This window comes from Symphodus melops (genome assembly GCF_947650265.1).
Source record: "Symphodus melops genome assembly, chromosome: 10".
Lineage (NCBI taxonomy): Eukaryota > Metazoa > Chordata > Actinopteri > Labriformes > Labridae > Symphodus > Symphodus melops.
In genome coordinates this window covers 11,666,133-11,794,864 of record NC_136700.1, presented here as the reverse complement: position 1 = coordinate 11,794,864, position 128,732 = coordinate 11,666,133, and the positions used below count along the sequence as shown (strand labels likewise).

The 128,732-nt window shown below is 39.2% G+C and overlaps 2 protein-coding genes across 3 annotated transcripts; both read right to left on the bottom strand.

Annotated features, from left to right (window-relative positions):
* Positions 1 to 25,834: 25,834 nt before the first annotated feature.
* On the bottom strand, positions 25,835 to 65,364 carry limk1a (LIM domain kinase 1a). Of its 2 annotated transcripts, XM_079354643.1 has the most exons (16): positions 65,038 to 65,364; positions 62,461 to 62,560; positions 47,404 to 47,542; positions 34,964 to 35,073; positions 33,721 to 33,936; positions 33,300 to 33,405; positions 32,932 to 33,137; positions 32,060 to 32,246; positions 31,752 to 31,838; positions 29,819 to 29,950; positions 29,650 to 29,709; positions 29,150 to 29,215; positions 28,525 to 28,693; positions 28,245 to 28,300; positions 27,345 to 27,502; positions 25,835 to 27,054 (listed from the first exon to the last, which is right to left on the bottom strand). In XM_079354643.1, exons 1-16 carry the CDS (start codon positions 65,093 to 65,095, stop codon positions 26,922 to 26,924), a joined length of 1,983 nt encoding a protein of 660 aa, XP_079210769.1. In that variant the 5' UTR covers positions 65,096 to 65,364; the 3' UTR covers positions 25,835 to 26,921. The 2 variants fall into 2 exon arrangements, with proteins under 2 accessions (XP_079210769.1, XP_079210770.1); XM_079354644.1 differs by lacking the exons at positions 47,404 to 47,542; positions 62,461 to 62,560; positions 65,038 to 65,364 and adding an exon at positions 40,423 to 40,720.
* A 191-nt stretch (positions 65,365 to 65,555) lies between these two features.
* elna (elastin a) lies at positions 65,556 to 106,153 on the bottom strand. Its single transcript, XM_079353215.1, has 50 exons — positions 105,836 to 106,153; positions 98,030 to 98,089; positions 97,449 to 97,496; positions 96,296 to 96,385; positions 96,034 to 96,057; positions 85,956 to 86,171; positions 85,662 to 85,739; positions 83,727 to 83,801; positions 83,522 to 83,596; positions 82,782 to 82,829; positions 82,628 to 82,690; positions 82,016 to 82,048; positions 81,859 to 81,933; positions 80,668 to 80,709; positions 80,490 to 80,576; positions 80,354 to 80,404; positions 80,206 to 80,271; positions 79,804 to 79,878; positions 79,343 to 79,639; positions 79,028 to 79,195; positions 78,468 to 78,635; positions 77,942 to 78,097; positions 77,771 to 77,845; positions 77,637 to 77,669; positions 77,480 to 77,554; positions 77,297 to 77,335; positions 77,037 to 77,138; positions 76,791 to 76,919; positions 75,914 to 76,051; positions 75,638 to 75,700; positions 74,768 to 74,848; positions 74,649 to 74,684; positions 74,143 to 74,267; positions 73,397 to 73,502; positions 73,285 to 73,311; positions 73,180 to 73,194; positions 73,028 to 73,054; positions 72,844 to 72,870; positions 72,548 to 72,574; positions 72,358 to 72,405; positions 71,399 to 71,458; positions 70,912 to 70,998; positions 70,742 to 70,798; positions 70,488 to 70,523; positions 70,085 to 70,153; positions 69,529 to 69,567; positions 68,946 to 69,002; positions 68,090 to 68,125; positions 67,099 to 67,197; positions 65,556 to 67,014 (listed from the first exon to the last, which is right to left on the bottom strand). The coding sequence occupies exons 1-50, from the start codon at positions 105,909 to 105,911 to the stop codon at positions 66,968 to 66,970; spliced, it is 3,831 nt and encodes a 1,276-aa protein (XP_079209341.1). The 5' UTR covers positions 105,912 to 106,153; the 3' UTR covers positions 65,556 to 66,967.
* Between the last annotated feature and the right edge of the window lie 22,579 nt (positions 106,154 to 128,732).

The following is a 128,732-nucleotide window of genomic DNA, read 5'->3' as shown; positions in this document are numbered from 1 at the left end:
TCCCTTTAGAACCAGAAGTATTCCTTTTTGTTTAAGGGACAGAGACAAGAGAGAAACCAGTAAAAGGCCTTGAAAAGGTGCCTCAGAAAGTATCACTTGATTAGCTTCAGGGCACACCACATTATATTTCCCTGTCTCACCAATCAGACTTTAGATTCTTTATTAAAACAGGTACATCTTCGCTCTCTTCCACTCTGCATCTGGAACGTTTCAGAAGCTCCGCCCTGATCTTGTTTGGCCAATGTGAAGCTGATACAGATGAGGGAGCAGCTCAAGTGTCTGCAGAGGGGTGCTGGCCGTAGAATAAGAAGTGATGCAGGCAGTGTGTGCGGAGCTCGGTGACGTGTGTCCTATTCACTGCTCACTGCCAGGTGCCCTGTCATCTTTTTTACAAACCTTTGTTCCCCTATTCTTAAAGCACACGGGACATCCCAACAGCCTCATGATCAAACACATAAAATAAATAAATAAATAAATAAAAAACCTAAGTTTGAAGAAATGAAACACTTACATGTATCTTGAATTATTTGCAAGTTTAATATAAATGAAATACTAAAGGTAGACAAAACTACCAAAAAAATCAAGACATAAACTCATTGCATCAGAGAAGGACAACAGCGGCATGCAAATAACTTCTTACAAAGGCCGTCACATCCTACCCAGACCTCCCAGCTGGTGGTACCAGGGCCAGAGCTGCACAAGAGGACTGTGTGTGTGTGTGTGTGTGTGTGTGTGTGTGTGTGTGTGTGTATAGAGGTGCTTTGTGGCCTACATGCTACAAATAATCTTTTTATCTAACACACACTTTCCCTGCCCCACATACACACAAACACACTTAAGTGGGCCACAGCACAAAGCTTTTCTTTTAATCTTGCTCGATCTCTGTGCCTTAGAAGTCTTATAATACTCACTCATTCTTAAAGGAATCAGGACTTTGGGATTACTGTTTTGCTTCGAACAGAAGTGAATGGGCTCAATGAGTGTAAGCTATATCTACTGACTTTTTAGATCGTTACAGTCACAGTGAATTACGATTTGAAACTGTCCAAACCACAGAGACGTCTGGTTTGAGAAGCTCAGCTCGTGTCTGGGCTGAGATCTTTTCTCCAGTGTTTCAGTTTAACAAGAGAAATATGCAGAGAGGAAAAACAGCGGCGGAATTCAGCAGGGAATTCATTTTCTGCCTATGGGTGGAAGAACTTAACGTAACATGATCCCAATCTTAATAGCTCTCACTGCCATGTGTGCCAACTTATACAACAGTAATAACTACCATAAGCAGGAGAGCAACACAAATGGTATCACAGCAACAGACATGGCAGTCTAACAAACCACACAGTAGGCAAATCGCACTAAATCCCCTCTAAATGTGACGCATGCAGAAATGGTGTTGATGAGACGAGAGGGTGCAGAATGCAATGCGGGCTATCAGACAGGAGACGTTACTTCCTGTAGGGAAGTATGGTGTCTGGGTGGATGACTTCAGGTCTGCTTTAATCCTCTGTGGCCAGCCATCATCATGAGGGTGATTATCATGGACCATCTGAAGGGGCTGACAGTGCCTGAGGGACGGGAGGCTTTAGATATACAATGCCAGGCTGCATACACATGCAATAACACACACACACACACACCCACACACACACACACACACACACACACACACACACACACACACACACACACACACACACACACACACACACACACACACACACACACACACACACACACACACACACACACACACACACACACACACACACACACACACACACACACACACAGCAGTTCCTGCATTGACTTATATGTTGGCCTCTGCACACACAAGGACCAGGCACATCAGTCATGACAGAAAAGTGCTGTGAGGCTCACGTTGCCACTCGTAATTAAAACGTCTTTCTCTCCCTGTTTACACTGTGAGGTCGTCTGGCGTTGGGCCAGCAGGGTGGCGATGAACTTCAGCACACAGCAGCACCAGGAGCCCAAACAATACTGGTATTAAGAAATGTCCGACATATCAGAGAGGAGGCTGAAAGATGAACTGAATCTGCACCGATAAGGATTTTTGCTCTACTGTGTGTGAAAGCTTATCACAATGTAATTAAACTTAATGCAGAGGACACAGCATTTGAACTGTGCCCCACGGGAGAAGAAGGCCGAGGAGGGCAGTGCCATCTGCTGCTCATGACTGGACACAGCTTGTTTTTTTGTGTGGAATCACTTTTTATCAGCAGGAAAGCAGAGAGCCTCAACTTACTTTTTCTTTGAATGTCTTTATTCAGCGCAGTGTTCTGTGCAAACCTGCACAAACAGTCATGTGACTTTATCCACAGCAGGGTCTTTTGGGCACGTTGAAAACTCGGAAAATCCGGCTTAGGATGTGACCCTGTGTGTTTAGGACCATACAGGAAATATGCAGAAAATAGGATAAATGAACATAGGAATACATTTTCTCCCCAGCTGTCTGAGAAACTGGATGAAACATCTGAACTTCATAGAATAACATGCAGAGGACTCTGACGCCCTGTTAAGCAGATCTCCACCACCTCTGCAGGAACATAAATATTGTTCCACAATAGCGAGAACTGAGGAGCGGATGAATCTGCTGAACTTACACTTCCTGTGCTTCCTCCCCCATTCAATTAAGGCTCTTTATCTGACACAGAGAAATTCCTGTTGGAAAGCAGCTAAAGCATTTACTCAAATTGTTTTTTCCTCTTTTAAAGGTAGCATGGTCCAACAAAGACTCATGTGGTTTATGCGAGCTATGGGGTTTTTCCGCTGGACAACTTGAAGAAAGCAAGAGGCTTTTACAGATTAAAATCAAAAGGAATTCCTTTGTTCATTTTAATCATACTTAATATTACAATCCACAGGCATCTAAGGCATTTAGTGGGACACAACAGGTCTTTACAGTATGGACCTGGGATGATAAATATAGTATGTGTTTTGTATGGTCAGTCACCTGTGGCTTGTCCAGTTTGTAGGTCCAATGACCAGCATGGAGAGTGTGACCTCCAGCTGGCCCAAAATCTGTTTCTAGATCATCTAAAAAGTTGTTTATCGTTTGTTTTTTACCCATTCCTCAATAAAGACCTCTCTCACCTGTGCGCCGACGCGAGTGTAGCTTCGTCCCTGTCATACTCGTTTTCTTGAATTTCCCTCGGGATCAATAAAGTATCTATCTATCTATCTATCTATCTATCTATCTATCTATCTATCTATCTATCTATCTATCTATCTATCTATCTATCTATCTATCTATCTATCTATCTATCTATCTATCTATCTATCTATCTATCTACCAATGCAGAAAGAATCAGAGCGGAAACAGCAGAAAATAAGTCAAAATAAGGTAATAATTTTTCTAAAAGTTTTAAAGGCAGAACTGCTTCATTAGCACAGCATTGATGGTGTAATGCGACGTGACTAAGATTCGGGAAACATGTTTAAGAGCTTATCAAAATCGCACACGTGCACTTAGAAAATGCTGCTTCAGAAACAGCAAAAAAGGATTTGGTTTCTTCTGAACTCAGCATTTCTTCACCTTTGGCAGATCCGGACATTTCAATGAGATGTACTGCTTGTCAGCCACTATTGATCAAGAATGTTGGTGACTTGGTTAAAGTCTGGAAAGGAACTACTGTATTCATATTTATTAAAGTTGGTGTGTTTCACCCAAGCAAACCTGTGAGCCAAAGAGGGACAGCAGACAAAACAAGGTAGCTGAGTCAACATCTCTTGATGGTGACCTCTACTTACCCTGCGAAACGGAAGCCAATGGGCTGGTGTGTGGCCTTGCTTCCTCTACACTGAATTCCAGCCCATCTAAGTCCCACATTACACAAACACAAAACTACCTTGTGTGATTTTTGGCTCCTGTTGGGGCTTATCACAGTGCTACTCAAGAGGGTAATGTCTAGCCTGAGCCACATATCGACTGAAACAAGGTTAGCATTGTGTCTGATTAAGACTCAATTAGAGAAATTACATCAGTGTCTGGACTGAGTTTCCTGTGTTTCAAAAGGTACCAATTAACTGGAAAACAAATAAACCAGCTAAACTATTCTCAGATTCATTACTTTTGCAGCAGTTGTTGAACCAGAGCCTCGAGTCCCCAGGGCAGGGGATGTTGGAGGGTGACTGTTCATTGCATCATGTGTAATATGCATAAAAAGGTTTGCATCACAGGCGAAACACGTCCCCCAATGATAATTTGTTAATTTGAACAACTTGCAGTTGCAGCCTTGCTACAATATTATCATTAATCTTATCAGCCTAATTCTGACTGGAGCTTCATTTCACATAAGTTCGGTGGACTCAACAGTGTTGTTTTTTTGGATCGGTTTGCTTTCAGACTACAATCTGTCAAGCACACCAAAGTCTGTCAAATGTTGTGTGACAGTGACGTTATAAATCGTCTTCGTAGCATCCACACTGTTAGTTGTTGTTGTTGTTGTTTTTGTAAGAACATCCAGACTTTTCAAACTTAAAAAAAAAAACCGTGATCACGCTGAAGTCGGATGAACGACGTCCCAACTCGGAAACTGTGCCCAATAAAGGAGCACCTGAATGCAGCATGTAGTTCCAGTCAGTAGCTGCTGCCATCCAGCCTAATGCTGCACTACGACCCGAAAGTAGACAACAAGACAGTGGAATAAAGAATCCCATTGCTTGGCACATTTTAGTAGTATTTTCATCTATAAAATGGAATTAAAGCTCTTTGTAAACGGCATATCGACCGGAGCGATGTGCAACAACACTTAAACACAGGCATAAGCATGTTAACCTGTTAGGAGGACTGACGAATGAAGGCTAATATTTTGGATGATGAAAGAGATAAATGTACAAAAAGTTCATGTGTCTTTCCAAAATCAACAAGATCATGATGTGTCATGTCCAGAAACAATATTTGTGCTATACTTTAAAGCTTTGTTGGATTTCATGCACTTCCTTGGCCTTCTGGGGTCACCCTTCTTGTCATTGATTTATCCCGTCAGTATCATTAATTGACAAGCAGCAATCCCTTGAGCTGACAAGAGCTGTGATTGACATTCCAGGCACCATGTAGGGAATCTCTGTGTGTTCAGGATTAAGAAGGGTTAGACGGTTAAAAAACTGCACGCTGAGGCTAAGAGGTTTCCAGGTTCTTTGGAAACAAAGTCAGTCAGAAGAACACGGCTCTTAAAGCCTTATCTGTGAATCAGCTAACGAACTAACTTTTTAGCTAACTAACTTTAGGAACATGCAGTGAGTAAGTTTCCCTTATCAGTCTCTCTGATTAAAGAGTATCATTTACATGCCAAAACCAAAACAATAGTTTAAAAAAAATCTTCTTTTTCTTATCAGGGATTTAGACTGATTCTCTGATCAGTGACTTGTACTCTCAACAGATGGCTTCTGGGGCGGCGCCTGAACGGTTGGGGCTCCATAATTGTCCCTTTTCCTTCTTTTCTTTCCATCTGTTCTCCTCCTGCCGGATGTAATCTGCTTCTTTAATCTTGATGCCCAAATACACTAGGAGCCTACAAAAAAAAAAAAAAAACCTCACATGCATAAAAAGCTTGGAAACCTCAACATGAGTACCCACACACACACACGGGACACCGCGCCAACTGACTCATCTGTGATACAAGTGACTTTACTACATTCAGGCTAAACATACCTTGTGCTATCTCATGTGTAATCAGCATGCAACCTAAACACTCTTGTGTGGTAAACTCAAGCAGGAATAAAACTACAGGAACATCTGCCTGCCAGAAGCAGTCTCATACAGATGTAAAAGCACTAATCTGCATTGACCTTAGCAAGACTGTCACCTAAAAAACATCAGTCATAAGCATGTGTGTAGTAGACAGTGTGAGTCTAGACAGTCATCAGTACAATAAAAGCACAGCTTCCCAATTAGAGACTAGCCAGGGGATAAAGAAGAAAGTAAATTGCTGGTCAGAACATGAGATGGTTTATATAATCATCAAAAACAAAAGGCTGTCTGATAAAAACATAACCAGTGAGTTTTCCTCTTGAAATTACAAACAAGGAAAGGTTGTCTGTCACAGAAGGCTTGTAGCCGAGCGTATCTCACTTCAGATCACAAGTCAGGAGACACACTTACCATTCTGCAGATGGCCAACAACACACATACACGACCCAGTAGAGGATAGCGAACAACCGTGAACAGCTTCAGGTCTTTGTGGGACAAACCTTATGCGCCTCAAGCTCCTGCAAAGCTACACAGTCTTACAGGCAGACATTAATAACGTAATGCTGCACAGACACACTGCATCACGAGGAATGACTGGCTGTTACTGCTGCAGAAAGAGCAGCGATGGTGGAAAAGGAGGAAAGGGAATGAAAAGGCAAAGATGGAAAAAAAAGTGAGGGTCAGATAGAAGGAAGGAAAAGCTTAATTTCTCTGAAAGGTAACAACCTTAAAACAGTAATAAAGCAGGATGCATGGAGATGATGACCTTGATATTAAATGACTTTTCCTAATTTTCTGAATATATTAGAAATCTATTTTCAGCTGGTGAAAATAAAAGTACAATTTAAAATGCTCTATATGGGACAGTCACTGGGAGAGTTACTTCCTGTTACTTTCTATCTTTTAAAGCACAGGACACATTTTAATGAATTTCTTTATAGGATACATTTCAAATTGCACAAAAAGTTCCACCTAACAACTCCAGTTTACAAGCTTCAGACAGGGCTGTCATCTCGGGTTTGTTTTGGGTACCTCATGCACTGATTAGAGTGTGTTTGGGTACATTCAAGGGGAAGGGTCATATTTATTTAGGCTGAACGGAGCCTGCTCTCTCACTTACACGGAAAGGGTGAGTTTAATAGTTTTAATGTTAGTGACAAAATTAGCACTTGATATTGACTTTTGGGTAAAAAAAAAGTGTTAAGTAGAAAAATTAAGTGTTGAGGAGCTTCTTGTTTTGATGATTACTTTTTATATCTGAGTTGTGCTTAAAACATTCACTGTCACACTTAGAGGAAGCACTGTACAATATCAAATATAGGAGAAATATGACTGTAGATATAAGGAAAAAGATTCTTGAATCCAAATCCAAGAGCATAAAATTACACACAGCACATGGTGTGTCAGCAGCACTCCAAGTGAAAGAGGTGTCAATAGAGCGTCAAAAGGACATGGCACAGGCTCAGGGAGACACCTGGCATCCAGCAGGGTCTCAAACAGGCTGAAGATTTACTCAGAAGAACCCTTCGTAAACCCTAAGTAAAAAAGAATTACAAGTCGTGCTGCACATTGTCTTTTTATGATGGCGTGAAGACTGTTTGAGTTTTAATGAGCTAGCACAATCTGCAAACACATCATTGTGCAAAGTCTATGTTACAGTTTACATGTAACGAGGCTGCCTCATAAGAGCTGCCTGCCTGCCTGCCAATGGCAGAATTTCTGTATTTCTGGAAAAAATGAAAATAAAAGAGCAATATTTAACTTTGAAAACTATGTAAATTGTTAATGCAGTCCAAATTCAAAACATTACAGAGCACTGTTTCCCCCCAGCTCCCTCAGGATACAATATGTTTGTATATTACTGTATACAGTAATACAGTACTATGCACACAGTAAGATGCCACATTCCTGTTCGAGAGCTTAGAAAAAATGCAGAGGCTTTTAAGGTCAGGTAGAATCAATTACCTCTAATTCAGTTTGTCTGCCCTCCTCCATCGCTACGACACCTGATGATTTACTGGCGTGCCTTAAATCCACCTACTGCTCAAAACAAGTACAAACCATTTCGGACCAGAATTGAAACTTTGAAGGAGGACACACTGGCAGCTGTATGTTTGAATGAGTAGCCAGTTCTTCAACATATCATGCGTCTTTATGATGATATAGTAAGGCTATGTTTATAATACAACTTGAAGATGCAATGTTTTTACCTGGCTGACAAGTAAGAACTGGCATAGAGAGTAAAACCGAAAGATCTTCTACAGTAGGCAAACATTTCCAACTCATCTGGGACTATAAGAATCTTGTTCTTGGGAGCCACAGTCAGAGACACTGAAGCTGAGTGGAGGGATGAACTCCACTGTGAGCCTTTGGGGTCCTCATGGCTACTAGGGACAGTTGGGACCGAGCCACCACTGCACAACATGACAGTAATGAGGAGAGAAGCATGTGGGTGAAGGGCATGTTCAGAGGAATTAACAACAGAGAAAAGGAGATAGCAAGAAGGAGACAAAGGCTTCGAGCAATGCAGGGATTAATGCACAGTGATCAAATGACATCGCATGACTCTCCATGAGAGATAATATTTCTCGGCTTGCTTTTGATTTTCCGTCATAAAGTTCACATTGCTGAATTTCATTAAACTCTGCTCCATAATAAAAAGCTCAAAGTTGCAAAAATGACTGTAAAAATGTTAACTTTACACGGCAAAAGGTCGCTGGCACTTTGGAGAGTCGTCTGTTGATCCATCTGTGGCAGAAGCACTCACTCAAAAAGTCATTCCACCAGATGTTCAGAGTATAATCTCAATAAAATAGCAGATTTATGTCACACAAGGGCACCAAAACACACGCTCAATAATGACCAGCATAGTGTAGTCATAGAGCCTCACAATGAACTAAGAGATGACACAGAAAATCTTAAAAGGTAAACGACTGTCGAACTGACACTCGTGCACTTTTTAACCCTTGAGCTATTTAGATTGTGAGTGGATTGTAATCTGTCATTATGTTCAGACTGCTGGGCAGTCTGTGACATTAATCTGGTGGGGGCTTGACTGGGTGCAGACCATCTGTGACAGAGGAATAAGAGGCCATGTGTTATTTGTTTAAATTAGTGAGTGATAGTTGTGCCTGTGTGGCTCTGAGTTAAGCTGTAAAGTCCAGATGTGTGTGTGTGTAAGTGTGACTGTGTTTATATTCTCTGACCCTCATGTGTCTATTTATCTGTGTGTGTTAGTTGACAGATTGCTGATTGCTACCAGCCAGCAGCTGTGCTGTGCTAATAACAATAATCCAGTTGGCCACATCTGCAGCATAGAGAAAACCACAGCTATTTACAGAAGAAATAAATGAAATTCTTTCCAACCATTAAAGTGACAAATGAACAGTGGGCCTACAAGGGTGTGATATTGTTCATCAATGTAAATGTAAAGAGCCACAGATATTTGTTATGACCAATATCATTGCTGATATCATTACCAATGTAAGAAGGGAGAGTTCATAGATGACCAATTGGATATTGTGAAATTTCAAGCAGGAGTAAAAGTAGACCTCTTTAATGCCCCGAATTGTGCAACAATTTTGCACCAATACAAGTGGGCAAAAGTATTCAGAGGAATTTATCAAACAGTTTCTACTATTATATTACAACGTTACTATTATATTCCAGTTTCCAGTTCCAGTGAGCTAATTAGGGTAGCAGGATGTAGCAGTGTGCACTTCCGGGAGTGGGTACCCCTCCCTCATCGCACAAACCAATGAGTGTAACTTGACATACATAAAGAGGAATGTCAAAAAATCTTAATTTCTAGGGGGTGGGTCCTTCTTGTTCTCTTCCACTCGTAGGGAGCAAAAGTCTTATTACTGACCTTAGTCTGAATTCTCAGGCCAGCTCTATTAATAGCCCAGACACCAGCGAGTGCAAGACTCCTAAGTCAGCAACCACAGCTTGATGGCCGGGCCTCCCTGTAGTCTGGTTCTTGATAAAACAAGCTGTTGATTAGAAAGAAAAGCAGTGGTCCCGGATAGCCTTCAAAACTCGTTCAAAATTGTCATTCTTTTGTGTTTCGACAAAAACTACAACACCGCTAAAAATATTGGTCAAGACCTGTCAAGTCAATCAAGCTGCTCAATATGTGCAACTTCATGTCTCTCTCTAAAAAGAATGGGTGTTCAAGCCTCCAATATTTCCCTGTGACTCTAATACCACAGAGAGGGGGCACCCCTTTTGGCACCACTCCCAGGGAAACTGGGCAGCTATGCGAGAGAGACACTGTTCAGGCATTTAGAGTGGGAAAACTTTAGTCTCCATAGAAAGATATTTAGAGATTATTGGTGTTCTGCAGCTCCAACACTAACAGCAGCTAGTTATAAATCAATCCAAAACTTTCCCTCATCCAGCTCGAGATGAACAGATTCTGACAGATGCTTCTAGACATGCCAAACTTACGTCATGGTTTTAACGTTGTCTGCATGTTTTATGGTGGCTGAAATTTTCGGTTGAAGAGTCTTCTTGTCACACAGAAAATGATACTTTTATGTGGGGTTAGCTTTTAAAGCCCCGAGGGATTGGTGCACATTGTCTTGGGATGTTATGCAATGCAAAGATATCTTTTTCCTGGCCTACTGGTGCTGTACTTTCCCCGTCCCCAGTGAAAGATAACCAAAGTGGCTGAGTAGAAAAGACCATGCACGTTCTAAGAGCTGTATCCATCTGTAGCTCCATCAAGTTTTTCTCTGTAGTCCAATTAAAAAGTAACATTTTTAACCATCTCCATTGCTTCTTGCATTCAAAAATGACCAATGGGAATTTGCACTCACTAATCACAAAGTAACATTCTCCAAACATGTGTTCATGTGCACATTTGTGTTTTTTTTCCTTCAAGTTAAACACACTGGTGCCTCCTACAATGTGTGACATTGCTTACAAGGGTGGCTAGCAGTCATCTGTGGCTTCAGCTAACAGGTGGGGTAGAAGGGCAAAGACACTAAGGGTGTTTATTTACTCTCTAGGGGTCTGCTCTGTGCAGGGAAACTCTAGTGGTCTTTAAATTGTAGCACTCAACTGTTTAAAAAAAGCCTGTTGGTATAAATAAAGAATAATCATTTTCTCGACGGACTCTCGTCACTGCAACTCTTGGAGGGACCTCAAATAGCAAGATGTAAGATATTTACTGGATTAAATCATAAAATGACCTTACAATATCATTAGATATTAAGGAAATATGTTATGTTAAAGTGCTGGCTTCTCTCACAACAATGCAGCAGCCATGTTCTCATTCTAAGTTTGTAAGAGGCTGTATTTGTTTTGACCAGAGAAGGCGATTTTAAGGCAACTCCCCACAGCCGTTTTGGACGTCTCTCAGTGCAAACCAACAGATGTTGCAGGGATGGAAGAGAAAAGTGCGATACAAGCGCAAGTTCATTTACAATTTATCAAATGTGATAAAACTAGGATAGATTTTGGATTTGCTGGAAATACTAGGATCACTCTGAGAAACAAAGATCTCTGGCCCCCTGTGTCTCCTGTTCTTTTTTCTGGGATTTTATAAAAGACAGACGTATGGGTTAGTGTGACGTTAATATCACCTCTCATAGAGTGTTATGGGAGCTGGATTCATACTCATAAAAAAGGACTTGTTTCCTGTGTCTACGTCTGAAACTTTTGATGATAAAAACACAATGAAAAGAAATACTGGATGGTATTTAGAGAAAACTCTAGCAGTGAGTGTCAGCCAATAAAAAGTCCCCCATGGCAACCTTATAATCTGCTCCAACTACCGGATGTTTTTCTTCTTCCCTTTCAACGAAAAGGAGTCTAAAGAGGCAGACAGGGAGAGATTTTCTGACTGTAAAAAATAGGAAGTCATTAGCTGTTTGTGGTGCCTAAATACTAAGACTTGATCCATAAAGCAGTAAGTAATGGGCATCCATGCTGCGTGTCCTCTTAACCTTTGAAGGTCATTTCATTTCAGACACACAAACACATCAAAAACACACAAAATAACATAGACACCTAAAATTAAACCCACCTCACACAGTGCAGCAGTAAATGAGTGTGTGGTTTCCTGTCAGTCAGACATTTCACATTTTATTTTTAGCAATGGTTGAAACTTCAGGAATATAATTGTGACTATATTGGGGTAGCCTTAAATTACTAAATATTAAAAGAAGAACAGGTCTAAAGGGTGTAAGAATATTGTTTTTAGTAGTTTATTATTAGGATTAAACTGGAAACCGTTGATCTCTTGATTAATCTTTGTAGGCAGCTTCAAGTGGATTTAAGTATGTTCAACACACTTTTAATAAGAGGACATTTCCTGTACACTTGCCTCTAATTAACAGTCATTTAGAATGTTTATAGATCTCTGATTAAAGGGTCTGTACAACAAAATATTCAAAACAGCAGTGATCAGGAGCACCTTTCTGACATAAGAAAAACAAACTACAAGAAGAGATCGACAGCTGCCTGTTTCCCAGGAGATAAACTTACACTTTCTTCTTACTATTTGTTTTCCTGAGAGACGCGCTCCTTTACAGTAAGGATGGAGACACGTGGAGAGTCACAGATGCTGGTGTGGTCTGAGCTCCTGGATAATAGTGAGGTCGACATGCCACAGGTATGCGAGTATGTTTATGAGGAGGTCCAAGAGAGAAAGCCTGAAAACCAGAAGGAGTGAATCCTGAGATGGACTATTTTCAACAGACTGGAGCTCCTTCGTACACCAGAAGACAAAGGGGGGGGGGTTAAAAAGAGTTTTGAAAGAAGGGAGCACATGAAAGGGGAGAGAGGTGACTGAGGGGGAGCAGGCTCTACGGGGATCGAGGGCGGCAGGAGCCACATGTCTACTCTTTGATCCCTCAATGAGATACACATGTTGTGGCGTTTACTTAGACTGTATGATCCCAATTCTAACAGAGAGAGATGCACTTCAGATGCGTCTGTCCCAAATCCACACACTTGCAATACTAGTGTTATTAATCAATGGTTCGTCACATACATGTTATTATAAATCAGATACCAGTCTATAGAGGACTGAAAGATAATATCAAGATCACAGCTGCACTGAGGATAGCGTTACCAATCAAAACACAGACTGGGACCCAAACATGTCAGGAGATCATCCACTATACGACACTGCAGTTGTAGTTTTAGCAGTGTATTCTCTTCTACACCAGACGTCCCAAGAGAGAAGTATAGACTAGTCCAATCTTAAATCAAACTTTGTAGAGCTTTTCAAAAGAAAACAGTCCAACACGGAAAGAAAGATGAAAGGGATTATTGCACGTGTAGTAAAACTGGTATGCGAATGGATCAGATAAGATAAGATGATTTTGAGTATCACTGGGATATGATCTTTTTCTTGGATGAACTCAAAGCTGCTGAATCCAAATGCATTAAACGTGGTTTTAGATCAGATACCGAAAAACATGGGCAGATGAATTTGACCTATTTGAACTATTTGCATGAAAACTTCAGAGTAATAAATGTTTACTGCATGGTGGCATGCCAGTGCTGGGGTTATTTCAGTGTCTGGTTTCAAAGAGGCCAGCTGCAGGCTGATGTGGATATGGTTAAGCACCAAACACACACAGACGCACACACACAAACAGAGTCAAATGTGATACGATGAGGAAGAAAAGTCACACAGTGCTGATGGTCAATAAAAGTGCACCTGGTCTTTGCCTGCTGCCTCAACATTTTTGACACTGTGTACTTACACTGTGTGAGGAGCTACTCTGAATGTGTTTGTTTGTGAAGTGCATATCTGTCTGCTGCCGTTTGGTCTCCTGATCAAGAGGTGTATAATCTACCATGTTAAGGGAACAGCAGATTGAAAAGGCCATTTCAATCCAAAATAACTGATTTATTCACTCTCTCTCCCTCTCTCTCTCTCTCTCGCTCTCTCTCTCTCTCTCGGTCAGATCCGAGAGACGAGACATACCAGGCTGAATCCAGATAGAGATTGTATGTCCTCAGGGATGTTACCATCATTTACTACATCCCCTGTCCTCAAGAAGATCTCCTCCATCTCTCTAGCTCTTCCTTTAGGCTTGTCTGGCATTTCCTCTCGCTTTCCTGCAGGAGGATGGGAGCATCTGGAATCGTTTTCTCTTTGGGGTACTACAGCTGAGGACCATGCTGAGTTTGGACACGCAAGAACTGTCATCTCTTTGAATGAACACATACATAGCCCAATGCATGTGCATCTTCACACACACAAACACACACAGCTCAGCACGCATTGGCCAACATCAAAGATGTCTAACTCAAGCAATACTTAAATGTTAAGTAACACAAAAAACTTAAAAGCTGAGGGCAATGTCAGACATCTTTCCCTACTGATGGGGTAACACGTGTTGGACATGATCCTGAGTAACTACACTGGTTGCAGTTTGAAAAACATTCAATGAAAGTCCTGGGGTCTTAAAAAAAAAGTATATACTTTTGTCATATTTTAGACATGTCAGTTACTTTGCAATGAGACCACATGTATGTAATGGTCACAGAAACATTATAATGTCCCGTTTGTTTTCTGTCTGTGTCTTCATGCTGCATGCAAACTCTGACTTTGTTAGAGGCATTGTGGCTCTTGGCCCAGGCTGTCAATTCTGCAAACATCAGTCCTACATAAGTAAAACATCATCAAGTTGCATGGATGGATTAGATGCTCCACAAGTTCTTAACAAGGTAAAGGACAAAATGAACATCCGAGATTAGAAGATTCCTAAAATGTGTTTTAACTGGACTTACAGACCATGTATATGAATATCAACGTCATGGGAATGTGAGCGTTTAAGCAAGCGTGTGTTTAAACTGAAATATTGTAAGTAGAGTGAGTTTTTCCTCTGTGGTTTTCCTTGTAGTCACCTAACCCTGATGTACACGACTGACACACATACTGAGCTAAGCACCTCCCTGCATAATAATTTAATAGGCTGATGTCAGAGGGGTGTGACATGACTGCACTCTAAGCCACAGAGTGAAAACCCTAAACCTGAAGGAATTTGAGAGTCGTCCCACAGGATTGGAGTTTAGGAATAGATACTGCAAATACTATAATTGTGCAATGAGGGCATGGAATCTGACATGCCAAAAAAAAAAACACAAAAAAACCCACTCACACCAGTAATGTTGATGCCCAACTTAACTCAATTTATGCATTTTTTACATCACATATTTATAGGTCAGTGTATATAAACTATACATATACTCAAATCTTGCTTTAAAAAAAAAAGACTTACTTTGAGATTCAACTTTTCAAATTCAGGCTGTTGCTAAATCTGAATGATGACATACTGTGGCTGCAAGCCTAGTTATCATGCACCATTGTACATTTTGTGTTTTTTATTATTTTTTACATTTGACATTTTTTAAATTCTATTTCATATATTGATAATTGCTTCTTATATTCTATTTTATTTTATCTAAGTACTTGCTATTTAGCCTCATTTCCCATGTTTTGGACCAATACACCAGGACAAAGTCCATGTATATGTAAATGTACTTTGTAATATAGAAACGATTCTGAAACTCCAGATGTACTGTAACTTTGCATGTACTACTTCACAAATGATAATGCATCTAGTTACTATCCACAACCCCACTGTCACTTCATCTGGACCATTAGGCATAGAGCTGTTTAAAACAATATCTGAGCTGGGACTGAAAGTGTAAATAAAAGTCATTCTGTCAGCTACACATCTATCCATATCAAAGACTTTGAGCCAAGACAATGAAGGTTTATTCTAGTCTTAAAAAAAAAGTCCAGAACAATCCTTAACTCCATTCAAATTTGGAGCTGAAACAGCTTTGATAAACTCAACACCTTCTACGTTATTGTCCAGAAAGCTAATCTGGAAGAGAGTAGTACTCTCCCTACTCATCTATGCTAGCTCAGCGCTGGGACCACAGTGGGGGCCATGGGAACTGGCCTGAGATTATTTATAGCGGGTAAGGGGGCTTGGCAGGGGCCACTTCTATGAGGCTTTAGAGGAATGTCTAAGGTCGCCCTCTGACCAAATCTTGTGCAGAGTTCTGAAGCTGGATAATGGGAGGCTAGCTCAGGCTGACGTGGGACATCTGCAGAGATGAAGACACGAGCCGATTAGTTTGAGGATCTGGTGACCAGGCCCAGCAGGGACAGGAAGAAAGTGGTGAGCTTAGGATGTAAGAATGTCAGACGAGGACCAAATAGGGCAATTCAGCCAAGAATGTCAACGGTTTTTTTTTCTCCTTGAAAATATGGCAGTCAACAGCAGTATTCCAGAAGAGTTTGTTTAATCTGTTTTTAACTACATTCGTTTAACTGTTATGTAACCAAGCCATAACTCCATGATCAGATTCTAAGGCTTATTTGGTATAGGGTGGTTTCCGCAGCATCTACAGAAAAAATACTCTGAAACTAATAAAAAGTCACATGATTAAGAACTTTATTCTTCCCCACTTATCACACATCTTCAGTTGTGGTTTTATTATACTGTTTATGACGTGCATTGTCTCTGATGATTTAACAAAAAGGTCAACACAATGTCATAAGGTTGACTGCAATGCAGCTTCTCTTCCTGTGGAAAAAGTGACCCTTATTGGAGAACACTGAAAGCACGACAGCACCTTATTTTCAATACAATCCTCCCTTGAAGAGCTCATCTTTCAGCATCTCTTTATTGTTGTCATTAAGCAGCCTCCTACTCAGTGTAGTGTTGCGTGCCTGCTCCCTAGTGCGATTGTTTGCCCTCACATCAAACTGTAAAAGCCCAGAGGGCCGCCTGTCAAAGCTTAACCCACTGGCCAAAAACCTCAATGATGCTCAGCCTCAGTGCCCGCATCACCACTGTGCAATCATTTAACAGGGAAATTTCACTACATGCAAATAAACACACTTTAGCCAGCGGAAAGTCATACATAATGGTTGGTCTGGTTTCACTGATGAGTGACGCACCGCGCTATCTCACTGAAGAGCTCAAAGAGCAGAGGAGCACTACTGTTGTTGGCGTGGTTTTTGTGGAATAATCTGATTGATGATACGTTTACTAAACAGCCAGTATGAGTGTAATGTCAACGTTTGTTGCTGTATGTTCTTTAAACCCCATAAAATAACAGCTAAAACGATCTCACGAAGGGATTAATAGAACCTATTATCAAGCACCAAAAGAGTGCGCCACGCCTTCCTCTGACATTCCCCTTAATTACGTGCAATGTTTTGTTGATGAAAATATGTACTGTATGTGTTTCTTAAACAATGAACTGTCAAGCACTGGATGTACGGGTGTGGTGCTGCATATCTCCTGGTTCTGCCAATCCAGTTTGCAGATGAATGCAATGAGTGTGCAAACGCTGGCACAGACAGCAAACGAGAAAAACAGCCACAACTACAGGGCACACAGAGAAGAGAGGGAAACTGGCAAATCCGACAGCAGCTAGCGAGCTAATGGGCTAATAAAGTCCAAGTATAGACTGCCTGCTCTTTGGCTGCAGTGGCAAGCAGCATTTGAAGGCACATGAAGCTAATGGCTAGTTGTGTAAAAGCCACAGAAGAATGCACCACGGGGAAGGTATATATGTGTGTGTGTGTGTGCGTGTGTGTGTGTGTGTGTATGTGTGTACACATAAGCTTATAGACAAGACATCCCCTCGTGTTCTTCTCTGTTGACAACTGGCACAGACTATGACCAGTGATGTCTCTGCGGATGTGTGTGTGCGTGTGTTAGAGAGGGAAAAAAAAGCTATGTGGCATTTCTGGGCTAACAAAAGAGACCATAGCAAACCTCTTCCTTCGTCACACCCCAAAAGTCCTGCATGGTTTAGAAGTCACTTCAGATATTTAGCCTGTGTTGAATGATGGCTTTCAGAGGAGAGATACATTGTGCAAGTCACATAATGGGCATGGTTTAAAGGAAGGAAATAAATGTATGCAGACTTGGACATCTGCTTATTTAATCACATACCCAGCAGTAAGAGAAGTAACGAAGGAATAACATAGGTGGGCAAAGAGTCTACATCTGCAGTAGGAGCCTCTGGGCCACAGACAGATGTCTACACCTCACAAGGTGTTGCCTCAGTCAGCACACACTGCAGGTTTGTCACATAGGCTTGGAATGCTGCTGAGGAAGGAACCAGGTTTTGTCACACCCATACGGATCCACTCCTCTCCACTCGTCTGCCAACTGTTCGGACTTTGAAACAAACGCGCGCCTCCCTCCTCTTTCATCCCCAACTCAGCTCCGCCAAACACAGCTGCGAGCTCGGGAGTGAAGACAGTATGAGGAAGAGGAGTGAAAAACAGAAGAAGGAGGGGGTTCGTTTTGACACAGAGGTGGCAGGTTGCTGGCTTCTGGAAAGGCCAGAACAGATGGGCTCCATCAGTCTGGAGCTGCATTACACCTCAGGCGAGCTGCTGACTCTGCTGAATGATCTTCAACTTTAATCCACTAAAGAGTGAAACTCAGAAACAAAACCAGCAGGTACAGAAATAGAGCCAACACACAAAAGATTCTCAGTTGTCACTTTGTGGCGAGACAAGAAACAAGAAAATCTGGGCTTTGAGAACACGCCTATTCTCATTCAACGATTCTTCATTGGCGTCATGTCAAAACCCTAAAGCACACAGAAGTCACAGAAGCACATATAGACACTGCAAATATGACACGCTTGCTTTGAATGTCGTGAACACAGATTCATCACATTTGTAATCATAAAACATTGACATAACAGCTGAACAGTAGGAATGACACTTCAGCTCAGTTTGAGACACCAACATTTCAAAATGTGATTACTTCTCTTCTTTCTCCAAACAATGTATCAGCTCCTTTCAAAATGAACACAACCTGCGTTCAACACCTCACAGGATTAGCAGAAGCTATGAGAGGTCAGATAGAGAAAACATAATGTCCTCCTTCATTAAGATAACTGAGGCCAGATCTCCCCTTAACCAATGACCTAGTTAGTGTTCACAGCAGGACGGAGGACAATATTCTGGTTTCTTACCTCATCATCTAATCAGAGGGCGAGGATTGATCAGCAGCAGGAATCATTTCAGCATCCATATCCCATAGAGGTCAGAGACACATAGGAGAGGAACACAAACACAGAACTGTCAACATCAGGTACATTAATCAGCTAAAAACAAGAGAGTGTAGTAGAGCCATTATGTGAATGAAATGCTGACAAACAGTCGATTGCTGTACAGTACATTTCTGCTCTGATCTTTCTGCAGTAAAAACACATTGTTTAAATAGATCATATTTTCCAGAGACAGAGACCCTACTGCTTGTGTAGACATGTTCAAAAACAGGTTCTGTATCATGCACCAGTTACTTATACTCCACCTTGGGCTTCATTGGTTACTTACACATATTTTTAGACTAGTTAGATATTTTTAAATGTTTTAACTCAAGATGAAGCAGAAAGGTGTCCATTTAAAGTTTAACACCAATTTTCCTCATTTATAATGTTACATCACTGATGTCATTTTTATTTTAGCTGCCGAAACCAAAAAGTTGAAGTTTGTCATTTAAAGACATACGTACATGATTAGTCACACTTCTAACAACACATTATAATCAGCTTCGTTTTGAGCCGAGACTTCAATAAATTTGAGCAACAACAGCCATCGTGTTCAAACAAGTCAAAATTAAACTTTTTTTCCCCTTCTTGATAGATTACACATTTGGTCGACTAATATTTCCATGCAGAAAAAAAACAAACACCCTGCTGTCCTCTCAAGTAATAGGCCAAGAGTCAATGGTGGTCCAAACTATTACTACTATGATCTTTGCCGTTTACTTTTAATCTTTAACAGTCTAAATATCTGACTTTACTTCAAGTTGCCTTTTTTAAAGTTGACTTTAAAGTCAGGACCATCGCTTGCAGTCATCGCCAACACACAGGTCAGAGGACTGAAGTGTCACTACAGCCCCTGCCATCACTGACATGATCCACTTCAGGAAGAACAGAAATGTAACAGCTGGCAGGCAGTGCTTCAGTACTCCCTGCATACACACAATATATCCATAATGTATAAGCTGCATATCGCTGCAGCTCTTTAAAACATCACTGTGCATAACTCCAGTCGCACTTTGAAACTACCGAGGTAGGATTAGAAGCAGATATGACTCCTGTGCGCCGTTTACAAAACAAACAAATGAACAGATAAATGAAACACTCTTGACCACAGCGCTCCAAAAATGTCTGCTAATGTAGGTGTGATGAAAACGTCTCACCGCTGTACTATAACAGTCACTCGCTTGACTGGTTCATTTTTCTTGTGGTTCATCTTTTGACCTACATGCTGTGGTCATGCACCAGTGACGCTGTCAGCACAGCCACAGACAGCAAGGATGTGAGCATCTCTCCACAAGGCTTTCCCCGAGGAATGTTAGCAACTGCTGACTGTGCCACCCATCCACACACCCAACCACACTGGCTTTCCTACTGGAAGTCGTCTGCTCTTTGTTTGGCCGACTTGACGTTGGTAACATCCAATAACACATATGTTCTATTGATTAGTTAAATGTGTTATGGTTATTGGCTTTTAAGAATGAGGATCTAGAGTCAAGATCCACCTACAACTTAAAGGTCATTTTGGCTTAAAGCGGAGTTTAATAAAAAAACACGTCTTACATTTAACGATCATATTACCAATCCCAGACAAACACGAGTCAACTCTGCGGAATAACTCAAAGGAGGATTTGGCAGAGATGTTACGTGTGAATGCAAGGCCTTACAATTTCACATACAGGTTAAGAAAGCATGAAATTGCAGCCCAAACAGGAAAATAAATGCTAAATCATTCAACAGAGCTTTGAACAGTTTGGTTTCTTATTTTCTACTAAAGGGCACTTTTATGGTTTCTGGTTAAACCAATGCAGCAATATAAAGTTTTATTCTGATCTTTGTTTGTAATTTAGTCATATATCTACAAATAGCTTTAAGGAGAGACAACACGAAGCAACTGAAGCTTCTACTAGAAATGAATTGACATGAAAGTGCCTGTTAGTTTTGGTTTGAAATAAAATGTAATCAAAACATCTGCGTTGAAGCATCACACGTTATCATTATATGCAACGGAAAACCACATAGAGATTGAGCACTATCTCTGTCCACTCTCTCCATGAGGGCTCTTTTCAACTCCTACTTTCTCCTCTCCATCTCGCTGTATAACACGCCCACCACCACATATACAACACTGGGCAAGAGTTTCAACGTGCCAAATGTTTCAGCCTCCAGTGCTCCATATCACGAGACCACTGTGACTGAAAATAAACATTTATTTTCTTCTTTTCGGGAGCTCCGATGGGAACAGGCTGAGAGCTATAACACAGTTTTCAGACATGATAAGAAACAGGTGATCTGTTTGATACGGTCTGAAACATGACACGACATCTCTGTGGTGCCACCAGACAGGCACTCTGGGTGTGGGAGAAATATAGAGCAGAGCTGATAGGATGTTATTGGACATAATATCAGCTCCATTCACCAAGTGTAAGTACAAGAGATGTGGATCCAGTCGGATGTTTGCTCCATGTACACAGCACAATAAACAGTAGGATTGAAAAAAAAAAACAAATAAATATTCCATTAAGAAAAATCATTGTCATCTATGTTTGTATATGGTGAAGAAATACATTTTGACAGAGATCAAGTTTTAATTTGAGTGAATAAATCTAGACCTGCACACTATCATTTATCAAGAATATGTAGGCTAAACTGTTATTTATCGGTTTTCGGTGACGATCACTCATGTTTATAAATAAAAGCAGCACCTTCACACAACAAACTGAGCCAGAGCAGCTGGTTTTAGAGAAAATATCCAAACAGCGTGAGGGGGATCCGGCTCAGCTCCCGAGTCCATCAGTAAAACACAACTCAGTCTTCTTTTCGTGGTAGCTACAGAAATAGTTGAGTGTGGTGAGTCTTGGTACCACTCTTGCATAACTGCAGAATTACAGTGTGCTGCCTGCCGCCGTGTCCCGTGTGGAGAAGATCAGGCTGCAGGATTTTTTCGGGATTTTCGTTGAGCAGAGTGTACCCTCTGTCCAATGAAAGGGAAATGTTTCTGCATCCATAGAGGAAAACACATAGTCTTATCATCGAATCCAATTTGGGCAAACACTAACCGGTACCAGCAGATTGATGTCTGTGCCATGGTTTCGTGCGATGAATAAAAACACGATTTAGGGCAAACGTAAAGGTTTTTGTGTCTGCATGTACTTTAGGACAAATGTCAGCATCCCTCAGGAATACAACACATTCAGGGTCAGGTATTAGCCTACTCACCGTGGTTGAACATTACGGACCGAAACCGGTTGTTGCTGGACGAATTTTCCATCTTTCAAAGTTTCTGTGAGCGAGCACCAGCGGCTGCGACCTTTTTTTCTACTAAAGGACCTTTTTCTCCTTCTTCTCTTTCTTTCTCTCCTTCTCCTTCTTCCTCGGTATTTCCTTAATTTCCTCTCTCAATCTCAACACAGCTGCAGTGAAATGACAGTCTGTGTTGCGTTCAACCGGACAAACCCGTCCCTCCTCCTGCGAATGGATGAGTGTGTGTGTGTGACTGTGACACACACACACACACACACACACACACACACACACACACACACACACACACACACACACACACACACACACACACACACACACACACACACACACACACACACTCACGCGCACATCGCAGCCGTTCAGAACTGACGAGTACGGCAATAGTGCAGTGACGTCATGAGACGCTGTTGCAGCAGCAGCGGCGGAATGAAAACAATCGCACGTGGATGTGATGGGAGATGGGTCACGTGCTGCACCTGAAACAAAAACAAGGCATTATTGCTTTGTGTTTGCGTAAAGTAACAAAGTACATAATACAAAAGAATGTTGAATGTTTAATTAAACATCGGCAAATCTTAACACTTTAAGTACTATAGGTTACATATTAACGTGTAAATAGAGCTTCAACAATTAAAAAACCCGTCAGCATCATGTGGGACTATACATTCAAATCCGTATATTTGTTATTTACACGAGCAAGGGTTTAAACTATCAGAGTAAAGTCGTTCCTTTGATGAAATGATGAAGCTCTAACAACAGTAGTCAGTTAAACTAAACTTTTGATCTGCATTACAATAAACCTTTTGGTGCTACGTTGACATGGCTTTAGAAATTGACTTAATTTATTTAAAATTTTAGATTTTGCATATTTTAATGATGCATTTGCAAGAAATCTGTAACTAAATAATACATTGTTAACACTAATTTGTCTGCATTAGTAATCAATACCATAGTATTTGTTTTGACATTTTCATGATGATTACTTTTATTAAATACTTTTAATGGAATGTTTTTGGTGAAATACTGCTGCGGGGTATTTCTCCAGTGTTGTAGAATGACGTTTAATGAAGTGACTGGTCTGGATTATTTTGCTACTGGTATTATACCTTGTTCAGCTTTTTACTTAATTATAATTTCGGATTCTAACCTTATTTGTCTCACCCCGAAGAGCAAATAGTGACATCTTGTGGTCAATTTGTTAAGAAATTCACACTTCTCTCTCTAAACAAAGTAATACATTTGGCACTTGAATACAGCCCACTCATCTTCTCTGATTATAGTACTATGCATTGGAAGTGTGAACTAATGCATATTTTGCAGATTGGAGCTGTCACACACGTGTGATTCAATAGAAAGAAAAAGGATTACTGAATGTGTTGTGGGCAGAACAAACTGCTGTTTTCCACGTAGATGCAAGTACATTGAAAAATAGACATGGTGAATAATAAGTTAACTCGTCAGTGTGTTTAGGAAGCAACAGTTTTATTTTTAGCTGTGACAAAAGAAAAAAAACAGTCGCCTCCTCAAAGTCTACATGTTCACGATCAGGATTAAAGTGCAGAATTGTTTTCACAGCTTGAGTAAAAAATTAAATAAGACAAAAAAGAATAGTAAAATATCAAAAATGACAATGGAGATAAGAAAAATATAAATATGGTACAGAACAAGACGAAATCTCATACAACACAGTATCAGCAATGATATTCAATCCACTTGAATCAGGCTTGCACTAATGGTACGTTAAAAAAAGGAACTCAGTTCATGTTTTTCGAGTCGTTGGCAAGGCTAGCTTACAACAAAGGCACAGCATTGTTCAGAGGTAAAGATCCTTTGCAAAGTAGTGCTGCGGCGACATTCTCAGTGATCATCAGTGCTTCCTCACAGACACACCGAACATGCTCAACATAGTTCAGACAGGAATTGAGACTAAAACATGGCAAAGCCACTAGTGAGTGTGCAGTGCATGCCCATGGACAGACATATCAACCAGAGTGGAGGTGCTTGTTTTACAGAAGCGCATTTTGTGTTATCAGCCTAAACATTGACAGGTTACATGCTTGGAATCTCACTGTTACTGTTAAAAGCTGCTCTCCTATAAAGCTGCTGAAATAACTGAATCATGTGGCGTTAGCTCCAGAAAAGTGCGGCCCTGAGCCAAAAGAGTTGGGATGAGTTGTTAGAGGTGAAACAGGCCAGTTTAAGAGCTCCATTATAAGAAAGACCTGCAATGATTGCAGCCTCTTTGAGCATCACATACAAAACCAAGCAGTCAGAAACAACACATCATTTACAAAGTACCAGTCTGTAGGCAGCGGGCAGAGCAGGGATGAAACATCCTCTTGGTAGTAAAGACCATTGATCTTTCAAGGTACTCATGTTGGTATGTTACTTTTGTTGAAGTAGAACATAGTAAGTATTTCCATTGATATGACTTTCCTGACAAAAAGAGTTTGGACAGGTGGCTGCCAAAACTGTATTTAAACTGTTGAAGTGTGCACAAAAATGCACCTTGATAATCAGAACTGTTGCTATCAAGAGGATGAATTTCCCAGATCCCATTTATACAGTCGAAAGGCTCTATCAGTGTCTTGCATTCATATAACAACCTGAACTGACATGTTATTTCCTTACAAGATAGCCCAAGAGAGGAAATTAACAAATGTGGCTTCATCAGCCATTTAGTTAAATAGTGCAAATTAAAGTACTCAAATCTATACAAAAAGATTTCAGTGGATATACATATGAATGAGTATGTCTGTGTGTAAAAACATTTTTTTTTCTTATTGACTTCTTAGTCTGGCTTTCTTTGACTTTTTCTTTTTCATTGACATAATTCGAAGGCAAAAATTGCTCATGTGAAAAGCTGTGCAGACTTAATACATCATGCAGCTTGTGAAAACAACGGCAGGAAATTAAGAACAATCAGAGTTTAAGTCTAGGGACAGAAAAAGTTTGTAAGATGGTGCAAGAGAGAAAGTGAGTGGAGAATATTCTTGAGGAGTGAGCATATCTATGCACACAGACAGGAGTTAAGACAGACACCTACAGTACATATAGTGGAATATACAGCTCAGATTTACATGTAAACAAACAGCGGTTCGCCCACTGGAGGAGAGACAAATACCTGGACATATAGCCGACATGATGAGGCAGTACCTGATGATATAATAACCCCACACCTGAACTAGTGTACAGTATATTTGACACAAGTGAAAAAGTACTGTTACTTTTCACCGGCACTAAACCAAAAATCCAGCCATGATTCAAATTTAAAAATAAAACAAAAAAACTGGGTCTCAGGAGAGATTGGGTTTTATATGTATATTATCATTATTATTGTGTATTTTAATGAGGAAATGTTTACATTCTTTTTTATCAATTTCATTTCAGTTTGCTTCCTGTCAGAATTGGCCTTGCCAGTTTAAAACCTGATTTTTGACAGTAAATGGCATTTTTAACTGTTTTCAACCTACAACATGGCAATTATTTTTCCTTTTAAACACGTGAACACCAGCATTGTTGTGTTTTATGCCAGCAAACTTTTTTCATTAGTTAACAGCTCGAAAACATGAAGTGTTTGGTATCTTTATAAAAAAATAAAAAATAAAAAATCCCGAAATTCACAAATTACGTATCATCAGAGTTGATCAAAATGGTCAGATTTTGTGAGATCAAATATTCCAAATTGACAAATACATTTAATCTCGCATTCCTCAATGGACAGATGAAAACTCTGAACTCTTTTTGTAGGTGGAGTAAAATGACGTAAAAGTAAACATTTACTGGGTTTGAACTAAAAAAAATAAATAATGGCCCTAACAATTGCAGTCAAACTTCAACTTTCCATAATTTTAACTTTACTGCCAATAAAAATATGGAAATGTAGCATACGTATATAAAATATGTCTTTACATTTACAATATTTAAAACATTTACAATGTTGCCAGCTATTTACAGTGGTATATGTTTGAATGTGTAATATGCCAGGTCAATATGAAGGAGAATAGAGCTCTTGAAATTGTGAGACAACGCACCAAATGTTTGGAAGGATGTGTACCTCATTGTTAAGTTAGTGCTACACAGTAAATGAGAGAGAGAGGGGCAGTGCCACAGACACGTGTGGGTGTAGTGGTTTGTGACCAAACGAGGTCAAAGCGACACGATGAACCAGGATTTGACCTGACAGCATTATTTACAGTCATGCACACTTCAGTGAGCTATGTTTAAAGCTTGAAAGGTTTGTTTGACTTGTACAAGTGGACAGCAAGTGGACCTGAAACAAACAGGCCCCTCTGCTTTGTATTTTTCACAAGTTCAGTTTTGAAATCCTAACCAAAATGCAAAACCAAACTCACACAAAAATACCTGCAAACGCATACAGCACTCTGTACTCAGTAGAGGCCTAACATGAGGAGAGTGAATGGTTTGCTAAAAGCCTTGTTTTCTGCTTAATCCACATGAATATACACACTACAGTTAATATAGTAAGTATCCATGAATGAAATAACCTCTAAGGTTAAATTCTAGACGAGTCATGATTTGAAAGTTAGGGTTCGATTGCATATGACATGTTCCACTTGAGCACTGGGTGCAGCAGAATCAAGCTACTGTATTGAATCACTCTTGGATTGACTTTGAATAAGCGCGTGCATCTCGCACAAATGGCTCTTCAGACCCACACCCACACTTTCCCCCTGAGTCTACTCGTTGCCTTTGAACCAGCCGACATCTGCAGCCACTGCTTCAAACATGGAGGAGTGTTTACACTGCTCCTCCAGCCACTGTGACAGGAGATCACTGCCCTTTGTGTGGTTAACTCTCATTTTCCCCACTCCTCCAGTTTCATTCGCCCCTACTCTGGCTGTTCGGGATGGATGTAAAGGCTTTTTTAGGGACGTGTGATGCTGTGGTTCTCCCAGAAGCTTTTGTGTAGCTGGTCCAGATCAGACATCAGGGGTAAACCAATGTCCAAGTGCATCTTTAGATTCTCAAGCCACTCTTCCAGTTTGGAGAAAGCCGGCCTGAAGATTGAGAGAGAAGACATTGATCTGAGTTTACATTGTACTTTTACGATTTCATATTAAATATAAAACAAAATTCAGTCCTCATAAACAGGGTTTTCATACATATAGCTGTATGATCAAGAGAAGTTTAAAGTTAGTGGTTGTAGTTCACCCATAACAAAAAAGCACAGCTACTGAATTTGCTATATTAGCCCACTACACCCCAAGTTAGGGGGCAGAAATGGTTATGTTGCATCAACTGCCCCTTACGTTAACTATTCAGTGTGCATTTATTGTAGATGTCTGACCGTTTGTCTGCATCAAGGTCGCAGCACACAGCGGCCATTGGGAAGAAGGCGGGGGGACAGTTTTGTGGACAGAAGTGCTCCAGGAAGCCAGACACATTAAGTCCAAAGTCCATCGCCCTTGGGAGGTAGTCTGGGTCTGCATTCACTCTGCCAATGATCTGGAAAGAAAACAAAGGATGAAGAAGAGTAAGAGGAGTTACAGATACAGCTGTCAGATTGAGGAAAAAAAAAAAAGAAAGGAGCAAAATCATGCACCGATCTGCTGGAAACCAGTAAACCCTCCGAACTGAAGCAGGTCCTTCTCAAAAGACCACAACTACCGTTTGTGTGCCTGTTAGAAGCCACATGAAGACAACACTGCTTCTCTGCTCTCTAATCCCTTCTCTGTTCTCTGGCTAATGGTGTCCATCTGTGGAAGTCATACGCCGAGTGTCTGAACTAAACTGTTGAGCCTTTTGTGGGTGGTGTGTGTGCCAGGCCCAAAGCTCACCACATTATACTGCTGGAGTTTCATATGGGGGGGGGGGGGGGGGGGGGGTTAAAAAGCCCTCCCAGAAATACACTGGAGAAGCAAAAATTTTCCCTCATAAAATGAACAAGATGTTTCTGCAAATATTAGAACGAGAAAACACCTCTTTTTATTAAAACGTTCAGTATTGAGCAGAAAACCTTTGAAATGCAAGGTAGACTACAATAATGAAGACCAATGTTTAAAATGAAAATCATAATGTAGTTAAACTTTTGGGATTTTCTAAATATGACAACTGCTGACTCAACTAAGATTCAAGAAGATGTGAAAGAGTTCAATAGGTTTAGTATTAAAGCAACAAGTAAAACAACGTTTAAAGCTAAAGTGTTAGCATGAGTTTGGGTTTAGAGTTTAGAAAGGAAGTCGCTCACCTCACAGAGCATGATCCCAAAGGAGAAGATGTCTACTCTCTCATCATAGCTCTTCCCTGTAAGATAGAAAATAACAGAAAGTTGCTTATTTTCTCATGTTAATGTCCCTTTTCAGCAAATTAATATAAAATAAATTCAAGAGGAATGCAACATATACTGGTAAGAAAAATGCAGTTGCACTGGAGTAACTTTACTTTTGTGTGTAAATGTCTTAATAATCAATAAATCTTCTCAATTTTGTTGAAAAGAAGCAAAGACAAGTGTACCCCACAGAACATACCGTGTATCATCTCAGGAGCCATCCAGTAAGGGTTTCCAACCACGGTGTACCTCTTTCTGCGGTCAGGCTTCTTCAGCCCCGGCAGTTTACTCTGCAACAACTTCTCTTCATGCTTGTCGTCCACCATGAGCCGTGAGAGCCCAAAGTCTGCCACCACCACAGTGTTGTCCTTTAGAAAAAATGAAAAGTGTACTTTGATTTGCCCTGCTGCAATGTTGTATGTTGCTCAAAAAAAAAAAAAAAAAAAACTGACAGAGAAAGTGGCCAAGAGACACAAGTTTTACATTTAAGAAAGCTGTAGGTGTATTTGTATTGATGTTGTCATACATTATTCTTTAGTACAAAACTTTTGTTTTTAATATGACACCTGTACTGTGCAATGCTGTTTCTGTTTGACTTGTGTAAGCCAAAGGTTTTCCGCAGCAAGCAACTGAAGTAGAGTGTGTTTTAAGACAGCATGTGGTAAAGCTACTAACAAAGCCTTCGTTTGTTTTTGCGCTCTGAGCGCTGTAGCAAGTGACAGGCGTACTGTCTCAAATCCTCAAAGAAAACATACACTTTATGCTTTGGTATGTGCACACACACACACACACTCACAAGTGTACAGGAATACATAAGCTCTTACCTCTCTGACTAGGCAGTTGTGTGAGTTGAGGTCCCGGTGGATTATGTTCATGGAATGCAGATATGTCTGAAGGACAGATAGGAGAGCAAAGGAAGGACAGACAAAAAATAAACAAAAAACAGAAGCTTTTAGTATTGATCTTTAAACACGTGGAAGAAGAACAGTGTTGCCTTGTTTCCAAGCACATGGCTGGTTGTGTAAAGACAATAACCCATTCATTCAGGACAGTCATCATTGTACTCATACCATGGGAAACATGGGGAAGCAATGGTCTAATCCTGCAGGAATTCATTATGTCATTTTGACAGAAGGGGATGGAAGTGATTGTTGACATTCTAACACAATGGCTGTAGCTCATGAACATGACCCCTAGAGGGAGACAGCAGTAAAGAAAACTGCTACACTAATCAAGGAATTTCACGAAATAAATTAGATTGAGGAGAAAGTTTTAGATAATATAATCTAAACATCCACTTGTTTGTTTCAGTCATTGAACTCACCATGCCAGCAGCTATGTCCTTTGCAAAACTGACTCTCTGGTTCCAGGGATAGTTGCTGTCCTGTGGGTAATTACAAATCAAAAAAACAAATATTAAGCAAATCCCATTTCCTGCATTATCAACAAGTCTTATAAATAATCAGAAGTGCAGACGTGAACTTCACTCTCACCATCTTCTTGATGATTTCTCTCAGGGTGCCTCCCTTGATGTACTCTGCGATGAAGTTGAGTCTCTTGTCCTTGTAGAGGACTCCGATGAACTTGAGCACGTTGGGGTGATCCAGACAACGCATGACCTTAACCTGACAAAACAAAACAAAAAATCAACAGATGTTTCAACTCACTTATTAAAGCTGCTCTCAATAGCCTTTGCTGCTTTTCATGCTTTTTAGAAGTACACTTTTCTCAGAGAGGTAAATGTTAATGTTCCTCTTACTGTTGGCCAAGTCCTGTAATAGAATCCTGAAATAATTAGAAAAAGTTACATGTGGGCTTATGCTCTTTACAGTAAAGAAGGATACTACACTAATAAAGCACTAATCTCCTGTGCTATGCCTAAAGAAAATAGAAATGATGGTATGGTGTGCTATTTTACTATGCATCTGGGTTTTTTTTTAAATGTATTTATTTAAAATATATAAAGTAGAGGGTAGTTCATTTTTCTTTATGTGTAAAGGCTATTCATGTGTTCGTTTACTTAGCCAGGCAAATGTACCTGCCGATCCTGAAGGTGGCAGCAGAGAGCTATTTCTTAAATGAAATTATTACTGCAAATACAAATACATATTTAAAACAGAGTTTCAAAAGGCATATTTGTTCTTTCTTTTTTTGGTAGTACTGTATATAGACATTGATGTGACAGAGTTACAAAATAACTTTAGAATCAAGTTTTGTTTACTAAAAGTTTTCATGGTTTAAAGTTTATGTGACGATTCTTAAACGCATCCCTATTCACTCCCTGTTAAAGACAACTGTTTGATTATTTCTCAAACCAGCGTGTCAATCTTTTCATCTCAAACAAGCAAAAAATATGAATTTTCACAAATGCCAACTTTTAACTTACTGTTTAATAAATACTAAGTAGAGTATAAAATGTACCAATATTAAAACACACTGCCAGTTTAAGTGTGACACTTTTTGTTCCTCAAGGGTTTGGCCAAAGGTTTCCAGAAAGTGGGCAGTTCTGCTACTTTATGATGCCTCATAAAAAAACGTCTCTCTCTGAAGGCTGTATGGCTTCAAAGGAGGACAATGCCGGTCAGTAGTACGCACAAATTCATCTGATTTATTAACGTTAAAATGAATATTCTTGAAATATTTGGTTTTATTTTCTAAGCGTCAGTATGGAGGATATGGAGAATTAAAAAAGACCAGAGGATCCTGTGGGTAACCATCAGGCTTCATTGTGGTTTGTTTTACAGCTGCTCTTCCTACCGGGCAAAGAATTAGTTAACCTCATAATAAATCTAATACTCATACATTCCTTCAAATGGGAACAGTTTTTTCAGGACTTCAAACAACCCAATTACGAAGGATGATTTAGGCTACGATATAAAATATCAAACAGGAGCATCAGAGGTTCAGGACATTTTGAGGCGTACAGAAGTATAAACTTTGGCGTGTGAGTCATTCTTTGTTATCTTCCCAACTTTAAGGGAGGAAAGGAGATAAAGCTTTGAGTAAGAGTCTCTTTGTAGGAGAGAACATTTCAAACACTCCCATTCGTCCTATTTTGAGGCTAATTGTACATGTTTCAGTTTTGTTTATTCAGGTGAGAAAATTCCCTGTTTTTATTCAGTCATCCTGCCCTACATTCACACAGAGGAGCCGTTGATTAAATCCATAATGTTCAAAGTCTAGATCGGAAGAGGAGGAAAAAAAAGTCCTCTCCTTTCTTGGTATAAATATTTTTTGAGCAGGTTTAGGGTGATTTCTACTCTAGTTTTCACACATTGACGAGCAACTAACCTTCACTTATATCTGACAAGAAAATGTTTATGAAATAAATCAAATTATTTATGAAATATGACTTTATGACTCGAGGTCATCGCTGAAAATGTTCGACTCCTAAACAACCTAACGTGTGGGAATGTCAATACTCACCTCTTTCAGGAATGTTCTCTGAGTCTCATCATCAAAACGAATCAACTCTTTCATCACCATCACCTCCCCTGTCTCCTTGTGAGTCACCTGAAACAACACACAGAAGTGTGAGAGGCTTTCATCTCCCCTTCTGGATGTCAGTATGGGAGCAGATTTGTCTTATATATAACAAAATGAGCTACAGAAAAAAACCTCCAGTCTCTCTACTCTTTCATTTTTCTTAATACTGCCATCATCTGGACGTAAATGCATGCTGCACATTCACCTAATAAACATGCTGCTATGAACCTAAGCTAACAGTGTCTGACCTTGATGGCCTGACCAAAGCAGCCCTTCCCAAGCACTTCTCCATGGATGAGGTCAGAAGGGCGGAAGATGCGGTGCGTCCGATTTGAAACGACTCTGAGTGACTCTGATCGATTGATGTCCTTCCTCTGGGAGATGGGGGACGCCGCATTGCTGGAGCCTGGTGACTTATCAATGCTGTAGCTTCGCCTGGAGGAGTGGAGGAAGAGAAGAGAGAGGGAAAGGTTCAACAAAAAGGTGAGTTTTTAATTAATGGTTAATGACTGAAAAAAATCCTCCAAATTCATCTTTCTATAGGACCAATACAACAGGTGCTTAATAGACAAAAGGACCTCATAAATGCACAAAACTGCTCTATTATGTTACTCATCTGATTAACAACTGAAACTAAAGGACTGCAATGAATGTTTTGCAAAGTAATACTTAGTTTTTATCAAAGTGAATATGCTAGAAAAAGCTTCTTTTTGGAGTTTGTACTTAAGTTCCTAGGTGAATGCACCAACACAGTGGAGAGAAAGAAGCTAAAATGACTTTCTCTTTTGTTTAAATAACAATTCTTGAAGTTATGACTATACATTTTAAAAAGTTCAGTCAAACAAATAAAAAGTGCACTTTTTCTTTCTTTTTTTTTGCCGTGCAGGTTTAGAAAAAGAACTTGTTGAACCTTGGGCACATATATATATATATAATAGTGGTGGAAATATCCATAAAAAAAAGATCAATAAAAAAAAAATAAAAAAAATCCATAAAAAACTGCAATCAATCAAATCAGAAACTGCTGCTGCTAGAACAACCAGTAAAGTTAAAAAAAAACCAACAACCTCTCCCTCAACCCTGAACAGACTTTGTCGCCAGCCCTGTGTAAATGTCTTACGTGATGATGCGAGATTTCAGGTTACTGAGGTTGGGGGGCTGGGTGATGGGCAGGATGGGGCTGGGGCCCTCAGAGACAGGAGTGGACAGAGGGCCGTCCACTTGCTCCTCCGCTGATGAGGAGCCCCCCTCCTGCCCCTGACTGTGAGGGTCATGTTCGATGGTGAGCTGCAGCAGCCGGCTCGTCTCCTGGATCAGCAGGTCGATCTAAAAGATTGAAAAAAGAAGTTTATACATACTTGGTTGATACTGTCCCTCTAAGATACATTTCTTCCCTTCTGATTGTGATGTATAGAAAATTATGTTTGCATTATAACAGTAAAGTCAGCTATTTCAGTAACAATACGTGAAGGGGTGTTCAGTGATTACCTCATCCAGAGGGACATTGTGAATGGGTGTCCCGTTGATCTCAAGGATCCTGTCTCCAACATGAATGGAGTTTTTCACATCTGGACTGATGCAGTCTGCGTCCACTCTGAATAAAACAGAACAATAAAGAGAAAAAAAATTGTAAAGAAAACCAATCTGAATATTTTTTTTTTCTCTTTTGGACACAGAGCTCAGATCTGATAAATTCTCAGCTCATTTAAATAACAGTGACTCAGATTTCCTCATTTCCTTCACCTTCCGCTCTATTATACAAGTTTTAATGAATCTCATCCATCACCATTTGTTCCATTTTTAATCCAACCTTCTCCGTCTTTTATCCTACACTACGCACACCTCTTCTCAACTCAGTGTCATAGCTTGCCTTCACACAATGAACTAACACACGGACACAAGGACTCACTGGGAGACTCTGACTGTGGGTCCGTGGTCAGGACTGTAGCCGTTGGTCGGGCTGAGTGGCTGGTCGATGGCCACAGAGAAACCTCGCCCTCTGCGTCCGTTGTTGCTTTCTGCCGTGGCCGGGATGGACACGAGTGTGACAGTGTGAGGGATCCGTGAGCATGGCGAGTCTGGGAGAGACACCGGGGTGACGATAGTCTGGTAATAACACTGACCACTGCAGATGGGGAGGAAGAGGAGGAGGGAAGTTGTTATTATCAAGACTTGAGGCCTTTGATGGCTCAATTTGGTTTAATAAGTTAGTTTTACTCGTTGTTGTTTTCATTTTATGAATGTGAGGGACATACATAAAAGAACTAAATATTCAAACTACTGTCACACACCAGAGCTTTGAAATGAACAGTAACCTTATTCATTTCTAAATTGCACATTTTCCTCATCTTACTTGAGCCCACTGAATCAGATTTAATGTCTTTATGCAATAAATAAACCAAGACGTTCTCGTTGTCATCATCCACTCAGCGACAAAGGCGGCTCTGTGTCTCTGCAGTTTGTTTCACATTGAAACCTCTGTTTTTGGAGCCTGAGGCTTGTGACAGTCACACCAACACAACCCTGGAGCTTCACAAGTCAAGAACAACCTGAACCTGACACAAACTCAAAATCGACATGTTTTTTTTCCCCCCCTCAAGTTTTAATTGTGCCAACAACACTTTTTGAGCATTTGCTATAAATAATTTGTCACAGTCTTACAACAACTGCATACATTTACATAATGTGTTTGTCTTCTCGGACTATTCACTGCAAATTCAGCAAAACATGCTCCTAAGTTTTAAATACTAAGCTCCGGTATACGTGATAAAACGGTTTTTGCTGTGGATGTGTGACAGGTGAGTCCCAGTTTTTTTTTTCAATGTCAACAAATCGTGCTTTGAAGTACAAGCGCACAAATGTAAGATTTTGCCAATAACTGAAGCTTCAGTCTCTGGTTCATTTTTAGAGGTTTTGGTTGCACTTCAAAGGGATTTCAGCCGGATTAGCTCTCTGCAGAAGAGGGGATTAGGAAAACTAACCAAAGATAGAAAACTTTGGTTAATTTAGTGGGCAGCAGCACGACACAAACGGCGAAGCTTTGATTTCACAGTGTTAAAACATGCTGCCATTATAAATCAAAGGCTGTCTTGCTTTCGACTGTGTAAAACATTTTGGTTAGGATTTTCTTTTACATTATTCTTGATGCTCACCAGTAGAGTTTTGATCTCTCCACCAGAGCGTATGTGTCTCCGTCACCGATGAATGCCCTGCAGTTAAGACAGGTGAAGCATTCTGGGTGATATTTCTGCTCTCCTGCAACCTGTCGGAGAGAAAACAAAAGACAGTTAAGAGAATGGTGACCTCTGTGTTTTGTGAAAGAAAAAAAAATCCTTGTACAAGGGTGTTGGGGGGAGGGGGGGGGGGGGGGTCAATGGTGACTTCTGATTGAAATTCACAGCAGTGGAGCAACACACACCGTGAGGCTGTGAGGAGTGGTGTAAGGACTTGGGCGAGGTCTGGTCACTGAGGGTAATAATGAAACTGCGAGATTGAATTTGCTGCTGCCAGATCACCCTGCTTAGGCTCAGGGTGGTTTTCAAACGAGAGGAAATTGGGTTACGGAAAAACAAAGAGAGCCGGCAATTGGCAGATTAATCACAGTGGCAGATCTGAAGATGATGCTGCAGGTGGAGGTTTCCAGTTCAAAACAAACAATGTTAAAGTGATCAAATAAATCACTTTTACTGCTGCTCATTAAACATATTTGTCCTTGCTTGTTGTGACGTTGATCGACTGACAAATCAATAAAACAGCCCACACTTTCACATATCAGTACTGACCCCTTTTAACTCCTTCAGGTAAATGTGCGCCCATCGATGTAAATGACCCACCCACACCTATAACTAATGACTTGTATGATTAAACATGAGCTTCCAAGTGAAGCACTAAAGGTCGAGTCCACCAGAGTATTTTGTTGGTCTTTTCTTTTTGTGATATGAGTGGCAGAAAAAAATGTGAGTTAATGGGCCCCCAAGCGGCCCCTCTCAACTGCAGTGATCTGCAATGCTAATGAAGTATAACAGGAGTTAGGAGGGGCATCGCATGGACCAAACCTGAACAAAGAGTAATCAATCACATGCAAATAAAAAAAAAAACTGAAATTGAGAAATGTGGGCATAAAAGATTCAGAAAACATTTCTGTATCATGAAAGACTCATTTGTTTTCATTTTTAAAAACAGACGTTTGTATTTCAAATCACCCGTGAGCAAAATAAGAGCTCCTGAGTGCAGCCTAAAAAATAAAAGAGGCATTAAAGCAGATCTTTAAATCGCCCAAAGGCAGCATTACTCTCCCTTAATGGTGCATATAACTGAAACAAAACACCGAAATCTGACGCTAAAAGGAAGCGCATGTGAAGATCAAAGAATCAATAAAATCTTTATAAACCACCATATGTCTGCAGCCCCACCCTTCTGGGAGAGCAGTGGAAACCGCAAGCACACACAAACAGATAAACACAGGCTGTGGACCCTGAGGCCTCAGTACAAGCAGATTAATTAACTGATTTTTAAGTTATTAATCTAAGCGGATCCTTCCAGCTTAAAGGGAAAACATGCCACCACTTGACATGGATACAAGGAGTACAATTAAGTCAAGACATTACTGTATTGTCTGGTTTCTGGATTTTTGAGCCAAAACGTTTGAGACTGACCCTGCAACACACGTTGTTAAATGGCTGTGCAAACAACAACCTCATGAGAGAGAGAGAGAGAGAGAGAGAGAGAGAGAGAGAGAGAGAGAGAGAGAGAGAGAGAGAGAGAGAGAGAGAGAGAGAGAGAGAGAGAGAGAGAGAGAGAGAGAGAGAGAGAGAGAGAGAGAGAGACACATTATGGGTCTGATAATGGTGCTTCTTGACCAACTTAATGTCTTTATTTCTCTCAGACTAAAAGGAATAAACAATTGTCTGACATTATCAGTTAGAGTAAAAACAAAACATCCGTAAAGCAAGTACTATAAAGAAGAGTAAAGCAGAAAACATGGATGTCATATACAGCTAATTTATCATTATTTTTAGAAACCACAGTTTTAGGTAGCTGTGAGTTTTCTCTCTTTATATTTTGTGTTGATGTGTCACCTAGCTGCAGCCCTACAGATGGTAAAGTCAGGATGAGAGGACAGCTGGATGCAGACAAAAAGGGTGTGTGGCTCTGACACTTTGGCTGCCATTTGCTTGCCATGCCACACACACTCCTAATCACATTTGGCAGACACCAGCTGCTGTCCTCACATTAAGTGCATACTTCCCCTTCCAAAGTATCTGTATCAACTCCGATCCAGAGAAATATAAAAATAAAGTGCCTATGTAATGTCAAACCATGTGACTGTATGAACAACTTTGTTCAAAAAGAAAACATCACATGAATCGACACACCACCAGTTCTGCTTTGTTTCCTCACTAAACACAGATCTGAGTGTCTTAAGACTCAGAGGAGGGATGTTCCTTTTTTTTATGAATTAGCTCACGAGTGTGCGTCTAAGTTGTAGCTGCTCACACAGCCTCGCAGGGTCTTCTAAAAACTTCAAACCAAACCCTGTGAGTGCGTGTCTTCCTGTTGGAAGGTTGATGGGGACATGACCAAGAAACAATGTGATGTAACACCCCTTTAAGTGATAACCTAAAGAAATGAAACACAGGTAACAAAGAGGCATTATGTTTTGATTGCAGACCTGGTTAATTTTTGGGGGTATTTTAAGTCAACAAAAAGTGGCATAATTGATATCACAAATATATTTGATCTACTTGATAACTTCAGCATCTTTTGCACTGAACTTTTATCTTATTTAGTCTTGTACATATTCGTCTTTGTTTATCTTTTGTTTATTGTTGATATTCAATATTTAAATTCATTCTGTGTTTAAGCATACCTGGCCAATAAAGCTTATTCTTGCAAGGCCTGTAATGGGCTGCAGCAACAATAAAAATCAATTTCCAAGTTTAAGTGTCATAAAATCATCTGCTGAAGTGTGTTCATTCATTAAACCTTCATACCTTAGCTAGCATAGACTGAAGTCATGTTCAAATCAACTAAGTTTATAGAGTCATTGTAGCGTCACAACATTTTACCATAACCTCCAAAACCCCCAGTTTTAATGGTGACAGTTTTAAACTTTTGTAAGACAAAAGTGACTTGATGACAGAAAAGTAATGTGCCGAGTAAAATGTTAAATAATACATACCCTACACTTGCTTCATCATTGTTTCTCCAAAGCCTTATAACCTAACTTCTGTGTTTCACCATAAAGGTACCAAGCTGACAATCTCCTGTGACTGATGCACTTGCTATTGACAAGTACCTCATACAACTGCAGTTGTATCCCGTAAAGAGCAAGTTGAACTAGAGAAGGAGGTTGTGCTTATTTAAACTACAAAAAAAGCCTAAAAAAAAACTGCCAAATAAAAAATTACTTTGTATTCCTGTTGTTCCTTACTCCATGCATCTTTTTGTAATCTGCAGTGAAGCTGAAGAGGACTGGCTCAAGCGTTTGTTGAAGGAAAGAGAAAACCAAAAGGCAGTGTTCATCTAAACACTCAGTTCACTTGGAGAGTCTGGGCCCTGAGGCGTTACTTGTTTTTACTGATTTATGTGTCACCTTAGGTTGGCTTTGGAATGTGAAAGGAGCCTTTTGGGCCATTTGGAGGAATTTTAACTCTCTTTTGCCATTATCAACACGAAACACCTGAGGAACATGTTCATAGTATTTCACAGAGGCTTGACGACTCTGTCAGGCTGTCACTGACACTCGTTGACACTTTCCGAGTTTAAGTTTGGGCAAACACTATTCAGAACATCATAATTACAGGTACTATGCACCTCATGTTTAATGTAAAGGTGAGGCTGACGATGACGATGGAGAAGCTATGAGATGACTACAGGTGAAATCTGCTGACAAAAATAATATTGAAACAGTGCTTTTAAAAAACATATCATTTCTTCTTTTCAGTTTCCCTTTTTCAGTTTCAAACTGAGTCATTGATTTCTCTTTTTTCCCCCTCATAATATTAAACACTATCAATTATCAGATTTCCCTCACAGAACTTTCCAAGCTTCTGACATCATTTCACATTCTCCCAGTCATTTGTATTTTGTAACTAAGTGGTTATGTGTGTAACTTACCGTAAATAGGACTTACAGATCAGAGTGATCTTTTGGTAAACCTTGTCATTTAGAGGCTGAAAGCTTCGCTGAGATTGAAGTAGATGAGTATTAGTGTTCACTGTAAGACTACAGCACACAGTCACTTCAACCCCTATATATAGTTTTGTTTATATGTCATAACATTCAGTTGTACATTGAACTCATCACATAGCTTGTTTCTGGGCTTCAACGTCATGGATGGGTGCCATATTGCATTACAATATTTAAAATGTTCATGAAAGTTGCCCATATTGTGCAGGCCTAGTTCTTATCCGTTTATACTCAGCAGGATCTAATCAGGAACATTTGCCTGGCATCATTACTGTATATTTACAAGCACCAAATAAACTCCATTTGGACCTGCTGACTTCGGTTCACCAAAGCGGTATGTGGAATAGTGACCTCATCACAACACAGCTGATGGTGCTCCTCAATTGCCTCACTAAATAATGAGAGATCTGGCTCTGCTTAGCCTCACTTCTGAGGTAATGAACTTCACTCCAAAAGCCTCCCCCATTTCAACACAAAAACAAAGTCCATAGCGACCGAGCAGAGTGTTTGACTATTACCTCGTGCCAATGATTGGAAGAAAAAGGAAACACTGCCCGTGCAGTCAGAACCTAACATTCCCCGCAGAGAGATTTAAAATGGGTCAAATCACAAAAAGTGAATTCTTTAAGAGCAAGTAAATAAAATCACAATACAATCATGATGTTTCACACTGCTGTTATTAAGGCTGTTGGAGTAGGGAAAAAAATGAAAGGGAGACATGATACTGATTCCCTTTAAGGGTTTCTACTGTGGACATCATTTAGGCAAACACAATTAGACTAAAAGCTTGAGAGAAAAACAGTGAGCCACATTGTTGCAGTCTGAATGGAAACCCCCTCCAGCTACAAACACTACAGTACCACAGTATATACACTGTCCTCTGCTTCAGAAATGCTGTAAATGCAATGAGCTTCTTGCTTCCTCTCTTTGGCTTTGTGCTTTACACTTCAGCTTGCATGTAGGTGGTAAATAAAAATAACAGCCACGCTGACACAGTTTTGAGACTTGTAAACTCTCCACCTCGGAATCTGCACAATCACACACACTTTGAAACTCTTCTTTTATCCAGGAAAAGAGTGGTCTCTAAAAATAGGACACGTGCCATGGCTCATCAGTTTTTCATGACATGAAAAAAAAGAAAAAAAAAACTAGAGCGCCATGTGGAGAAAGAGGAACAGATTTACCCGGCGACGCACTGACCCACTTTAAAATGACACAAAACATAGCAGCTTTCTAAATAATGCTCGAGCTTCAGCTTTGCATATTGAGAGAGAGAGATATGGAAAGAGTTTCAACAGAAGCAACCACAAACCATCTCCCCATGACACTGTCTGCCTCCAGGCCGGCTCTCAGTCTACTGTACATCATCCATCAGACCCCCACTAATCCCATCAGCAGCAGCAGCAGCGACCAGCCTCACCTTTTTCTCCTTCTTCCACAGTCTGAGACAGCAGAAGCTCCAGAAAAACAGGTCTCCCACCATGTCAGCGAGAGCTGGCGTGTCTGTCTTCCTCATCTATTTCATTCTACTGAAGCAAGCGATTCTCCCTCTGTCACAACAAAACACTGGCAGTGGCCAAGCCGGCCGGAAAGTCGGAGGGAGGAGAGAGAGAGAGAGCAGCACACAGCTCTGCAGCTGAGCTCATCTCTGAATCAGTGTCACTCCTCCAGGCTCTACCCCCTCCCATCCCGCCTCCCTCCTTCTCTCTCACTTTTGCTATGACCTCATCGTTTCCTGTTTGGCCCTGCCCACTCTTGCACACGTGCCACCCGGCAGCTTCAACGACACACACCTCCCCCACCCCCATCCCTGTGTCTTTAGTACATTCCTCTCTCCTCCTCCTCCTCCTCTCCCATGATGCCTCTATTCCTGCAATCACATTTCAAAACCTGAGAGTGACTTACGGGACATTATGTTGCTTAGCAATGTTCTTAAGCTAAATTGTTTATATGTTGAGTTTAATTTACGTTTGTATTTTCAAGTGAAATAAAGACACACTATTATTGTTTAAAGCTTAATCACATTTGTCCACGCCATTAACTTTTTCTGATGAGAGCTGCTTAATTATTTCCTTTAGTCTTCATCTTTTTTTAAAGTGAATAATTCGTCATGTAGTAGAATTAGAAATTGTTGAAAAGAAATGTCTGAAAAAAGTAAAAATTATTTGAGAGTAAAAATGTAAACTAATATCAAACCAGAAAAAGCAGCAAACTTTTATTACATACATGACCATACATGATCTTTCTCACTGTCATTTCTTCTTGAACCATGAAATTGAAACCAAAAAAAATCCCAAATTTAAACAGAGATCTGTAAGTCACAAGTGTGTAATGTTGGGCATTGTATGATTATTGTGTGCTCTTCCATCATAAAGGGGACTTTTTTTTTTTTTTTTTACCTTTCCTCCTTCCTCCTGCCTCATACAATCTCTCTCCCCAGGTTTATCTTTGCTCCTGCGTCAGTCTTTCGCCTGCCTTGCTTGCTTGAGCACAGACTGTGTCATGCCCCTGTTATCTCACTTTGCCTCTAAAATATGTTTAGCATGCCAAGTGTGGACCAGTTGCCTCACTACAGGCCAGTGCTAAAGGGCTGTCTGAGTGGACAGATATTAATAGAAAGCTAGACGGAGTTTGAGGGAGTGAAGCTGCAACAGAGAAAACCTCACTGCCAGTAACATCCAGTGCAAAGGTTAACAACGAAGTTATACAACATTTACTATTGTATAGTACAATAATGTATTGTATTGCAATTAAAGTTATCATTTAATAACTCGATTGTGTTTCAGACTTTAACTCTAACATTAGATATGTTTTTCACCTTTGTCGAATATTGGCAGGCAGGCAACTCTCTTTAGTGCACCATATCTTTGTGCAATACTTCAACCATTTGCATTAAGCTTTGTGTCATTACAGACCTGGTAGTATTATTGAATACTCATTAAATGCTGTATACTCGCCCTCATTTTTCCCCCTGAGACGGGAAAGCTCCGTATTTCTTTCTGAAAAAGGAGCCTCAGATGACGCAAAAATCGTCACTTTGAGTCATCGGAGGTTGTTTTGGTTAGTAAGGGTGAAACTACATCACTAGTTCCTCATATTTTCAACCACTGAAGCTACAGACCTCTTACAGATCAGTGGGTGTGACCTTACAGCCAGAATTGAAATTTAACGTCCGCCATCTTGCTTGGAAGCTATGCTAACTGGGGCTATCACTGTTTGCATAGAGTCTTTCTGCCAAGAATTTCCAAGATGCCAATTCCTTTTGTATGTATGTTAACACAATATGTAAACAAAGTCAACTTCAACAGGTGTTTCATGTGCCTTTTACAACTCGGAAACTAGTTTTTCCGATGTGTATGACACCATAAAATCCTCTATTTCAGTGAGAGTGTTTTGCGGTACTGTGCATTCTGGGAGTTGTTGTCTTTAATCCACATTAGCCAAAAAGACACTTTCTGCTTTTTCTCAGTCAAGAAGACACCATCTTCAAAAATAACTTCACATTTCTAAAACATACTTCAACGGGTGAAGTATCTCTTTCAATTAAATTGTATTTATATGACACAAGTGATTTGATTATTTTATCTGAGTGAGGACAACAATACATTTACCATTATCCAGTGATTGTCACTTGTGTGCAAAGAGACCCCTGACACCAACAGTAACATAGACTCACTTTAAGTTTCAAACGTTGAACGGCTACAGTGTGGTTAAGTTTAATCCCACCTGCTGGCATACGCTCAAAAGTGAAACCCAGCAACCCACAGTTGTGTCACTGGGGGGATTTCAGCCCACAGAGGCGGCTCCTCTCGTCACTGTTTCCATTAACAAAAGAAGAGCTGCTAAACAACACTCGTTAAGTTAAACTCACAGGTAAGGTTATGATACTCGGAATCTTAGTGATGTCATTGACTGTAATGTAGTAGACAACATCAAAGAAAGGCACCATTTAGATTTAGCAAGACAGCAGCTGTTTGAGGTTTGTATGAGTCTAATATGCGAGCTCTCAGACTTTAAGAGAACTCCCATTTATCCTTAATATTATGCAAAACAAATGTTTTGTTCTACATCCGCGGTGAGATCATCAGCAGCTAATCCACTTGCTGAAAACAAGAACACAACTCTAACCGACAAATAAAAGTACAAAGTTTCCAACATCTATTAAACCCATCTGTCTTCACTTAAAAGAAAAACAATCATCAGGCGTTTACAGAAAACTGAGGATTCACACTCAACCACAGAGGTAGCGCTGGGAGTTGATAAAGTTCATGGGACTTTCCAAAGAAAATGTCACCATTTCTCAATATGAACCACAAAGGAAGGTCTAAAAAAAAGCCAAGGCAATGACGACTAATCAGCCATGTGCACCTCGGAGTGACTGACAATGAAAAGTTTGTACAGATGGTGTGAGGAGGGCGGTAAGGCCCATGACATACACGTGTGATCCAAATTTCACAAGGTAATGAGTGACGGCAACCCAAAACAAGACCTTGTGAAATTTGGAAAACTTCCTTAAATGTCACCTATAAATGTCATTTCAAGCAAACAATGAAAGAGAAAGAGGAAACAAAAACACTCCCAAAGTCTCTGTAACACAACAAAAATCCACAAAACAGCACATTCAAGATTGGTCAGGCAAGTTAAATAATTTCAAAACAATAACTGGACCTGATGGACTAAGAGTAGTGTGGCGCTATAAATGTCTCAGATTGGGATATCTTTGATATATCGTAGCTATAATTTCTGACAAAAGTTCTTAAACTAGAGTTCTATCTTAACTTCATTTCTTAAAGCTAACGATTCACAACCAAATAAAATCACTTTTATGCGCAGTAACATCTGTCCAGGGCCCATTTTGTTACTTAAATACAGTACTGTCAATGCCCCCGTTTCTACAACTGTCTGGTACTGGTGCAAATGACATCATGATAAGATCTGATAGAAACACATTCAAACACACACTTGTGTAAGTAGGTAAGATTGTGAGGCTTCTTTTTAAGATCCCCTTCTGCTTCTTTAACCAACACTATTATTTTTCTGGTTTTCTATCAAATTTGCTTCACAGCAAACGTGAACAAACTTTGCAGAAGAATTAGAAAATATTTAAAAAAACAAGTCAATATAAAATGACGAAGTACAGTGTGTTCACACACACACATTAATGCAGACAGACATGCAAACAGATGCACGCATACACACAGAAACTTGACAAATAAAGGCTTCCATTAATCACAAAGTCGGATATAAAACAGCTGCAGTTGAAGGCAGAGTAACTAAAGGCATTTCATAAGCATTCAAGAGATCCTGCTGCCCCAAAATACAACAGGAGTTAATCCAGAGTCTTTTTGTTGCTATGCAGTAGGCCCGGTATCCAAAATGTTTTCCATTTGCACTTTGCGATTTGGGATGAAAGCTCCTAATCAAAGGATCAGAAGGCTCTGTATTCAGTATAGATAGTCGCACAGCAATGAGAGGCTTTATACAAAATTTGAGGAATTTTGTATGGAATTTCATATATTTTTGGGAGGCTGATGCAGGGATGCTATTTGGTGTGTGATACGTTTCGTTTATTGCATTTTGATAGCAGTCTCATATCTTTCTCTAAGACAACACAATGATGAGGGTGAGAAATCGTCAAATCAGAAAGTTCTACCAAACTCTGCACATTTAAAAGATCTATGTCTGGCCACGCTCCCATCAGCTGGCTCTCAGCCCGGAGCTGTGAAATTCAATTGCATCAGTTAACTCTGGATCCAGCACGTAAATAAGCCTGAGTAAGGTGGTAAATAACTGAGTGACAGCTTCTAGCTGAATTATTACCCGCAACGTCAAGGCTTTGGGTCCTGACAGGAGCAGTAGCTGTAGACGTTTGAACTAGGACCCTGAACTTTATGGGATAATCATTATTGATTAAACGGTTGAGCTCTTTTTTTTTTTTTTTTACCTAAACATACACAACAAAGAGCATGCGCTTATGGTAAAATATCATAATATATGCAAAGAGATAATATTCATTAACAGCAATGCCCACTTCCACAGGACACCTGTATAACAACAATGTACTACAAGGGCATTTGCACAATTTCAACATTTTCATTTTTTTGTTCACTGACAAGAAAAACAAATCGTAGACACTTTTATTTAACTAGAATATACACATTAGTGAGGGACAGCTAACTCTCCCAGGCTTCTGGTGCAGCTGTTTTAGAGTTAAAAGACATCCAGCCAAGACTTCTTTTTCTGTCCTTCGCCTTTGTTTACAGTCGGACGAAGAAACACCCTCAAAGAGTGGACTGTTAGACACACAAGCATGCAAATATCTTTTCAAGGACATTTATGAAACTAAAATTGTTGATAGATCAAAGCTGATGGGGTTACTTAAGATTTATGTTAGGGCTTTAATGTTAGAAACTGAGGAGAGAGAGATGACATGAGGGAAAGGAGCCACAGATCTGACTGGAACACGGGCCATCCACTTGGAGGACGATAGCCTCCATACATGGGGGGGCAACCTAACCGCTGACCCATTTGCCCCCCTGTAAAAGTTGTTTTTAAAACTATTAACTGTCAAACAAAAAGACAAACAACAGTATCAAAACAATTACCTCCTTGGAGAAGGTATTCAAAGCTTCTACCAAAGTGTAGAAATCACTTGAGAACCAACAACACAGTTGTTTGGGTCTGGCTGACCACTAGCAGACTCTGACTCGTAACTTCATCACAGGGCTCGAGGTGTTTCCAGTGACTGTGAGAGGAGCTTTTCAGGTGCAGTGTCATAACTTATTTCCAAGAAGAGGACTGTGATTTGCTGCTAAATGGCCACAGAGTGACCTTGCAAAAGAGTCATAGTCATAGAGTCAAGAGTAGACTTCTCCTTCCTTCTTAGTGTGGCACAGGCAGTGGGAGCTGACCTTGGTCTACACATTAGTACAATACTCAAACACTCAAATTTGCTTAAGTGTACCTGCAGAAGCAGTCAATCAGAGTGTTTGCACTGAAGGGGCAATAAACCAGAGAAGGAGAAGGAAGAGGAGAGGTCGGGCTGTCTTCCCTCTATTTAATTCTGTTTAGAGTCTCCTCCATGTTTCATTACTGAGATTGCACTGCAAAAGGGCAAGCTGTCTGGAGGCTGTGTAAATGATGAAATACAAACTCACGCACACGCACGTGACCATGACACATGATCCGCCGGAGGCTGCAGGCTGCAGGGTCTGTCCAGGAGGCAAATGTGTCAGAGAAGATTCTTTATGTGCAGCGAATAAACTCAGTTTTTTATTTCAACCCGCTTTTCCTGTCCAAGACCCACAAACAGCCTGTGAATTATTGATTCAGTCTGGAGGCAGGGTTTCAAATGGTTCTAGATTCAGTTTGTACTCCAACTCGTCACTTGACATACAAAACTGACATATTGTCACTAATAGAATAAAACTATTACTTATTATTTAGTCCAACTTAAACCTTAATATAGAAGCTGAGTGCTTACGTTTCTGTCTAACACAAGCTATGATATGTCATGTAAAATCCCAGGCTCTGGAACATTTTCCTGTCACCTTTAACTGATATGCAAAAAAAATAGTTAGTGTGGCATGTGGGTAGTCTTTGAGCTTCATGCAAAGCAGACAGGCAGTCGTGTGAGCGTCACACATTTCCTGTCACGGCGGACGTAGCTTTCATTTTGTCTGCTGCCATTGCCGATAATTTTACCTCAGTGGAAAGCTTGAAAAAAAATAATCAAGGATTACAAAAATCAACCCTGTTGAGTTTAACTCTGATGAATGAACAGGGAGAAATAAGTACTTCATAAATCCCTCTGTGTTTCTCAAGCTTTCTACAGCCTGCGTCAGTCCTCCTGCTCTTTCACTTGAAAAAAAACAACAAAAAACAGGCAGACCTAATGATCAACGTTCAAAATTCTTGTTTTGATTTCATTGAGTTACATGTGTGTCCTTGGACATATAAAGACAACACATTTCATGTATTGATGTTTCCTCAAGCTTTGAATTTGTATGATTTCATTTACAAACAGGAACATAACGCCCAATGGATGCCGGTTTCGTGTCCCTTCTATAATGCAGCAGCATTAGAACAGGTTCAGTCTATTGTTTATCTGCTTTCCATTGTAGTGACCACATGAACCTCTCTGCTCTCCTGTGTCACAACAACAGCTCCAGCTTTCATTGCTGGTGTGTAAAACAATCTGACAAAGCAGCTGTAGTCACAAGGGTCAGTTACAGGTCTGGCACAAATCCTACCTTCATTGTGCATGTTGACACACACCCGACTGTGAGGCTGCAGATGTACGTGCAGGTTTGTGTCATACTGGAGCTGCAACTGGAGCTTTAACAACAAACAAAGACGGAGGGAGGTGATACAAGATTTTAATCAGCGGATGGAGACTAACCATGATGAGGCCCGTGGTGATCGGGTCGTTGCAGCCATGGCACAGCTCCCCAAATTTGGCCCAGTAGTCCTTCTTACAGAAGAGCCGTCCCTCTTTCTCATAATACCAGTGAGACAAGGAGGCGCTGCACTCGCAACACCTGACGGAAAAAGACACAGGAAGAGATCCATCAACAGCTGAGTGATGAAATAGTATTTTCTCAATGTTTCAACCTTTACTGATGCCAATCAACAATAAACATGAGCGGCACAAATAAACGCACATATGCCTGTAAAAACATGAATGTCTGCAATAATGACAAAAAAAAAAAGCAAGATTACATGAACTATATGTTTATCCTAATATTGTAACTTAATTAGCGGAGTAGTTTGTTGGTACCAGTTTTGAAAATGAAACATTTATAGTTTTCATCTAAAAGTAACAACTTCAGAGACCAAGTAGTCATACAACTATGTAATTTACACTAACACAATTACATATGTATACATGTGTAAGGCTAGAATCAGAGGGTATTTTGCATTTTGTCAAACCATAAATTCATGATGGAAAGTCTTTAATATGCTCAGTATGTCACCGAGTTTAAACACAGCCAGTACCTTTAAAAAGCACACCTCAATTACAGGTGTTAATGTGTTGACAGAACATCATGTGATCTTACGATGTGCCACACTCTGTAGACTGTACGTAAGACAGCTAATGACAGCCTGCATGACCTATAATGATAGGGTTCATGATAATAATACATCCTTTAATAGAGCTAACTCTCTCCACCCCAAATGAGGGGCGACAGAGAGAAGATGATATCACACCAAAACACACAACTATGACTTAGTCTTAAAAAACAAAGTGAGGGGAAAACAAATAAATCACAACATAGTGGTGCAATACAATTTCAACACTACACCCATTTTCTAATACAGAGGAACAATGTTATTCAGTCACATGTAAGAACAGAAGTACTATCATTAAAGTTTGCCGTCACACCAAGTGTACGCTTATTTTTTATTCATCAATTCTGCCCCCTTTTACCCAAGTGTTTCCTTTTATGTACACTAAAATATGTCTGATGGTGCTCAGAAGCTATCAGTCTGTGGACATCTGTGTGGTACGTCCATCTGTCACCAGAGTTCAAAGTCAAAGCTGCATCAGCCTGAGAGGAAATCAGATCCTGACAGAGTTAAAGAGGGAAAACACAGTTGCAGTTGGATGGAGGGAAAAAGATTGTATTGATGAGCTTGTGATGTTATGAACACACTTTTAGTCAACTCGCAATTTAAAGAAATGAACACAAACTGCGGCAAATGCAGTTTTCAATTTTCTGGTACATGAGTAAACATACGGTACTTTAGAAGAGGATGTTAATAACCTCAAGTGGCTCAGGCCAAACAATCACAGGTATACAATCACACCGAATATTCAGCATGTACATGAGCATGTTTGCACGCCATGGCTAAGTAGGCCTATTCACTCAGCATGAAGCCATAAATCAAATATGTGCTAATCCCCTTGCTTATGTTAAAAAGCACTTCTGTGTCTGTGAGTGCACTTGTATCTGTGTACTTGTTTTTGTTTCTAATCTGTATAAATCTCTGAGTCGGACATGTTGAGGTGAGTGTCTATACTCTGCCCCTCTGAGGCTTCTCTCCCGTCAGCCGTCAGGCCTTTTCCCTGATAAGGGCAGCTTAATAATAATAGGGAACAATAATTAATATAGTGATTTAGCTTATGATTACCATTACTATTATATTTCCTGATATTAGGGGAAATGCCTGGTTCTTAGACTTGTGAGACAATTATTGGTTCACTATTTGTTGAAACTGACAAATTAGTATTTTTCCTGATCAATTATAAACAGCTGTTTAATTTTCAAGCAAAAGTTTAACTTTCTTAAGCTCCTGATTGTTAGGATTATGTTTTTCTTTCTTTTTCTCATTTAATAGTTCAGTGCGGTATATTTGACTAGTGGAAATATCAAGGATATTTGTTTAGGTGTTTTTTTTATTAACCATCATTTTTTAGACCCCAAAAAATATAAGTCAAGAAAATCAAAAATATCTCTCTTTTATTTTAGGGCTTAAATCTGACCTAAATCTGTGCAGTTACAGTTCCCAGGCCTTAAGTCTTTGTAAAGGACTCTACTCTTCATCCCCTAAAGACAAGATACACTTTTCATGTTGAGTGTTTGAAGCTGGTATCTAAAGTAAAAGTAGTGAAGGGCACATTCATTTATGCAGCAGCAGCAGCTATCTGTGAATTTGCCCAGGGGCTTGTACCTGCACATGCACACACACACACACACACACACACACATAACCTTGCAGCATGCACACGTACAATTTATTTATTTGACAGACACACACCCTTTTCCCGACATCTGCATGCAGAGCTTTGGTGCAGCTCAGCAGATTGTGGCTGCGCTGCTTCAGTATGCAGCACATTTGAGTGAGACGGGGGGGGGGGGGGGGGGGGGGGGGGGGGGAGGAGGAGGGGACTTGGAAATGGGTCAAGGCTTTCAGTAGACGTCCAAAACGTCGAGCCAGAAGCTACTCAGCTGTCTTGGCTCACTGCTGCTCAATATTAGCCTTTCTTCGTACATGCATCCTGCAAACCCCTGCTGGGGCAAAGTCATACCGAGGAAGGACACACAGGTGCAATCATTCGTGCGCACACAGGGAGCAAAGGGGAGATCATAATGGTGTAAGGTTCAGTTTCTGCAAAGTAAAACCTCTCAGAGCAGAGCTGGGAGTGGCAGCAGAGAATTAAAGATATGAGTGAATACATTAGTGACTCCATGATGGGAAACACAACATTTCTGCCTTCAGGATATACATTTATCTCAGCGATGGACAAGAAGCAGCACTCAGCTATAGCTGAAGACATCCATGAATTTAAGAAAAATAAAACATCAGTACATAATAATAAAAATAGGTTTTTGTCCACCCGGGTGTGTTAATGTTAATGTGTGCGTCTGTGCTCACATTTGGGAATCTTTTGTGTCCCTGTATTTGTGTGTACATCTGCACGGGCTTGTAAAGAGGATTATCGGTGTGAAAGACTGAGAGTCTAAGCTTAGCCGCCTTCCTCACCTCACTGTGATGAGAACAGGGAAGAATACAGGCAAACTATTTTTCATATTCTCTAAAAAGGGATCAATCAATAATAATGTTCAAGGTCACCTCAAAGAATTGAGAAAATGTGCGAGGTTTCCTCGTTGAGCCTAATATCAGAAAAAAAGACAAAGATTAAATAAACAGGATTATCAGATATAAATGGCTGCCGTGCACGAGAGAGAGGGGGAAAGGCAGATTTGAGGCACCATGAAACTCAGCTGGATACCCCGCGGGTCAGGAAACATCCAATGACAGAGAAGATGAGATTGTGGGGTAGAGTGGGGTAAGTAAATCTGCCCACTCTGTCCCCCCCATCCTGCTCAAATCCCCCACGGAAAGCCCTAAAAGTGTCTGGGAGAGCAATAAATTCCTTTCCAGGTCAAAAAGAGGTTGCTTTTTCCCTTGCCTCTCACCTTCCCCTGTCTGACTTTTCTAACGTTTGACTCCAGCAGACAGCTGTCATAATTATTTACTCCATGTCTGCAGAGGCTACTTTTCAGACTCAAAGAGAAAATGTTGTGTCGTTCGGGTCAGTGGTTCAATTCGTAGGCCCCTTAAAGGGTCACATGACACTGTAAGTGTGAACAGTTTTATGGCTAACAGCATGGTAAAGTTATCTAATGAGTGTTTCATGTTATAGCAATAATTAGCAATTAGTTAATATGAACCAACAAAAGTATAGTCAAATTAAAATTCAGACTCAACGATAACATAAAAAATAACAGAATAACGACCCATCCATCCAGCGATAAGTCTTTCAGAGGTTGTTGTTCTTTTGGCAACAATTTCTCTGTTGCCCTTGACCAAAGTGTTGGACCAACAGTCAATGGAGTCATGGCAAGGTTTTTTAATTTTTTACCATTTCTGTACAATGTTTTTTTTGTTATTGTTAAACTTCAAACTATCCAAAAGAAAACATTTGATGAAGAAAAAGTTATTCTCACAAGGTATGTGACAAGGCACTAAAGACAAACGTGTTTTTTTCTTAATCAAAAGATCTTCCAAATATCTAAAATAAATTTGAAAAAGAATTCAGATTACTTTTTATTATTTTCACAACAAATGTATTTACAAGTGTGTATTAACATATGCTTTATAAGCAGTGTCTACCAGGGTAAATTACTACTGAAATACTCTCATTAGACAGTTTAATGATGTAATATGTTTTACAATGACTGTGCCTCCTATTTGTCTCTCTGGCAGGCTGACCCGGGTCAATACCTCACATGATTAATCTGTCCCCTGTTGATAAGAACGAGCTGCAGCTGAATGAGAAAAACATCAGGTCTGAATGAATAGAATCAGATTCCTCATGGGACTGAACTGTGAAGAGAATGGAAATATAAATATATCGAACTAGACATAGTGAGTCACAGTAGGCCAACGGACAAAAAAAAGAAAGACTGTACCTAAACCATTTATAATGTAGTAACACACTATACAGTTTGAACTTTATTTGTGTATTTGGATTAACAGTTTTAGAATTCAGGGAATTAAATGAGAACTCTTTTGTGACTTTTTTGGGATGGAGAGTCACTTTTGTCAAAGCCTAATTCAAGAAAAAAGTTAAATAAATGCAATAGGATAAGGAACTTTGTTTCTCTAATACACTAAAAAAGATGATTCAATATTTTTGGGTTTAGGACTGTTTGTAAGACAAAAACATCTAAAAAAGCTGCTGCCTGTTAAAATATTTTCTTCTTGTTTATGTATTGAACAATTTAAAGGTAATAAAAAAATAAAAAAATACATGTTTCCAGCCTAAAACAGTTTACTTCCTATAAAAATTAATAACGCTGAGGCCCTGCTGAAACAGGGAAATGGCAGCATTGTGGATAGAAAATCAAATATTAATGTGGGCTAAATGTGCTCATTTATTCAGATGCTGAACTGACACTGAACTATCACAAGTCAACTGGCTCTCAAATATGAATCTTCCACACCTATGAATCTGCTCAGCTGAAATGGAAGAGTATGTCATTATTATCTGCTACTCTACAGTGTAAAACATGTATGAATTAACTAAAATATTATGTCAATGTTATATAAAACATGCTATGCATGAGGACAAGAGAAGTTAAAGGAAGAAGAAGAAGAAGAAGACAGCAGGATAAAATCAGAAAGCGAGGAAAAGACGGTCAAGATGACAGGAGGTGAAACTGACACCAAATGATTATTTGACTGCCCTTCAAAAATGATCATAGAATCGCTGTATCATGATATTATTATTGTGGGCCTGGTATAATGTATCGTACCATACCATGAGTTACCCTGTAATTCACAGCCTTACCTAGGAGTAAGTGATGCAAACAATCATCTCTTTTCTCTGACTGCATCTTGTTGTAAGATGAAACATTGGCTTTAACACACCATAATAAAATATAAACAACTCGGAATTTAATCTCACTCCGACTCCCACTACAACCCTGCTGACCACCCAGCTCTGTTTAGCATTTTATGCTGTGTGGGTGTGTGTAGGTGTGTGTGTTTGCACATGTCGCCACAGGTCATTAAATGACGTGCAGACTGACACTGCTACAGGAAGCAGGAGGAGGCAAAAAGGAAGGAGCGTGTGTGTTCTGGTGGAGGTGCAGGCAGGTTCATGACCAACTGACAGAGGGGGCGCTGCAAGGTTTACGAGGAGGCACGCCTCTGAAACAGACACCCACACCCACACAAGGATGTTTCTCCTTATTAATTATTCAATCTGCCATCAACTGTGTCAGGCTCAGACAGACATCCATCTCCTTTCTATCTGCACAGACAGCAGAAAACGCGTATGACTACTTCTGATCAATAAGCCAATATGGCGCTCTGCCAGGCCTTCAAGTAAGAATTGAGGGGGGGAAAAGAGACAATAAACGTCAGGAGTATTGAGCCAGAAACAAATGTGTCTACTGCAGGAATAAAAGTGCTCTGCTGTTTTAAATGTTCATGCTGGCGAAGCTGAAATCCTTGAAGACAAAGAGGAAATACAACCTATGGGAAGGAGAGCAGGGGGTTGTGGGTATAAAGGAAGTACACTCGCACACAAACACACAGGGGTGAAAGTCAAGCTACGGAGATGGCAGACATGTCTGGGTGAGACCCCTCTTTTTCCACCCTCGGAAGAGACAAACATATACAGAGTATCCTGGTTTTGAGCCAGGGTTCAACCTCTACAGGAAATTAAAAGGATTTCCCCACACAGAGTAACTAAAAAACAAACCCTTTATTAGACTACACTGACTTAACGTGTTGGTTTGAGCCATTCAAAGCTCACATTCACACACACACACACACATTCAAGGACACATTCGTCCCCTTCCCACGAGCCCCTTTTTTGTTCCCCCTATTTTACCATCCATCCCTCCTCCTTCACCATGGCAACACAAAATGCCATAGGGATGATGTCACCCCTCACATAAAAAACAGGGGCATTACCTCATCACCTCTTGCTATCCCCCTCTGATTTCTGTTTCCATTGGCTGTTCTTTTTAACACAAGCTCAGCAACATTAACCCTTTGAATAGATGTTTTCTGATACATTTTAAAAAACAGCAGAGAGGAAAAGAGGATGTGCGTGTTAAACCGCGGCTGGAGTAGCGCCCTCTGGCTGCTGAACAAACATGTCAGACTGTGGGAGTCCCTCTCTTCATCTGTTGTCTGGGGATCTATTCAGCTGGTGACCAGGGGCCCTGCTGGACTGTGAGTAAATGATGTGCTCAGCAGCAGTTTCCTTTGTGACTGTTAAGCTGCCTTGAATGACGGACTGTCAGCACGGTCAGTCTGGGACCTTCTCACTTGTTCCACTGCTGAGTATTGATGAAAAGGTTTCAGTAAGCTCTGGGAAGCATGATGACTGTTGTTCAGCAGGATTAAAAGGGTGATCGTAAAACCCCTGTTCATTATGAGCTTTATAAATCCACTTTCTATGACCAGGACATTTTAACAAAATAGTCTGTCAAATGGTTGGTCTGTTTCAGCAGCTTACACATAAATGGATAACTTTCCAAACACTAATACAAACTGTTACAGGAATTGCTAACTGGTGGGTGGATTGAAAACTAGCCAATGAGTTAGGTCAGGTAGCTTTACCTCTGTCTAAAGTAAGAATAAAATAAGTAGTAAATACATCATTTATAAAACCCAGAAGCAAAGTTTGGAGGACTCGTAACCATTCAGTCTAATTTGCTATTCAGTCTTTCAAATGTGATCTGTACACAAGATCATGAGCTTGGATGTTTGTTGAAACGAGAGGACACATCAGTATATTTTGACAAGCAGTATGGAGTTACTCTTAAAACAACTCAACACAGGGGGTAGCAAAGTGAGCGTCATGAATACAGACCAGAAATGAAACACGAAAAAAATATATATATATGAAGAGGAACAACAATTTGATGCCAAGTGTCATCAGTAATGGGTTACATGGTTAAACGGTTTGAAGTGCTCACGAGCAGGATTGCACGACTGAAAGCGACAGTCGCGAGTTAAACACAAACCTTCATCTGTTTCTGACACATTAGTCTGAGGTGAATTTAAGTTTGATATTACATTTACAAGTCTTGAATGTGTTAGGTATTCTCAACATTAGTTACTAAATAATTCAATAAAATATAGTTTTTGTATGACTCAGTATTATAAAGTGGCTAAAAGCTGACAGAGTGCGTACTGATAAAGGTTTAATATTAAAGTGACAGGCCTCATGAAATGAGGGTGTTAATCCTCTTTTTAATCACATGCAGGGTTTAAGTCTGAAGTCTATCAGCTCCTAACGGCAAAAAAAAAAAATTTGAATTTTCAAAGTATGATTAAAGTGTTGCGAGGAGAGCCAAAGGTTCGAGCCAGGGAACAGGTGATTAATCAAAAGACACATGGCAGGCAGAAAGTTTCCTTTCTCCTCTCTGCAAATGTTATCGGCAGGGTTGAACCCTGAGACGTGACGGTGGGGAGGAAGAAGAGTTTCTGGAAGAGACGAGGATCAAAGTGTCACATTTAAATGACGAGCGTTGATCAGAAATCTGACAGCAGCTTAAAAAAGAGAACTAATGTGCTACAATAACAAAGGAAGGAAAAAAAATACTTAGAAACTTTATGAGAATAGTTTTGCTTGTGCTACACACGTCGCCAATAGTTTAAAGGTTATATTAACATGTATCTCGTCTTGTTGGAGGTTGAATCACGGATTATTAAAAATGTCATCACCATCTTATCTAACATACAAATACATCATGCATTAACATGTACGGTGTGAATTCATTATTATTTACATGAAGAGATTATTTGCAATCTTGTCTTTGAGGACGCACACACACGAGCACAATAAAGAGTTATCCCTCTGGTAACATGTTTGGTTAAACCTGATGACGTAGGATTAAAAATGCCAATGCATCAGGATTTAAATATTAAACCGTAACAGTGATATGCAGACAACAGCGTTAGAGTCAGTCATTGTTTATATTTGAAAAAGAAATAAAAGTGGGAAGTCTCTGACAATCATGACATTTTGGATCAGAATAACAGAAGCGTGACTGTCACAGGAGTGGTGTGAACACACACACACACACACACACACACACACACACACACACACACACACACACACACACACACACACACACACACACACACACACACACACACACACACACACACACACACACACACACACACACACACACACACACACACACACACACACACACACACACACACACACACACACACACACACACACACACAGTCATGTGCATCATCGTAAACTGAGTCATCTTGAGATTTGGACTGCTGCTTTGTTTGATAACATCTTCTCAAACCCTAAGATGTGAAGTGAATCTTTTATAGTATGTTTAAAGATATGTACATGTAGATCATGAAATAAATCAAAAAATGAGCACGGCTCAAATAAACAGACTGCACATTCAACATAACGCCGCGACAGACAAGGTAAACTCCATACACTGAGGTTTTAAAGTTCATACCATTGTTTTATTAACATCAATCTAAACTTCACTTTCCAGCCCTGGTTTCACATCTCCACTTACTTTCTGCGCGCGTTCCTGCAACGTCGGCCCTTTGCTGACATGTTTCTCTCGGGAGCTTCGGCCTTGTTTTGACAGTCAGAAGACAAACTCATGGTAGCAGCTCTGATGTTTGACTCTCACAGCTCCGGCAGCCTCGCTGTCACAGCCATCAATGACTATCTGTCTCCCTCTCTCAGAGAGGTCACGCTTCCCCATCAACCATTTCCTGTTGTTGGCCCCGCCTCCTTTCAAGGCTGGTAAATTCTTCTTTGTAACATCATGTGGACACTGCTTGGAGCCACTATAGCATATCGTACCGACCACTTGCTGCGCCATTCGATACATTTAAAGATTCTTGTAAAGAAAATCTAATTACCCTCTTATCCATCATGTATTAAAGCTCTTCACCTCCTCTTAGCTCATCTGATTAACCTCCTCCTCAGAGGAGCCCAGGGGTGAATTGTTTTCTGACGATGAGGATGAAGAATCATGTGGGTAAACTCCCACACTATACAAAACCTTATACAATATAATTAGCTCGTGTCAGTATACATACTGTATTATATTTTTGTATGTGTGTTTACTATACACCTCAGTAAACTACAGCTCCAGTTACATGAACAATGGGATTGTTAGGGATTGCTTAGAAAACAGTCACCATCACATCATGTAAAGACATTCCACTGTACAATGTCTTTTCAGATCTGCATGTATGAACATGAAGGCCGAGTCACAAACTAAAAAAAAGCGTTAAAGCTTTCTTGTGATTATAGTGGGAAATATTAGTGCTGATTAACTTTAATAGTAATTTTACTCATTTCATCAGTGTTTCTGAACCACTAACACTGTGAGAGTTTAGTTCTGCTTGAAGGTTGTTGGAGGTTGTGTTTGTGAATACGCTCAGCAAGCTCTGAATTGTCTGTCATATCCTGCTGCTTCTGTCACCAGGCAGAGTTCATCAGTAGGCAGAAACAGCTGAGTCACTGCAGCCCCGCATCCTCATGTCTGTTTCACTGCATCATAGAAAAAGAAAGACTGGCAGATATGTAATGTATAACTTCCAACTAACATGCATACATTGTTTGCTTTTAACTCCTCAGACAAAGTGCTCCCCACTCAAACATATTCTCAGACACAGTTCCTTTTATAAAGTAGCTGTAGTGTTGTTCCTGCAGATGTGAGTCAGGGTGGGTCAGCTCGTCCTTGAGAATCTGAACAGTTTTTACTTGTGCACGACTATTTGACAACAAATTACATAATTCATACTGCTTCATGCTACAAAGACTCACACTTAGAATCACTAAGCACATTTTCTGCACATCATCAGTAGATGAACACTGGAGGTTAAAAAAAAACCCATTTGGTACAAAGTGTTAACGAAGCAGAAACATATTTTCATCTTTTGGGACGACTGTTTGGGCAGCGAGAGAGAAGCAGAAACGTGTTTTTTGGAGCAGGACTTTGCTGCACTGTGCTGCAGAGAGACTGCAGCATGGCTTGGGTAAAAAATGAACACACTTTAAACAGAAAATTTGAATGTATACTTCTGAAGCCGTCTTATTGTTAAGAGAGCCATTTAATTTCATGACTTAGACTTTATTATTTAAATAATGACTTAACATAACAGAACAGGCAAAACATGTTAATTGTATACAATACTCATTAACATAATAACAGTAAGCGTATATTCTCTAGAAATCCTGTCATTAAGAGGTTGGAACTGACTCCTGAGTCCCCTTACAATTATGCGACAGACCTTTTTACTATATCTGCAGCCTCTTCTCTCAAATGTCAAGAGCTGCTTTAACTTAATCCCTCAAATCCACAGAGGAGGAAATAAGACCCACCCCAGGAGCTCCTTTTCCAGAGGAGCATGTAGAAAGGTTTCACACTAAGACCTTACATGCTTTAAAGAAACAGTGAATTCATAATTATTCAAAATAAAGAAAAAAAAGAAAAGTCTTATATGTGTGACAGTTCTGCATCGTGATTTGTTACAGCAGAGAGTTTGACAAATAACTTCTGATTATTTTTGTTGTATATTTTTGTGTGTGTTTCAGTCATACCTGCCTGATTGACTGCTCAACTTTAAGGTTTTAGTATATACATTGAAGAGTACAGCGCCTTTTTCAAACAATATACTTTGTCAAACAATATTGTTTCCCCCTGAGAAAAACCTAGCGCCCCCATCAAAGAAGAATTTTACTGACATTTCTTCCTCCAGGGGAACATGATGTTGGAACCTCCTAGCGGGCTAATTTTGCCCCTTCGCCCACTTCTTCATACTGTGTGTCATTGGAAAGCCCTGTTTATAAAGGGATCACATCGCAAAAGACTACTCATAAATTATTGTAACTCAGAAGACAAAACTTGGACTTTACAAATGATATTGTTGCACTTCACGTTGGTGTTTTGCATTGTGCACAGTTGGGCTTTTGAAAAACAAATGTCAGAAAATAATATGTAAACAAGCAGTGAAATCCTGGCTACATTTTCCCATGAAGGCCACAGTTTGGAGCTGTATTTTCTTACCACCCGAGGGACTCAGTTCAGTCTTCAAATAACACACACTGGGCACTTTAAAGTTAGATTCCCTTCCTCCCCCTTATCATCTGCACTTCCTCTTTGCTGCTGTAAAGCTCCATCACGGCACAGAGAGCAGCAGCTGGGCATATTTTTTGTTTGGATTACAAGCTCCAGTCCCAATAGTCAAATTTTCCACAAAGGTCTAGTCTTAAATCCTCCTATTCTGTGACAATCCTGGTCTCCCTCAGGATGTGGATCATGGACAGAAAAAGATTCCCTCTCATATCTTGACACGGTCAAGCTCTGAGGGAAACATCAGGGGGATTTATTTGACGCAACACTTTTTAAGACGCAAAGACAGCTTTGATCACTCGCACAGCTTCATTTGTATTAGCTCAATAGTTGTGCTGCGAGTTGTATTACTATATGGTGGAAAGAAAGGCTTAAATATGCAGGCGGATAGCAAAAAATGCAGGCGGATAGCAAAAATATCACACCTAATGATGGTGCTATACTAAGAAAATGCAAAGCAGTGTTTTTACTTTAAGTCTAAGTAATATGCAAACAAGCAAAGTGTCTGAAATGAGTTCACAGACACAAACACCCCCCACTGAGACAATCCTTCATCCAGGTAAAGAGACACTCGAAAGAAACTTCCTTATATCTGCACTGTGTCATCATACACACATACACATACACACACACACACACACACACACACACCACACAAACCATTGTAGACTCTGCCTTGTGCCCAGATACCCTCCTCAGATTTCCACATTCAGACATCCGGCCTGGGGAAGTCATTAATGACACTCACTGCTCAGTGAATGTTTGTTTTTTTTCCACACAGCAACAGCCAATATAGACCAGCTCAGGTGAACAAAGTGAAAGTTGAGGATGAGTGATGCAACAAGTTATTTATCACTTTAAAGATGCTAGTCAAGTGGCGCAGGATAGCATAGAGGTTATGTTGCGCTCCCCAGAGTCCTCATCACAGCCACCGCTAGTTTGAATCATGCACTCCCACTATCTTTCCTCCAGTCCTGAGATATTATTTCTCTCGTTAACTGTCTTATCTTATAATAAGTATAACTTTTGGCTAATGAACCTATTGTGGCTAACAGTAGCCACATGGTGTCACCTCAGTCAGCCTAGGAAATGTTTAAATGCTGGAGCTTTTTTTTTTTAAAAAGCTGTAGGGGCATTAGTAAGACATACGTTTGTTTACAAGAACTCTTTAGCTTAATTCTCTCTCGAAATAGTTGAGGCTACATTAATTGCTAGCAAAAGAAAACCTGAATCAATGGCAGAACAGTTGGCAGTCATGTTGAATTATGGTCAATCCAAACAAAAGGTTTTGGCTAGAAAATATGTGGAATACAAATACGGATATCTTTTAGTAATTAATAATGTATATATAATAATGTATTACAGTTCATAATGCACAAAGAATAAAATTACCACTTTGACCATTAAATTACAGCCTCTTTGTTCAGGGGGTACAGTTAAAGTGAAATGCTGGCTGGTATGTAAAACATTTGAGCAGCAATAAATTTAAATAGCGACAGACTAAATATTTCAGTAAAGAGTCCTTGACAAGCAGCTGTTTGATTTCCTGCCAGTCAGAAACAAGGTGAGCTCGCAAAATATGTGAGAAACTAAGGAGAGCAGGAGGAGATATTACATAAGATGAGCAGAAACAAAAGCTGCAGCAACAACAACAGCAACAGTATAATTAGCCTTGTAAAATCTGCCCGACTTCCAAAGTCAATAACTCCTCCGGGCTCATCTTAATTAGACTTTAAGCACTTTGTTTATGTTTCAGATGCAGTGCCATAGATATGGGGTACCCCGCTGATCATCCATATATACATGTATAGAATAATGAATTTATGAATGCAAATTCAATCATACAAATGTTTGGATGCTTCCAAATACTTTAGTGAATAGTCCAATATAATTTTTTAAAAAAAGAAGAAAGAAACAATGGCGCTCGACAGAAGTGTTAACGGAAGTATCAGATTGCAGATTGTTGCTCAAAGAATCCATAGCCATTAGTGTTTGGTCTCAACCATCTGTGAGTGTCTGTTATGTTCTCAGATGACTTGTGTTTAATGACCAGAGGTGACTGGACTAATCCTAAGTTTAAATGAAGGGAAAATTTCCCTCTATCCCTATTTCAACAATACAATCCTTTTTAGTGGAAATGGATAGGGGAGTGTTTTTATAGTTACTTAGAGTATAGTTAGCTAAACATTGTGTGGAGAAATAAATTAAATGCAGTGCAGGGAAGTGCTTGTATAATGAAGGATGTACACAATTGAATTTACAAAACCAAAGTCATTTTAAATAATTGCTTTCCAGGCCTTTTATCCATTTCTTCGTCAACCTTCACACTGAGGTACACACCGAGTTTCACTGCCCACAAACACAATGAGCAGCAGCACCACAATCTGACAGAGAGGAACCCCTCGGCATTTTATACACTGTCTCCACATTCACACAGTAAGACTGATCTAATACTTTGATTTATCTCCAGTCGAATGTTCACATGTGAACTTCTGATTGAAGCAGCACAGAGAGAAATGTGACTGAAACACAAACAAGCTGCAACAACGAGTGTAGGTTTCAGACTGTTCAGCTCAGAGACACACTCGTCAAGATGGTTTATCAGCTTCTGTTGCGGATGTAAAGATCACCACCGAAAACAACAACCATGCAACCAATTGCATAGTGGTTAAGTTGCGGCCAATATGCAGGGGCCATCGTCCTCCAAGTGGGTGGTCCAGGTTCAAAAGCAACTTGTAGCTCCTTTTCCACATTTCACCACTCGCTCCCTGGTTTTCTACTCTATCCACTGTCTTATCAAATAAAGGTAACACAGTGAAAGATATATATCTTAAAAAAAAAAAAAAAAAAAAAAAAAACTTAAAGGGGTTCATGGTATTAAAATGTGAACAAATCTGTTTCAATTCAATGCAACAATAACTGTTTAACTCTTTGGTGAGTCACCCTCAAATACAGTGACCACAAAATAAAAGAGTTGGGGGAAAAATGTGGTTAAGATGACAAAAAAAATGAAAAAGATGACAGAGCATCTACTCATGTTAGCGACACCTTCAAAGACAAATTAATTGAGAGTTAAATAAAGGAGAAAGGTTGGGAAATGCAAACACTGGTAATTGGGCATGACAGAGCAGTAGCCTATTAATGAAACATCATTATTTCCTTTTTTGATTCATCAGCAGATTACTTACTCAATTAACTGGCTGATCTGCTGAACATACAGAGTTTCACAGAGACAATCTTTGATAGTTCTGCATAGATAAATGACTGGAAAGGAGACGGCCCATGGCTGCTCTTTAAAGACATGCTGCGTTTGGTTTCCATTGTAAGCAGTGAGTTTGTGTTACCTAAAGCAGACAGTGTGCCAGTCCGTGTTGAGGGCCTGCAGGTACTGCTCATCATAGATCCTCTGTTTGCATCCCGCACAGACGGGCAAACTTCCTCCAGCTGAAACAACGAAACACAACAAAGTTATTTAGAAGGCTTTTTTGTTTCAGTAAAATAATTCACTACATTAGCCACTGTTTTGACAAGCTGTGATCCTTTTATTGCACACTTTAAATATCTATATAAATTTTTATGAACACACATTTGTTAAACAAGTCGTTTAAAGTGGAAGAATCTTGTGTATGGCTTTAGGATGAATCTTACACACGGTGAACTTTATCTAAACTTTAATTAAATTAAAATTTGGCCCAAAACCAGCAGCAGAACAAATATTAATGGGACTACATTAAACACCTGCTTCCTGCTTCTCGAGGAAAACTCTCCTCTTCAAAAGGCTCTGACTTGAGGTGTGTGATAAGAGACTGAGTCCTCGATATGATCCTCCTCTTCTCTAATGAGGACATTCTTCAAAGAGTAATTTGGAAGACTTTCTACATGACAATCCTAAGATGAACCAAAGCCTGGGTAACACTTTCCGTGAGTGTGTTTCTGTGTGTTTGTTGCTGATGTTAAACAGTTCTTTGGCAAGGATGAGGTGGCAGCAGCAGTAAGCAGACTTCAGGCTACATGCAATACATTTTATGGTCACAGCAGCTCATTTGCCTAAAAACAAAACATACCAGCCTTTACACCCTGAGGAGGAGATAATAAAGCATAAATACACTGAGAAGCAAAGCAACAATCAATAAAAAAAAACATGACTAAAAGGTAAACAGGGTGATACTGTTTGCAAATGTGTCTGTGTTAGCAGGACTTTATCTGCAAGATGACTTTAGTGCTCCTACATTATTCCTCATTAGCTTCACTGTTGAGCTATGTACTTTCAATTTTGAACTCGTAGGTCACCCATTGGCTGACATGCTGAGCTTTTAACACCAGAATGATTCTTCAAACACCGCTTTCACAAATAAGAGTGTGCAGTAAGCTCAACATGGCAGCCGTGGGTATTTTAGATCTTTTGGTTTTAGAATCATACAGTATGTGATGTAGACAAAAAATAGTCCACAAAAACAATGCGATAAGTATTCTTGACTATCATCATCATGTTTTATACATCTGAAGAGTAAAATATACATCTTATCAACTATCTAACTTCACTGACAACTCACACTGTGTATGTCAACACCATCACCGCGAAAAACGAGACAGAGTTCAGAGACGTCTCTGATTCTTGCTACTCTCCTAAAGCAGTGCTGTATCATAAGAGCTGTGATGGCAGAGGTTCTGTGTGGTAGGCTCATTACAGTAATGCCCCACCAGATGATAGTTTAATTGATTCTACTCGCTCGTTGGCTGGCCTGGGTTGTGCTTGTATGCCATTTGACTCCTCTCCTATCACCCCACTCTTTTATTAGGTAGTTTTCAATCACCTCTCATTCTGTGTCCTCTGTAGTGTCCTTCTGTCTCTAAATAACTAAAAGGACACATATTCATAAAAGTACAAAACAACACTGTGTAACCTGGGCAGGTATTTAGGTCATGAAGCCCCAACCAAACACATTTCTCACAAAACACTTGCAACATTTCCTCCTGCTCTTTGATGTAAAGTTAGTCAGCATATAGAGGACTATTATATGAAGTTTACTTCATCTGAATGACAGATATAATGTGCTCCATCACTGATCAGCCGCAGGGTTTTCACACACAGAACATGGTGCATTTAACACAGTGATATATACTGTAGTGCATTACAAGAAAGATGGTTTTAGAGCATTTTCTCATATTTCCCCCATATTTTAAAGCCCAAAATACTTTATTCTTTATGTAAATTAGGCCTATTACTTCTATATTTGAACGTTTTGCACTTTTGTTGATACTCTAAAATCTATCATGACATGCAACGTAGACGTCACAGGATAGTTCTTATACTCTACATGTTACATGTTATTTCCAACATACAAGAAGCAACAAATACATATCATCCACGGATTTGGCTATAAATTAGCAATATTCGAATTTTTAATTATGCATCTTACCAAACAGCCGACATGTTTATTCAAGAAGGTATACAACTTTGTGACCCTTTAGGCCAAGCACTGAAACTCATTTTGTATAAATTATCCTTTAGACTTTTCACGTCGTGTTATGCATGTGACGATTTGTTTATGGGAAACATTTGGCTATCTTCGATTCCTTGCAAAGGAAACCTGTGCATGGTCTGAGGATGCTTACTGCATTCAAACGTGAAGGGTGTATCTATTTCGAGAGGAAACATGGCTTCACTTGGAGCACAATATGTAGGCTGCATGCAGCCTGACGCCCCCTGCATGAACACATTGATGCAACACAAATGCATGTCAATGGCAACAAAACGACGCCGAGAAAAAGAAACAAATCTGTTCAAAGCAAAGTGCTTGCATCTTGTTCTTCCTCTGCGTTCTGAGCAGCACGAAGACGCGTTACTGTTCCCTATCTGCATCTCCCTCCCCTCGCCCGCATACAGCCCGTGGCTCTGTCCCCTCTAAGCAGACCCTTACCTTCCTCCTCTCCCATGCGTTCGTCCTTCCAGGTGCAGCACAGCAGCATCAACCTCATTAACTCTCCCTCACCGAGCTCCGGGAAAGAGCCAGCCGCCTCTGCTCGACAGATTACCGGCGTGCGACCACCAGCGCAGCCCGCCCGGCGGTCGTTTATATGTGCTTCAGTCGCTCCCTGCGGCGGCAAACAGAACTTCCTCTTCCTCCTTCTCCTGACTGCGGTCAAGCCAGCCTCCACTTTAGAAACGATAGTCAAGCCTGCGCCTCACGCTGTTTTAAGGTGCGCGTCTAGTGGGAGCTTTACGGGAAGAGCGCCTTACAAGAAAAGTTTCAATGTAAAATCCTCCCACTGGCTTGTCTATCGTTTTAGAAGTGGACGCTTGCTTAAAAAAAGCTACGTCGGCCGAATACCCTGCAGGTGGTGAAGATCAACTCACAGAACGACTTTCATGTTTGTAGTAAACTAATGCAAAAGACAAAAAAGACAAAGACAAAAAAAAACAGAGAGGAAAGCATACTACCTTTAAACACATTTTATTTTGTAATTTAAAGAAGCAAATAAAATGTAAGGATATTCAGGATTAAGTCACGTGTGTCGTGGACATATTAAAAAGTGCAAAACCACACTGTTCCTCCTTCTAAAAACAGTTTTTAAATAAAGATGAAGAGTATCCCACGGCACATACGACGAGCAAGGCTCAAAGACAGTTCAAACAGCACCAAGTGAAGGAACTGAGGCCAGCTAACATCACAATTAGTACAAAATACAGTACACAATTACAGAAAAAGTTTGCAACGGTGCTCATGAACCTTTGGTCAGTAAGCCTTTTCAAAAAGTAGCTCAAGTAAATGAACTGTGGGAGCTTCTGTCTCACATAAAGACCCCCATTACACAAAATGTTGTTCTTTATCACAAATTTAAACAATCAATAAATGCAGGAGCAAAGGATTGCTTTTTAATGGCCTAACATTCCTGATAACAATGAATCTATGAGTCAAAGCTGCAGTTGTAAGATGTTACAGAAGTTATGTACATGTAAATAATGCTGCAAAAAGACTAAACAATACAAGCAGACTAAAGACCTTGATACTGGGCATTTGGACAATCACAAAACTAAACATTGATACAAACGCAATATGTTGTATCTAAATTAATTTCCAATGTATGTGAAATAAAATGGCAAAACTGCTTTCCCCTTGGTTTTGAAACAGCCTGAAATGAATGAAACCCTTTTCGATTGTCTTCAGCTCAGAGCACTTCATACATCACAAGTTTTTCATCACAAAAAACGCTGAGAAAAACCAAACTATAGCAATGAGAATCAGCAACGTTTCTGAGAGCAGATGGGTTGGCCTGAGCCCGATTCCTGCTGCTTCATTCCCAGCATGTCTAAAAATAGCAGCGGAGAAGACAGGGAGCCAGAAACGATGCTGGGAGTCGCCATATATCAAATTATCAATCAGCCTCGCCCAACCCTACCCCTCTGACACAGCGAGGTGAGACAGCGTGGGCTGTGACACTGACGACAGGTCACAGTGCTTTAGGATTAAAAACAGCAGGGGGATCATTCATAGGTCACACTTACAGCCAATGGTTTTGACAGTTGAAAGCACAACAGTACTATTAAAGACACTTACATGTGAATGCACAAAAAACAAAGTGACACAAACACACTCTTTGTATTGTAACTAGGCTGGTGCACATAAAGCTTAATGTTTTAAGACATTACAAATAACATACGTCACATCAGAACAAGTAGGAAATTCTGGGTCGGTGGGTTTTGTATAAAAAACAGACTTTAAAGTCAAGTTTAAAAAAGACACATCTTTACATAATTTCTAATGGGGTTTGTTTGAATATAAAATGTACATTCTTGATCATGCAGTAGCACCATGGTTTCTTGAGGTTCACTGGATCTCAAGAGTTCCTCTACTTCCTCCTCCCACAGTATTTGCCCTGGCATCCTGCAACTCCACCTGCAGCAAAGACCAACAGGGTTTTTACATTGCAGAGAAGTTTAGAATCTGTTTAAAGCTGTCAAAGGTTTGTGAAGTGTGTACCTCTGTAGTCTCCTCCTCCTCCTCCTCCTCCTGCTGCTCCCCCTCCTCCTCTTGCACCACCAAGGAAGCCCTGCAGGGGACCATACTTAGCCGCTTTGGCTGCAAGGCAACACAAATAAAATGAAATGAGCAATTTTGTTGCCGACAAATTGCTGACAAGCAGAATCATCTCATGAACAAAATTTCACTTCAAAAAGTATTGTTGACGAGAAGCTGTATGGTTTCATCAGCCTCCATTAGAAGCTGTTAAACAGAGACCTTAAATGATCACTCACAGGTAAAAACCGGTGCTGTAAATGAAATGGTTGTTCAATACTATTACGATGAGTAGTAATACTAATAGTAGGGTCAGTTTTGTTTACAATAGGTATATTAACTGATACACCAAATAAGAAATCATATCAGGCTTGTTATTATTATTTTATTCAACAACTAATGTTTTGATGCTCATGTGATGTGAAGTCATAAAAAGTGAAATTAAACTGTCACAACAAGCGTCAATATTCACCAAAATGAAAAAAAAAGATGTTAGAGGAGCAACAGAACATTTCATCCCTGTGACATTTAAATTGACATGGATTAGTCTCATAAACACTGACTGAACTGTTCATGCTCAAAACAAAATCTGACTGTACATGAATTCATACAATAGTATTTGTCTCAGAACCCGGTGATAGTTTAAACCTGTCAAATATAGCTCTCCAATAAACCACACACGCTTTCCTTGAAATAATCCAACCAGTAATAATCTCCAATATTCAGGAAAAATGCTGATCATTGTTCATACTAGTTGCACCCTGCCATCTGCAGCACACACAGTATCAAACCACAACAGTGAAACATTTTGTGTGAAAAATATTAATTATACTTTGCCAACAAGCATTGACACATAAAAATAGGTTTTGTTGCAGATTACAATCTGGAAGACAAACAACACACCAAAGTAGTTTTTGGGTTTATGGAGAGGTGGGAGGAGTTGGGTGTTCTGTACCTTGTTGAGGAGTCAGTGGGGCTGGCACATATCCGCCTACACAGCATTGAAGACAAAAGGAGAGAAGATATTACAATCGGCGACTAATGCTCAGATGAAAATACTTTATATCACTCTTAGTGGATGAAGTCAGTGTCCTGACCAGATTGATGAATAAATGTTTGCGAGACAGTCGGTCACATGAGAGGAACTAGAGCAATGTTTCATCAGTAAGACACACAATAATGTTTGCTTTCCTTAAAAAGACGTAGACATCATAGTCTGTGTTTGGTATATGATGTGTTTTTAATCCATTAATCAACTGAGCTCTGACAGACAGCAACGCCTATTTTCCTTTCGATGCATTTGTGAATAGAAACGTTTATTATGTCACAGAATGTCTAACTTATTTTCTCTAGAGTCTGTAGGAATCCAGTTAATTTTTCTGTAATTGGAGATACAGAGAAAAATGACAGCCATTATTCAAACACAAATGAACTCTGGTATAAGCCAACAAGTGAAGTTTAGAAAATTAGATATTCAATGATTAAAAGGTTAAAAAGCTCATCAAACTGCACTCCAAAGACAATAAACAGCAACTTTAACATTAAGTGTTTAATTAGTGTATGTATGTGTTGTGTAGTGTATGTGTATTAAGGAACACATTTAATGATAACAGCAGAAAAACAGTCACACAATATGTGTGCTCATTGATAAAATATAAGTGACCTAATTGACCTATTTTATTTTGTGGTTTTCTTAATAGGATGTGAAGAATCCTAATAAATTGGGAAGGGATAAACTTCCTGTCGCTCTGCAGCAGGCGTTCTCCCTCTTCTTTTACATGCTTAGCTTAGCACATAAAGCAGTAACCGACCTTGGTAGTACTGTTGGGGGTAACCTCCTCCATAACCAGGTACCGCTGAACCCACACCTGTGAAATGATGAAGCAATTACGATGGAGACACACCAAATATTTGACAGAAAACTATTGCACAGTGAGATGGCAATATTTGTGGGGGGGAAAAAAGAATACTTAGTGCTACATACAATAAGTGCAGTGAGTCATACTTGTCATACAATTTGACCTAATTTCCAAAAAGCCAAAAATGATTTTGTTGTTAATCTGAACTCCCAACTGTGCAGATTTATTGGACCATCTGTGAAAGCATTTCACACAGACTATAATAACTCTTTGTTCACTGAGAAGCGGATCAGAGCCGCGACTTTTACTGACTGGTCTGCGTGGTATCTGAGAGGCAGAGAGGAGGCTGCACTGCCGGCTGTTACTGTGTGATTATACTCATCCCTCACTGAAGAAGTGCAGGGGTAGGATGGGCGTGATCTGAAGCTTCACTGCACAAAGTGTACAGTGTGCTATGGACGACTAATGAGAAGAGTTTATTACAGGAAGACACACAGAGCAGAAAAAAATTGAAAGATCATGCACTGGTTCTTACCTGGCTGAAATCCACCGCCACCTCCAAGATTACCATAGCCTGTTTAATTGACATTCAAACAAATCAAAGTTCAGCATGTTGTCTTATGATGTGTTCTCATTTAATTTGTTTTTATATAGCTCTAATTTTTCCCGGTGTTAAGACATGAAAATTAACATAGTTTTGTCATTTCAGGGTAGGACTCTCCAGGGCCTTGTCTTATCTTTAAACAGTCTCTCTGATGTTGTACACTCAAACAGAAATCACTCGTCATCTGGGAAATGTTGTGTTGTCTTGCTCCAATTCCAAACTCCTAACGGTTTTCTTACTCTACAGGGATTACTGCCTCTGGGTAAACCAGATTTGGGGAAATTTGTTAGCTATATAAATTACATGGCAGACTGCCTACTACTGCTATATGTAAATAATACGCATGCTCTGCTGGTAACTACTCAGTATTAAAAACTTTTATACAATGAATTACATTAAACCCAAACACTACTGCAGGTTCTTATTTGTGGTTAATAAATGGACTTAATTTCTCGCCACATGTACTTTGTGTGGCCTGTTACACTACCTGGTTTTGGTGGTTTGGCTCCACCACCTGCACCTCCCAGTCCAACTCCTGAGGGATACGTCAAGCCACCTGTCAAAGGAGACAGACGACTGGCTTAGATATTGTGGTTATTAAAACCTTCAGTTGTTTTACTGCTGAATACCTGTCCTGAATAGGATTGTAGACTGTAAAAACGACCTTGAATAAAACCATCAGTTGATTTCTTTCATCAAAGTTTCAGACTCGATTCTCACTCCTGACTTCATCTCCCTACAACTTATCAGCATGACCAACTTCCTGAACAGGAAGTGGCAAAGTGATGGCATCTCTGACCAACTGTCACTTTGAGCACTGGGCAGAACATTTTTTTTAGGTCAGGGAACATTGTGTATAGGGGCTGTCGACCTCCTCTCCTCATACATACCCTGCCCATAACCAGGAAGATATGGATAGTATCCCCCTGAATCATGATGACAGAGAAAAGTGGCATTAACATCTAGCAGGAAAACTTACCTCCTACAGTTTGTGTTGGGGGGCGGCTTGTCCAAGACATAATTAATATTTGAACGTTGAAGTGGAATGTGTTAAACAGTAGTCCAGTTTTGTCAAGTTTCGTCATGCAGACACCGTTGTGTAAAGTTCTTAGAGTTATAAAATGTCATGTGTTTGTGTTCTGACCTTGATAACCTCCTGCTGCCAAAGGGATTCCTACACCTCGTCCTCCTGCTCCAGGCACTGCAAAAAAACAAGAGGCCAAAGATGTAAAAGCAACCCCAAAAAACATAAAAATGCATTAAGAATCGTTGCTTTTTGTTTCAAGCATGATTACACACAAAACCCACACCTACCAGGTGGCTTTAAAGGTTTCGCTGCTGGAAGCGCTCCAACACCAGTACCAGTACCAACACCAGCTCCAGTCCCAACACCATAAGGGACTTAAGCATCAAAAGAACACAAGCAACCAAGTCATGCTTCATAAGTTATACCCCTTGTGTCTCAGAATGTGATAAATGTAAACACATAATGGTGCATTAATCTATTTCTTTGAGGTCTGTTCTGGTGAACAATATTTTATCTCTAGGGTTTATCAGAGGACTCTCTCTCCTGATAGAAACAATTCTTGAGGTCCTATTTGGAAACATTTTGAATCTTGACAACATGCTTATATTTTATGTTGAGTTCTTTCATTTCTTCTGTTTTGTCTATGCATACATAATAAAGCTGTGTGTGTGTGTGTATATATATATATATGATCAATCAGCTGAATAATCAATCAGCAATCAATTCAATTCAAAGCAACTGCATTTACATGACTAGTAAATATAAAGAACTCACGTCCATAAGGTCCAACATAAGGATATCCAGCTCCGCCTGGACCAACACCTACTCCAGTACCTGTGGAGAAGAAAACTGAGGCTGACTAATCAAAGATTAAAGACAGAAAGTCATCATACCCAGCAATCATTACATCTGCATTTTTATGCAGAAATATCCAATCATCAAACGTAGAATTGACCAGTTTGTAAATGACATTCAGAATCTTTTTTATTTATGTATTTATTTTTACCACATATCATGATTTGGGCTGTTAACTATTTGTGCTTTTGTAACTAAAAGCACCTTACAAGGAACACTAAGATTTTTCCTGATAGCAGACTGATTGTTTTAGACTTAATACAATGCATTTACAAGTGGACCTTGGCCTTGCTTTAATGTGCATCACATGCAAACAACAAAACAAGCTTAAAACTGCAAATCTGCAAGTTCATAAAACTGATGACTGCTCAGTTTATCATAGGTATAATTAGGTAGAAAAAAACCTGACACAGCCTTTCCCTGCATATAGTTAGTTTCATTGATTTAATTTTGATTTATTAACAGAATCTGCTCCATAAGATCATCACAGCCTTGTTTGTGTGAAAGGGTGGTCGATAACATCGAACAGAATCATCAAAAGTTCATAATATCATCATTTAAATGGTTTTCCTTCTGTAATGAAGACATCAAATAATGAACCGTGTGTGGGTGGGCTGTGTGATAGTGTGCGTATGTGAAATTTACTCTTTTAACTCAAAAATACAATACCAATTTACATTTATAGACCATGTAAATACACACTATACATTTGTAGAATCAGAAAATTCCCAAATATTATGTTTAGATTATGCATTTTGTTGACAGATTATATACAACCTCAATCTGTTTCTGCTGCAAAGTTTGAAATGAGCATGCCTCAGAGATCATACATTTAAAAAAATAATTTTGCCCTATGTATTCAAAAATGACTTCTTTACCTGGTATGAATGGTTTAGGTGCTTTGCCACCTGTGCCAACACCAACACCTGAAATCAGCAATGTCATGTTATTTAAGTTACAGACATCCTCTGACTGTTGTATCTGTCTCTGCCTCCACCATGTGGTGAGATCCCACCATGTTTCAAACGAAATGATTTTTTAAAAATTCAAGTATAATCAGCGACCCACCTCCAGGTTGTTGAACTCCTGGTGCAACTTAAGGAAAGAAGAGATGAATTATCTGACACTCAATTTTGCAAATGTGTTAATATAACAGATCAAGGACAGACTAAATATGTAAAAAAATAATCACACAAAACAAAACAGCAACAGTGTCTCTTTGTGGGTCAATGAGGTTTGAGATCATTCAGTTAACGTCCTGTTATGTTTGCCATACAGCGTCTTTTCTTATTTTGCTTGCACTTTACAGTAAAATCTAACAGAATTTGAACTCACAAATACAACGAACGGTTGTTTATACTTACCAGGCTGACCTTGGCCTGTTGTTCCAACTAAAACAAAGATGAGGGAAAACCGGTAAACATCCCGCAAAACATTTGTTTACTTGCCCAGAAAATCCTCTGACTTTGAATACATAAAGGTTAGACATAACACAGAACAATGGTTACAAATAATCACTATGTCAAACAAAAATGAAACTGCTCTTACCACCAGAAGGCACGACACCTGCTCCACCTGTGGAATGAATACAAAAGGCATTTCAAGTTTTGTGAAATTATTATGGATGAAGAAATGCAGTGGAAAATAATATTAGGTATTCTTCTGTATATTTGAATATTAAAGAGTTTTGTCATACTTACCAACACTGGTGCCAGCTGTGAAAAAAGTATGGTCACATTAGGCTCTCTATAGTTGTACATTCAGAAAAGGAATGGATTAAAAACTATTATATATATTCTACTTACCGCTGGGCTGAATAATTCCACCAGAAACTGCCCCAAGAATCAAACATAAAGAACATTAAAACAGGTCAAATGAAATGAAGTAAGTGAAAAATGTGCTGATAGTTTGACTCACCGCCTGTTTTCACGGATCCACAAGCACAAGGATTACAAGAGAAAAAAGAGAAACAATAAGAAACATTTTCTATTTTTTTTAAGGTGGAATTCTTTTCTCTCATCTGCTTTTTGGTTCATTATTAATGTAAAAAATTCTCTTGAAGAATTAAACTATAAAATGAGCAGAGGGGCAAAACAAATGTATTAAACAAACATTCAACATAATGCGACAAAGTAAAGAAGAATAATCTACTATAATTCATATTCTATTGTTGGATCTTTGCACTTCACACACACACATAACCCTATCAGACTGCAGAGTAAATGTTACGCATTTCATCATAAGCATTCAAGCTTTCAAAATAAACTTCTTAAGATATCTAAGACATCTTGTCTATTACAAACGTAAAAAAGACTTAACATTATTTAAGAATCTGTTTTATCGATGACTATTGTATGTGTGGAAGTTATTCATCGAGCAGAGAGAGAGAGAGAGCCGTTAGTCAAAAGGAAAGACGTTCACAAGACAAGAAGCACTGAGAAAGAGACAATCTGTGGCCAAAATCTTAACTTATTGGGGTTGGCTAAACCAACTTCACCCACAGCACTACATGATGCCTGTCATTTCAGTTTTGGTTTTATCTTGCTTGTTGCATCTATCTATGGCCATATTAATCATGACCTACAAATCCTTTGAATAAATAAACAAAAGAGTAAACTGTCTCTTTTGAGAAAAAAAAAGAATCACATGCATTTTATTTGAACCATGATTTGTATGCTGTAGAAAACCACAGCATTCTCTTTATGCAAAGAGGTTTTATGCAAACAGCAGGTCTTACTGGGCTGTGGGACCTCTGGGGCTTTGCCAGTTGCAGAAATAGACGTAGGCACTGCCAAAGACAACATATTTCAGTTTTATCCATTGAACATTTAATAGTTGTTCAGTGGGACAGAGTGTTAAAGGGAGAAGCTGTGAGATATACCTTGATACTGATGGAAGGCTGTAAGCTAGAGATGGTCAATTGCTGGTAGCATTTGCAATACAAAATACACATTAGCTTCATGGGCAGGAAAATGATGAAGAAAATATAGAGGGCAGATGACAGTTTTAGGTATCCTTATGTAGGCAGCAATTGCAAGAAGCGAAATTAGTGCTTCACTCCACCTCCTTCTCCTCCTGTGTGTTGTAAGTACCTGTTGTATTATAAATGTGTGTAACGGTTTGTATGTGATATGTCAAAGAAATGAACCATGGCAGTTCATTACTGTACCTGGTCTGGCAGTTGCAGCAAGACCTGTGTCTTTGTCTGTAGAGCAGTAAAAACATTCAGGTTGTCACACTTATGAAGGGCCTTGCCTCGGGAAAAAAGAGCTTTATTCGAAGCCATACCTGGTTTAACAGGAACACCTGTACCACCTGGTACCACAACCGTGGCTCCTGGTACAGCAAGTCCTGTTCCAGTTACACCACCTTCCAGAGGACACAGAAAACATAAAGTCAGCAGATTTTACACTAATGACACATTACAATATAACAAGCTTTTTAAAAGTGTGTCTAACTTATAGCTGACATTAAGGCACCGCCACCTGCTATGCTTATTTCCATGGTCTGTTTACATTTAAGGGGTACTGACCCCAGTATGCAAAGGCTTGCATTAGAGACCAATCAAATTAACTTTTTTATTAATTTTTTTATAAAATGTGGGTTCATGTTTACTCATTGCATTGGCTTTAGGTCTCCAAGAGAGGGCTTGGACCAGCTGAAGGCCTAACACAAGTGAGTGGAAATTGAAAGTTATACCAAACACTCAAGGTAAAGAGGGTATTTACATGGTATTTACATATACGATAGGAGACGCTTTCAGAAGCAATGGAGGGCGGTCACTATCTCAACATTCAACGTTTAGAGAAGAGGAGCCAGGGTCGCAACTCTTCTGAATGAGAGGGATGTGCTTTACCTCTCAGCTTCAGCTGTTCAATAGATGGAATAGATTTTCACTGATGATTTTATCAAAATGTCAAAAACGAACCTCTTTGCATAACTTGAGGTTCTCCTTAAAATTCCGATTTCACATTCCGGTTCCGGTTAATCACCCCTAATTCACTTACAAATACACCCTCATCTATATCTTTATTGTGAAAGCTAATTTTGGGTATTTGTATGATGCAATATTGTTCATACACTCTCAAAATATAAAAGGGTCACACAGGGTTTATAAATGTGCTATTCTGTCTTTTCATACAGATGTAAATGCATAACCTTGTGGCCCAACTCCGCCAGGTCCTCCTGTCCCTATCCCAGCTCCAGCTCCTCCTGTAACACCTCAACAAGGGAAATGAAATAGAATTAGTAGTAAGGCACATAGAAATTGTACATAAAATCTGTATACATAATTTGATAATGCATTTGTTGTTAGACATCCACATTAAAGTTTTAAAGAGCAGAATAAGAATCAGAATAAATACGTTGCTACAGTTCCAATCAGATTCTTGAGATAACTTCTGCATATGCAATATTTTGTTTGCTCATTTTTACCATATTTAGCAGCTTTTGCAGCAGCAGAGTACTGTCCACCTCCAGGGCTGACACCAGAAATTCCTCCTGCCCCCCCTATACCTCCGACTCCTCCAAGTCCTCCAGTTCCTAACCCTACCCCAGCTCCACCTGGAAGTCCTAATTACGGGTAAAAGAGCAGTTTATATTATCAGTGCATGGATAAGGTAAAATAAGGTCTGAGGAAATAGATGTAAATGAATTGAAAAGTGAAAACATGTTATTAAATACAGTATATATAGTTGTGTGTTGTTGTCAGGAGTTTTTTAGGCAGTTGTGATGGAAAACATTGTGTACTATATGCGTTGTACGAAGGTATCATAGAATCTGTCATATAAAATGTATCTGAACTGTCTTAGAATACTACATGCACAGCCTATTGGGTGTTTTGTTTTCCATCATTTCATTCTGTTTCTCACACTCTGTACATGTGGGAAGAGTCACCCAGGCTCTGTCTCACTGGACTCCAGCTCCCTCTCAGCCTTGGGAGATGGTAAATAGTCATGTAGTCTCTTTTCTCACACTAGGGGATAGATCGTGCCCTGCCAGGTGGGCAGTGGCTCTATGTGATGGGGAAGTGCTCTGTGTAGTGTGATGGAAATGTATAAGTTTTCATGTTTGCCTTTTCTCGGGGCCTCTTTCTCTCCTCACCGTGTGAGAGAGGGGTCTTTGAACGTTGATTTTGCCTTCGAATAAATGTTCATTGAGACCAGATCGATCTTGGGGTTCTTTTTGAATAGATCTTCTCACTCTTTATTATCACTCTTTGGTAATGGGAAAAATTCCACAACACAGTACTGCTCAAAAAACTCCTGACAGCAACACAAATAACTGATGTGATTTATCATATTTATTATACCATATTTGGCAGCCTTTGCAGCAGCATAATATTGTCCACCTCCTTGTCCATCAGCAGGAAATCCTCCTCCTCCTCCTGTCCCTCCAAGTCCTCCAGTTCCGAGCCTCACTCCAGCTCCACCTGCAACTCCTAATTATGGGAAACAGTGCAGAGGTATCATTATAGTTCAAAGTTAATCTATTGTAATATCAAGAAGAACAAAATTAAATGTCCCTGAATATATCACTTGTATGTTTGTGTCTTTACCATATTTTGCGGCTTTTGCAGCAGCAGAATATTGTCCCCCACCAAGGCCTACACCAGGAAACTGTCCTGCCCCACCAAGTCCTCCAACTCCTCCTGAAACTCCTAATGAAAGAAAAAGGAGGGACCATAACTGCTTAATGTCCCCTATGGAGGATAATAATTTAATACCTCCTAATACTACAGTACATCCCCCCCCTCCCTCCGACTTTCACTCAGCAATTAGAAAGCAACATCAAAACTCCTTAAATAACACATCTTACCATACTTAGGGGGTTTGACACCAGCACCAGCTCCATAACCTGTCAGTGAGCATGATTTTTGTGAAGGAGAATTTGTTTGAGAAAGATCATTTCATGAAAATGAATGAAACAAACGACAGATTTGCATTAAATGAAAGAACGAGACCCTTTCTGTCTACACTGATATGGTTATCAGAAACTTACCTCCAAAGCCAGCGCCAGGTGGTATCTGCCCTACTGATGAAACCCCGCCTCCTCCTAGGCCTGCTCCTGGCGCTCCTTTTGAAGAGAAAAAAAGAACTGCTCTGTTTTACACTTTCATGAATGAAAGACAGACATACAGTACAGATCAGAGTCTCACCATATTTAGGAGGCTTAGCACCAGCTGCCAAAGCTGCAACACAACATGCAAAGGAAAGGTTAGACAGAAAAGGGATCTAAAAAATAATACTTTTGGATTACCTATGTTAACCACAAGTTTGACATCATGCTTACATCCATATCCCGGTAAATTTGGGACTCTTGCAGGAATTCCCCCTCCAGCATTTGGGACAAGCCCTGCACCAACTCCTTGGATTATGAATACTCAATTAAAGATCTGCATATAATGAAATGGTTTTTTGCCTGAAATATAGTATTTCCTTTCAGAGATTTAATTCCTTTTACCATATTTAGCAGCTTTAGCAGCTGCAGAGTATCCTCCACCTCCCAATCCTCCTGCTGCTCCCAGTCCTGTGCCCCCTGGACCTGTTCCTCCAAATCCTCCTAGGCCTCCTTGTCTGGCTCCTCCAAGACCTCCTGTGCCTCCTAGTCCCCCTGCTCCTGAAGAAGACATGTTTACATAAAGTTTGATGTAGCGTTTATATGGGTCTTCAATACAAGTAACAACAAATAGTGATTTTAAGAATGTTGAGCTTCTTTCTCCTGAGCAGATCTTTAAATTGCTTCATTTTGTACCAATAATGTCCCCTGCACCCCAAGTGAGTAAGTATTCAACATCAACTCAATATCTCTTGCTTATCTCAGCCCCTTTCAGGTTTATTTATTGGACTATCACCTAGTTATTGGCATCTCTTTGACACTGCTGGTAAAAAAAAAACCAAAAAAAAAAAAACCAACGTTACGTAACAACAACAACAACGTAAAACACAAAACCAGTTCTGAGATTCTGTTAATGGGAATCATTAATTACCATATTTAGCAGCTTTGGCAGCAGCAGGGTATCCTCCTGCTCCTCCCAGTCCTCCTGCTCCTCCCAGTCCTCCCCCAAGTCCTCCTGCTCCTCCCAGTCCTCCCCCAAGTCCTCCTGCTCCTCCCAGTCCTCCACCCAGTCCTCCTGCTCCTCCCAGTCCTCCTGCTCCTGTGGAACCAAAGTTTGAGTAAATGACTTCAAATATATATATTGATATGCCATTGTTATACCAAATCCATATTCAACTTTCCACCCATAGTTTAGTTTATCACAGCAGACTAAGGGATGACTGCCGTGTTCACTTTGGGACAATCCCATAGGTTGTTAGTTAGGTAGTTTAGTGGTTTTAGCCCATATGTGTTGAAATTCATTTAGCACCACCAAAGGAATCCTGGAGTAATATTTTTGATCATTACAAGAACAGCCTTTTTCCAAGAAAGTAATATTGGAAATGACAGGTGATGTCATTGTGATCATGGTGTCTTTTGAAAGACAGACTTATGCTTTTTTTATTAAGAATTTTACATTTATATTTTTGCAATCAAAAAAATATACCATACCATATTTAGCAGCTTTTGCAGCAGAAGAATAACCTCCTCCCTGTCCTCCAGCTCCTAATTGTCCTCCACCTCCAAATTGTCCTCCTACCCCTCCAAGTCCTCCACCTCCAAATTGTCCTACCCCTCCAAGTCCTCCGGCTCCCAATTGTCCTCCTGTGCCTCCCAGTCCTTTAGGGAACATTGTCAAAAATCATTACAGCTAAGATATTCTTTACGAGTATTTTGTGAAGACCTAAAGCTGGACTTGAGACATCACAGTTAAACAAATATTGGATCAAAATATCCATATCTGAAAGGGATTTTTATACATCATACCATATTTAGCAGCTTTTGCAGCAGAAGAATAACCTCCTCCCTGTCCTCCAGTTCCTAATTGTCCTCCACCTCCAAATTGTCCTCCTGCACCTCCAAGTCCTCCACCTCCTAATTGTCCTCCACCTCCAAATTGTCCTCCTGCACCTCCAAGTCCTCCACCTCCTAATTGTCCTCCAGCTCCTAATTGTCCTCCTGCACCTCCAAGTCCTCCACCTCCTAATTGTCCACCAGCTCCTAATTGTCCTCCCGCACCTCCAAGTCCTCCAGCTCCGAATTGTCCTCCTGTGCTTCCCAACCCTTTAGGGCATATTGTCAAGGAATGGCAAGACACACATCATTAAAGATAACGTGTTCTTCACAAAGAGCACATATTTTTTAAAGAGTTAATCACTTCAGACATCATCGTAAAACAAAGATTTGATCAAAAAATACATATTGTGAAAGTGATTATTATATCATACCATACTTAGCAGCTTTGGCTGCCGGTGAATATCCACCAACAACTGGTAATCCTGGAATTCCAGCTCCATATCCTGCTTTAAAGAATTAAATAAAAGGAATCAAATGTTGTTGTTTTTTTCATCTTTCACATCTTAACACAAAGACAAACCTTCATGGTAATTGTAATGGAAATAAAACTTGTCTTTGAGGGTATGCCAAGTTCTAAGTTTCAGAGTTAAGTGTTGAGCAATCATACTATCTATTGATGAGTGGAAGCTCACAATATAAGTTATTTTGGTCATGTTTGATCATGTGTTAGCTTTTTTTCCCGACTATCAATCAGTAGAATGAGCTGTTTTGTCACATGGCAGCTAGCAAGGTTTTAACTTTATCTTGTTTTCATCAATTGCTAGATATTATACCTCCTGGCACCTGCCCTGGAAACAGACCACCAGCACCACCAACACCTCCTCCATTACCAAGCAAACCTGGAACAGAGAGCACACATTTAAAGGTACACAAATTTTACACATGTCTCATGTTTGTCTTAAATGAAAATCATTTTATTACCATATTTGGCAGCTTTAGCCTGAGCAGGTGAGATGCCTAAAGGACCCACTCCTTCAAAAAGAATAAATATCAGGCACTTTTTTCTACCTTAACTACCCATAAAATCAACTAATAGTGCATTTCTAAAAACACATACCAGTTCCAACTGGATAACCAGGCCTTGAACCTGCTCCACCGTGTCCTCCTGGGAGTCCAGTTCCACCAGTACCAAAGCCACCATAACCTGAAACATTATGATGGGATCAATTATTAACACATTGGTTTAAACCTAGAACATCCTTACACAAAATATTTGAAGAGTTGAAAATTTATACCAAATGGAAGTTTGCCACCTCCAGGTTTTGAACCATACGCACCTAAAGTAAAAGAAAAGATTTTGAAAAGAGGATGAATGGGGCACCGGATAGCCTTGCGGTTATGTTGCATCCTCCATGTAGCAAAGCTACAGTCTCTGTAACAAGTAGCCCCAATTGATCTCCAGATGTCATTTCCACTCACTCATCCCTGTTTGCACTTCTATCCACTGTGCCACAGCACGAAAAAAGAATGAATGATTCTGCATGTTTATACATAATGCCATGGAGAGTAGGATTGAAATCTGTCTAAAATACTGAATTTTTGAGATTTCTCCTCTTTTTCCTAAAGCCCTTGTCTTACAAAGTTATTGCGGTCTTGCATCAGCATGGATGTCATTATTGTTTTAGATAGATCAATTCCGGAAGTATTAGTACTAATATTAGTACACCTACATACCGAGCCCACAAATACAAACATTTTGGTTCTCCCTCAATAGCCCCCCTACTGCTGATAAGAAAAGATTCATGAGATCCTCAAGGCCTTCGTTTTTAATATTTGGTCCCTGAAGTCAACACTGAAACTGACCTCAAGTATTATTTACAGAGGCAGAAGGGAAAAGAATTCAAAGCAAAGAAAAACTTATGGGAACTACGTACAAGATTGATCCATTTTTCTGGGGACAAATAAAGTATTTTGAATTGAAGTGAATTGAACATAAATATAGGGTCTATTGGATGAAGGCTAAATAGAGTAGGTCTAATTGACAGTCTGTGATGCTGGTGGTTTCTTGATAAAGATGCTACTAGAAAGAAGTTAGCACTAAACACACAAGTTAATCATTGTGGGAATGCTGTCACCTTTTAAGCTGCCTGTGTATCACTGTCAATTCTTTATTTTATTGACATGTTTTTGTTTGTTTTGATAGGGGCCATGTTTTTAGAATTAGTTTTACATAAATGTTCATCACTGTTAGAAAAACCTGTTCAGGTATACCACCATTATTAAAATAAAACACCTAGATTGACAACCTTGAGAGGTAGTTGTCAAAAACAAAAAAAACACATTTTTTTTTTTGGAGCAACCACATTCATGATAAACCACAGTGATTTTAGTTAGTGAAGTTAACTCACAAAGTCCAAATTGTGATCGTATGAACAATAGAACAAAAGTTGTGAATTAAAGAGTGACTGTATAAATTCAGATCAAACCTTGAACTTTGGGTGATTTGAGTGGGTATCCATGAAACACTCCTGGCTGCATGGGTCCACCATAACCACGGCCTCCTTGCAAAGACGACAATTAAAGTTAGTGTTTATTAAAAAATACAGATGTATGTTTTAAACTAAAAAATAAGAGGAAAGTTACCTGGTCCTTGACCTCCTTGTCCTCCTCCTCCAACTGCAAAATAAAAAAGTATATGATCCAATCAGTCACACAGATGATGGAAAGTACAGTACAGTACAGTACAGTGTAATTTACTGGACAGGGTTTTTGCAAACTGAACTCTGGTTTTGACTTAAAAGACCCAAAACCATAGTGTATGTCAAGCTGTTTACTAATAGTAAACATTTTGCCTGACAGAAATTATTAAATATTTTCCACTAAAATTGTTATTGTGATTGATCTGCAGATATGCTGAGTTTTTATTGTTAAATAGACTTCAGCTTGTATAGCAATTTTGTATTTTATGACAACTCAAAATGCTTTTACATTTCAGGCAACATTCACCTATCCACTCTATTCAGAGGCTATAGAGTGTCCATCAGTATTATTAATCCATTTGTATACACAGTGCCTTGCCCGATGACACTTCGGCATGTGCAGCAGGAGCTTGGGATCAAACTCTGACCTCACAGATGAGACCACCAACCCTATGACTGAGCAAAAGCCGCCCCACAATAGAAGTAATGAAAGTTCAATAACAAATCCATTCAAGATATTAAACAGCTTACACTTGTGAGTTAAACTAAACCTTACTTGATTTGGGATTTAGGCCATTGCCAGTGGCCACTCCAGGCAGAACTCCACGTCCACCAAATCCTGAAGGAGCCAACAGCAACCAAAAAACAAGTTGAATAAAGTGTAATAACAAAACTACAAACAGTACAACAAAATTATGGAAAAGACAAACCTTGTCCTGGAACAAGTCCGCCTTGGTAGAGTCCAGGAACACCAACACCTGCCACACAAAGTGAGAGATGACTGCATATGATTGACAATTTTGACTTGGAGAATTTCAGTAATATGCCTGTAAATTATTGAAACCAAATATGACATAAAGAGCAAGCCTGGAGGTAGTGAAGTCAGACTGAGGCTCCTATCATGTTACACATTTGGCTACCTGCTAGTGATTTAAAGCAACCCAAAATCTTTCATGATTTCCATCACACTTAGATAAGAAAATGATGCATTACGTCTTAAAAACACACATCACATAATATCACATAAACAAATCCCTTTGGTAATGCAACTTTTTATTTTTCTAAATTGTATTCCCCAGTTTTGTTCCACTCCTCTCTGTAAATCAAAATGAACTAACACTGCTGACAAAATATCAAAAGGGTTCGGTTTCCTTTAGTTGGAGTAATGTCAGCAAGATTTGTTTGTAAATGTGAGAACACAGAGCTCAGTGAAAGATGATTTAAACAAAAGCTTTATAAACTCACATGAAGAGGGCCATCACAAAGATTTCAGGCTCAAAATGTGCTAAACGTAACGATTTTGCCCTAATTAGAGACACATTTCAAAAGATTTCCAATTACACTGAGCCAATGCCACATGCAATGGAAATTAATGTGATGCAACTCTGCTGTCCTGTGTGCTGAAGCCAGTCTGTTCTGCCTTGTGAGTTTATTGTTGAGTCTACCAAACCTGGCACTTTGGCAGCTTTCTTCCCAGCTCCACCAGCAGTCCCTCCTGGAAGGCCAGTCTGAGGAATAACAGGTGCTGGGGAAAAAAGGTTGACTCATCAGACAAATATACAGCGTGAAAACACATGTATATGTTTCAGTGTAAACAATGAGTCCAAAAAAACTCCCTTAAAAGATTCCCTTAAATGTTATAATGTGCGTCTTGCCTCCAGCAGGCACTGCAGCACCAGTTCCTGTACCTCCAGGAACTCCTCCAGTCCCAAATCCAGTTCCTCCCGTTCCTGGTTGTAAGCACAGAAAAACAAAATATAAAATTTCATATTGATTTTATATTCAATTAACTTCACCATTAGTTACATTTGAGCCACGAGTGCATTTGTTAAAATCAGAGCAATGAAAGCCTGTGACACAAATATTCATAGTTGTTTATGCCATGACCACTGGAGGGTGCTGTGCTGCTGATAAGGAGTTATGAGTATGTGTGGCTGACTTGACTTCTTCTGCAAGGAGCGAGATCTTTATAATGTCCATTGGCATTGTGCTGAGCGCAACTAATCTGTCGCTAACAAACTCGTCATCACTCAAAATAATAATATGGCTGACTTTTAATCTAATCAGGAGAGGCAGTCAGCATGCACAGCATTTGCCTTGCCTCATCTAATGCCTCACTTCTTTGGCTGTCCCCCTCGCGCAGGAAATGAGCTGTCAGATTCAGTTGTAAAGGAGCTTGGCAGAAGTATAAAACACATTGGTTTATTTGTTTAAACTCTACATACTTTGATCTTAAATTCCCCACACTTTTTACCGGACAGACATTGCGCACTACCTATAGGTATGTGGCCTGGGAGATTTGGTGAGGAAACGTTTGGCATGAATATTTGTTTTATCTGTGCTCTTATAAAGGAAGTACTTGTTATTTTTGAGTGTCATAAAAAGAATACAGGCATTTTCTAGGGATAGCCATTTTGTTATTGCCAACCAATACTTCAGAGCAGGCTGTGTTCAAGTCCTGAACCAATCCTGAACTTGCCTGGCTAATTTAAAGAACATCATGTGCACACACAGAACAGACTTTCAGGACAAGCTGGCCTCTGCTGATGTACAAACTGTCCAGTGTAGAAACATGGAAGAAATTTAAATGTGTTTTTCATTTAGAGTTACCACAATGCTAAACAGCCATTTGGCATCTAAAACATGCAAGCATGCAAATCTATCTGAGTTCTAAAAAAGCTTTGTATTCTGCACTGCTCAATTATTACAGTAATCTGCCCTCCAGCCAAGAATCCGCCAACCTCCATGTGGTAGCAGAGAGCCTCCTGCACCTTTGATTTAGACACACCGGTATTGCATCCCTGTTTAATAATGTACAATGTGAGATAAAATGAAGAGAATAACCATTAAGAACACTCATCAGAATGACTTGCTGCTCCAGCAACATTTTAGTGACTGGAAAGCAAATGCTAAAATTGAATGTGGGACAAAGCAGCTGAAAATGTTTATTTGATGATCACTGTTGAGTGAAACTAAATTGACAGTTGTAATTACAATTCAGTTGGATAATTTAACTGTTTAAATGTGTGCATCTTATTTTACTTTAATGATTTAGAGTTTTACAGAGACATTCTTTTTTGAATGACATGTCATGTCAATGTCATTGCCACGATGTAAAGGGGCCAGACCTGGGTACCTCAAGTTTAAGGATTTTTTAGGAATAGGCAAAAAAAAAATGACTGGAGATAGACAAAACAACCATCTCGAAAAAGCTTGAGGAACATGAGCATTTTCAATTTTTATGTCCGATGACCCCTCCCTTTCCATCAAAATCAACATGCCAGTTTTCACTGTTTATAATGTGACACAGTGCTCTACTGAATGTGATGCCTTCACTTGTCTTTTGTCTAATGGTTGTATCTATAGAAATAAAGTTAAGATGAATTGCACCAAGCTGGTACACGCATGATTACTGCATATTTATTGACAATAAAAGAAACATAAAAATTCGCTCTGAGAGCTTCAGACTCCCATAGTTTGCCCATTTGGCTAATTGTTCAATTCATTGCAGCAATATCCTTATTACGTCACTCCTGCAGCAAGAAACAAATGTTTTACCCAATCAAATGATTCCTTTTTATCTGCTGTACCTCTTTTGGCAGCCTTCTGTCCCAAGCCCCCTGGGAAGAAGCCCCCTGTACCTCCACCTCCATATCCTCCATAACCACCTGAATGACACGATGGAGCAAAGTTCAGATAAACTGTTGGCTTATTATGTTATAACAACTTAATACATTTCAGTACATTTAGTGAAAAACCTTGTAATATTTCTTAGAATGTACTTTTCTACTTTCATACATTATGTATCAACAGTCTGACATAAACTTTCTGTTTGCTTTCCCAAAACTTAATTCTGGTTTCAATTTCAGGCTTCATGTACCCACCTCCTCCATGTCCTCCAGCTCCATGTCCACCTCCTCCATGTCCTCCAACTCCAAGTCCACCACCTCCAAGTCCACCTCCTCCATGTCCTCCAGCTCCAAGTCCACCTCCTCCAAGTCCACCTCCTCCATGACCTCCAGCTCCAAGTCCACCACCACCAAGGCCACCACCTCCAAGGCCACCACCACCAAGGCCGCCACCACCTAGATTACCATAACCTAGATAGGAAAGAAAATTAAAAACAAAACAGACAATGGCCTAGTGAGAGAAAAAAGCCGTTGGGTATGTTAGGTAAAAACTGAACAGAGCCAATGGGGGTTCTAAAAGGTTTAAAGAAAGTATATTTATATCCTACAGTTCACTGAAAAGGAACACAATATTTATAGTGACCAATAAGTACTAAAGTACAACAGTTGAGCCTTTATTAAATTCAAAATCATTATTATTTGTAAAAATTGCACAAGGTATTTAGTTTTAAGAAGTGACCAACAGTAAGAGTAACTAACCTACATTCGCATAAAACCACAAATGGTCATTGTATGCATTACTATAAGTTTGAAAAACTATCAACCTTGTATTTTTTAGGAGATATTCCAAATCATTAAACACACAATTCAATTGTAATACTCTTAAATGAGATAAATATATATTACAGGTGAAGAAAGGATATCATTCAATTCTTGATTCAATAAGTTGAATCTGCTGATCTGCTGATAGCTGCTTAAGTGATTGACTCCTAATTTTTGGGCTAAGTAGATGTTTTAGAGCAAGTCTGGCACATGATTCTCAGAGTTTTATTTCTCAGACTTGTATTTAACGAGGGAATGAGCTCAGAAAGCTCCCTGGTCAGACACAAACATGCAGGACTGTTTTTGGTACAAGAAGAAATCTGAATCCTGCCAACAAGCTAGTCCGCTGAGGAACTTGTCTCATCAATACATATAAGCTGTAAAGTCTGGGGTGAGAGCAACTTAGCATGGGAAACAGGCTAACTGAGAGGGGGAAATAGAGAGGTAGTTCAGAGTGGGGATAAGAGCTTGGAGTCCAGCTATCTGCAGGGTGCAGGTAATGATACTGACGAAGAGGAGGAGGAATGTGCTGGGAGATACTGAGAGAAATATGGAAGTGTGGAGTTTCATGATCTAGTCAAAACAAATGTGGGCACTGGCCTTGCCAAGAGCTTGGCAAACAGATTGAGCATGCAATGCGAGCTCAGACACTAAGCTAAGCACTGTTGCGATAATCCATCTTCTTCAAAGATTTCAGCTGGATTGCTCAACCATCCCCAGGCACACCTCGAAGTAATAACAACCGTAATCAATTCTTATATAAATCAGAGTGAACTGGGGTTTTCCCCTTTTCCCATGTCGCTTGCGCTGACGCGCCTCATTTGTCTCTTTTTTTATAAGTGAACTCCACATACCATTTATATGTTGAGGACTTGACAGTAATACAAGATAGTTAATAGACATTTAGAAACTTGTTGATACTTAAAACCCTTAAGATTTCTTAGTCTGGTGTGAAATGTTCTTTCATGACTTTACTGTCTGGTCTACCCTAATTATTACAAAATATCTTTCTTAAGACTGAGACTTAAGTCTGAGGTTTATACATGTGTGTCAGTGTGAGTGTTGAAAGTATACATCAGAGATTAGGTTGCTGGAAAAGACACATGAAAGACAGAAAAAACAGAGTGGACTGTGGAGACATTCAGCCTATTCATCCATAGTCTGGCTGACCTGTGCACTAACGTGCATGTCCCAGTCGTGCGTTTGGCAGTCAAGCTCATGGCCGACCGGCACCTGCCACATTGAGTTTAAGCCTCTGAATGGAAATCAGGAGACATGATGCAGATTTACAGAAGTCCGTCTGAGGGGTTGTGTGACTTTGTTTAAGACCATAAGTTCAAGCCTCAGGCAGGCACTGAGTTACAACAAAGAAGAAAAGAATTGTAACTATGCAGTTCTGTCAAAGCTCTGGGAATATTATGAGGTTTCAATATAAGTTTGTACCCCAGAGGTTGTGTGTGCTCAGGGTCAAATTGAGAGGACATGTTAACAAAATCTGTATCGCTCTCTGTTTGGCATCAAACCCCTGATTGTACATCTTGTGACATGGAGGATAAAGTTTGCAGAACAAAAGCTCTCTGTTTAGCTATATTTACCCTATGTTGTCAGCTCAAACAAGCAAGCTTTTGTTGGACGACTATTGTTACAAGATGTTAGCTCACACAAATAGACTTGTCTTAGCTCACACATTATTGGAAGTCTACACCAATGTTGTTTGTTGTCATGAGCCACACACAGAGAAAGCCTGCACCATGACCCTGATATCAAATGACCACTTTTTTAGGTGCTGTTGCCATTATTTAGCTGATTGCTGACAAGCTGAGGGATTTCTGCTCACTAATGTAGTGGCTCATTTTTTTGCAGACCCTTCAAGGCATAATGGGAAGCCCGAGAGACCACTTGAAACCAACTGCCTCTGGACCTTGTACAAATCAACCCAACAAGAGGTCAATGCGCTGAGTAGCAGATGGAAGAGACAGAAACTCAATACTACACAGGAGGGAGGACTGGAGGCCAAAGAAACTGGAAGGTAAGTGATGCAGGCCTGCAATGTATCACAGTTTCCTCCGTTAAGATTACGAAAAGAAAAAAAAAAGTGTGAGAGAAACATGGTTTACTAGCCAGTTTCCATTCAGAAAAGACCTCTGGCTTCACAGCTGTGCAGTTACAAGTGCACCAGCAGGTTGCAGAGATGAAATCTGTATAGATGTGACACTGCATGAATATGGACTGCAATTTGAAGAAAGTGCACAAGTACAGGTCTAGACTTTCGTCGACAATGAGGGAGTCCTGTTTTTACTGGGATGGAAATCCAGTGACGGGAAGGCATGTGCATTTGCCTCCTGCTGTACCCTGTCATGGCACATTATTGTTTTCCAACTGGAGACTGATACTGAAATAAAATTGGCCAGACAGCATGGCTAGTTTGTTCAGTCACCAGTCATGTTCTCAAAATTGGGTTAAGTTCAAGTGATGGATAGGAGCCAGAGGGAACAGAAATATCTGTTTTCAATCTCAAAACTGAATCATCTTGCTCATGCTACCCTGGGGTCAGGTAAGGTAATCCATTTTCAGGACCAGAGGAAGACAAGGGACATTAATCAAAATAGTGTCTTCTGATCACAGTCTCCTACTTTTTTTTTTCTTCCTGCTACTGCCTCGTTTTCTTTATCCTCTCCAGAAGTCGTCTCGGAGGTTAAGCTGACCAGACACAAGGTGTTAATAGCAGCAACCAGAGGAAGCCAAACGTGAGAAGGGAAAGATTGATTTTCTAGCTCCTTTCCATCTCCTTTTCCCTCCTCCATTCCTCTTCTCCTTACTTTGTGATCCAGCTGGGCCTGTTGAAGGGCTTAATTTAAGAGAGCAAAGAATTCCATGGCAGAGATCCACTGCAACTGTCGGCAGACTCACAGAGAGGAGATTTTGGAGCTCTAGCTCAGGAATTTCCAGGAATGTCTTGGGACTTGTTTCTCGACATTTTCTTTGTTTAGGTCATTTTTAATCAAGCAAATAATCTAAGAACAAATGTTTGTTTATTGGAAAGCAAGGGGAGTGTATGACAACTCATATTTCTCTTTAAGACGGCTGGAAACTTGGTAAATGAGAAAAAATGTGGAGAGTTCCTGTTACACAAAATCAAAGAAGAAATACAAACACAGTAAAGCTTAGTTAAGAAGTAAAGAGGCGTGCTGTAGCAGAGCAAATGTTGTAATTTTCTGAAATGTGATAGAAAATCTTCATGATAACTTAATCTTCAAAAGCTCTCTAGCGGTCCTCAGAGAATCTGCATGTGTCTTGACTGACAGGTTGAGTCTATTCTTCGGCTGTGGTCCCATAAAAATTTCAACTTCGAAGCCCATTATGTCCTTCACAGTCATGACACTACATTTGCAGTATCGAATTATCACACCATTCCACCTCCAAGTTTGTGGATAGATCGCATTCTTCTCAAGTGACGCAGGACAAGCTGGATGAAAGCTAATGATGCAGGGTTCTGTAGTGATTCCAGATCGCGTGAGACAAATGGACACACTGAAGCTCCCCTTGCTGCCCCCCCACCCCCACCCCTCCATTCCCTGTGACTTCCAGGTTCTCTTTGCTGTCAGTCTGGGGCACTAAACTCAGGACTATTCACATGTTGGACTAATTAAGCATTCACACAGTCACACCACTACACAGAAATGTTATCCCTCTGGCTGGTGTGAACCAGCCAACTTTGGCGTCAAGCCTTTCATTGTTTTCTCTTTCCTTTTCCATGGAGTCATTGACACTATCAATGAGAGGACCCAAAGCCTCAGCCTCGCTCTCTGCCAAACGACCCCGAGCACACTCCTGTGAGACACTATTGGTATGGGTAGTAATGTTTTTTGTTTAAAAGGGGACGTTTGCGCCATACTCAAGAGAGAATGTGTGACCACTCTGTGGTCAACATTTATACTGATGAATCAACTTTGGCAAACTCTCCCAAACCTACGCACTTGGGCAGCAGAACACACACACACCATGAGGCGTGGAGCAATACTTACAAATGGTTTCAAATGAACTGTAACTCTTAAAGTCACCAATACATGTCGTGTGGATTACAGGAACTGCCACTGTGCCAAATTGGGTGACTTTGCCAAGTGACGTCTGTGGCTGTCTGACCTCACCAACCTGAGGCCTTTTGGGTCACTCACCTCCTCAAACACATACTGTACATCAAGCACATCTGTGCAAATAGCATTATAGTTGTCCCTCATTTCAAACTGTGCTAATTGGTACATCATGCCTTACACCATATCCACTAAGATTGTGATATCATTGTTTATGCTGCAATTCACACGAAGCAGAACATGCTATGCTATGAGCTTACAAGTCAACCAAACAGTTCTGCCTTTTCTCCATTTTCTCTAAGAGCTTAGAGCCTCTGTTATTTGACTTTTCATGTGCTTCTACAGGAAAATCACTGTTGCTCTGCCAACACTGAGCCCCTGAATATGTTCAAAGAGTATCCCTAACCCAGAGCTCATACCATATTTTAGCTTGGCACACAAAATCAAAGCATTTATTGTAAAGGCATGCGGACGCAACCAAAACCCACTGCCTACATTAGAGTATACTGTGTTACACAGAGTACCAGTGCAAGTGCAGACAACTTTGAAAATGTGTTCATGTCTAATAAGTACATTTTGCACCTAAAAAAAGCCAAATATTAGGAACTATAGGTAGAGCAAGAAAACCAGTCCTCAAACACAGCTGGTGGCCACGGTATGTAAAGTTGGCCAAGTGTGTATCCTTTCCCAGATGGTCCACATATGCATCTGCCATTCCACTGAATACTTTTCTGACAACTCAGGGTTGAGAAAAGAGACTAGTGTTCTTCAGGCCAGCTCAACCCAAAACATGCACATTGAAACACTGACGTGAGACTTATCGAGTTTCCAAGCCCCTCTGTCATTACAAAGGACATGACCAGTGAGCAGCAATCTGAATCATCTCACCATGACAAACATATGGGATGCTCTACAAAAGGAAAAAAGTGAGCTTGATGAATTGCATCATTGACACTGGACAGCTGTTTACCAAATTCTACATTATACTGATAGGTATTGCTACACATCAGGGTACCTATAAGACCTACAGGACCGAGACTGGAGTCATTTAAAAGTCATTCATCATCACAAGTCATTTAGTGTGGGACTGGGCCTGGATAAGTATTGATAATCAAGAAATCAAAAACATTTCATGGAGGTGAGATAATACCAATGACTTAAACAGGGAATACAACATTTACTGAAAAAGAACAACTGAAAATCAACTTTATTAAAAAAAAAATCCTTCTGGGTCCGTCACATCGTAAAGGGATACTTTTAAAGTTATAATTCCCTGATTTAAACTAAAATTCAAATCAATTATCAAAAGCTCTCTTCTTACCATTGCAATGCCAACAATGTTAACATGACCATCTATAGTCATTGAGCGGCACATTTTGATCTGCTAAAGCTGAACAGTATATAGTCATTGCTTACTTAAGTCACTAAAACAGGCCCTCAGGTCTAACAGACTTTAGTACAATCAGACCAATGATTGCATAAAGGTGGCTTAACTGGTGATCTATCTTTGTGGACCCTTGGGGAAATAAGAGGAAGAAATTTCCTCATCACACATCACACCAACAGGCCAGGCTGCCAGATGGACAAGAATGGTGGTCCATGCTCCAGACCTGCTGGCTAATGGAAGAAGGGAGAGGTTGTGAGAGCATGAAATGGCTCATCAACTAACACTACGAACAGGAAAAAAATACTTTTTTGTTTGTAACCAGAGAAAATCCATGAAAGCATTCCACAAAACAGGCTGGTTTAAAACCATGGCGTTGGAAAACTGTAATAACAGACATAATTAATTAGACACCAATGAAAACTAACACAGCCTTGATCTTACCTTTATGCCTATGTCATTCTTATTTATAAGATGACTTGAAAATAACATTTGGTGACACCAAACAAAACATATTGCTTATGAAACAACAGGCATTTCCAATGTGAATGGATAAGTGGTGTTGGATGTGTGATATATCAGGTGGGCTGAGTCCTCAGTGAGGGTGGTGTGTTTTTATTATAAAATCTCTCCTTGGCAGACATTCGTGGTTTAAAGATAATAAAGTACTGAGGTCTGTTGTAAAACAGACTGAGGAGAGGATGAAGGAACATGTGTGGAATTAGAGAGGAAATTGCCATAGTTCATAAGGTAGTAAACAAGTATTGTGTCTGTTTGCTTGTTGAGATACTGTTTGTCCCCAAACCTGTGTCTGAACACATATTAGCATTTTGTTTTTTGCATTTTTTATTCATCAACCAAAGGATACAGTTATGAGGACCAATAAGGTATTTACATATACTCTTGGTCATGCACATTCACAAGCAGATGCTCTCAGTCTTTGACCGCTTCGAAGACACGTCTGAGTCTGTAAGGAAAATCACATGTGCTCCAGGAGACTAAACCCCCTGGCTCATCTTCTTTGGCTAAACAATTTGTTCCTCACCCCAATCTATCAGTCTCCTTTCTTTCAGTGAACTTTCTAAACGTATGTGTTGTAAACTGTGGCGGAGAATGTGTATTAAAAAAATTCAAGTATACAGTATGTGCATGATTTATCAAGTTACACTGTCTATTCTGTCCTCCCCATATCCATTTGTTCTTTCCATTTCTCTTATTTTACTGTCTTCCTGTTGTGAAGCAGACAAGTGCGCTTATTGCTCCTTCAAATGATGACCCTGATATGAACTTCCCTGAATGTATTATGAGCCAGACAGGTTTTAAGATGAAGCAAAAGATAAGGTGTATATATAGGTAGTCAATAAAGAGTTTCAGACTGATCCTCATTATATTCAGTTGGATTTAAAAATGACTGGGTGGGTGATGACTTAATTATTTTCTTGGTAACTAGATATAATAAATCTTGAGAGAACCCAGGAGTGAGTGTTGGCCATGTCTACATTTTACTACAGGCTGGCCAGTTGTCACAGAAATCATTAGATTTAAGATGTCAGAGCTGTGTCAGAACAAATCCCAGAGACATGTTACTACATTGACCAAAGTCATGAATTGTCTTAAATTGTATTTGTATTGAAGTTTTTCCAGGCACGATATTCCTTGCACTTAATAGTTTGAACTTCATTCCCTGTTTTTTCAATATTTCTCTTCATCTTTTATTTATTAGGTGCTAGTGAAGTCACAACATAAAGCTCTGATAAGAGCTGATGACTTAATACATTAAGTTGCCAGTTTTTTTTTTTGTTTTTTTTTGACAACTCGCAAAACAGCACTACAATCAATTTCACCGTAATTAGGTTTGATCCTTGATGAGGAGTGGTGAGCTATTATCACATAATAATGATCAGCACGGCATCATGCACAGCAACAGTATTGGTCAATTTTTGACGACTTATATTTGGACTTAGTGCTTCCTCCGTTTGTTTTTTTCTGCTGAAAACTGACCATCCTAAAATGTGTTTCCACTCCATCCAGCAACCAATCACAGAACTATTAGAATGAAGTAAGAATGATTAAATGTGTGTGAGCAGGTGTGGCCCTTGTTTGAACTAGCAGCTAATGTTAATTTAAGGGAAGGCCGAAGCAGGTAGCACTTAGTATCTTTGCTTTCGTCATTACGATTTACTACGACACACTTATCTTACACTTAAAACTACACTCGCTGCAATAAACATTAATATGTAGTCTTGTTTACAGTCTTCACAATGTTTAAGAGTGACTAAGGCTAAATCAAAGTTCTGGGATCACACCATGAAAGTGTAATCCACCTTTGCTTGAGGCAACAAAAAAAGGAAATGTCCAACAGCTGTTCATAAAGAGAAAGTTCCTCTTTCCAGCTTATAGTGTTTTGTCAAAGCTGGCTGCTGACAGACTTCACAATTAGTGTAACATTTACAAGGTCTTGCATGAGCTACACTGCAATTCGGTGCAGTCACGCTACTCAAAAAGGCCAGCTGCTGTTCTCTATTACAGGCCAGGCAAGGTGAGTATCTGAGGAATGCTATGTCACTGTTTGGCTTCTACAGAGAATGAATGGCAGCTCTTTGCATGTGCGTGCATCTAAATCTAAGAGAAGCTAGTTTTTGTTTGGATGTGTTTTTCTTTGGCAAGAGAATATTTCTTTCTGCATTCATGTTTAATAAGACGGGCCAGTGCTTTTCTTTTGCATGCTGCTATAATATAATTTCTTTTGACATATTTTCTGCAGGGCAAGGCAAACTCCGTCTAATTGATGCAAATTTATTCAACCTGCGTTTATGATGGCCTTACCTGCTGGTTAGCTTTAGAAGTTTCTTTTTTTTATAAACATGAATACTGCTAAGGTATTCAGACTTTACATCAACATTTCTTAGTTTCAGGCAATTGTTGTTTAATGGAATGTAAATTATTGAAAGGCGCACTGTAGGAGAGCATCATTGAGAGATTACTCAACATAATTACAACCATGAAGCGGAACGTATTATAGCCCCTCGGTGAATTTAAACTCTCCTTTAATTTAAAAGTTTTTAAAACCTCAGCTGACCTCTCGCTGTTTTCTCTATTTAATATGTTTTCCTTTTTTGGGAGCAGGAGATCCTCAACCTGAAATACTTCTATTTGAAAAACACAAGGAGCTGCTTTCAAATGTTTACCTTCCTTTTTCTCAGTAATGTAATATCTGCCGTGTCCAACCGTTGAGTTATAGGGACAACTCAATAGCATGCAAAAGCCAGGACCGAACTTGCATGCAGAGCTCAGCCAAAGTCAACTTCCATCAAATACTTGATATTAGGTCATTTTCACATAATGGCTCTCCTGCAACTCTTATTGGAGGGGTGGGGCTGTGGCACTCCAGAGGGACCCTTCTGTAACCTGCTCCATGTGTTATCAGGACTATAAGACGATTGCTTGTTTCCTTATCTTCCTCAACACATAGAGGTAGGCTGAGATTTTATCAGCAACGTTAACAGAAATTAAACCATGGCTACACATTTCTAAGTACCAATGCAGCACAGCCTGTAATACAGCAAAAGAAAATATTTACTGTATGGTATCGGAGAGAAGGGCAATGGTGTGTTCCAGCACAGAGGTTTCCAGATATTGTAAGCGTCTAACATTACAATAACATTAATCAGTGCTCTGGCACCATTGTTTGGCAGGCGATGATGGCCGGCTTCACTCTGCCAATCATCACTCCCTTATACAGAGGTGTAAGTGGAATCTCCGTATGGTCCCACCCAATCAGGACGCCCCAGATACATACAAAGCCAGTGTAAACGAAAGCTGAAGAAAACATGGGGTTGATAAGAATGTTTCTCTTAAGCCAATGCTATGATCCTGGTCAGGTCGCCCATGTTTCTGTTTGTTGCTGTTTATAGATTAACCTACTGTATGTCACCAAGCCCATAACAATAACGCATATTTCCTTCCTTGGAACTGTGTATGTAATGTTGTGAGCCAAAGAATTCAGTTTTCATTTTGTTACTCACAATCTACTTACCTGGTTTAGGGGGCTTTCCTTGACCTGAAAACATAGGGGGGAAAACATTTAGTATGTGAACAATGACTGGAAGTTATTTCAAAACATTTTGTAACAATGAATTTCTTTACCAGTGATTTAATTTGGTCTTAACCATTACAAATAGAGAGCGACATTTACTTTTCATTCAATTTGGTTTTAGTCTGTAATGATATTAAAGATGACTGTTTTAAAAAGCCCCTTAACACATTAATGATACAAAAATGTTTCTGTAACTTCATACCTGCTCCCAGTCCAATGTTGTAACCACCAGGCCCAACACCTCCTGGCACCAGACCACCTGAGACCCCACGCCCTCCTACTCCATAACCTCCTATTGTCAGGGTTGAAGAGAGACATATTTTCATCATAACCATCTGCTGTCATGTGGTCATGTCCAATGTCTTCACTAACCTCATGTTAATCATGTCTGACTGCTGAGCTTGTTTTAGAAAAAAGAATAACAAGCCACACATTTTCTAAGGATCAAACCTCATAATATGTTCCAGCAAACTGGCTTAACCACAGTGGTTGGCCAACTAACACATTGTTTTTTGCCATAGCAATATCCCCAGGATATAATTACTCTGAGCTTGTCTTGGTTTGACAGGGAAGTGGCCATGTGTTTCTTCCTGATCTGACCAAACTAACCCGGAGTGTTGACAGGGAATTTGTCTTAAGATGAGAAAATGATTTTGTCTTGATTTTGTTCAAATAAATGTGATGCCATTGGATGTTCAAACTTTATTTTGCACGCAGCACTCAGACATGTTTTACAACATCCAACTAACAACTTCAAACTTTCATCAAACATCCATTATAATTCTTAAGCCTCATCATTTCATTTCTGCCTTCTTTTAATGGCTTCAGTCCTCTTAGCTAAAAAAAAAAAGGTGCAAATGATCAAACTTGTTTAGCTGTCAACACTTAAACTGTGTTGAAAATCCCATATTCTCTAATCCCTATTTCCTATGCCCTAGAGTGTGTCTGCAGTTAACTATATAGTGCATTCATTTGACGAAATAAAAAATATTTCGTACACTACTCGCTCAGTCACTGGCTGCCGAGAATGACGTCATTACAGTCACACAACTAAAACATGCAGCTTATTGCCAGCAGAGAATGAATAATGATGGTAAATAATAGCATGAATGTCAGTAACGTCATAGCATGGACCCCTGCGGGATCTAAAATCAGATTTTAAACCAAACATAATCATTGAAGATAAGACATAACTTGAATGGATGAATCAATAAATCAGGTTAAAGATCATTTATAGGTCAAACACATACAAATGAATAAAAGTGCAGGAATAGATTAATGATAGACCAGATGTGAATCTAAAATATATTTTATATGTAGGTAAAAATCATAAATCGAGTGTCTCCTCTACTCACCTGCAGCTTTAGCTGGTTTATAGCCTGCAGGGACTCCTCCAGCAGACCCTTGTAAAAGAATAAACATACAGAGTATTGACTTAGGCTACTCCTATAGATGTAATGATGTATGGATACTGTTTTTTTTGTCAAGCAAATTATCATCTGTCTTGCACTGAACTCCTCACAGGACAAAAGGAAAGCATGCAGTGGCATCCTGCTGTTTTGTGTTTTCAATGCAATGTAGGCAGTGAGGTGTAGCATGATTCAACCACAGATGCAACCAGTTATTAAGAAAACGGTTCATCATACAGTTTAAGCATTTCATAGCTTTTTATGTGTTTAGCCTAATGTTGGTGAGACAGAAGACTGAATGAGGATACTATCTGTGAGAACTATTTTCAATCATTGATAGTATCAATGCCATGTGACCCTAAAGGTTGAATCCTAAATCGTCAGATTTGCAACAAATCTTTTTTTTACTTCCTCATTTCTTATATTTTCTAATATTTTGTAACCTTAGAACTTGTTAGCTAATTTGACATTTTTATTATTATTATTTATTTTATTCTATTTTTACTTTTTATGTTGTATGCATTTACCTGGAAAGAATCCAGTTCCTGGTCCAGTTCCTGTTCCAGCACCTTGTGGTACATACACACCTGCAACATACAGAAACACAGAAAGTTTAAGTCACCCTTTATAACCAACGCTTTTGACAACAGCAAAAATTGACCAAACTGTTCTCAGCCATAAAAGTCTTTTTTATTGCTACACTTATAAAACACATTTCCAAACAATGACCCATTTATTAGATAAACATACACAAACACTTTCATCAACTGTGACCTACACCGAAACACTCAAATCTGTCCTTGGCATTAAAATCCTCACACTGCCAATGCAGTGATTGGGTATATAATGAACGTGAACATTGCAATCACAGCCAAAGTGAGGGTAAAGGCAAATTTTGAGTACATAGTACTGGTTTGATTAGGAAAAACATCTTCTTTTTTTAAATTCTGATGAGGCATTAAGGGAGGCCATCTCAGGCATCCCTTAACCCCCACCATATACACTCTAGCCTAATTTCTGGCTGGATTTCTGGCCGGCGCTCAGAAAACTCCTGTGACGGTCGTTCTAAATCCCAGACATGGTGGGCCTCATGTATATAAGAATCGGCAACAACAATAAAAGAGAGGGAGGATCAAAAAAGGCCTACAGTTGTTATGGGATGACTAACAGATAAATCCAACGAGACCGCTGAGCTAAAGCCAAAATTACAAAGTCATATTTTAGAAAGGGAAAACCCTGGTTTATAATGCTATAAACACAACGTAATGGAGAGTGGTGTGGCCAAATCACAATGATTATGTTTAATGGTTCTTAAAATGTTTTGTAAGGCCAGTGAATTTATACTGCGTATGAAAGACGTTTCTGTGTTTATTAGAGAAAACTGTGAACACTGAACACTCTCAGTTCATTCATTGAGTGTTACCATTAGATTATGAACATTATAAAGTAATACTATCCGATGTAGATGAATCAAAATCTATGATGCCATTAAAACATGAGCAAAAAAACCCAAACAAGATATTTGCCTTTTATTAACTTTGTCTGCATAACACTGATGAAGGCTTCAACTTTTTTAGAAACACAATGATCTCTTTTTTGGTGTGCTGCTGAGGTCAAGCAGAAATTCAGTCGCTGCAGTTAAAGGAGGCAAGCGGTGCAGTGAAATTCAGAAGTTAGAACTGTTGGATGAGCTGTAAAAATAAAGCATCATATCATTGTAATGCACTTAAAGTCTGAAAACAGGAACAAAACCAGTCCCTCTTTGATTTTAAGGCAAAACTAATATTTCTTTCCTCGCGTTAATAGCATTGAGCCAATGGTTTTACACAGAGTATGATCTTTTACAATGTTGACCGATTTCTAATGGTTTAGAGTTCATTTTTAGCAGCAATAAAAATGACAAAAGATGCTGCGGCTTAGTCAGAAAAAAAGAAAAAAAAAGACTCTGGACATGAGGAAGAGTTGTCTTTGATCTCAAAATAACAGTGACGACCTGGGGACAAAGACAGAAATATTGAGAAGTGAAAAGAATGGTCAAACACTAAGACAAACAAGTTATTCAGCTGTTCTGCATCAAGCGGCAAAGTCGTAAGATATACGTGTGTGTTTTTGTTTGTGTCTCTAAGTTTTCCCAAACTATTGGCTTCATGGCAGAAACTTAAGGTTCATGCACCACACGTAGAGTTTAGCTTGATTGTTCTCAATTCTGCCCGTTCATTTCAAAATCAAAAGGAGGATTTCCTGTCTCGGCACTGCAAGCGAGGCAAAAGGGAGTGCGCGTCTACTCCACTTTTCCTTTTTCCTAGAATCCCATCAAGCTTCTGTACCATATTTACAGAGTGCATTAGGTTCAGTCAGATCCTTCATCCAAAATTTGGTACACACTGACCTCCGCAGAGTGACATGACCTGCCAAAGTATATTTAAAGATTTCTTTATGATCGTACCAATTATCCTTTTCATAATCATGCTCTTACGTTCCTTGTGAAATCAGCCAGGTCATGGGAACGTGCTGGAATGTGTGTGACGGACAAAAGGTCTCACAGAACACAAGGGATTAGATTTCATAGTTATCTTCAGTTTTTGTTAAGAGTTAATTAGGTTTGTGGTTATAAAAATCCTGTGAACATTTTTAACATAATATTATCACCTTTGGTCTGATCGTAGAGATTAAATTTGTACAAGTCTTGTGTTCACGAACCTAAATAATAAGAGGATGACAAGTTATAAATGATTTCTTAAAACTGTTATTCAGTTCACGACAGGTTCAGATGGAGAAACATGTTGCATGCTTACAGGCACAGTTACAGGCTCGATCAGTTAATTTGCGTCAACTGCTATTAGCTAAAAACAATTACTGTTAAACTTAATGGACCCTTTTATGGTTGTGGTTACAGACCAGAGTTCCTCTGAGTGCATTAGGAGGGTGATGATGTACATGCAATCACAGGAATCCTGACAGTGATTTGAATTTATCTTCACTCAACCTTTGACTTGAATGTTGTCCAACTTTCAGACTGAGAGTGTCAGTGAGCAAGGAATGCAATAAGTCATCAGCAAAAGAGAAATAGGTCAAATGGTTATACAGTGTCGTGTGACATGATGAAATTTCCTTCATTGTATCAGTGTTAGATGTAATTACAGTGTCTATCAAGTGTCTATTGTATGTATTTTTCCCCTGTCAAGATGTCCATATGGGTCTCACATGGGTTGCTGATGGGTGGGAATTTGTGTCTCTTGCAACAGAAAAACTCATTACAATTTAGCTATAACTTAATTTAGAAACAAGCCGCTGTGTAATGTGACATTTCCATGAACCTTTGCTGTGCTAGTTTGGAAATGGGCCCTTTACAAAATAATGAATTGCCTTTAATTTTGTGGAACAATTTGCATTGTTCAAACAATTTACACAATTTGGCATACAAAACTTTTTTCGTATCTAGACAACAGTTGCGTAACCTCACAAATTGAATTTCCCATCCTTCAGAAAAGACTAATAGTACTATTACCAATGAGATTACCAATTATGATCACAGTACTGTGGTCAACATAGCTTTCGGTCAGAAGGAAATATGCTGACACCACTTTAACCACCTGCAGTTACACAACTCTATACTACTATTTCGTTAATTTTCAAGAAATAAAAAGGGGTTTTGGCAAACTCACGACTGCTGTGTTCAGACCAATCCAAAACCAATGTCCCTTAAGAGGAGGTTTGGTTCTCTCTTTTTGGAAAGCTTTCAAAATGCAACCCAAAGCAAAAGCAAACACAGTGGTTGCTGGCACCCTCACATCTTGCATTATCAGACATTGACAGCTGGCCTACTATCAGCCACCCCTGCTCTGCCTATTTTCCAATGCATTTTAAAGGGTGGAGGAGGAAAGTGTCAAGATTATCAAAGACATTTAAACATTTTGGGAAAATGAACCTCATTTTGCACTCACTCTGACCTGACTCTGTCTGTAATTTCTTCAGTTGTACCACTGAAACTTGGTTTTAGAAATGCAGCAATAAAAAAAACCCACAAACCCAGAGGAATCCTGTCTTGTCATGGGTCAATTTCTTGTATTGGGGGTCTTGTGTGAAGACTTGCTGGAAGCTGACAAGAGCATCATGACAGGATAAGGAGAGTTAAGAAGCCTTTGAAACAGGGTTTGGAACAGCTGTGGACTCTCAGAGTTTTCCAAAGCTGGACATGATGACAAATGAAGATAACAATCATGTTTAAACACAGAAGCTAGAGGACAACGTTCATATCATAACTTCAGTCCAAAACTGACAGTATTTGATAATTTAATTAATAAAATTGCATTGTCCAAGGACCATTAAGGTCCTCATTGACTATTTCATATACACAAGTCCCACTCACTGTATTTACCTCATGGAAAGAACATTTAACTAGCCAATGCCAGATCTCGAGTTCAAATATATAACTGGTGTGTATTGACTGTTGGAAAAGTAAAAGTATTAAAAGAGCACTTTTTGTCTTCAAATCTGGTTCCTCTCTTTGGCAATATCAACCCCATAAAAAATGCAGCTAAAGCATTTCAATGATGAGAAAGATCATGGCTGAGTGAAATATCCATCATCAGATTCATAGCTATTATTTTGACGTTTACTCTTTACTTTGATTGTGGCATGGACAAAAGCAGTTTACAAAGTGCAACAGGGAAAGCAAAGAATGCATGATTTAGACAAACAGTATGTGGGAATCGGGTATGTTCTGTAGTGGTTGTAATCCTAAAACAAAACAAAACACACGAAAGAATGCTGTTTTGTTTTGTTTAGACCAACTTATTGATGCCAAAGGCCTAAAGGTGCCATGTTACCCCCAGCTTGTCCCCCGAAGAAAGTGCACTAACTAATAAAAAACAGAACACAATGTTTTCATTTCAGAGGATTCTGATTACATAGACGTCATTTGTTTTGATCAGAATTTCTCTCTTTTCTATTTTACTCTACGTTATTGAAACAATATTTGTATTCTTATGTTGTAATGTTGATTGTAAACCAAGATAAGCTCTGACATGATCAGGCAATGGCGGGTCAAGATGAAAACATTCCTCACAGGAGCCATTTGAGATTGCTGGCCCAGCGAGACCGCTGGAGGAGACTTCACAGCCTGGTGAGGGCTGTTTGCAGAGTGGCTTGAATGAATCATCTGAGTTAATGTGCTCCTTTGTTGAACACTTGGCACTGGTGTGCTGCAGAAGAAACATCCCTGGGGGAGATGTTAGAACTTACATTCATCCACAACTAAAGAATAAGAACTAAACTTTAGCTAACGGATGTTCTCTAGCACTGTAAAGGACTTACTACCGCATTGTCTTTACTAAAGGTAGACTGTCAATAAAAAAGAAATTATGTGAATGATGCTTGGGTGACGTTCTCTTGAACATTTGCAGTGACATACTTCGTTATACATATCTATAAAAACAAACTATCTCCCCAAAAGTCTGCTCTGATACCAACATCAGGAGTTTCAGTAAATCTGGAGATACAACTTTTTGAAAACAACCAAATGTTATCCCTTCTTGCTTTAATGCAGTGTGACTTCCCAGCCATGCAACCTGCTTTGATGTAAATCCGAAAACAGTGAATCAAACAAGTCAATCTTTTAACACTTTCCCAGGATTTGTGCCAGAGTAAGACTCAAATAAATGGAAAAACGGTGCTTTCACAATCGCAAATCTTAGTCAGTCAGTGCTTGCAACCAAAGGGCACCTTCCTTCATGAGTACTGAATGAGATCACCTCACTGCAAATTACACCGAACCTCTCTATATCAACAAATGAAAATGCTTTTGCAAGTCCAGCAAAAAAAACATAATAAATTGAACAAAAACTTTACCAACTAAAGTATGTGGGTCTTAGACAAACTGAAATTTAAATGGTCTGTTCCTTTAATTGCACGGTAAGCCTGTTGAACACTGGGGTGCCTCTGTGTCACATTAAACCAGTGTGCTGTGGTTGGCACTCAACCTTTCCAGCAGACAGATTAGAGCCAGAGGTATACACAACACACGCAACCAATAAAGGCTGAAGCAGCACTTGCTTGGGGAATTAAGACAATCGATTTGGGTAACTACCAGCAATGCTCGGGTAATGCTACAATTCATCACCAGTGTTATGCGACAGCCCAGTCATACCATCCAATATGAATTAGTTTATCTAAAGCCAGCCGATTGTCACTGATTAATGTATTGAATCCTCTGAAGTCTCAGGGTTGAATCTGACCTGCGCCAAATCAGGCAAACTAGCTTCCAGCAGAACTAAAACAAACATTCCCCAACCTCTTTAGTTCCTTGGAGGCTTTGAAGGAACATGGCAGCTATTTTTTCCTCTTCATCACCTACTGCTGCTCAGAATTGTGCTATTAAAAGTGGCAGTCAAAAAATGGCAAACTATGGCAAAGTACACAAGTTAGTATTTAAAGCTTTCTGAAGGAATATTTTTTTCAGGGTACAAATTAGATGAACTGAATAAGTGATCTGGGCATTTACAAGGTTAGCATAAACAATAAAAAGCAACCTTACTAGCTTACTTTTATTAGTTCAATAAGGGAATAAGCTTGATTAAATTCCTGAGGGAAGGAATGTATTCAATGAATTTTATCAACTGTCCAAGCCCGGGTCTGATTAAGTTATCAAATATAGCAATAAAAAACAGAGGCCACTAAGCTGCCTCTTTACAAATTTATAACCTCCAGCTCACTAGGACAGATGTTGCTTGTTTGTTCAAAGTAAGCCTGTCTCCTACAAAGTAAAGGGGAGAGACAACAAACATATTACAGTACCTACTCAAGGTCATAAGATGCTTGACAGGGCGCTAATTTATTATCCAACTCCTTCCCAGATGTTTCCTCTTGGACTGTAACTCATTTACATGTGTCATTGGAAATCATTCTGACAGCCTGTACACTCTATCATAGTTCAAGGGGTGAAATTCCCAAGCATGAGAGGTTTCTCACTGTGGAGACATGAAATGAGGGGACTGTGTCTTAATGAGGTTCATGTAACTCAAAGATAATTGACCCTTGGAACAATCTGAGATAGTTTTTTTCTTTCAGTCAGATCACACACAGACAAAGATGGATATAGTTTGTGCATCACAAAAAAAAATGCTTGATATGAATGAATAAAAAAAAAAGATCAAAGTTGTGCTGGTAAGCCAGTTTTGATATTTGTTGGCTGCTTTACAGTAATTGCTATATATCTTTGCGTAAATGCACCTCTTACATCCCAAATGAAAGTGGCTGGAACAATAAAAATAAGGGATCATGTCTTATGAAATAAAGAAAAGAAGGGGATATTTTTTGCATGAAACAATTTACAACCTGAAAAAAAACCTGGGGTACCTTGTCATCTTGATCACATTAGGGGCAACAACAGACAAATGGCAAGTATTGGTCTTTATATGGACAAAATATTTCTATGATATCAAACACAATGCATCTGAAAAGACATGTGGAAACTGGAAGATAATAAACATAAACAGCTGTGAATTTTAAGCAAATAAAGACAACCAAAAATGTCTTGACTCCAGTCTAGCCAGGCCTAGATACTTAACATGTTTTCCAGGTAAGGGCTGAATTACTAAAGAGAAACTCAGCCAAAACACGAACACAGATCCAAACCAAAGTGCTGCAGAAAAGGCCAATGCATGGGCTGAATGAGAGTGAGAGAACAGGCATGATTAGAAACTCTGCCTCTATCTTTGACACACACTCACTGGATTCTAATCTGTACATGTAAACCCTTCGAACATCTAAGTATCATTTTGTCAAAGCTGTAAAAGTGACACTCACATAAACAATCGTCCTGCAGAAAGTTCATCAGGGGTGGATTTAAACTCTTTTGTTTTGCTTTGTGAAAAGATGAACCAGCTGGGACTTTTTGCTTCGGACATGTGTATAGGATAGCGACTGCAACTATGCAGACATACATTTGCAACTGAGAAATATGCAATGAAATGTAATCTATGCAAAGCACCATGTATAGGGTTTTTTTGTGTGCAGGGGATTAGCCAGACTAAACAATTGATGAGTGTGGAATAAAGGACTGATTTCATTTTTTTAATTACCAAACCAATTTGAAATTTCAGAACTGTTTTTGAATGACTTATTATAAGAGATGTTAATTTGTTTTCATGTCATTTACAATTATACCACACTAATAGAAGAATATTGGACTTATATGCACAAAGTTAACTTTTCATAGGATGTTCAGTCTTTACACGTGAGGAAGAGGCAGAGACACAAACAATGCACCTGTTCAAAGTCTGTGACGGATGCAGTAAAAATTGTGGTTCAGTTCACCTGTAGCATACACTTACCTCCTTGAAGAGAGGGCTGAATCAGTGCAAAGAGAAAGAGTCCCAAGAAGAGCAACAGAATGTTTCTGTTAGCCATCTCGCTCCAAAATGCACCACCCCTCTCCCGATCTGCGCGTTTTATTCTCGATTCACTAAGTACCACAAGCTTGTAATCTTATGGAGTTGAAAGAAACATAAAAAAAAGAGGGAAAGATACGGGACTATGAGTAATTAAGAGAGAGAAAGGACTCTGGTTCAATGGAGATCACTTTGCTTTTTTCCTCCTCTATGTCTGGTGTTGCTGTTTTTATTCTGGTCACTCCTGCCAACAGCACAGACGCTGCTTGCCAGCGACTAAGGAGAGAGCGGGAAAGAGACACACACAGGGAGTGAGGGAGAGAGAGAAAGACAGCCCTCCCTCCCTCTCATCCAGAAGGAATTGAGCTGTCTGCCAAGCATTTGCATGGATACTGATTGGACTTATCTATAAGAGTCAAAAGAGAGACTGAAGAGAAGCAAAGCACAATAACAGAAAATGATCTGTTCTCTGTAGCTTTAATTTGAGCTGCTTCAACACATTTTTTTTGTTTGTATCTTGCTACAGAAGTCTTTCATGGAGAGGGAAAATAACACAGCACTATCAGCATACTGTATGTTCACAAAATAGCAGAGAAAGTTATCACAAAGTCACTGGGAGCCATGAATTGTCTGGAAGCCAGTATATTCAGACCAACAAAACAGAACAGCCATGGTATTAAGGCTCATTCTAACTTTTAAAGTATGAGTTGCATCGCCTACCTAATTACCAAATAAAGTACCGGTAATCACAACAGAGGATGTCTAAAAAAACACCTGGCTATCAGGATTTTCAGATCTATCAGGAGACACATCTTCACCAGACACCTCACTGCTGACAGATCTGCCACTGTCCATCTGTTCTACCCTGGGACACGTTTTTTGGATTTCAAGTAAAGAAGTTCAGTGGACTTTTTACTGGCAAGTGCTGCAGCCAAAGTCATTACTCCCTCAGACACAAACCTGACAGACTGGGCTGTTGCATACATGCTAATGAGTTCTGCTATCCAAGACACACAATATCCTTTAAAATAGTGACGTTTACAATAAGTGTCCGTATTCCCTCGTGCTGATTTCATGAAGTTAGTTTAGGCAACGTCTTTGCTATACCTTGCGACAGTCATTCAACCAGGGAATTTACAAATGTTTCAATCATACAGCGTACAGCTGATCTGTTTGTGATATACATTTGTCATGTACTGTAGCTAGAAACCTATTTAACTCATAAAACAATGTTTACACTTATCTGACATATTATCACAATATTTATATTATTAGACTGAACCTGGGTGGTTTAAAACACAAGGGTCGAATTAATTAGAGTAAATGTTACAAAAAGTAAAATTGCATTTTAAAAAGAAAGGGGTCCAATAAAGCATGTACTTAAGCATTTAATCTTCAGCAGATGGTGAACACAATCACATAAATAAACATAAACACTATTAGAGTAAACTAAAGCCCATTATTTATCTACACTCTAATTTATTTAGTTTTGATTAATTTGCATTCTTTTAAGTCAGCCTGTTCAGTTGCTTTCGTCACCCTTTTTTATTTTCTTTCTTCCTTATACCCACTCTTTTTTTCCTGTTGTTGGATGAACAAAAATACAAATCTGTGCAGTAATTCTTCTGTGTATTTATGCTTGTACTGACATGTAAAGCTGTTGCTCGTTTTTTTCCCCTCAATATTTTAAAATAAAAAGTATTGAAAAAAAATTAAGTAAAATTGCATTTTAAACAAAAGGGGGCCAATAAATACATGCAAAAGATTTTATGAACAAAATGCCAAAACCTGACTTGATTAATAAACCAGTCTTCTCAAACACATTGATGAATATTTTCTGTGATACTGAATTGCACACTGTTTAAAACAAAAAACCATGTCTGGTTAGGTGCGATACATTTGTTTGGGCAGATACAGTTTACAGGGGTCAACTAATCGTCATGGGAACTGTAGATGTTATCGTACATTTCTTACATGCTAGCTCACTCAGTCACAGAAGTTTCTGATAAAAAACATTTCCGATAAGTCGACTTAAAAGGTACTGACGTGGAAGCCGGATAGCCACTAAGTTAAATCTCACACCATATATACAGAGGCTATAGTTCTCAAAATTGGCAGCTTAGGTTCTTTGTCACAGACCAAGTGGGAAAAATAGATTCCTCATGTGACTGTTAGGAAGAGAAAATCAGCTCACATCAGCCAAAACTATAATCTAGTTGGCATGATGTGTGTCTGTGTTCACTACATTTTTTAGTTTGATCAAGTTGTTACAGTTTGCTTTGCTTAACCCAGGGTATACCTTAGATCTGCCAGTGTTTAACTACACATTTCAACCAACACTTTTCTAAAGTATTCCTACATCATAAATTCTTGAACGATGATTTCAACCAGTGAAACATCTGTATTATTCAGTGAACTCATCAGAAGACAAAAACCACAATAAATGATGCCAAAAAATCTATAATAGTCAATAACAAGGAAACATTTGAAGTGCTCTCAGCACTGAATATGATTCCAGTAAATCATCAGTTACAATCCAATCAGAAGGACACTGACCTAATACTGTATCATTTTTTCTCCATGTTTGATTAGAGACCAAAAACCCCAGCTGAGCAGTCTGTTTATGGGAGATAAAGTGTATTCTGGATGAGAGTGGTGTTTTTCTCCATCCATTTGCATGTCTAAGTTTCTATTTTAGTCAGTATTTCTTCATTGGTCTTCATTGAATTTTGTTTTTGCCAAAAGGCTCACTTTGAAATATGAAATTTGGTTACATTTAGTGTGATTGTGTAAGAAAGTAAACTATATTTGTAATTTAACTATAGTGTGACTTTGGTGGAAATTGCAAACATTTTGTTTAACCTTAGCCTGGTGTAATTTCTAGTTAGCTATAAATAGCAACAGAGTTTATTAGACTGCAAAATATATTGACGTATCGAACAATATAAAAGACTTGAAAATGTAAAGAGTGGCTACTTGACAGGCTTTAATAAAATAAAGGTTTATTTCCAGTTCCCAACTTACTGGCCAATCATATCCTCTGATTATGAGCCTACTAAGTTCAGATATAAGAAATGTCCCATGCACCTAAATCATTATAGTTTGGGCCTTCTCTTTGTTTTGTTTTTTTATAACATTTCATTTCACAACAAGCAAAAACATGCATGCCTCCTTAGTTCTCTCTTGGGGACATTCAGGGATTACAAAAAGACCCTTGCTTAATTGCACAACATCTGCAGGCACAGTTGGCTGAGCATCACAGTATAATCCACTTCAAACTCCGAAGTACTTTTGGCTTTTGGCAGAAGGGAAATGAAATCTGTTAAGACAGCTACTGATGTCATCACCAGAAACCATATCAATTTACCAAGGTTGTTCAAATAAATTCAATTCCATTGCATTGAAGGCTTTACCTACCAACAGATAAACGAATAGACAATGTATTGACTGAGTTTTTGGTCTATTTATAAGCTGACTTGAATTTCAAATTAGATGCAACATTTCAGTCAATAATTTTAGACAACAGGCTAATTTAGTCAACCTAACCAAATAAGATACATGTTTTTATCTGTAGTATTTATTGCAATATATATTTAAAAAAGGAAACTAAACCAAAAATGTCTTCATATCGAACATCAATTGAAATGTCAATCAAACAATTCTTCATTTTATCATCTTTATGTCATTCTCTGATTTCAAATCTTAACCCCCTCCTGCTTTCATCCCACAATAGGTCCAACCCTCTGACAGATACTCTGACACATGCAGCAGGAGGAAGATAGGTGTAGAGAGAACAGGTGGAGTAGCACGTTTCTTCATGAACTTTAAAAAGAAAACTTGTGGCTTGCAATCATGTAACGTAAACGTCTTCAACCATTGCTATCAATGTTCAGTTCTAAACAAAAGCTCTCCATTTTGATCTGACTCACATTTGTGCGGCACTATTGTATAGCCACTAAACGTAAACAATCTGTGTCGTATCGTCTATGTTTACAGTCCATATGGCCACAGCATTAATGAACGAAGTTCTGCTGACAGTGGGAATGAACTCATTTCAAATCTGTAATGAGCATTTTCCTTCCGCATCATTCTGGTGGTGATATCAGAATAAGTTATATAGTAAATTAGCCATGAAAACAAGGCTAATCAAGATAAGATTTGGTTTGCATCAAACTAAATAAAAGTGTACACACACACACACACACACACACACACACACACACACACACACACACACACACACACAGTTTAACACTCTACACATGGACTACTATTGGATCAATGAACCTTTGTTCAGTGGGTAAGTGTTTACATCTTGTGGTGGGGTGCTGGACTGACTCAACCCCTAGATTGTTATCATGTAATAAGCACAGACTGAGGTTGGCCAGCTGTGATGGGTGGTACCACCTTGACAGAGAGGTTTGAATCTTCTTTAGGTCTGAAGTTGACACTGTTCAGATCATTTTGACATCCATACCAACTTTGTTTTAAGCTACCAGACAAAAAAACACAGAAAGTAAAGCACCGGAGTTAGAATTGAGATAGAGTCATTCTGTCAGCCTTTGTCCAGAGGGACACCACAATGTGACTTATTCACGGACTGGTGGATGAAGAGTGCGCAGCAGTACGAAAAACATCTTTTCAGTTGCCTGCACACGCACACAGGCACACACGTAGACTGGCCTACCTCCAAAGTGTGATACACACATCCAGACCACACTCCAGATGTGGTTTCTTCGCAGTTAGCATTGCTCAGCGTATGAAGCAGGTTCCAGTGAAGATCAGATCTAAGCCCAGGCACCAAGGGAAAACTGATGAGTTCTGGTCAGGGTCAGAGCAGGCAGCAGGGTGACTCATCTTTGGCATTAAAATATCCAGGACTCCAACTTTAAGAGAGCTTTGCATGCACTCACCCATCCAAAAAGGTATCCATTCTCTTTGAATCTTTGCACTATTCACTAAAATTGCTATGTGGGTTTCAATCAAATCGTGGCACAGCCGGTTTAGAGCTTAGCGTTTGGTTACAGTTAGGGTAAAAGTACAGATTAGGAATATAAGATCTTTATGGTGCCTATTTTAACTCAGTTTATCTTTTTAGAGCTCTTCAGCTTAAAAATAGTTTAAAATAAATAAAAATTCTTCACATGATTTGTTTAAAGTGACAGCACTTTCCATTATAAGCTGTGCGGCTGGAGCACTGATATGAAAGCTGGTTTTGTTTTAGTTGGCTATGCAAAGCTCCAAAAGTGTCACATAGTCAAAACCTTTTGGCTTCATTGTTTAGTTCTTTTTTTTTTTCATTATTTTTATTTACCTTTATTTAACCAGGTTGGTCCCATCGAGATAAAAACCTCTTTTCCAAGGTTGACCTGACCAAGACAGGCAGCAGCAAAAAACCCCCACAAAGTTACAGACGGAGACACAAAGAGATGCAAAAGCACAGCACTGTGGATTAAAATGAAGCCATCTACGAATCACAAGAGATTTCATTTGTTCAGACATCCGAGCTACAACATTTACAACTTATGTTTAACTTGGAGTCCGCTTCCAAGTTAAACTGGGGTGGTAGATTCACATAATTAAGAAGTTGGACAATTATATCTGTATTGGGAAGATCAATACTGACTAAAGTAAAAAAAAATTTAAGTTTGTGAGCTTAACTGTTCTTATACTTGACAGGAATACTTTTAAAGTTGTAAATGAGAACCAGAAATAAAAGACATGATAAGGGTGGCGCCGATAGCGCAGCGGCAGCGCGTGCACCATGTTGCAAGGCTTTGCTCCTCGCGCGGGCAGCCCGGGTTCGCGTCCGGCCTGTGGCCACTTTCCCGCATGTCTCTCCCCACTCTCTCCCTGTTTCCGACTCTATCCACTGTCCTATCAATAAAGGCAAAAAGGCCAAAAATAAACCTTTAAAAAAAAAAAAAAAGACATGATAAGATAATACGTCTTGCTCTAAGCGAGTGATGAGCAGGATTTGTGCGACACATCTGTGACAGAATTCACATGGGAGGAAAAATGCTTGAATACTTGAAGAATGTTTCATTTTTGGCTTATCAGACTTTCTCAGGCTTTTTGTGGGACTTGGGCAGGAAAGTCCGGCAAAGTGCCACTTATGACTGGAAGAGAGTATAGGCAACAGAGTTCATGGGCAGTAAAAAAATATGCAGATTAAACTGCTTTTCATCATGTCAGTGGTGTCCAGCAGTCGTCATACTCAAGATACCACAACCATTAAATAAGATGTTAACATCATGCTGTTTTGGTCTTACCGAAGACGTGGGAAAACAGATTAAGTTGGGCCCTATTTTTGGCCTTCCCATGCATTTTGTCAAATTTTCACAGCATAAAAAGCCAACCCTGAGATTAATTAAGAAACAATGGAACTGAAATTTCCTGTTTCTACAGATAAAACGTATGCATACACAAAAAACCTCCATCTATCGAACGTCTAACCCCATTTCTCAGGGCTCAATTAAGTGCAGTGATACTCATTTCCGACAGGCAGAGTAACACACTTCCTTGACATTGTTATAACTTCCTTATGTCACCCCTAACGGAACTCTTTGAGGCCAGCTCTTTAGCCAACAGAAGGGAGTTCACCATACATGATAAGTCGTAAGTACATTAGTTGACTTCATGTGTGCTCTTGGTGTGTGAACATGAATCCCCAAGGACAGAAGATTGAGACGAACTGGGCCAATCCAAAGATAAGCCAGCAAGTTCTCACATCAAGTCAAAATCTGTCACTCTTAAAGGAGAAACTTTTCAGAAATGTGCTTTTAAAATAATGAAAGGGAACATTTATCTTTCAGGAGGCTTGTTTTTTTTGGGACAATGTAAAAGTTTCTGCTCAACTTTCATCTGAAAAATGTAAAGAGTACACAGGAAAAACAGGTTTTTTAGTACAAAACATCTTTTGGTTTAACAAGGTCACAAGGTTCATGTCCATGTGTGCATATGCAGAACAACAGATAATGGGGTCACCGTGATCTGCACGTTATGTGGATTTATCTACAAATACTACAAAAGCGGTAACATCCAGTTTAGGGACTGGTCTGTCAATCCAAAGCAACAGCCATTAAAACATTTTCCAAGGGGGAAAACAGTTCAATTCAACCACTAGGGGGAAGAAAAAATCCAAAAACTGACAACAAGAGAGCATCTTGCGATAATATGGGAGCCAACACCTTCCCATCTGCCCATTCTTCAGAAACAGAGCATCATTGTCTTTCACCTGCAAATTCTTACATTAGTATTTATGTATATTTTGTAACATATATGTGGCGCCATTGCATTGTCTCAGACTTGGATGGGTGATCAAACTTAGACCAAGAGCTGGAAGAGACTACAGCCTGTTAAGGTATCCATAATATATTAGTGCAAGATTACTAAAAGCTCTTGAAATAGATTAAAAAATAGAACATTAACTTTGAAGTTAACTTAGAGTGTCAATATACATTAAAGATATTGCTCAGCAGCACCATAATATATCAGTGTCACAGAAAAACACAGTTAAATCCAAGTAAAAACAACTTAAGACTTAATAGCACCTAATGAGAGATACCATAACACCGGATGGCAGCTCCAGTAGATTCCAGTATCAACAGAGTAAATGGTGGCCATAAACCATAAATGAATATAAAAATAACATTTTACAAAGAGAGAAAAAATATGTTAAAGACAGAGGTCATGGCATCATTAACAAGTGAATGTTTTTTCTGTAATAAACCACAAACCCATTTATTTGTATTTAATGGTAATTTCAGACAAGTTTGTTCTTGGTTTATTTTTTCATGCCAATCATACACGGTAGTTATCCCAGACTAGATATATGCTTAACAGTGAGAATCTGCATGTATGCTTCTATTTATTTTGCATTATTGCCTTTTTAATTGTAAATGAATTTACTTTAAATTAGTTTGTATAATTATTTGTAGAATTGACAGCACTTTACAAATTCTCTATAAGCAAAATGTATCATTCTTTTAATGTTGCTCTCACCATTTAAAAAAAACCAACATGTCCCGTGTTTATAATAAATCACACTAGAAATCACACTTTATATTAAAGTTTCTCACACTGACAGTAGAAAATATTGGGTGTATATTCTTGAAAATATGAAAAGTTTGGGTGTTATCTTGCAGTCTGTATTTGTACAAACGTCTGGAATAGAAGAATATACAGTACGTAAATACATTGAAGAGAGATTTGAACAATGTTGAAAAATAACTGTTCATAGATAATCTAATAATAAAATCAGAGAACATTTAACTTTACTTTATAATCCAAACATGTTATATACAGTATCAGTCTGCTCTGTTATTGCTTAGAAGTGTTCTGCTTTGCAAACTGAGTTCACTAGCTTATTTGCAGTTTAATACAGAGTTTAAATACAGTAAAACTGCAAGCAACAAGCTTTGTCGATTAACAATTAAATATAACTAACAACTAAGCTATTGTCTTCAAACCAGATTTTCTCTAAACACTGTAAGAAATTAAATGGAATTCATTATCACTGCAGTCCATCAGAACATGAACTCTGAATTCAGTTGTGATTTCAGCCATGTGCATCAGGTTGAACAATAAACCACTGTCTGTGCAACACAACAATAGTATGAAAGAGAACACAGTTTGCAGTTTGGAGCAGAACACTTTCAAAAAAGGAAGCGTATCAAAGTGTATAACAGAGTCATCTGTTTTTGCTGAGCATATTCTGACCACACAGGAAGATAAATTAAGCTCTTCAGGCTTTCAAAAAGCAAAGCTGGGAGACAATGCATTTATGTACAATGATGTATGTGTATTGAACTACACAGTAAATCTTACCTCATTATGTAGTTTATCATGTTGTCTTTCTGTGGTCCTGTTTCAAGATAAGCTACAATTTTATTACCACACCGATAAACAGTAGAGTGGCTACAATGCAATAATAATTACTGAACTGTAACATATGGCCCCCTTATTTAGCTTTACAGCTTCAGTTCTCATGTGTTCAGAGCAGAGCACTAAAGTGTATGCTCTGCTAAAAAGTCAGTACATTCCCCACACAGCAGCTAAAAATTGCATGCCAAGTCAGATGTTTACCAAGAGTGAGCATATCAGATAAAGTCCAAGCGCTCCCAACAACTCAGTGTTTAATAGCACCACAAAGCAGGTAATGTACAACCGGATCAAAATCTCCAAGTTGACGCTTATCAACTTTCAATGACACTTTCACAAGTTCAACATTTATCACCATCAATGGTTTTTTCCCCCTTACCTCTTCTCTGAATAGTCAACACTATAACATTAATGAGTGAATTACCACTTACCTTGGTAAGCGCATCAAGCAGTGTGAGGGTGCAGGGTGATGATTTACTGGATTTCTCCATTCGCCAGTAGGGGCGCTAATTCATTAAACGCTCCTATGGGTTGTATTACGTGACACATGACCTCTACGGCCATATAGGTTGGAGGACTTGTTGCAATGTTTTAGAATCATAAAAAATGGTAGAAATTAGTCTATTATTTTGAAACCATGTCTTAACTTGGATTGACTTTGCATGGCATGTGTCTTAATTTAATACAAACACACCGTTGGGTCCCAGACAGACAACTTCCCCATAGTAACTTCTACCGCCATTGGTACAGTGTTATTCTGGGGGAAATATTAGATACCTTGCAACAAAAGCCAAAAGCGAACCAATCGTATGATAACGCTTTTTAAAGTTGGAAATTCAAGAAAAATGGTTAAATCAGGAAATATCACCCTCCATAATCCTCAAAGGCGCCACACATTTACTTCCAGCCTTCCAGTCCTGTAATAATTCCAATTTGCACAGCTACACATTGCGAAATATTTAGCCCAAAACATGTTCTGCAGCCCTGTTGTTAATTATGACCTCTGTTCCCAAACTTCCCCAGGAGATTCTGTGCATAATTTAAACCATGTTCAAGGAGAGTGTGCTGTACATCATCTAGCGTGCCGAATGTCTGTACAAATACAGATTCCTAATATAAGGAAATCTACACAAACTTCCCAGGAAAAAAAAAACATTCACAAGAAGCTGACCCATTGCTCTTTATCTTACAAAAAAAACGGAGCTTTTTTTCTGAAAAGCGCAGGGATATGTTCTGATAGATTTATTTGTAAAGGTTGGTGAGAATTTGATTTAACTTTGTTAACAACGTTATGATAACTGTAAGAAGTGTTTGCCCCCTGTGGCGTTGACTCACATCGCCTTCTGTCTTGGCCAAAAAGCTGCACGAGAACACCCAACAAAGGTGGTAGTCTGTTGTTATGATAAAGACCAGTTACTTAACAGTTTGTAACTCCACACTTAATCAAAACAACTAAAAAGGATCCCAAGCGCCTCAAATTCCCGGAGACAATAAACCTCGCAACGTAATCCATACACAAACTCTCACAACACATTTGCGATACACACCTCTACACATTCAATACACACTGATCACTCTCCCATTCTCCCTCTCAACTCCACCTCATAAAACACCTTCTATCCCTCCCCTTCTCTTTCTCTCTATCCCTATCGCTCTTTTGAACTGTTTTTTTTTTATTATTATATCTTGTGTGGTTTTGTACTATTTGTGATAGTTGCCGTCAGTTGATGTGTCTATGGAAATCTCATTCATATTTTGTAACTGTTGTCCTATGTCTTTTCTGTTTTACATTGTCTAAATATCTTCTCGTTGTTTTTGTACTTTATTTCTCATGTGTATCTCACCAGTTTGTCACATTATCGCACCAAATAAAATACAAAAATCCACCTAATCTATCCACACGTAATGGCAACAGGGAAAACTTTGTCAGAAACTTGGGTTTCTGCACAGAAACAGAACTAACTTCCCTCCTGATTGTTGGAAACCTATTGTTGAAGTAGTTTTTGATGTCAGTTATTGATTATGGCCATATTAGACATGCCTCTGCTTCCACTCTTAAAACCCTAGATTCAGTTTATCACTCTGCTCTTAGATTTATAACTTGAGACCCATATAACACATCATCATTGTATTCTCTGTAGCAAAGTTGGCTTGTCTTCTCCGTCACAGAGACGTGATGATCACATGTACGTTTTTATCTGTAAATCCATTATTGGATGGACACCATCTTATACAACATCTCCGCTGAACTGGACGATCAGGCTCTACCACACTCGCTCTACTGACTGTCGATTGCTCCAAGTCCCATGGGTTAATCTGAACTTGGAAAGTCCGCTTTTAGTTTCTTAGCTCCAAAAATGTGGAATAATTTACAACACTCTGTCAAGATTTACACTTTTGTTTCTCTTGGGCAGAATAAAACAATGATCTCAAACCACTTTACCACAGTGTGTAATTGCGTCTACTGAGAATCTTTCTGACCGGTCTTTTCTGTTTTATTTGTGCTCTTTTGTTTGTTTTGATCTGTATGTCGACATCATTGTAAATAAGGGAAACCTCAATGATTTTCTAAGCTTAAATAAAGATTTGAAATAAAATGAAACATGTCGAATCGGCAAAAGAAACAAAAAAAGGCAGGTAGCGACAAAGCCGAACACAACACAAAAACTAGGGCGATGACCGCTCACTGACAGTCCACCTAGGATCAATGGCCGACAATCTCCCTGGTGTGTCAGAGCCTTAAGATAAGAATTTTCTAACCAGAGGAAAGAGGAAGAAGAAGATGAAGAAGAAGAAAAAGAAGATTTACTTTATTGATCCCCAATGGGGAAATTAGGGTTTGACGCTGTGAAATCATGCTACAAAAAATGCACTAATGCACTGTGTGTCAGAGGATCAACTTCAAAACCTTACTACTGGTCTATAAAGCATTGAATGGTCTTGGCCCTAAATACATGTCAGATCTACTTGTAGAAGCAGCTCCTCACCTGTGGAACAAAGTTCCTGAAGACCTGAGGACTACTGCCACACTCAGCTCCTTTAAATCAGGCCTTAAAACTTTATTACTCACTCAGGCTTTCCATTAGAAATGTACTTTCTGACTTACTGCAACACATTTTTAATAGTGGTTCCTTTACCGAGAACTTTTACATTCTTCTGTCTTTTGATGACAATTTTGTTTTGTTTTTTTCTGTTCTACTCTTTCCTTGAACTTTGTTTTAATGTATTTCTGTTGTTATGTCTGTAAAGCACTGTGAATTGCCTTGTGTCTGTAAAGTTGCCTTGCCTTCCCTGAGCATCTGTTTTAAGGTCCATCTTTTTTCTGTTTTAAACTCTGCAGATACTACGAAGTTTGATTGAAGTCCAACCAAATCAATCAACCAGTGATATCCAACCGAGGGGCGTGTCTGTCAGTAACAATACTTCCATCAAGCCTGCTCTCGTGTATCCTCATTCATCGGTCTTCTTTCCTCTGAGCAGCTGTAGGCCTTTGGAAAAATCCTTAAAATGGCGAATGGGCCCTATAGTTCCAATTCAACCGAGAACCAAGGACACTTTAGATGGACCAGTTACCGTGTACTGTAAAGGTTGTTGTATCTTGTCTCACGGTTCAAGCCTTTGGTCCCTCGTGTTTTTGATCTTACGTTTTTGATAGTTTGGGCCTTTCTTCTTGGATACATGCTTGCATGTTTTGGACTTTTGTGGACTGACCTTTTTCTGATTAAACAAACTTTGATTTATTTATTTTTTTTCTGTGCCAGAGTCATGCATTGTTTTGTTTGTTTTATTTTTCATTGTGAAAATGGTGCAAATTCAAAATGTTATAACTGCAGTACAACACTGTGCCCATTTCTTGAGCATAGAGTTCTTTCTTTTGGCCAAACACACAATTCAGCCAATACTGGCACTGTATTTTCTACAGACATTTGTTATGTTCACTTAGAGTGGCAGTAACAGAAAAAGCCTTTAGTGTGAACATGTCCTCATTTAACAGATGCACTATGTAACAGTTGAGGCCTTTGCCTGAAAATCCCTTTGGCGCATGGTTGCAGTTGTCCCACATTTGTATAATTGTGAGCTGGCCTGTTAATTTTTGAATGTGGTTCTTGGCGTGAAAGTATGGATGATTAATGGGGCAAAACCGCTCCGTAATGTCTGTAATATGTTCACAGAACATGCTCAGGAAGGGTTTGGCATTATTGTTCTGTATGCGAGGTAATTTAGTAAGCAATGCCAGCTTGGTCCACCCTACCACCCCTAAAAATAATGTTCATTCTCTGTTTCTCCAGTTCTCCTGAAGAACCCCTTGTTCTCTCGTTTGCAGCTGCTGTGTTTGCCTGGGAAGGAATGACGAAAGGAAAATATGAACTAAGATGTGCCCAGGAAGTTTCAGGCTTTTTTTGTCTTTTTTTTTTGTAAGTAAATGTTTTCTGTTGTTAGCCTTTTTCATGTAAAAAAAAGAAAAAAAGTTTTTGAGCACTACTATACACAAATTAGCTCATACATTACAATGTTTGACAGCAGTAACTGGTTTACTGACACTGCCAGGATGCAGTTTGTTAAATGGATTTAATAGCCATTGTCAACAAGTTCATTCACCCATAAACAATCTGTTTGAGATGATTGCTGTTTTTGTTGTTAATTGTGTATCTGGGTCAAGTACATTTAAAAGTGACAATATTATACAGTTGACCTACTAAAAACACATTATTGAAATAAAGGACTTTTGCTAATAAGACGTGTGCTGTATAACGAGCTATATGTCATGTAGAATTATTATTAAACATGAATTTAAATTACTCCCTTATAGTAAGTGTGTATATTGTAATGAAAGATTTAACAGAGCAGGACTATACCAGACCATAATATTTCAAACATAAATAAACAAACATTTTTCATTCAAAATAATTTTCCAAGGGTAAATATAACAAACAGAAGCTTTCTTCTTCAAAAGCAAAAAAGCTCAGATCTTGCTTCAACTTTCAGGTTTTTTTTTTTTTAATCTCTACAGTGTTTGCCTTGACATTACATCATGTTATAGGAGATGTCCTTAAACAAGCCTGCTGTTAAAGGAATGCACACTACAGACATTTACAAAATGCTGCACCAGGAAATCATTTGATTCTTTTCTGAGCAGTTCAATACGAGAAGGAAAAATATCAACCCAGATGGTTTGAGTCCTGCTGAATTATTCTGATTATCTCATCAGTTAGGATTCATTTTATTCTCAAAACTACACCTTTTAGCATCACCTACAATGGTACGATTCTTCATTCTTACAGCCACATGAAAGCTGGTCAATACAAAATCCCAGACACGTGAATTAAAACTTAGCTACATCATGGCAATGAGGTTTAAAAAGGGTGCCATCACACAGGACAACTGCATATAGTGTAGAAGCGTCACGCAAACTGAAATCATTCCCAAAATCATATCCAGACATGCAGATAAAATGTTTGCAGTGAAGATTTTTCTTGTCATATTTGTCTATAGAGGTCCAGCTGGATGCTATTTTTGTCTGTGATTTTTGACAACTGGCAGCAGTCCTGCCTGACTCAACTCGTCAAAATCAAGCTAAGGAGGCATCCAGAATGAAAAACTAATCGACACAAGCTTTTTAATTATCGGATATCAGTGGAAACAAGTCCCTAAACACAATTATCTGCACTTGTTAATATACAGCCAGGCCAGTACGGCACCTCTTCAGTGCTTGTTGCTCCAGTTGTGTTCATTTTATCATCTGAGTGCTGGGTGGCCAAGAGCGCTGCTGGCCCTGAGTTTGGGTCTGGCTATTCTCATATAATGTGAGCACGCAAAGAGTCATCGTTAGTAAAGCAGTTGCACCCCCTCAAAGTACAGAATGCTTATGACATGATTTCATCATTTATAACAGAAGCAACTCGATTGAGCTTCAGTTTCTCTGTCGTTCACTTTCCCACCAAATACAGTTAGAAGCAAAATTAAAGAAGGCCTTTATCTAAAAAAAAAAAAAAAAAGCAATCCCAGACATTTCTTGAACATATATGAGATTCCCCCTTTGCTTTTGCAGGGGAGAAAAAGTATGTCCTGAGCAAGGCCAAACCTGTAAGTCAGTGAATGGCAGCTACTTGTTGATGAGACCGCAACTACTTCAAAGTGGTCCGTGCCTCGTTACGCATCGAAATGAGAGACTAAATTAGACCCTGTCACACAATGGCAACTTATTGCGACAAAATCCTGTACTACTAAAACACGTCCAAAGATGCAGCTTTGTAACGGATTATAAATGGACTTCAACTTGCATAGGGCATTTCTAGTTTTCTGACAACTCAAAGCGCTTTTGGGTCACACCTACTCATTCGCACCAATTGACGGCAAAGTTTGCTCTGTAAAGTATCCATCAGCTGTGACAAATCCCTGTCACACACATACGTGCACAGCCGACGAAGTAGTAGGTCTTAAGTGTCTTGCGCAAGGGTACGTCAAACATGAGGCTGCAGCAGCAGCAGCAGCAGCTGGGGATCGAACCATGGACCTTCAGGTTAAAAGACGACCGCCTCTTCCAACTGAGTCACAGCCGCACCATTTATTGAACGGAAGGTTTTGCATTATATTTGATAAGTCTAAGTTACGTCTGTTTTAATATTAATGGGCAATTCAGAAACAAAAAAGGAAAATAAGACTGAAATAGATTGTCCCTACATTAAGAGGATATTGCACTATATTTAAACCTTGGCATTTTTTTGTTCATATCTTGGGGCCTAAATAACGTGTAATGAAGGGTGGGTGTCGATCCAAATGTTTGCTTCAGCTGGTTGAGTTGATATCTGCTAAATACTTTGATGTGCAATAAAGTGGTTCTGTGAAGGATTCTAAAATGCTACAAGTAATGTTATATTAATGAATTAAGTTTCAGGGGTTATTCCAACTTTGAATCCCCTGAAGCCTCAATTAAGATATGAGTTTCAATATGCTCATCTTATTTTTAGTGAACACATGGAGGGAAAATGACGTGATATGAAATGTTTTTGTAGTGTATTCATCAATCAAAATGTACTTCTGAGATAATGATATATGTCCAATAGTCTCTCAAAGTAGTAAATGAACAAACTAAAACCATAAATAGAGTTGTCATAATACTAAGTGAATACATTTATGGTACATACTGTTGTGACCTGTCACTTTTCAATACAACAACTGTCACCCTTTTGACTCATTCATGTCTTTGAACCATAGGACCGCTTTGTTCATAGCTTGTCTGATCAATTCCAGCCACAATCACCAATATTATATGTTTGAAATCACTTCTCTGACTCTCAAAGTATGTTTCTGTAACATGATTTTGTTGGTCAGTGAGAAAGCTCTATACATTGACATATAAGCTGTGTGTGATTGGCTCTTCAAGTAGCCTCTTTGGATAATGAAACAATGATCTTTGTCAATGATGTTCACCCTCAGGTGGCAGTTTCCTAGGTACCTTGTGTGGTATTCATGTTGTCTGAACAGGGCCATGTTTTGATTGGACAACATAGAGATTTTATGTCATCTTAATGTCTACCAGAGGGTCAGTAAGTCACTTAATCGTTTGTCTCAGACTCACAGATGGAACACAACTGACTCATTTCCTGGCAATGGCTCCCTTAACAAATGCTGTCTGACAGGCATATTATGGTTAAAATCAAATCTTTTATGGCATGTTGTGAAATAAACCTTGAAGAGAATTCACAAGACTCTCATTGCATGCTTTAAAGGAATGCAATCGGATAAGTTCTCAGAAAAACAATTATCTGTGAGGGGGAAAAAACAATCCCAAATAAAAATAGAATGGAAGTTTGGTGACCTGAAAGATGACGACAGTCAGAAGAATTTGCATAATGTTACTTTGCTATTGGTATCCATTAAAGCAAACCTGAACTGAAAACAAAAATGTGATTCTTAATCAATGGATATAGATTTTAGTAAAACAAGATGACCTCTTACTCTTTTCTTATTACACCTTGAATTTTGTGCGTCTACTTCAGAAGTAACATGGAAATAGATACAAAACTGTACCTTTGGGCGATGACAAACCTCCAGCCTGTCTGACATTTATATCTTTGGAGTCCGACAGGAAACAAGAGCACCTGGAACTTCCCTTGTAAATAAATTAGACTTTACAAGCCAACCTGAGACTTCACCTCTTTATTCCAAGAGCTGACTGGCTAAGAAACACAAAACAGCTAAAGCCAAAGTAACTTGTAATTTGGACACAAGAAAGTGAAAAAGTAAAAGAACAGCATTTTTTTTATTTTTTTGTGAATATATGGTTTATGTTAGATACACAATGTGGGACATGAGCACTTGTATCTTATTCATGTTGGTGTGACGGGGTCTAAAAGCGCTAGTAGTCAGAAGACTAAAACATTTGCATACAACTCAAATCAATTTACCTTTATCTTTGCATAAACAGGGGCATGTGATTCCTAAAAAAACATAAAGAGGACTAAGCACAGACAAATGTCCAAAGACATACCGAACTTCTATTAGAGATGATTTGACCTAAAAGTGACCTCTGTTTTTAGATTTAGCGGAAGGTTTTTGTGGGTAAAATGTTGTAGACATGTTCTGCTTGATAAGAACACTGACTGCTAAAAGGTACTTTTTACAGTCCCCTCTGGTTCTGGTATGAGGTTTGGTTAGCGTTGTTCTTTACTATACATACAGCCACAGTATAATGTTATGACTCTTTCAACCAAAAAACAAGCACACAGGACAGTTTCATAATCCTATATGTGCGAGACGAGCACCTGAAGTCTTTCAGTGTAAAGTTTGTGAAAGAACACAAAACATGGGGTGCTATAGACTATAGTCATGAGCCCCTCTGTCAGCATCACTGACTGATACTTCTGCCATGCTCTCTCCCGTACTCCTTGTCTTAATCAGTTCCCTCAGCCTCTGCAAATTGATCTGCCCGGACTGCTCAGCTCTGACAGGCAGTGGTTTGAGAGAACTTCTGTTGGCTAACATATGACTGCACATGGTGCACGATCAGTGCAAACCCAACTGGAAGGATAGATGAATAGATTAATAGATGGATAGATACATGACTTTATTTGGCATGGACATCACAGATGCATTGGACAAAAGAGATGCAATGTTTAAGGTTTTAGTATACATGCAAAGTAAAGTGATATAAAGGCTGTTTGACAAATTTTAAAAAACGTTTTTGTTTTTTAATTAGAACATAACTTATCAATAAAAATGTCAGACGTTTACAAAAACTAACAGATCCTGGTGTTACATGATATACAGTGTGCAAACAGGTGTGTTTTAAAAAGCCAAAAGTTCTAATTATGTGGTGGGACACTAAACTAAATATAAAACAAATGGAAATTCCAAGTCACTCTACATCATGTCTGCCCAAGGCTGACTTCACGACAAACTCATTAATCACACAGTATGGCACACTCTAACTGGTCATTATTGCCCCACAGATGTGATATCAAATGTCAATGCAGTATCACATTAAACCTCAAAAATTCATTCTGTCAAAATGTAAACAAAGCAAAACAAAAACATTTTCTCTGAGAAAATTAACTTTGTTCTGTTGAGATTTTTGACATGCAAGACAGGGTGATTGTAAGAAGTCCAGCACAGGCAATGTCAATGGACCTAGCCAGGAAAAATATCTCAAAAAATCCTTTTGGTGGAACTACGACATGGTGCATACCTTACACATCCCTTGTTAGTTAGATCATATTGCTGGAAAGTAATGAAAAAGGTTTAATGAAAAATGACAACCCTGAGAGCTTCTGATTCACGCAGTCTAAGAACACTGCAGTATGTGTTGCATGAGTGTGCTTTGTTTTAGTCTGCAGATGGATGCATTATTTTAAACTTGAAAACAAAAACTTTGAATTCAGCACACATTTTGTTGCTGAAATATAACTTCATGCATTCAATGACTTTCGCAATATAGCATATCAATATTTGGTGAGACAAAGGTAAACATGAATTATCCATTATTAAATCCATGATTTAGGTGATATAAGTTAGAGAGAGAGAGTCGAAAATGTCTAACAACCTTTTCATAAATAAAAAAGAGTAATGTTCAGCACAGTTGTATGTATGATACACAATGAGATGTTGCTGGGTCGATATACTAAAGACTTACTTTAAGGCATCCTTTCTTGTGGTCCATTTTTGTTATACATGCTATTTGTATCTAAAAGACAAAGTTATCTTTCCTGTGAAACTCTGGCCTTAACATGTCATCTCACAGACATCCTAACCAACAGGACCCCTCAGCAGCTTTCTAACACCTCGCAGACTTCAACGAACGCAGCAATGAAGAGCGAAAACTCCAGTGCCTCACGTCACCTCACACATTCTGTCAATTACACTTCTACCCAGTGCAAAATCACTGCCATGATCATTTCACTGCTGAAACACAATATTGTGTTTATGGTTATAAACCAAAATAAGCTTTGTGCCAAAAATCTCTTTTCAAGGTCACTAAAGCTTCCAATGTGGTTATGTACATAATGTGCATGAACACCTCAGGGCCGCTGTGACTTTGTGGTGGAAGTAGGTCGTCTCTCTAGTCTCTCTCAACTAGAAGGTCTTCGGTTCGATCCCCAGAACCGAAGACACTGAACACTGAAATGCTCCCAGCGTTACTTATAGATTTTAATGAATGCACAAAGCAGCCTCTGGCATCACTGTGAATGGGTGAATGTGACATGTAGTGTAAACAGCACTTGAAGTAGCAGAAGACTGGAACAGCACTGTACAAGTCCAAGTCCATTTACCATTCCCCAGAATGTTTCTCCACAGGAGAAAAGAAAACTGACATTTACAGTGAAGTCACAGTTATTAAAAGGCATACCACCTTAGCAAGTACTGTAAATCTATTTCAGAAATGTTGGCTCTGGATTTCATTATTGAAACTGTGGCAGTATAACAACTGTTGTGAGAAGTCCATAGTGTTACACATGACACACCATTAGTTGAGTGTTGAAGTAATATATGTTTTCAAGGTGTAACATTTTATTTCAAGCAGGAACATTTGTCATTAAAGAAATTATATTAAAGATCAAATGTCCCAGTGTGCTTTGTCCCCCTTTCTCAGTGTATCTATGATTTATACAGTATGTCCATGTTTATGACACACAATGGTCCAATAACTAAGTCCAATTTACTAGCTGTCACGTATTAATTTTGAGTAAAACTGTTTTTTTTTAATGGAAGCCTGAAACAAGAATCCAATTTAAAAGATAAGCCACAACACCGACACTGAAGTTAACACAGAGGCCACTTATGTGCACAAAGGAAAGGCTAATATTAGAGCTCAACATGCAAAGATAGAAAGAAAGTTTCTATCTTTGCATGTTGTAACAATAGTTATAATTTGGAGAGATCACTTCAAGGTAAATGAAACACTTTAAAGCAACATTATGTACCTTTACCATCTGTAGCCATAAGTTTCAAAGTCGATCTAATGGTAGGACAAAATTCAACAGGCAGAATAGCATCTCACCCATGTCCACGGTTGCCTATACTTTAAGTTTGGCATCAGGCCACAGTTCTCTCGTGTGAAGTGTGTTCGGCTTTATGGCACTATACCCATTCTTGGTACTGTTTTATAAAATGGCTGAGGGCAAGAGACAAGTCGAAGAGAAGAGACAAAGCTATGTAGAGAAGAAAAAAAAACAATAGAGCAAGAAGCAGTACGCACCCATTTAGACATTTTGTTCACACATTTTTGATGACGTTTTAAGAAGTGTAAAGACGACATGCTGTAGAGCATTTACAGAGACTTACTCTGCATCTACATTAATTAGTTCAATGTAATTATTTAAGTTTTAAAGTATACACCTCCTCTTATTCAGTAATGTGGCCCTGTTTTCTGAGATGTTATATTATGAAAATGTACAGTTACAGTTAAGACTCTTTAAACTCAACAATTATGTCCCCCAGTATGAAGTGTCAAAACAAGCATAGTAGCATCAACTGAATACAAAAAGCAGACCTTCATTTCACTGTTGCCAAACTTTGGCTCCTTCATTTGTTCAATCTAAATGTTTAACAGGCATCCAAGGAGTTTATATAAATAATAACATGATTTTCCAATCTCTAAATGTTTAGTGGTTGGCTTAATTTAATTGCAAGTCCGGTGTGTGATTCTGACATTAATTTAATATAAGACCTTTTAAAGACATTTTAATATCACAATGTCGCATCAGAAGTTACACACTGAACGGAGCCAAAATCGAAATAGAGTATTAAACATGTCAACTTGTGACTACTTCCAAATTCTTACAATAACTTCTGAGAGGCAATAAATACAAATACGGTTGAATAAAGGCTAGATAAATGTGATGTAATCCCTCAATATGAGACACAGCCAGAAGGCATGGAGGCCAGTAACAGTCAAGTAAATTTGCCAAAGAATTGTCAGAGACAAATACAAGCAGACTAAGAATGTACAGCAGTGCTGACATATTGCTAACTATGAGCATGAGACGGTCATAGAGGTCATTTATTGTGTTTCTATTGTCATGCTTTCATGGCAACCACTAAGTTTTTGACTTCTAAGGGAAATTAGTCTTGGCAAATTCAATAGTTTGGACTGCAATATAATGATTTTAAATTGAGATGAGTTATTTGCATGCAGATGTCTCTGCGTGTTAACAAGTTGTAGTCAATGGGTTGATGTGGTATTTGAAAAACTTTTTGATCTATGGTCCAAGGTGCCTCTGCAACAGCCAAGATAACTGCATCAAAATAAATAAAAAGGAAGCCATTTATCTTATTCAACTGACTAAAATCATAAATAATCAAATACCGTGGAGTTTAGGATGTGAGACGCACAACGGAAATAAAAGGGACTTACCAAGAGTTACAAAAATGCTATTGTTCCCAAGGATTTTTTTTAGAGTCAAAATGTGGGATCAATTTTACATTTTGAGGAAGAATAATAAAGGACTTGAACCCTGCATGCCATGTGGTGTTCATCTAATAAGAGACATTCACAGATGAAGTCTCACATTCACCCAAAATGTGAATAGGATCATAAAGTTCAATTTTATAGAAAACCATGTTTAAATTAATAGTTCAAGTGTCGTAAAGTGGACAAATGTACTTTCCCTGAAGATGAAAGTGTCCTCTAAAGTTCCAACGACTGGTGGAAGACAAGAAATGGTCACAACAATGACAGTAAATTCACATGACCTCTGGTTAAGAAGTTGATGAATCACTCAAGAGTTACACGAATGGCTGGGAAAGCAAAAAACAGCAAAAAGATAAATAAATATAGCGATAAGCTTAAAGTCATTCTGCATAATGTCTGTCACCATTCTGGCAGAGTAAGAACGTAAGCAATGACTTCAATATAACAACATCTGAAGCAACATTCAAAGAAGAGGAGGAATATTTCACTAAATCCGCTTTATTTTGAAAAAGAGCTATAAGGGTATCGGAAAAGGTCTCGTCATGAAATTTATTGCAGGGTTAGGGTTTGGGTTAAGGGTTATCATGTAACCCATTGCTTATATGGTTATATAAAGAGGTTGACATCAAAACCCAACAGAGCCTATGCACTGAAATTCTTCAGTTAGTCTGCTCTTTTTTAACATCATTTAAGGGAGAAATAATGCAACTAAAATGAAACTTTCTTATGACAAGATTCTATTAACCGAAGTTAAAATAAATCAATATAACATATTGATAATAGATAAATCAATAGTTTAACAACCATCAAATGTCACAGTGACTGAATATCAACTTGTGTAATTTTTTTCTGTCTTATAAAAGTAGAAGACAATATATTCAAAGGGTATAAGTTTCTTCATGGCAAGAACATTGACACGGTCTTTTTTATCGCCTGTCACATTTCCAAGGTCAGTGACCAGGATTTTCATAAAGTGATTAAAAGACTTTACTCTGATTCATTTGGTAGAAGGTTTTTTTTTGTTTTTTTTTTACAGAAAAACACATT

Coding starts and splice junctions, on each gene's coding strand:
- limk1a (XM_079354643.1), bottom strand. CDS start 65,095: ATGAGGTTGATGCTGCTGTGCTGCACCTGGAAGGACGAACGCATGGGA. Junction 27,503..28,244: donor TTGGGATCATGCTCTGTGAG/GTGAGCGACTTC, acceptor TTTTCTTTCCAG/ATCATTGGCAGAGTGAATGC. Junction 27,055..27,344: donor GACCTTGATGCAGACAAACG/GTCAGACATCTA, acceptor CTCAATCTTCAG/GCCGGCTTTCTCCAAACTGG.
- elna (XM_079353215.1), bottom strand. CDS start 105,911: ATGGCTAACAGAAACATTCTGTTGCTCTTCTTGGGACTCTTTCTCTTT. Junction 80,710..81,858: donor CAAATCACCCAAAGTTCAAG/GTTTGATCTGAA, acceptor CTTTTACTTTAG/GTGCGTATGGTTCAAAACCT. Junction 76,052..76,790: donor TGCAAAGGCTGCCAAATATG/GTATAATAAATA, acceptor ACCCGTAATTAG/GACTTCCAGGTGGAGCTGGG.